General features: G+C 39.1%; 4 protein-coding genes and 1 long non-coding RNA gene across 5 annotated transcripts; 4 read left to right on the top strand and 1 right to left on the bottom strand.

Moving 5' to 3' along the window:
- The first annotated feature begins 443 nt into the window (after positions 1-443).
- Positions 444-5,709, top strand: si:dkey-283b1.6 (uncharacterized). Its single transcript, XM_053325971.1, has 4 exons — positions 444-524; positions 2,425-2,532; positions 2,724-3,003; positions 3,834-5,709. The coding sequence occupies exons 2-4, from the start codon at positions 2,504-2,506 to the stop codon at positions 3,957-3,959; spliced, it is 435 nt and encodes a 144-aa protein (XP_053181946.1). The 5' UTR covers positions 444-524; positions 2,425-2,503; the 3' UTR covers positions 3,960-5,709.
- A 15,596-nt stretch (positions 5,710-21,305) lies between these two features.
- Positions 21,306-27,381, top strand: LOC128365310 (uncharacterized). Its single transcript, XR_008321800.1, has 3 exons — positions 21,306-21,414; positions 26,260-26,307; positions 27,146-27,381. It is a non-coding gene; the product is annotated as an uncharacterized LOC128365310 (long non-coding RNA).
- Positions 27,382-27,562: 181 nt separating this feature from the next.
- LOC128364877 (translation initiation factor IF-2-like) lies at positions 27,563-29,625 on the top strand. Its single transcript, XM_053325499.1, has 7 exons — positions 27,563-27,721; positions 28,240-28,305; positions 28,428-28,520; positions 28,725-28,856; positions 29,088-29,207; positions 29,326-29,426; positions 29,565-29,625. The coding sequence occupies exons 1-6, from the start codon at positions 27,563-27,565 to the stop codon at positions 29,386-29,388; spliced, it is 633 nt and encodes a 210-aa protein (XP_053181474.1). The 3' UTR covers positions 29,389-29,426; positions 29,565-29,625.
- Positions 29,626-33,492: 3,867 nt separating this feature from the next.
- Positions 33,493-55,619, bottom strand: gak (cyclin G associated kinase). The gene is made up of 29 exons (XM_053326046.1): positions 55,264-55,619; positions 50,532-50,593; positions 50,294-50,353; positions 49,061-49,175; positions 48,440-48,582; positions 48,079-48,204; positions 47,200-47,289; positions 46,326-46,461; positions 45,784-45,896; positions 42,961-43,039; positions 41,246-41,363; positions 39,427-39,476; positions 39,134-39,282; positions 38,738-38,860; positions 38,514-38,647; positions 38,192-38,386; positions 37,968-38,085; positions 37,743-37,822; positions 37,367-37,560; positions 37,034-37,195; positions 36,664-36,830; positions 36,222-36,486; positions 35,936-36,130; positions 35,570-35,707; positions 35,286-35,372; positions 34,879-35,157; positions 34,544-34,692; positions 34,276-34,452; positions 33,493-33,631 (listed from the first exon to the last, which is right to left on the bottom strand). The coding sequence occupies exons 1-29, from the start codon at positions 55,403-55,405 to the stop codon at positions 33,530-33,532; spliced, it is 3,948 nt and encodes a 1,315-aa protein (XP_053182021.1). The 5' UTR covers positions 55,406-55,619; the 3' UTR covers positions 33,493-33,529.
- A 7,160-nt stretch (positions 55,620-62,779) lies between these two features.
- On the top strand, positions 62,780-99,948 carry aacs (acetoacetyl-CoA synthetase). The gene is made up of 18 exons (XM_053326047.1): positions 62,780-63,058; positions 65,499-65,602; positions 67,521-67,641; positions 68,530-68,643; positions 72,471-72,568; positions 73,664-73,778; positions 74,311-74,392; positions 74,518-74,671; positions 76,787-76,867; positions 77,965-78,089; positions 87,242-87,306; positions 89,240-89,362; positions 94,573-94,686; positions 95,573-95,698; positions 96,046-96,115; positions 96,342-96,400; positions 96,748-96,950; positions 97,075-99,948. The coding sequence occupies exons 1-18, from the start codon at positions 62,920-62,922 to the stop codon at positions 97,210-97,212; spliced, it is 2,031 nt and encodes a 676-aa protein (XP_053182022.1). The 5' UTR covers positions 62,780-62,919; the 3' UTR covers positions 97,213-99,948.
- The last annotated feature ends 21,948 nt before the right edge of the window (positions 99,949-121,896 follow it).

Genomic DNA, 121,896 nt, shown 5'->3' with positions numbered 1-121,896 from the left:
TGTCTTCTTCTACCACTTTACATTTACTCTATATGCTCATAGAAACATTGGGGATCATGAGGGTTTTAAAGCTTTTGATTTCAGTTAATGGGAAACAGGTTCATGGTCTTGTGTGTCAGCTGAGGGCTCTTGGAGAAAGGTAGCTGTTACTTTAAAACTTCTAATGCTGCCATAAATTCTTCTGATGGACCTTTAGAACAAACTAATAAAACACACTGTCCAGCTGATAAAACACACACATGCATTTATATATGTGAGCATAAATGCATACATATAGCTCTACTATAGGCCAAGCATTTAATTAACAATTCAATATTTTAAGATGTTCAAGGGTTCATATACATATTTGGCTTTGTACCCACTTCTGCACACACACACACACACACACACACACACACACACACACACACACTCACACACATGCCGCCCCCTCAGCAACACACCCACAATAGAAATTGTACTCTGCTCTCGTGAGATTTTCCTTCCCAGTGCTACACCTGAGGAGAACTGTCTCTGGACTGAAGGTAAGGACCTGAGATTGATTTGTCTGCTTCTGCTAATCCTTATATTTATCTTAATGAAACTCATTGACAACTGATAGAGTAAGCTTGTTAAGAAATATATCAAAGTAAACACATCAAGGAGCTCTTTAGACCTGAACCCTATCCCTACTGAGCGCTGTTTGCCTTGCGGCTCACTGATCAGCCAAGTGGTGAATTTTGACCTCACCTACTTCTCTTGTGATTTTGTTTGCTTCCTTTTGTTCATTAATCTAAAACAGTGGTCAGGTTAGACCACATAGTATATAGGCTATAGTTTTTATTTTCTTACATATACAGATGGAACATCATGTGGAGGACCTGGTTCACATTAACAGTCCAGGTGGCAGATTCAGTCAGTTGTGTGATAATTCTCTTGTGGTTTGTTTTCTGAGCTGATATTCTCATATGTTAAATTGTGGTATAACTTTGATGAAAGCCTGTGATGCACTTTATCACAGAGCCATACAGTTTCTTCCACCTGCCATGAGAGGAAATGAAGCCAAAATATACCAGCGGTAACTTTGTATAGTATAGTTTGTGGCTCAGATGTAGTCTCCAGATTTGAAAAGTAACTGAAACACTTAACCCTGTTGAAACCTGTGATATCCAGTAAATTACGTAACTAGTGATTTACTGTCATCATGTTATGATTCAGAGGCGTTCCTACTGTGCTATAACCTACCTGTGGACTAGTAGCATATAATAAAACCCTGTCATATATATACTGTATGGAATATACTGTATGCCACTGTTAACCTCAGTCAGTATAATTTCATTGCTGTTCTGTGAAAACCATGTAACAAAAAATATCAACTATAACTTTCTATGTACGTGTCTCAGCCAAAAATCACTCTACAGTTACAGTTAGCTCAAAACACCGCAGCTTGGCTTTTAACACAGTATAAAAGATGTGACCACATCACCCCTTTCTCAGTATCTTTGCACTGTTTGCCTGTTCATTTTAGGATTGATTTTTAAAATTATTTTGTTTGCTTTAAAAGCCAGGCATAGGCTGACCTTATAGATCTTTTATCCCCCTTCGAGCCAGCACGTAGTCTGAGATCTCTCCTCCTAGCTATTCCAGGGTCTAGGCTGAAAACTAAAGGCGACAGAGCCTTTGCTATCAAGGCCCCTTGACTGTGGAACAACTTGACTGTGGAGATCAGATTTGCAGAGTCAGTTCTCAATTTCATCTCACTTCTCAAGACACATTTTTATAGGAAAGCTTTTTTAATTCCTAATTTTAACTTGTGTATCTGATTGTTTTTATTGACTGCTGGTTATATTGTATACTTTGAAGCACTTTGTAACTTGTATTGAAAATTGCTATACAAATATTATTATTATTATTATTATTATTTTTTTTTCAGGTAATCAGATGGGTACATGAAGCTTAAGAAATAGGGCAAGGCAATTAATCATCATTCCAGTTTATCAGTGTGTGCTCCACTATGACTAAGGTCTGATAAGTTTACAAGCATGGAATAATACTTGCTGTCCAGATCATTGTGTAATAACACCAAGTGACAGTAGACTGTGCTGAAGAATGACCGTAAACCATGTGAGGTTACTGCAGGACAGATAAGTGGGTTGTACTGAACAGCCTATATCTGTATGACTGTTATCACTGAGATCATGGTAACTATGACAAAGCATTTATGAGTTCAAAGTATGTTTTCCTGTTAACTGAAGGGAAAAAGCACAGTAACTTGTACTGTACAACCTCAACATGGGCCCAAAGCAAAAAAGCATGCATCTATGAAGTATATTAACCTAATAAAAAAGTACAAAGAGATTAGATTTTTTTTCTTAGTTTTTAATAGCCTATTAATAAAGTGTTTAATCAATTCAATCTGCAATGTTTTGCCTATTTCACCTCCAGGTCGTCATCGTGATTCAGGTTTCTGACTCCACCTTTATTCATTTTGATCCATTTTGAATTGATCTGCACAGCTTTAAGGATGCCCTTTGGCTATATCCCCATTGTAGAGTAAGACACATTATTTTTTACATCAAAGTTAATAAAATTAAACCATATTCAAATTGTTATGATTAAAATACTTTTGCTCACTTGATGAGCATAAATAATAAAAAAGAAAGACAAATAACAATTTATCTGCCCTGTCCATCAACTCTCTCTGTCTTCCCCTCCTCCTCCTCCTCCTCCTCATCCTCCTCAAGGATCTTCGTGGGCTTCCTGGGCTTCGGCCTTTTCATCATGTTCTGCACCACCTTCTGCAGGGCGTGCACCCGCCTAAGGGAGGAGCAGATTGCGAGGGAGGCATTAAGGCGCAACGAGATGGAAGGATGGCCACCTTCGATTTATTTTATACCCTTCCCTGGTGGCAGGTCACAGCAGGACGGTGAAGACCAAATTGGAATGCCTCGATACAGCCAGGAACTTACACCGCCACGATACAGCACTGAAGTCTGCTCTGGGCCCCCACCTGCGTATAGTGAGGTGATTCTAAAGCAAAGCCATCAGTGATGGACCCCAAAACTTGGATTGCATCAGATGGTGTCACAATTTCTTTTGCACCCAGCACTTCTTATAAAGAGGCAGTGCTGCCATTTTAGCTGCTACTATATTACTTTGATAATTCATGTGGACTAACTCAGGTGAAGGCTGAGACTTTGAAGACCTGATCTGATCATATTTTGCCATTTCCTGTGTTTAAAAAGTTTTCTTGAAGTAGAAAGATGATTGACCTGAGAGTATTTGCATGGCATTCATAAGGAGATAATTGAACTCCCTAATATTTCTGCCATGATAAGAAATATTGAAAGGAAAAATTACAAAGTTGTGTCACTTGTAGTGCATCCTCAAAAAGGGCAATGAAGATGTAACTGAAAATAATTTTCTCTGAACTTAGGGCAGGGGTCACTAGGGGAAGAAGAAATATGTTGAAAACACTACTTTTTATATTGTGTATTATTTATGATTGCCAGATCTTTGGGGTCGTTATTCTGTGTAAGTAGGTTATATTTTCTCATGGGACCACATGTGCGATGTGGAATTCATTGAAGAAAAATGAACAAAAATTAGACTGTAAATTTGCACTTTGTTGGTTCATCTTTCTTTTCTCAAAATGGTGTTCTCCAGAACACATTTAACATATTTTACCAACAAGTTATGTCACTAAAAGTGCTAGAATAGAATGGATTTGGATAGAAATCTGATACTTTTGCTCTCCCAACCAATGTTGGTGACAAAAAGCAAAAGACATATCATCTACCTCATTGTGCATTTTCTTGTGTTTGACTTCGTCTTTGTGTTTCTGTGTGTTTCAGCTTGGATTCAAGCCTGAGGATCTTCCCCCTGTGTATACAGAATATAGTGTCCCTGTATATCCCACCACACCCCCACCTCACACAGAGATGGTACAACCACAAACACAAACACAGTCACAACCATAATGCAGTACCATCGCACTGTACGTGTGATGGGATTATGGACAGTTGTATTATTGCACTGCCTTGTGGACTGGAGTGAGCGGGTAACTGGAGTTAAGAAGGTTTTAAAGGTTATAAAATTTAAATTTTATTTAAAGGTCTGTTTAATGTTTATCTTTGTTTGTTTGTTTGTTTGTTTTTATTGTGGCGATGAACATGTTGATGAACAGAGATAGGATGGAGGCTCAAGGGATAGAACCAGGTTTAAAGTCACAATACCATAAATAAACAGCATATTCTTCAATGTACTAAACCTTTTAAGATCCGTAACAGATTTTACACAGACATGAAGGATTGTCACAAATGAACTGTGAGCATCATTTGAACACATGCTGTTGATATAAGGTTATGTTCTGGTCCCATTTGTTTGCTTGTCTCTATAGTTAGTAGGATGCCTCAAACAAGTTTGATGCAAATTCAGGTGGACATCTCAATCCAATGGCCCCCCCATGTGGCCATTTACAGAGCACTTTTTCCCCCGCTCATAACTTCTGAATAACAAGTTGAACATTGTGCAACTGCTACAAATGAATTTTTCCTGTAGGTGGCGCAACAACAACAATATACATCAATTACATAGCCATAATTCAATAGTCAGGAGTCTGATCCCACTGGTCAAAAATGTGTTTTTCTTGTTTCTTTTTCAGTTGCATTTTTGTACAGAATGATGTATAGTGTAGTTTGACACTAGAAGGCTGTTTTCACATTAATCTGCTGAAAGGGGAAAGTTCATCTGTGCTCATCTTGCCTTCACACCAAGTGCCAAACGAAGGCCAGTATACAACTTTGAAAGACTCAACATATGGAGAGTATGCCATTTTAAGGAATTGTCTCACATGTCAAACAATACATGTTATGTCAGACAAAACCTTATTCAAAGCTGAGGATTTTTATAGAGATCCTCAAATATGTTCAGAGGGGATTGTGCACTTTATCCTTTTAGTATAACCCTAATACAAATAGGATATAACATGATTTACTTTATTGGAGATTCTGGTACCAATGTAGATTGAACGTTTTTATCTTTATTATTAAATTAACTTCAAAGTTTCAAGCTTCATTGTTTAATACTCATCAGGAAGCAGCAGCAACTGCCTTGACAGAAAAGCAGAGACACAAAGAATGTGTGAAAAGCATCTGACTTTACACGTAGCTGTCGTTTCAAATGATTGAATGATGTTTTCAAATTTAAATTAAGCAGAAACAACTTTCAGTAACATTTGGTGATCTAAAGCAAGTTTCACAGCTTCACAGCTGTATCAATCAATCTTTTTCTTTTCTATTTTCTTTCTGTTTTGTCCTTGTTTTCTTTATAGTGACAACCCCACTGGTAAATGTTAGGCTCCCAAGCATCATTTAACACCTGAATGTTTATTTAAACAGTTGATGTCAGAGGTTTGCTGTATATCTACTGTCTTTCTCAAATGACTTGAATGTATACATTTCTGGTTGAGGCATTGCTGTTAAAACCAACCACTCTGAAAATAACTGCTTTTTGTAAGATGTCTGGAGAGTTTTTTAGAGCGATATTTTAATGCAACAACAGCCACACAAATAGCTCACTATTGTTTAAATCTCTGGACAAAATGTGAATGATCTTTATAGTAGCTGGTCTACCAACTGATTTCTGAATAGAAAGAAAAAACATTTTGTGTCACTCCAAAAATTTGTTGTTAAGACTAATAAAATTAGAAAGATTGGCTAAATGTTTAAATATCTGTCTGTATGTCTAATTTTATATCATATTCCTATTACTGAACTTTGAACTTCATGGATACATATATTGGCCCAGTCTGTGGACAACAATACAGTTTGGTGACATCTACCTAAAAACATTTTTTGGACTACCAATGTGAGATCTGTTGATGTTACACAGAAAGATCCATCAGTCCATGTTTAGTGGGTTCCACTCTCGTGCCAAAGCAGAACATTTTAACCAGGCACTTCTTCAAACAACACCTTTTACTGCCAAATGATGTTTTGTCAGCCCTGAATACACAAGCTCCTATTTTGTATAGTGTGCATATTTGTCAGCACAATGTGCACAGGGTTAGGTTTTGTTCCCCTTTTCAGGGACTAGTTACAAGAAATAGACTCCTAAGCATGAATCATTAAATGTCACTGAAATGTTAAGTTTAATGTATAAATTGCAAACTCATAGGTAGGAGTAGGGATTAACTGTTAATTAAGATACTGTAGTTTCAAAATTATGACTCAAATTTGAATGATCTCACTCTGGGAATCCATTTAGAACTTTTATATTTTGCCATTTTCCACTTGTTGACAAAGTGAAGCAGCGGTCCAGTGAAAAATATATAGTAGAATGTCTACAATGACTTTCAATGTATAGACATACTGACAGCTACATATGGTTCAACATGTATCCCAGGCTCTCAGACGTGATCTGTAACCCTATATATGTCAAAAGGTCTTTCACATGTCACTTCTCTATGGTTTAAGGCAGCTGGATGTGGTGTCATCTGCCAGCTTCTGTAAGGGAAAATCCTTTCCTCCTACACAAATTGTGCCATGCTATCACTTACGCAGCACAGGGGGTGTGCACGTGTAAGAGCACTCGTAAGAACATGTATGGCTGTATGGATGTGAGCATTAGCTTAAATTTCAGGGTTTCAGTATCTTATTATACTTGTACAATTTTATGGCATGATTCATGGCTCTAAACTTTACTACTATACTATACTACTATAATATTTTCTGCAAATTAATGAGAGAGCAATTAAATGTTAACAACAATAACAAAAATAACCAAAACAGCCAAGGGAAGACAATGTGACTCTCTTGGCAGCTCCCACTGCGGGAATCAATAACCCATAAATGGAATGGGTTGTGGTTCACTGCTTAACTGGGTCCTCTGTCTTTTTGTTTCTCTCTCTCTCTCTCTCTCTCTCTCTCTCTCTCTCTCTCTCTCTCTCTCTCTCACACACACACACACACACACACACACACACACATTGCTCTTCAACACTAGAGGGCAATGCAAATGTGTGCATGTATCTATATTTTATGATTTTGCTGGTGGTGGTTAAGTGCCTTGCTCAAGGGCAACTTGGCAGTAGATTTTGAGAAAATAAACACACATTTTCCCAAACTTCAAATTCCAAGCTGTCTCACTAATTTGACATGCCATCATTCGTGTTGAAGTTAAAAATATATTATGGGGATAATTAGCTTTCACCTTTCATAAGAATATGAGTCATTTAACAGCTTGGGGATCTGGCACCTGTACACAAGCCAACCAGTCCCTGTTTGGATATCTGGCATGGCAACAAAAAACGATATTGGCTTTGGAAATATGTCCGTAGTTATCAGTGGGAATGTATGATTCAGACAGTTAATGAGGTGAGAGATGAACAGAGTGGCAGAGGTTCAAGGTTCATGTGAATTGGCTCGTCTCCTAATTATCCTACCCCTTTATTTTTTGTTGAATCATTGCCGGCATTTTTTTTTTTCATAAATTGGAGCTCTGTAGAGGATTGTACTTTTGTTTTGCACATTACATAATCCAAAGTGGAGAGTTTTCTTCACCATAATCAGTGTTGTTCCCTGCTTAAAATATAAAAGGAGACATTAGCATTTATTTGGAGCTGTGTTTGTGTCCACTGGTGAATATAAATCCAATATTCACTCACCTTTTTGCTCTGTTTTTGTCTCCACCAATTCCTTAAGGAAGTATCTGGCTCCTTAGCTACTAAATGTTGCACTTGCACTGTGTTTGCCAGCTACTTGCTAACCTTGTCTGTATTGTGGTTCAGAGATCATTTTTTGCTCAAAGTTGATGAAAACAGTGAGTGAACTGAAACAGTCAAGTTTCTGACTGAACAACAATGAGCTGAGGCAAAAGAGGCAAAATAGTCCACAAAGCTGAGAGGAATTGGAGACTCAAGTGACATTTTACTGTTGGTTTATCATGACAAGCAATCCTTTTTCACATTATGTGGTTAATGTACAAACACAAATGAGAGCAGCTTTATGTAATGAAAATCTGTTTCTTCTGTCTTTACGGTCATTTTCATGAAAACATACACCTGAAAGAGAGTTCGATTATGTTCCAGAAATGTTCTTCTTATGGGGAAGATGGCTTGTGTCTTCTAAATGCACATTTATGTGTTCTGAAATGCAATCTTTCAGTTGTTCCTGTACACCAAAAATGTGCTCTGCATCAGCAGTCTTAACAGCAAAATAAATTGATGGCAGGGGACACCTTGAGGTTTCCACATGGCAGCTTTCACACCAGAGAGTATTCATTCCAGTAACCTCTAAAATCAAAAACGCATGCTACACGTTCACAGTTACAACATGTCCTCTGTCTCACATTTGCTTCACTCTCTCCTCTCCTTCTCTGTCTTTGTCTGCCCATACTTTCCTTAGACTCCTCAATTTGTTCTGTCTCTTTTTCTTCCTCCATATCTATCTCTCTTTCAAGCTCATGTTTACACACTTCTCATTCTCTTCTTCCCCTCCCCCATATGGCCACACTGCTTCTCCTCCCTCAGTCCCCCTTTGGGCCCTCGTGCAGACCCTGAAGCAGCAGAAAGCAGTAAATTTTGTCCTTACCTTGTAATGATCTTCCGACGTGTTGAATTTTTGCCTTGCTATAGTATTTCACTCAGTTTACCTGACTTTGAACTCACTTATTAATGCTTGGTAACATAAGACACCACTATAGCTTTGACTGGATGATATCATGGTTTAATTGGTTTTAAATTTTTTCTAACTTTTGGTAAACAACGTTCAGTGAGAAGGCACCTGGGAAGTACAAGCCTTAAAAACTGAAAAATCCACACAAAGATATGTCATGATTAGTGTTATTGTGCATACATCTCGATGTGTGTGTACAGTGTACTGTTACTGTGTTTGTATGTAGGTATTTCCACACATTTATCAATGTATTTTTGATTTTCATACATGCTGACCCTTACATATCTTGTATATCTATCTCTGTGCAGTGGCAAAAAAGGATTTTTCCCTCTCCACACAGGTGAAACAGTGTTTTCTTTAGGTTGTGTTTTGCTCACTGTGTGCCGGGGTGAAAAAAGATAATTCCCAGTTATTGAAAGTATGACTTCCTGAACATTCTGTACTGTTTAGTATATTTAGATTCACTCCTAAAGCCAAAAGTTTTTTCTAAAACTGCTGGTACGCCAAATTGTCCCCTCAAAAATGTCACTATTCTTTATTTGAACCACGGACACTTCTCTGAATTCTGATGCATTTTCATATTAAGTTAACCACTCAAATGAAATGGATTACAATTACATGCACTGTTACATCAAAGGAAAAACCCAGTCATAATTCTTTGCACTTTTCCCTGTCACTGTGCAGGATTTTTTGAATGTTCATAATCTTTGTGATTTGGCCTACAATTTAAAACACTGTTCGGGTTTCAATAATGCTTGGTGTTTCAACTTGCCTTTGTGTTAATGACCCACAGGTGGGCAGTTTAAGAGGTCAGTCTGTTTGCCAAACTACAAAGAAATACTTTCATAGTGTTTAAGAAATACTGCTGGTAGACTAACAAACCAACAGGTCTAGAAACCGAGAAAGACCAGTTAAACTGGGCTCAAGCACAGGATGAAAAGTTAGTTTTACATATAGCTGAATAGATAAAGAATTGTTCGAATCTTCTAATGTTGAGTGCTCGTTGACATCGAATACTGCTGGTCTGGAGGAGACATGTGGGAACCTGGAATAGATTTGCATTAGAGGAAGAAACCCCCTGAGGGCCTTTCAGACAGAGAGAAGCACAGTTAATATGAAAAGGAATGGATGGGATGAGTTTATGTCTGTACATGTGAGCATGTCAGTCAAAGAAAAGTGTGTCAGACCCAGTGTTTGTCCAACAGTGTTTGTGTGTGTAAGTCTGTTCTTTATTGAAAGACGGCTGAGCACAGATGCCTTTATTACCAGGATGACCTATCTCTCTCCTTCCCCTCCTCCCATTCTCTTTATCCTTCTCTCCTGCTGCTCTGTGATATGAATACACACTGGAGAGCCCCTGGCCCTAACGCTGTCAAATGACGTTCTCAGTCTTTCCCTGTGCTGCTATCTTTGTCACAGGGCTGTGACTCTTTCTTAACACTCTCTAAAGTGCTTGTGTGTGTATGGTTTGTCAGTTTGTATCTGTCTTTAATTTGGCAAACTAACAGATGTGACACTGGAATATCTTTCAAACTAGCACATGCTAATACTTAATTAGCATAAAAATGTTGCGTGATAAGAGGCTATTGGCACTATCCAAAGTGAGGATAGCTTTTCATACTAAAATGTTTACCAAAAGCATCCTTTTTTGGCTTTAATTAACAGTAATCAGTAATTCAGTTCAGATGTGCTGTGATATTTGACTTTATACTCTCTCAACCCACAGTTTTACCAGTCTTCTACAGCAAACAAGTCAACTAGAATATATAGTTTTTTGCTTTAATTATCTCATCTGGGCAAACAGAACAAATTAGCCATTCAGGCTAACTCAAGCTATTTTTTGCTAGATTTCTCTCCATTAAAGACTTTATCCTCCACCAAATAACCAGATAAATAAAACCCTAATCCATGCTCCAATGTTAGCATGAATAATAAGGAAGACAACAACTGGAATGGTTCTGACTGGTATATGTGCTGGCCAAGCTGGTTTTACACTTTGGTTTGAGCTGGTCAACTGGTGCGGCTAAACTGGTTGAACTGGACCATGCTGGTAGAGGTATGCTGATCCAGTCATGATAGAAATGGTAGACCTTGCTTCTGCTGGTGGATCAAAAGGAGCCTTTATGAAGTATGGTAGTCAAACCTCAAGAATTTTCATGATGAATTAGGAGACAAAATTGCCTAGTTTACTGCTAAAGCGCTAAAATGTCAGATTCAGACAAAAGATTATTATAAAACTTTTTAAACGTTTATACATTTATTTATTCTTAATTAACATATTGATGAACTGAACAACATACTAGACCAACCCTAACCACCAATTGAAATCCTTTATAAATAAATTATATGGTTTTGTTATGAAAATTTTAAAAACCTATACAAAATGATCTGTAGGTGCATTGACTATGCCGCCCATTGATTGGGTGCAAGACTCCAGTTCCTTTGACTGATGTTTATTAACACCATAACTAAAAGTGCATTCAGACAAAATAAAAAACAATATCAGTTATTACAATCATTAGAAAAATACGCTAATACGGATAAAGAATACATGTAATACAGACCACTTTAGCCTGCTTCTCAACCTCATATCTCTTCAGTTCTTTCCTTCCATCTTTAACATAAAATGGTCTGAAGCAGTCCATGCCACTATAAGTAAATGGAGGGGTAGCTTCCATCCTCTCTGGTGGAAGGTCGGCCATTTTTTGTTCTTGATTACACTGCCTATTAATAATCCTTCTTCGTGTCAGAGCTGATGCCTCTCACCTGTAGTCCTTCCACCCTTTGGCTATTCACCACCTTTGTTTTTGATGTTATCGTGGACACTTTAAGTTTTACTGGCTCTTTCTTGGTGCACAATGTTTCAGCTGCATCCTGCAAGATGAATATTGTGTCGCTCTGACTATCAAGTAGAGCATACACTAGAACTTCATTGTCTGGTTCCATTGTTGTGGAGACATAGATTGGAACAATAAATGAGGTATGAGTGCTGCTCTTCTCTTGAACAACTTGGTTAGAGATAGCTTGCTGTGTTTCTATAGATTCAGACTGTTGGTTCCTTTGTTTTCATTTGACGTTTCTTGTTTGTTTCTTACTTCATGTTCTTGGTCTTGCTTCCTCCTTGCTTCCCCATCTTGATGTAGGCATGTGGGGTGGCATTTTCCACATAAGTCACACACACTCCTGAATGTACAAGCCTTGGAGTTATGGCTGCTCTTAGACAACCAAAGCATAACTTCTCCAGTTGTACAAACTTAATCCTTTCTTCAACTGGTGTATGGCCTTTCTTCTTGCAAAAAATGCATGTAATGCATGTCTTCTCACTTGTACTAGTGGTGAAAGTCTTATCACTAAAGTTTTGATTTTGTTGATACTTTGACTGTTTTCGTTCTGTTTTGCTGTTTTGTTCTGCTTTGATCTTTCTTGGTCAGTTGGCTTCACTGGTTGTATGCAATTTGAGCCTCCATGTTGAGAAATCTCACGAAGTATCTGAAGTCGGGGAACATTTTGTGTTCATCTTGATAAATTGTGGCTTCTCTGTTCCAACGTGAGCTCAACTAATCCAGTAGCTTGACAGTAATCTTTTGGTTTTCCACACAGTCACAGAGTTTGTAGACCTTGAACATATGGCATAGCTGATTCCACACTACTCGATTCCATTGAGACTTTATTACGCTTAATTTTAAGATGTTCTTGACTTTCAAGGTTATCATTTTTTTCTGATGAGCAAGATGACAAAGTGCCAGGTTTTGGAATCTAGACTGATGCAAACACAAAGAGTTGTACCTTTCAGGATATCCTCCTGTTTATACATCAGGTTTGTGTGTAAGTGTGTGGTCTGTTTTTGGTGGGGTTCAGGAATGTCAATGGTCACAAGAAAACAGGGTAATTGATGGCTCCTGCAAGTGGGTCAAAGGTCAGTGGATATCATATTTCTTTCTAAGTCTTAAGTCTTGCTGAATAACTTTACCAAGTGAACTCTAATTTTAGAAATCTTGCTTCATAAGATAAACTCCTGCTTTAGAGATTAAATGGCATCATATAAGGTTTCTTCTCATAGTTGGCCAGGAGAACAAAACATTTGAAATGCTTGCACCATGACTTCAGATTACTGGCATACTGAAATTCTTCAGGGAAGTAGTGATAATTTATAGTACTTGGGTTTGAAGTGGGTACTTTGTGAGTCCTGTTCTCAAAGGTTCTATGTAAATTAAACTTGCTTACTTGCTTGCAAATGTTATCTACTCACCTTCTGGTCATCTATGGTCTAATCTCAAAGTAACATTAGAGAATAGTGTGTAATAGTTCATCATTTCTTTTGAAATGATGTTCACTGCCATTTGAAAATAAAGTTAGTTGAATCTGCATGTTAGCAAACAATGTGTCTGACAGTGCACTTTTTTCACTAAGGGAAACCTAAAACCTGTGTGCATGTGTATGTGTGTGTCTGTGTGTGTGTGTGTGTGTGTGTGTGTGTGTGTGTGTGTTTGTGTCAATGGTACATGGATCGTAACCATGGAGCTGACCTCGGGACGGGTGTTTGTTGACAATCAACATTCCAGTGTGCCTACAGTGTGTGTGTGTGTGTGTGTGTGTGTGTGGTTAACCCAGTTCAACACAGGTAAACATCATGAGCCTATTTAAAGACTGATTCTCCTCAGACTTACTGATAGCCAAACTCTTTTCAGCACCCTCTGTGTTGCCTGAAATCTTCAAGATAAAATCTGAGAGGTCTTAGTATCATTGTGCCTAGATACCATACAGTGGTGCAAACACACACACACACACACACACACACACACACACACACACACACACACACACACACATATCAACCAACTACGTCTCTAACATCTGTTTTGGCTGCAAACAAATTCCATTTGTTACGCAAATCCTTTACCACCTAAATTCAATTAGCTCACTTTTAAGGTGCCATGACTTTGCTTTGCATGCAGAGATATGGTCACAAGTGACTTTGATGTAGTGAACTCTTTCTCTCTTACTGATCATTAGACAGCAGCAATATTCCCCCTAAAGCTATATGACCTGACAAAACCTGCTTTACCTGCAAATGATGTGAAACAAGCACACACATGCTCAGTGTTTACATAGATCGATGAATTAATAAACCAAGTCATTAAGTTCAAACTTAATATGGCACCGATGCTCGTCATTCATGCACATCTTTTAGCTTTAGTTACGTAGCTGAGACTTTTAACCCTTAAAATACACAGTGATCGACTAAAAACAAGATGGCTTCTCTTTTCTTAAAAAGGATGATGTTTTGAAATTAGAGCAATAATGTACTGAAACAACAACTTTGCTCTGTTTCCTCTATTAAAATGCATCCCACTAAAACAAAATGTGATTAAATTATTGATCACTAAACATACAATCATCACTTAAAAGGAAGAGAAAGTAAAAAGCAAGTCCTATCAAAGAAAGATAGGGAAGTAAATAATCTTGTTAAGGTTATCTCCTGAGGCTATTTTGGGTATCACAAAATCTAACAAGCATTTTAAATCACAATACACCAGCTGTTCTTGGTAAACGAACCATGTTGCCCCTCAGACAATCGTTCCTGGGTGGAACCACACCTCAGCAGCTGTTTAGCAAGTATGTGGTGAAGGTTGTTATTTAAATTGCAGAGGGAAGCAAAACTTTAGACTTTAAGCTAAGACTTATCACAGGAAGTGCAAGACAATAAGGCTCAGACAGCAACAGATTGGCTATATTAATGGTAAAATAATGATACTGAGGTTTATGGAAAAGGCACAGAGTCCAAACAGGATTAGAGGAGAATGGGGCATGCAGCAACAGTGATGATCTGACTGTAGACAGTGGTAAGCGAGCGGGTACACTGAATAATTAGGGAGAGAGATAGGAGCAGATGGGGATGATTAGAGAATAAAAACAGGTGAGCAAGAGGACATGGGCTTCAGGACAAGACTAAAAACGGAAAGAGACATTACAATTACAGTATGTGGCATCTGACACTGTGTGAGTGAAACACTCTGACTTTTATTCTGTGACTGAATCCCCCTCAAACACAGAGGGATTATTTTGTGACACACACAAAATCAATGAGTGTTGCTGAAAGTAAGCCAGCCAAGAGCAATGGCAGAGTAGCACACTGAGCCAAAAGGTAACAACAGTATGCAGATACAGTTGTAATCAGTGGGTAAGGCAGTTTTGTATTTCAACACCAGAGTCTGGCACTCATCTGACAATGACAAATGGAATGGTCAAATCAAGGGCTGAAACAGCAGGGGGCAGTTTCTGGGTGCTACTTGATTACCCAACAATTCCACATAAATAAACAACCACATAGATCCATGAACTCCACAATGATCCACAAAATGGTTTTTAAAATGCCATGTTTGTATGTGCTTTCCAAAACTGTTCGAAATCACTTAAAAAATAATTATGTTTTATAGAAGTGACAACAATGGGGTTAAGGTCTGGTTGGGGTGGATTGCCATGAAATTGGTATGAATGATAATGCATAATTTTCTGAGGATAAATTATGATGACGTTAGATGTCCCCTGACTTTTCATATACAGTTGCTAACAGGTCAAAATTTACTTGGCATTTAGATGGCAAAAAGGGAACTTAGCTTCAGGAGACCACTGTTCACTTCCCATTTCCAACTGTGAGTGTCATGTTTTCAACTTTTCAAGTCAGGACACATTTAAAGCAGTGTTTACTGACAACAAAAGTTGCCTAACTGTAAGAAATCACTAATCACATTTCAAGTTGTCATTTTAACCCAAACCATCAGCTATCCCAACCCTGACCAAGTGGTTTTGTGCCCAAACTCCAAACTTAGTTTAGTTATAAAAACTGGAATATTACCCTTCAGTTCATTCTGAAAACACTGAAATGGGTGATTCTGGAGTGCATGGCACAAACAATCCATGTGGTTGTTTATTTTGGAGGACCTGTAGTTTGAGAGGCTGGTCCTGGTTCCTCAACTCCTGCCTAACACCCACTGAAGCTTCAAGTTTCTGCGTGTCCACATTTCCAAGGACCTCTCTTGGGCCTTAACACCTAGACCATGGTCACTAAAGCTCTCTGGCACCTCTTTTTTCTGAAGAGACTGAGAAAAGCCCATCTGTCTCCTCAGATTCTTGTTAACTTTTACAGCTGCACCACTGAGCGCATCCTCGTTAATTCTATCACAGTTTGGTAAGGCAACTATGCTGCCTCAGACTGGAAGGCACTGCAGAGGGTGGTAAAAACTGCCCGACGCATCACTGATACTCCACTCCATGCCATTGAGGCGGTCCATCACAAGCAGTGTCTGCAAGGGACACCTTTCACCACAGCCACAAACTAGCGACTCCTAGAAGGGCCTCCGTCCTTCTAGGAGTCGCTAGAGGAAACTCTGTTTCAGGATCAGCAGATCCAGGAACAGCTTCTTCCTCTCAGCTCTCACCTTGCTGAACTCTACCTCATGATGATAGCTCCCTTATCCCCAACACAAACTACTTACTTCAGTGACTGAACTTTTTCACATTTGCTATTTATAGAATAGCAACTCCTTCGTCCAAAGACTGAATTGATCACCATCAACCCCTACACAGATTGAACCACCTACTATCTACTATTTACCAATATTTACTGTTACTGTTGCTATTTTAAACTACTCTACACTGCTTATTCATATTTGTACTGGTTATACCCAAAATATAGTGTATTCATCTTTATTCATTTTTTATATGACATGTATACCACTGTCTATACTGGTTATAGCTTCTACAGTGTATTTATATGTAGTGTGGGGTTTAGGCAGCTAAAAAACAACTTTGTGGGTGCAAAGAGCTTCAGAAATATCTCTAAGATGTGTTTTTACCCTTTGAAAAAAATAAATGTCTGGCCTGCTAGACCAACTGTACAACAACATACTCAGCACTCCTCCTGCATGTTGTCTATTGACTTAGGCGCAATGTACCATAACTTACACATACGTACTCACTACATTAGTTTAGATTCCACTATATATCATCTTAGTATTTGGAAGAATTTATGTTGCAAAATTTTAAAGCTATTCTGAAATTTTCTGCCCTATGTCTTAGTCCTTGAACAGAAAGGTCACTGGTTCAGTTCCTCCAGCAGCTGTACTTTCTGCTGATGTTTTCTTGAGCTATACAGTGACTACAGTGAAAGATCACCAGTTCAACAGAGATATGCTGGTGACACGTAGAAGCACTGCAAGCATGTAATCCATCTGCACTTAAACAGTGTTAAGGAGTAAATCAAACTGGAAGACTGCCACGTCGTATAATGTCAACTAAGTTTGTTTGACAAATCCCTCCCAAAAAATGAAAGCTGAACTGACACCTTGTCATCACTGTGCAACGTGTGTGAAGTGTGTGAAGTGTAAAAACATGTTAATGGGAGTTGTATGTTTGCTCCATGTGAGTAAGACATTACATGATAAATTTAAACATATATTCATTTTTTCTGTGATAATGTATGAGTACAGCTGACTGTATGTGAGGAGCTGGAAACAATGGGTGCTCACAACTTAAGCAGTGCAGGGGGGCGGTGGGCGTACACACATGTACAAGCTTTCTTTCTCTTTATTCTGTGGAGAGAGACACACACATAATGAAAACTTTTGTCTGGCTTCGTGTTTTAATGCAAAATAGAGTAGCTGACAGAGGCCAACACTGTTTCATAATCAAGAGTGGCTTTTTGTGCCTTATTCCTCTTGTTTGTTTTCTTTCAGAGAAAAAAATGTGATTTTGACAGTTGCATAATTTATGTTCAGTGCATTCAAATTGACTATGATAAATTCTAAAAGAAGAAGAAAAGGTAGTAAAATATTTCAGAGCATGTGCTTTTGATGCCATGTGCTTCACTAAAAAAGTATTTCTATCCAAAGGGGGGTGTGGCACTCTGTAAGCCCAGGGGCCACTCACTCTCTCACTCTTTGCTCTGATGGAGAGGTTACATAACATATCCCACCATCCAGCCAGTAGCCCAACTCTGATACAATCAACTCACTGAACTGTCGTGCACGTGCATGTGTGTTAGGTTGGGGGTGTGTATGTGTTTCTCTCTGTCTTTCTCCACGCCCCCAATATTTCATCCCAGTCCTGCTATAGGTTCGGCGCAAAGGTAACAGAAAAACCGGGGGCTTTATAAAGACCCCCTTAGTTCCCTCGGTCTCGCTGCTTCGTTTCATTTCTTCAGTCCTTCTTGTTTCCATCAGCACACAACATCAAAATGCCCAGCAAGAGGAAGAAGAACAAGCGTCGCATGAGGAGGGTGGTAAGTTGTCCTAGGCGCACTCTTTATTTATTCTCAACACGATCGTATCTAAAATCTCTTGGATAACAGTAGATCATTAACTCAATTTCGTTTGGTGCAGTTTGTGAAAAACCTGTAACTATCCAATTTTTTCCCCTTAAAAGGACATTTTAACAGTTTGTGGTGGTAGTGGTTATCTTTTCCCAGAAAACAAAACGATGTAATTGTGCATTTCATTTATAATAACCGTTGGCAGATTAATAAAAAACACACTGTTCATAATATATGTTGTAAAATTCATGTTCATAAATTAAAATGAAAGCTTTTTAACATGAGCTTATAACAAAATGCCAATATAAACGTAACAAAAATGTCTAGAAAGCAAACTCCCGAGGAGCGCTCCAAGCTCCGTGCGTAAAATAGCGCAAATAGCGCAAAGATAGAAGACTGTGCCATAGATACGTTTATTAGATTATATCGAAATTATACACGCGAATTTGCTACACTTGAGACACGTGGCCCCTTTTATTATGTGCTAGAGAAAAACACAATTATTCTCTGCTTTATTTGACTCCGTGCGCCATGCGCTCCCAGTGCGTCTGCTTCAAATGATAGGAGACTGTCCAGAGGGGCTAAGTAAAGGGCGACCGAGCTTGCTTTTAGATTTTTTAGGATGTTTTTCATCGACGAAGCTTCACAGAGTCAGATTTGATGGAGATTCCACGTTTGTGAAAAGTGGCAGTTATAAACAACAACAACAACATATAAGTACAGGCCCCCATCTCACACACACAATGCACGCACACCGTCTTCACTTATATGACATGCTGCTGTATTTATTAGCACCAAATCAATACAAGGGAGCAACAATGCCATGATAAATGACCCATCTGACTCCTGCCCCCTACCCACTGCTCTTAGGTAACTGAGAAAAATTCTAGTTCTGAACATTCAGTGCCCAAATAGACTTAGTGGGTGTGGCAAGAAGGGGGGAGGGGTATTTAATGAGTGAGAAAGTAGCACTGAGGCTCCAATTACCCCGAGGGCAAAGGTTATTTCATCACTGAACAATATGTTCTATAATTTCATTTTCAAACATAATAAGTCATTGTTTCAAACTGTGCCTTAAATTACTCATTTCTCCTCAAAATGATCACTTGCTTCACTATTGAAAGCTGCAAAGCTCAGTTTGACCCCCCTTCAAGCTCCCTTGAAGCTCAGTCCTTCAGCACCCCCACCCCCTTCTTCTAAGCCTATGGTAGTGTGTTGACTGGAGGAATGTCTTGTATTAGTTTACGAGACTGGATGGAGTCTGCACAGTCTCTCTGATTCTCTCAGAGGCTGCCAGTAACACTCAGATAAAAGTGGGCTCAGAAGTCACTTACAGTTCAGTGTTATCACTAATCAGAGATATTAGAAGGGCAGGAAGGGAAGGAACTGCTGGACACTTGAAGTCTTCAACCTGAGTGCTCCTCTTCAGCACATGCCTTTGTAGGTAACCACCCCCACCTTGGTAAACAGTGATTGGGCCTGCTGAGAATTTCACACTGCCTGAGGAAAAAGAAATTACAATTTGGATTAGTTTAATTTATCTATCATTTTGTGGTAGTGAGGTTTGGATTTCTAGGCAGTGAGCTATTTGTGGGATGAGGTAAGGGAGGGGTTGTTTTGACGGCAGATAGCTGGACAGGCATATGCACACACACACATATACACACACACGAACACATGCACGCGCACCCACATACACATACACACATATACACACACACATATACACACATACACATGCTCTGTTGGCTTACAGCATTGGTCCAGCACTGTGAATGCCTTACTGGCTGTCGGCCTAACAAAAGCATTTTCAGGGAGTGATTGTAACCTGATTATAACCTGATTATGATGTGATTAGGCCCACTGTCTGGCCCCCGGGGCACCCATCAGTGCTGCTGACTCGCACGGTTTCCATTCCCGCTTCACCAAACATGTCAGGACCATTCTGATTCAACTAATTAGCCCCTATTATCTAACTAGCTTTGCTGGGTCCACTCCCAGTTACCCAGCCCCTCCCTCCAGTTGTCGGCGCTTCTAAAACCCCTATTAAAGCCCGAGGGGGTTTTGTCTGAAGCTGAAAAACAAGTTGGACCTGGCTGGGATGGCATCCCTGGTATTCCTGTAGATAGAAATGCATTAGCTTGAACAACAAACTGACAACGTCAGTATCTGAGCAAGTTGAGGTGCTCAGCAAGAATTGGACCGGTAACACTCCTATTTGAATCAGTAATAATTCATCTTCATTCTTTATCAATTTACTTTATCAATCTACACAGTGTGCCTTATATGGTTAATACCACACCATCATGAAATATTAAAGAGAGTCAGGTGGAAAGATGAAGGCTCACACTCCTCTCATCGTTTAAGTTTTATTAAGATTAGATAGTAAAGTGAAAATATGATTAAACTAAATTAATTTAAAGGTGTAGTTTGTAGAATTTAGTGGCATCTTGTGGAACGGACTTAGCAGAAATGGAATATAATATTCATAAGTATGTTCTGATTAGTGTAGAAGAAGAGAGAATAGGGAGAGAATAAGAATTGTGTTTTGTTACCTTAGAATGAGCCCTTTATATTTACATAGGGAGTTATTACTCTCCCATAGAGCCCGCCATGTTGCACTATCCACCATGTTACTACAGTAGCCCAGAACAGACAAACCAAACACTGGCTCTATAGGGCCTTTCATGTTTTGTGTGAGTTTTGCAGCCACTGTGAGTTCTCCTACATGCCAGTGTGTGTGTGTGTGTGGGGTGGGGGGGTGAGGGGGGGTGGTTTAGGGTTAGGGTTAGGGTATTCAGTTTTTTGCAATCTGCAACTTCACCACTAGTTGCCACTATATCCTGCGACTTTAAATGTTCAATTAACCTACACAATGTAATTGACTGGAGCAGAGTGTGTGTTGCTGCAGGATGAATGCATGAAAAGAATCTTAAACTTAAATGGTGGCTCCCAATGTTATGACAAGACATCAATCATTAACCCTGATTTTTTTGTTTCTTCTCCCCCTCGCAGCAAGCCCAGAGGAGAGCCCTCGAAGAGCAGCATGCAGCCAACCCACCAGTCAAAGCCAGCCCTGGGATTGCAGTGAGTGTGCCCCCTGCCACAAAGAAACCAGTTAAAGCTCCGGCACCAGTACAAGTAAAACAAAAGATCCCAGAGGCAGTACCCATCGCTGTCCCCATTGTGGAGACTCCCAAAGTAGTACCAGAACCAGAACCAGTTGTGAAAGAACCTGTTGCAGAGCCCGTCCCAGTTGTGGTAGAAGCACCAGAGCCTGAGGCTGTGGTGCCGGAACAGACTCCTGCAGAAGTTGAGGTTGAAGTCCCAGCGCCGGTCACTGAAGAAGCACCAATCGTCGAAACTCCACCAGTAGAGGCCTCTGAAGTTGATGGTGCCATTGTAAAGGAGGTTGAACCTATCATTTCCGAAACAGAACCAGTAGCTGAGGTAAGACACATTATATTCTCTTTCTATGCTTATTAGAAAACATTATCCCTAATGGGTTATTTGTCTGTAAGACTGGTGAAGTCTCCTTAAAGGTAATTTGGTCTGCAATGGCAGTTTATGAGAGACTTTTTATGACATCTCACCTACTTGTGTTTTAGCACAATGAACTGTGTTGGGTTCAGCAAGTACCTTCATTAAACCTGCATGCAGTTGCCAGGGAGAATCTTTTTTGTCAGTGGAGATGCTTATTGGTCACATGTGTTATGTGGAAATGTCCTGATGAAGAAATGAGCTTCAGTACAGTTTTATATGTATATGGTTGTTGTTGTTTTGTGGTCTTTTTCTGTATATAGTTTGTCAGTCTAATTTGGAGTTTTGTGGAAAGACCAATTTAGGCATTGGTTGGTTGAATAGTATGTGCTGTGGCTGGGTCCTTATGGGAGGAAAGAGGTGGAACTGGTGGGGGGTGGGAGGCCTAGGGAACAACGTGTTCCATTTAGCAAAGAGGTGGAAAGTAGAGAGATTGTTGGCTACATAAGTGAGACTGAGCAGAGCCTTTTCAGTAGTCATTATCATATGCATCTTGTTTGCCTGTGTTAAAAAGCACATATCTTTTAAAAATGTGTTACTTCTTTTTGAGAAGGTTTATTGAATAAGATAAAGGGGGAATGTGGTCTCTGAAATACAGTCCTACAGTATGGTTAGCAGTATGGTGTTGGACTGAATTTTTTTCATTTTATCACTGTGATGCAAGAACACCTTGTCCAAATTCAGTCTGCTTTATGGCACATTGTAATTAACAGTTGGCTATCAAGTCTGTCCTCCATTGTATTTAAAACTATGCATGGTTTTTGGCCTTTGTTTTAGCTTTTGCAGAAGCTCCTGCTATCATTAATCCCCGATATGTATTATAATTGTGCTTTGTATAAAAGATATTAATGTGTCCCAGTCAACTAAATATAAACATAATTTTAACATCTATATCTACACATTTTTAATATGGTCTTTATTGTAAAGTGTCTTTCATGTAGCCATCATGTGCACAATTTGGGAACAGAACGTTCTGTTTCAGCCAGTAGACTGCAGGCTATGTGCAGACGCACACACATGTACAGTACATCCGTGTGCCTAAACTCAGTGTGAACACACACACACACACACACACACACACACACACACACACGCACACACACACACATGCACATGCACACACTAAATTCATGGACTTCCTATAATTGAGCCATGACCACATATGGTGCATGTGTATGTGTTCACATGTGTGTTTGTGTGCACATTAAGTGCACAATGCTGCCCAGGATGAGAGAGAAAAGGGACAGGAGGTGTTAATAGTAATCCTTTGCCCCCCTGTCAAGTTCACATATATGTCATTTTGGTTTTGAGGTTTTGATTGTAATCTCTAAAGCGTAAGTAAGCTCTAACCACAGAGCTATACAGGGCCAATAAAGACATTTCTATAGGAGATGGACTGCCCATCATTGTGTAGCTGTTAAGCTGTGGCAGTATCCACCCCCCTGTCCCTCCGTCCGTCCCTCCATTCCTCCCACCACACCACCCCTCTCTGTTTTCTCTCCTTTCTCGCTCGCTTCTTCTTTGGCCCCTTCACTACTTGCAGATGTGCCAGTTTCAGCTTAGACGCTCACAGACACACTCGAGACAAAACTTTGCGTAATTGAAAGTAGCCAGAACTGGCTGTAACTGCTGTAACACATACAGCAGGAGAATAGATATGTGGTGCAAATGATAAAAGTTTTATTAACATTTCTCAATTTTGAGACAGTGGTACTTTGTGATTGCTGAGCTCTGTTAAACGTTGCTCCTTACATAAACGGCATGCACACTTAAGGCCACAGTTCTGCAAGAAAGTGCTCATTCTGTGACACCACTTGTGAGGCTACACTAGGCGACACTCCGTCAGTTGGTCAGTAGATGATAGAATCAGAGGCGTTGTAAATGGGGCTCGTATTCAGCTGGCTTAGGGGCCAAAGAGAGGTGGCCCTACCGCTTCTGGATGTTACTACGGAGGCTCAGGTGAGTATAAACTCACAACATTCAATCTTAAGACCTGTTGAGCGTATTTCATTTTTCTCTGGCCTGAAGCAATGGTGGGTGGGTGCGGCTCCAGCTGAGGCTGAACATTTTGTACCAGCTTGCTCCCTGTTAACTCCCCCTTTCTGTCCCTCACCCCTCTTTCCCTTGTAAATTCACTCTCCCTTGTCACCCTTCCTTCCCTCCTCCCACTTGCTCCTCTCTCTCTCCTGTCTCTCCTGTCTCTCCTTTCTCCCTCTTTCTTTCTCCCCCCTCTTCTCTTCTCTTCTCTCCTCTATCCCTACCCTATCGTGACCTATAGGGCCATATTAGCCTGTCGAGTCAGCATGTCCACTTGTTCATCCATGTGTGCTCCTTTTATCATTGGGTCTTTGCTGGGAGCACTGGGTGGAGACAGGAATGGGGAAGGTGGGATATTGGGTAGGGTATTCTATGTTGGGACATGGGTAGGGGGCATTTTTCTTTGTGTGTACAGTTGTGTAGTTTAGCCTTTGGAATTTTGTGTGCTGAAGAGGAGCTTACAGGCAGCTGTCACAACCTTTTTAAAGTCTGTGACAAATTTCTAGTGAAGGGATGTCTTCGGGTACATTTGCTTTCAGTTTGATCTTATCACAATGAAAATACTGTCTACATCATGCTTTCAAATGATGGTTAATGATCTTTTCTTTTGCCACTTTCATACAATGACCAGAGTGAGAAAATAGTAAGAGACAAAGATTTATGAAGTGGTATTTCTTACGTTTTTTTGCCATGAAAAATGATCACCTTGTGGTATGGCACGTGAGGACCCCCAACCCTTCCCCCCCTAATGTCCAGCCTTCCTACACACATGTGCACACACACACGCACACACACACGCGCACACACACACACACACACACACACACACACACACGCACACGCACACGCGCACACGCACACACGCGCACACGCACACACACACACACACGCAGCCCTCCCCACATTTCCTGGCATCTTTTATGGGTTTGTTTTCTTGGACACTACGGGGCTTTGTTAGCTGAGACAAGTCAAACCAACACTCTCCTTTACCAATGTGAATCATTTAATCAAGTCTCTGTTACATTTTTTCTACTTTATTTACACACATCTTAGAAAGGTCAGTTCTTACAAGGTGGCAAAATTGTTCCCCTAAACTTTTAATTGGTTGTCAGAAATCCTGAAGAATCCAAAATGTGTGTGAAGTTGGTTTGAACACAGAGTACACAACACTAGGTACATTATGTTCTTGTCTAAGAGTTAAAATTTGTAAAAGGTGGCTGTTCTTAGATCAGCTTTGGCCTGTGCTGAATTGGTCTCTCAGTTGGAATAGTGAGGCTGTGAGGAGCTGTGCACAGATGAGCTTGGTACACAATGTTCTCCAACGGGGAAAGGCTGGAGGGGGTGTGTATGTATAGGGAGCACATGTGTGTGCATCTACATGTGTGCGTGTTACACTGTCAAGCAAAGGAAGGTCTATAGTAAGTCTACCCACCCCCAACCCTCCTTCTTCCTTCCCCCCTCCTTTCTTTTCCCCTATACCATTCCTTTAAGGTTACAGCTGCAGTATATATTTACCTTTCTCAATTGTATGCGCATGTTTGTCCATTTGACTTTTGTTAAAAAGTTGTTTTTCCAGTAGCAGGACAGGGAAAAAGAGGTTGAGATGTTAAAATAACAAAAATGTAAATTCAAACTTTCTCTATTGAGAGCTTTCATGATTTTGACCAATGGATGATTGGTGTGTTCGTGACTAAGTGGCAGCTTCCATGCACCAGAGTTGTCCTACATTGAAGACAGGCTGCTACAAATCAGGTTAAATAATTTATTGTCAGACTACGAAGATTTACAATATTTATGGGCTGCTCCCTGCGATTGCCACTATGGTTCAATGCACTTGGATGCACAATGGGTGGCGCCTGTGGCTACTTAAGCTATAGCCAACTGCTCTAGTAAATTGGTGGCATGGCTGCAAAAAGGAAAATATGGGTCATCTCTGCCATTATTTGGACATTTTGGTGTCTGGAACATACAATTTCTCTCGTCAAGGCCAGCTAGCATCATTCTGAAAAGACATGTTATGAAAGATGTTATGAAAGATGCAGTAGATTTTTTGGAGGGCAGACCTGATGACGCAGGTAGTTTAATAAGGTGAAGAATACATTTTTCTGAATTTGAGTTGGGTTATAGAAAAGGGGGCGAGAAATGGGCGTACCAGCTTTCTATTATGCAATTGGTTGTAACATTCCTGTAGGATGTATAATGCACCTCCCCTCCTCCCAAAGCGAAGCAGCACTCACACACAAAGTATACTCTAAGGACAGTGTGTGCAGTAGCTTTGTGTGTGTGAACCGCTAGAGTGAATTTATGATTTGAAAACATTCTGATTTCCTTTTTCGGAGACAGTAAACCAGCTTAGTCTTTCACAGGGTTTTCTCTACTGAAAGCCTTGAGGCTATCACAGCTACAATACAGTTTGACTGACAAACTGTTGAGTAGAAGATCGTTTGTGCTTGGGGCTCATTTTTAGAACGGGTGTGTACAACACTTCAAAAGTCTTATCTTTGACTGTTGAAGCAGTAAAAGAAAAACAGGGGAATTACAGCAATGTTAGATAAGTTTTAATTGCTAATAAATGCTTTTTAATATATTCCCAAAAGCACTTTTTAACAACAAGGATTTTCTGCCAACTACACTCTGTTCTTATTAAATTATATACATGTGTATGTTTGTGTCTTATTTCGCTGACTCATGCATAAACTCTCTCTTTTTCCCTAATAGATCACACCCCCAGCTGAGACTCTGGTGGTGGCTCCCGCTGAGATTGAGGTAAAACAAACCTGCATTTCATCTATTTCTCAGTGCACAAACTCACATGCTCATATGCTCAATTCCCCCCCTTGTACCCCCTCCACTCCTCACACAAACTTCAACTTTGTTAGGGAGTATCTTTGGAATAAGCCAGAGGCACATTCAACTGGTATTTAACAACTCAAGCGTAACTCAATATGAAAGATTACAAGTGAGATCTGCTTACAGGTAATTTTGGAGACAGCTTTAAAGCACAATTCCTTCTACATCAATTAAAAACTAATAAGGATGCATTCAAACTAAGTGTGCTGTGCTTTTAAGGAAGCGTAAGAGACTGTATTTATTGAGAACAGAAAAATTAAAACTCTGCATAACAGTGGTCCAAATGACGACATAAATGAAATCACAGCAAAACTGTTTCCACTTGTGTCTTATAAAGTTTATAACAGCTGTACAACATACAATCCTTTCAATGGGAAAGTGTTAAATGTTTTTATGACTTAAGCCTCACACCTTATGAATAACAACCACACCTTGGAGTCGACCATTTGCCTCAGGTCTGGTTGTCTTATATAATGCATACATTTGTCTCACCTATGCCAAATGCTTTCAGGGAACAAACAAACAAACAAACAAACAAACACACAAACAAACAGAGGCACATGATCAGATCTAAATTCATGAATTCTTAAATGATTAAAACCAATCAAATCAGTACACATAAAATATAACAATGTTCAGTTAAGACTAAAAAGCAAAGAATAAAAGAAAAGAATAACTAAAAATGCAGTTCATAGTTGTTGTTATATAATAAGAGTTTACCTGTTTTATTAATGTGTTGATTTTGTATGTGCAGACACAAGATGTCAGTGAGCCAGAAACCAAGGTGGAGGCCGAGGCCTTGCCAGAGGAAGTTGCAGTCACTGAGGCTGAGGTGGAGGTGGCCGTCACAGAAGATGTTGCTGTGTCAGAACCCATAATTGAAGCCACTGAAGAAGTGGTGGAAGTACTTACTAGTGACCAAGTTCCTGCCGCAGTAGAGCCTGCTGCAGTAGAGGCAGTTACAGAAGCTGAAGTTTCTGCCCCAGCAGAGCCTGTTGCAGTAGAGGCGGTTACAGAAACCGAAGTTTCTGCCCCAGTAGAGCCTGTTGCAGTAGAGGCGGTTACAGAAACCGAAGTTTCTGCCACAGTAGAGCCTGCCGCAGCAGAGCCTGCTGCAGCAGAGCCTGCCGCAGCAGAGCCTGATGCAGTAGAGGCGGTTACAGAAACAGCAATGCAATTGGTGGAGGAGGTTGTCGCAGATCTGCCTGTGCCAGAACAGGTGGTTGAAGCAGTCGTCTGTCCCCCAGCTAAGGAGGATGAAGCTGAAGTAGAGGTGTTGGCTGAAGAAGTTACACCTGAGGTCGCTGCTGAGCCTGTTGCAATCACAGAGGTGCCACATGAATATTTTTTTCCTCTCCTAAGAACACACATTTATATTAATGCATTTTCAATGTTTATGTATTATGTCTCTACACTTTTGTTGTGTGATCACCTGTTGCACAGCATATTGCTTGGATATTGATAGTTATTGTGGAAGTTCCCCATATACATTTATTCTTTAATAGTATAATAACAATAAATGCTGTCCTTAATCTCAAATATAAGAAATAGGTAGCCATTTTCAAACACAAACATGTTGGCATGTGTTGCTGTTTATATTATTTAATTTAAATGCAAGTGAACTAATGACAAATTGCATTATCTTTTTGTTTCAGGAGGTTCCCACCGAATCTGTGGAAATCCCAGTGGTGAGTATTTTTTCTTAATATATTTAACTTATTAGCTTCCTTTTTGTATTGTAGAAGAACATGTTTTCTTCAGTATCAAAAGTAATACTTCAGAAAAATAAACTTTGCTTTGGCTACCTCAGGCAAATTATTTACGTGACAGTATCTATCGTCTCACCAGGTGCCAGACACCGTCCCCGAGGCTGCAGTAGAAGAGGTGGAAGCCCCTGTAACTGAAGTCAAAGAGGTACAAAATAAAACCGTAAACAATGTTTATCTACATTTTGTAATCCAAGTTATAGTTTCTCAACAAATGTATGGTAATCTGTGGAAATCCTTTATTTACCCCCTGTGTGCCTCTCCCTCCAGGATGTTGCTGATACGCTGGTTGATGACTTTGTTGTCACAGAATCTGTCGCAGCAGTGGAGATTGCCATTGCTGAGTCTGCTGCTGTCGAGCAGGTGAGATACTACAGCTTAACTTACACTAAATGAGAAGTAATTCAAAATATTTCCTATATTGAGTGGTTGTTTGAAATGTCATTTAAAGATCAGGAGGATTGTATTTTCTGTATTTCAAGCCATGTTTATTTCAAGCAGTCTATTTGTATATGTATCATACTCACCCAGTGTTTTCTAACATTCTACTCCCTCTGTTGCATATAGGAAACTGTGGCCATGAGTGAGCCTGTCATCGCTGAAACAGAATCTGTAGATGTGACCCCCGCTGAGCCTGAGCCCCAACCTGAGCCCACTCCCACTCCCGCTCCCGCTCCCCCTGCAGAGGAAATGATCATTGTGAGTTACTTTCTGACTGTCATCATTTTTTACTGACTGGTTCATTATATTGTGCAAATGTGTATAACTATAGCTAGTGTTGGTGCATCTTTGCATATTATAAACAGTAAATGTAATTTAGAACATGTTAGTTTTAAACCACCTTATTAATAGTAGTTACTTTCCTCTCTCTGGCCCCATTGACCAGCTACTCCATGTCTCCTAACCGCCTCTCTCCTTTCTTTTTTTCAGGATGCCACTGCTGAGCAGAAATGTGTGGATGTGCCGTCAGAAGAGCCAAAGTCAGAAATCTGTGACATGCCATGTCAAATGCAGCAGCTCGCTGTGGAGTCTGTGCAGCTCAATTCAGTGGTAAAGGAATTTAATGTGATATCCAAAATACATGAGCCTCCTAAGTGAATCATGTTTTTATTAATTCTGGGGATTTTACTGTATATTCATTTGATCTTATGTCTTACTTGCTTTTCAGGAGATGGCGGTGGAGACAGCGCTGAATGGACACATTGTTCCAGAGGTCTCCATTGAGGGCTAGACTCACATCACACAGCTTGAAAGACCTTTTTTGTCTTTGTAAGTTGAGTTCATTAAAAATATGGATACATAAATCATTGCATACATTTTTATTATCTTTAATTATGTTGTTAACCTTAAAAAAGACTCACCACCATCCGCAAACCAAACCTCTGACATCTCCTTTGTCTCTTTCAGATTCCCCTCTGTCATTTGGAAGACTCAAAGCTTTACTGGAGTCAACCGGCTGACCTTTTTTTATTATTTAGGGCTTACGACAGGATCGCCGGGAAATTGAAGGGACATCCACACTTTGAAGTGCCTTTCCTGCCCTGGTTCCTGTCACAAAACCAAACCAGATGTCAACATGCCAAAACTGCTGCATTCAAAGCATCAGATCAGACTGTACTCATAACTGCGCAGACATGGAAACATATTGTGGCTCCTTTTTAATCTGTATTTCTCCCCAAAAGCATGTACAGTGAATTTGCATCAGCAGTGGAAGCAGAAGTGATTGAGAGATGGAGATTCCTCAAAAAAGATAAATGGCAGTGCCTGGTTATTTCTTACACATTCCCATCTCTCAGAACATCTGCTTCCACACCGCATACACTCAATGCATGTGAATACCGTAGCATTGATGAATGTGGCTATAGTTTCTACCTGGGCCTATGTTCATAAGGATGGGAGGGAATTTTTTTCTGTTTTTTTCTCGTTTCAGAATCACAGATTTTGCTCGTTAGGCTCTTGTTTCTCAAAGAGGCACAGTCTTTACCCGTGCCTCCGTTTCTGTCCTCTTATCTGTTCTCCAGTTCTCCTTGCTGCCTCAACTTAAGTGCTAATGCTTCCATTATTCCGATGCTAAAACACATCCTATGACTATGGTTAAAAGGATTTATGGCCACTGGAGCCTTGAGGACGACAGATTTTGAGGGGACGAGCTTAGAGGTCATTTTCTGTTTGTTTTTTTTTTTCTCCTCCTTTTCTATTCATTTTGTATAGACTGTATGATGTGCTACAGTTTTGTGTTCAAAGTCTGAGCTCTGGAGGGGACATGTGATCTGAATGGCGGGGCGGGGGGAATTGTAGTAGGCTGACTTGATCACCTTTGAAATAAAGCTGTAACTCATCGTGACGCTGGAGTATGTGTTTTACTTTCTATACACTATTACACACACGTAAAACACACAAATACATGACGGAACGGGAGATAAACCTAAAAAAGTATTTTAGTAGCTTTTAAACAAGGGACTTTTTTGTGATTGTGTAACAGCAGATTCACTGTTTTCTTTACTGGTCAGGAAAAAAAATGCTACATGAAGTTTAACTGAGCTAAAAAAACAAAGTGTTGAAAGTATAATAAAAACATGAGATTAAAAAGTAATGCACAATAAGGGCATTGTTTCTGCCACATCTGTCATCAGCTGTTGACACTAGAGACGCAGAGGAAAATGACTCCTTTTATGAGATCAAACAAAAGTCTATCAATATCAAAACACATTATCATAATGAGTGAATATCATATTGCCATCATGAAGCTCTCTTTTTAATTTTATATATTACTTAAAATAAAGACAACAAAACACCAGAATAGTTGCCTCAGATCAAAAGGTTTTTTTTAATTATTTCTTTTTGCATTGAAATCTACATTCATATTAGTATGACGTAATTTTGGTACAGTAAACACTGCCGATATGTGGTTTTGCAATTGTCCCTCTTTATACTATGATCATACTGTCAAAGTGAGTTTCAACTGAATTTCAAGCATCAGTTTTTATTTTTTTTATTTTTTCTGACTTAAATTTACTGGCCCCTCGTGTTGGAATTTCAACAAAATGTCAAAATGCAAAACAGAAGCGGTGTTCTCAGCAACAGCTTTAGTTCTGCCATAGAGAAGAAAAGAAACAAAAAAAGGTAAAAAAAAAGAAAAAGAAAAAAGACAGATGGAACAGACAAATAAACAAATACCGCATAACAACGAGAGGATATATATTTGTAAAAGCACATTCGTATTAATAATAGATGCTTTGGAATGAAAACAGCAACAAAGAGGCTCATGGTGATCAACCAACAACTGTCCCACTTGCACTCAGAACATTCTACTTATATATTATCTGCAATTTTAACTTGTGCCATTAATATGCACGAATACATGTCATTTTAACCCCTGACCATCCCAAAAACATAATAATAAATAAGAAAACGGGTGATTTGATTGGTCCATGAGGTAAAATGTGAAATAAAAATAAAAAGGAGAAAAAAAAAACGCATATTGGAAAGGTTTCTGATAAAGACAAACAAACATCTAGGAAAACACTAAATTAAGAAAAAGTGTGAAATAATAATAATGATAAAGCATGATGTCTAACAAGGTTTCATTATGGAAAGAAACACACACACACACACACACACACACACGCACACGCGCACACACTTACTTGCATACTCACATGCACGCACAAAAAAGACACACCATTCATGCCCAACTGCCCAGGCTACAATCTTAACAAAGCCACTTGATGGATGATAATATTTTCATATTTACAATGAAGTGATGATTAACATGACAAAAAGCTCAATACAAACACAGAATGAACCCCCAAAAAATACAAGAAAAAGCTAAAACCAATAGCAACCAGATTAAATCATCATATTCTCTTTTCGTTCCTTCACTTTTTTTAATCTCCTCCTATGCACTGACGAAAAATGTCCACAGAACAAGGTGCTGGAGGTGGGCAGGGTTAACAGAGACAAAGAGAGGGGCTTATTAGTGATGACAGTGATGTCTGAGGTGCTCAAGGTGGCTGTCAGTCAAAGCAATGAGCAGTGTGACTGCTGGGATGGCATGTAGTCTGCCACCTAGTGAAATGAAGCAGGTTGACTCTTCTCCGTTTCTGCTACAAGGAAAGAGCACTTCAATGAAAGAGCTACCACCCGTTTGGACTACCCTGGTTTGAAATCAAACACACCTCCCCCTGTTGTCTTGGAGGCTTGGTGTGGGAGAGCATGCAGTTAGCTACATATTGTAGCCTGATTGGGTGGAATTGTCAACATTTAGGCTAAAAAGAGCACTTCAAAAACAACAGACGGCCCCTCTTGCGATTATATTGGGCTTTCAAACAAGTGAAGCTCCTTTATCAGAAGTTGGCTGTTTAAGATGCAGGTTTTAACATCTGTCTGAGGGGAGAGAGAGAGAGAGAGAGAGAGAGAGAGAGAGAGAGAGAGAGAGAGAGAGAGAGAGAGAGAGAGAGAGAGAGAGAGAGAGAGAGAGAGAGAGAGAGAGAGAGAGAGAGAGAGAGAGAGAGAGAGAGAGAGAGAGAGAGTGTGTGTGTGTGTGTGTGTGTAGCAATAACTGTAATGGTAGAAGCAGCACTAGTAGTGTTCAGCAGGCAACTGGCCTACAAGTGGGCCTGTTTGTTTTTCAAACCCAACCAGGTGTTTCCTCAAAAAGTTGCTTTGTCCGTTGCTGAGGTTCATATGTTCGATTCACTGTCCAATTTCCCCTATTTTTGAAGCAACAAAGCTTAGAAATTTAGCCTTCACATTGTGTTTTGCAGACTCTCATGTTGGCTGGCATGCTGAAAAATGTAGAGCCATTTCAGCCTCTTTTTTTTTTTACTTTTGGTTTGCAATAGTGGCAGGCACAAATAACAAATATACCAGCCATAGCCAAAACCATCTGCATTTTGTTACTGAGGGTCATTAAATCTTTTCATCTGTATATCACTGTCATGATAATTAGCTTGGTTATTTTTAAAGTCTTTGTATCATCTGATTTTCTTCCCATTTTGTCTTCTTCATGTGATTGTCACCCATTCCTCCCTCCTGATGTTTGCAGCACCTTTCAGGCAGTCGTACAGGTAGGCAGTGAGTTTAAGAACGATCACAATGTTTTTAACTGGCTGTTTATGAGCCAGTGAGGAAATTTTCACTACAGCCAGGCATGAGGCAAAATGTCTTTTCCTTGACTATAGGAACAGAAGAAAGTAAAGAAGGAAGTGAAGGGAATGGTAGAGAGAACACCTCTCAGAGGCTCTGTACCCCCAAAGGCCCAATGTGGGCTCAGTCCTGTCCAATCTGGCCCAGGCTAACCCTTGTCTGATTAGGCCAAATCCAGTCCAGTCTGGTTTGGTCTGGTCTAGCTGGGATCCAGACCAGGGGTTTCAGAAGAGTGCTTTGGATCCCTGGTTTTCGAACTCTGACCAGGCGTCATTTAGTTCCATGAAGATCATCTTAGCGTAATGTTCATAAGGCTGACCTGTTGCCTGCAGAAAGAGAAAGCAAAAATATGTGTATAAATAAAGAAGAAAAATTAGTTGAGACAAGCAAACATCATTCAATACATTAGCATCAATCAATTGCATAATAATAATGCAAAATTATCAGCATTTGCCTGGTCAGTGGTGTAACTTCACCACTCAGTCAGTCAGGGACAGATATTGGCATTTGTAGGGCTGGACATGATGTTGTAGTACAGCCAAAAAGTTTTGACGGTAAGTGCCCACCACTAAGTATATGTATTCATAAGAAGTTGTTAAAATACTTTTAGATTATTTCATAACAACTCTATATTGAGCACATTTCTGTATAACAATATGTTGTTATACACATTATGCACTGAAAGGTAAGACTGTTTTAGTCTGTTAAAGAATTGTTAATAATAAAATGTACTATGAACTTTTGCTAACAACATTGAATCCAATGTTTTTTTTAAACTTTATCATTTATACCAAAATGTTTTGCAAAGAGTCCTACAAATTAAATTATTCTGCAAATTACTAATAATTTCAAGGAAATAAGTATAAAATTAAGAATGCATGTCAGTATCTTAAAAGAGGGTGTTTTTATTGTATTGATGTCTTGGTTTAAAACAAGGGAGTTAGAGTTCAGGCGGCATGTTATACTGTACCTTATCTGGATGGACGACCAGTGCAGCTTTCCTGTAGTACTTCTTCACTTGGTCAGGTGTCACCAAATCAGCCATGCCCACAGGCTTCCAGCGGGTTTCACCCTCCCACAGCACCGTGTGCAGAGTTGACAGCAGCGCTCGTATGTTTCGCTCCTTTCCCTCAATCCAGTCCAAAATCTACAGCACAAGAAATCATCACGTCAAGAATGGGGAGTGTGCATGTTTTGGTGTATTAGGTATCTGTTAACAGATGCATTGGGTTGGTTACCTGTAGTTTAAGTGGATCCATGTCTTTTGTGATCTCCTGTCTCCTCATTTCAGCAATGGTTCTTGGCCCTTTTTTATCATGCTTGGAGGAAAAACCCTGAGTTGACAGCAGGTCCCCAAAATCATCCTCCTTTACCTTCGGCTTAGGCCCTGCATTACAACACAGCACAGAAAACATTTGCCCGTGATTCCCAAGAACACTCTAAAGATAATGTGACACCTTTCACATGGAATTATTACAAATTGTTGTTAACTTTAAGATTTTAGAAGCTTGTGAATAAATAAATATTGCTTTCCTGGATAATAAATCCTTCCCTTCTACTCAGTTTCTCTTACCAAATCCAGGCCCACGAACTCCTCTCTCCTCCCTTCCTCCAATGACACTGGAGAAGTTGAGGTTGTAGTTCGGTTTGCTGGGCTGTGCAGCTGCAGGCTGGGGTGTTGGTGTTACTGTTGCTTTGGGTGCAGACCCGGTTCCAGACATCCAGGGTTTGTTGTGGGCCGAGACAGGTCTTCCAGACTGCCAGGGCTGACCTGGAACCTTAGTAGAGGCAGAAGAGGAGGAGGAGGAAGGAGCCTTTGAAGAAGCCTTGGAGAAATTACTGCTAGAGGAACCTGGAAGAAACATGGAGGAATGATCAATTAGAGTCCAACAAGTGGCATTGGAGGTATTTTATATTTTTTGATGACAGGTTACAGTCAGCACCATTAGAGATGACTGGATATCTCACCAGTCCTCTTACCTGGCAGATTAGAGCCCAGGTTTCCTAAATCGGCAAAAGGATCAAAGGTCTGAGACTTGGCCTTCGACATAGATGATGTACCAGAAGCTACAAATACACAAATAAGTAAAGTGATTTAGAAATCAAACAGATTAATTTTCTTTTATCTCACTGCAAATTTACGAGACTATCCTGGTGACTCTGAGTGCACAAAATACAATATCAGAAAAAAAAAATCTTGACAATTCATACAGTACATTTTAAGCATTTAGTTATAAACCCCAACATAATGTTCCTCCACCTACCCGTGTTGGTGTAGGTGGGTTTGCTGGCGGTGGAGTTCATTCCAGCAGATGTGCCAGCTGCCCAGCTGTCCCAGCCCCCCAGCAGGTCTGGTTGACTGGCAGATGAGGTCATCTTAGGAACATCATTCACTATCTTATCTGTTGAGACACAAACACCCAAACCATCCATGGTTAGGATTGGTATCCAACAGCAACCATCTGCAGCAAATGTTGGGGGAGGGAGGAATGTGCCTCCCACTTTAGTGCCTCCAAATAAGAGGATGGTTTCTCTAGCAAAGATACTGTAAAGCCTTTGTTGCTGAAAGACGCTGTGTGTGATCCATCCATTAGAGAAGTCACAGTAGTTCCCTAAACTGATTTACTTACTGAGGTTGAAGAGGCTGGTGTTGGAGGCAGGGGCGGGGTTACCGTGAGCTGAACTAAACCCACTGGTAGCAGAACTATCAGAACCCAACAGGTCTCCAAATATGTCCGGTCCAGATGCTTGACGTGATGAACCAACACTGGAGCCAACGCCAGAGCTGGACCCCATCCCGAACGGATCAAACAGGTCGCCCATGGCTGCAGCACAGACACAGTGAAGTTGAAAGACACATTCAAGATAATTTGTCATTTTCTTGCAGTCAGCGTGTATAAAGCATCAGAGCCTTACGTTTTGGGTCTGGTGTGGCCTGGCTGGTTGCCCCGCTGAAGAACAAATCTTCCTGCACTGCTCCTGTCTGCCCACCAGGGGGTGCAAACAGGTCATTGAGGAGGTCACTGTTGCTGGAGGAGGCTTTCAGACCTCCCTGGGCTCCTTGATGAGGTGCGGAAGAGGAAGATGATGAGGACACTGGAGGATGTTCAGAGTCAGCGTTCAACCCCAAGAGGTCAGCTGTGTCATTGGCAGGAGAGTCCTGGGCTGCAGGAGTGGAGGTCTGGGAGGAGAGACAGACACAAAGTGATGACTCAAGTATGAACAGATAGATGGACGATTAAAAAAATTAAAGCATTTCAGCTCTGTTTCACAATCCTGTCAAGATGCAAGATAAATACATATACATAAGTCGTACAGTCTTCATGCCTGTACTGATCAGCGTTTAGTTTGTTCCTACCTCGAAATCTGCGTCAAACAGTGGTTCGCTGGGGTCTCGTGACAGAACCTCCCCACTGGGAGCAGAATAAGAGTAAGATTCTCCTTCTGACTGATCACTCAGGTCCTCTTGGTCATTCAGGGATCCTCCCCCTTGACTGTCTGTTGCATCCTGAGGGCTGCCTACATCTTCAAATACAAGAAAAGGCTTATCAGTGGAAGCCTTTGGGCTACTTTGCAATCAGTCGATGAGGGGGCCGTGATGAATTAAGTGGTTGGAGAATGTTTTAAATTAAGGCAGGTAAGAAAATGAGAAGTGCACTCTCCCCATCATAAAGGATTATAACAGAATACTATGGCTGCACTGAGTTTTATTTATAATGAGACAATACCTTCCCAATCCAGTGTCTGGAAGAAGTTGTTGGCGTTGGTATCAGTGCTCTCAGGAGACTCTGGATCTGTTGCGTTGGAGCTTTCTGGGGTCTGTGCTGGCTGGGACATTTCTGAGTCATAAAATGCTGAGGAGCCTGGTTGACGAGGCAGTTCGGGTTTACCTGTATTATCAAGATTTAGAGTTTAGTTCATCTGCACTGAATCAGAAAATAAGTTTTAAAGACATTCTGCTCTGGCTTAGCTAGGTAATACAAACTGCAAATCCATCCAGCCATAGTTGCCAAAAATGACTAAGTATATAAAATGTAAATGTTGTTATGCATGCCACCTACCAAATTTGCTGAGGATCTCCTGCTGTTCTTCACGAGAGGAGAAAAGGATTTTGGGGTTGAGGCCCTTGGTTTGGAAGCCCTCCCATGGAGGAGACTTGGTGCTGGGTCTATCCCTGGGTTCCACCTCGATGTCCAAGTTGACCTGGAACAAGTCTGGGTACTTCTCCTGAATGTCACAGGCATCCAGGTCATACCTGACAGGAGAACAAAGAGATAGGGAGAGAAAGTCAGTGTTTGAAGAGGTTATCAAAGAATAAGAAATCTGTTGTACTTGATGTTATTGCGCAGGAAATATTAAGTTTTCAGCTTTGAATGACAAAGATCTTGTTTATTCAGAAGAAGGAGACGATTAGGCTTTGATGATTAGATTGCGTACTTGGCAAACTTTACAGTGGTCGCATTTCTGGGGACAAAGCCTGTGTGGAACTGGATCTGAAACATCTTCATTGATGCCATCTGAAAAAGAACAACAAAGAAATTAAAATGCACGTTTTGTTGATATTCTTCTGTGTTTTATTTCCTTAAGCTATTCACACAGGCACAGAATGTCCTAACAGTGTTTGTCTCTTGTGTGTGTGTGTGTGTGTGTGTGTGTGTGTACTTTGGCCTGTAGACGTCCTCCCAGTGTAGATCTTGCATGATAGATCACCACCAGTACATCTCCTTGGACTGTCACATTCAGGGGAATCTCCGCTTTCCCATCCTCCATCTTAAAATCCCTGAAAGAGCAAAAGATTGTGAGAGAGAGAATAAACTTAAAAGTAACATTTGTATGTTTTTAATCAAGAGACAGCTGATAGGCATCTTTGTGTGTCTAAATCTTACTTCATCCTGTCGTACTCCTGTGATGTGGTGAGGACCCTCTCGTCTCCAACATAGACTTCGCAGAATGGCCTGCACCCATTACGCTGCTTGTTAAACAGCGGCACGGGTGTCATGACGATGGAGCGAATAACTATGGGTTTGCTGTGGGGGATAATGGGCTCCTCTGCCATCATGTCACACATATACTCTATATACCTGACAAACAAAAGTAAGAAGATGATCATGTAATGTTTACATCATAGTTTTTGTAAAGTGATGAATATTTTTTGCTTAAAATATTAATTAAAAAGACTGAATAGGGAAAATAAATGTTAGTGTGTACCTCTTGTGTGAGGGGGCTATGCCGGGTGGGCATCGTTTCATGGAGAACATGTAGACAGCAGCCTCAGCTGTGGTGAAAAGACGACAGAAACACAGGAAGGAGCACACTGCCACTGCTGATGCTGCCCTGCCGTCCTACAGAAGCAAACAGTAAAGGTAAATAAAAAGGTAACACTTATGTATTTATGTCTCGACCTCAACTTTAACATAGAAGAGGCTACATACCAGACAGTGCACTATACAGATGTTCCTCTGGTCCTGTTTGAGCCATAGATGCATGTTCTTACATACACTGTAGAGACTGCGGAGGTTGGGGGCACGGCGAACTTGCCATTTACACTCTGAAACCTACAACATAAAGACAAACACATGAATACAACAATTGAAAAAAAAACAAGTCAGCTTTAACAATATAAAATATTTTGGCAATAAATGGATGATTCTCTTTAAAAAATAAAGAAAAACAGTATTCACATTAGGATTGTTCAGAGTCAACAAACTATCCATTCACAGCCATAATTTTCTCACAGTGAGATGATGGTTTTTGGTAATGTTTCACTATGATAGACATCGACTTGTCAAAAAAAGGCACACACCCCCGCCCACACACATTCTTCATACCCTGTTGTGAAATCGAGAAGGCCTGTATGATCGTTTGGAGAGGTTGTAGACAGCATAGTGGCCAGCATGACGTGAATCCAAGAACAGTCGGACATCCTCAATGTTGTTCTTTATCGCAGACTCAACCCCCTCTGCTGGGAAAGACATGACTACACACACACACACACACACACACACACACACACACACACTTAACTATTGAAGCAAATGTTTGTCTCCTTGAAACACTAACCATGAAATCACGTAGGTTTCAAAAATATAGAACTGAGCACATAGGAGGGTATTATGCCTACCTGCTATTCTGGAGGTGATATATGAAATATCCAGGTCCCCTTTGGCATAGCTATAAGAGAAATTACAAAAATATTTGTAAAAGCAGTAAATTAAAAAAATGCAGCGGTAGAGCAAAATAAACATTACAACAAAAATATTAAAGACGCATTCACTAAAAAAAAGGTTTTGTAATAAGTTGGTTGAGAGACAGTATGACACTTGTTTATATCCCTCAGAAAATGTTTATGGTAATGCAGTTTAATGAGCTACAATGGGCGAATCCTGAATGCGATATTCCGTCAGGTTATCAAAAAAAAAACAAAACAACAACAACAACAAAAAAACATTCCCACCAAATTTAGTTCTAAGCGAGGAAGCCCACAGATGACGAGTCATTCTTGGCACTCGTGAAATGTGCATGGCGTATGTTTGTTGTCACCCAGGAGAAACATTACCAACAATAACTCCTCTCTGTTATTGTCTTACATGTGACAAATGGGTGGACAACGTGGGCTGCATCGGATTTTTACAGCAAATCACGTTGGAACAATGACAACAGCAAATACAACACATGATTCCTATTGTATATTAAAATTTAGTACACACAAACAAACTGTAGGGCAAGCAAAGACACTGATCTATCTATGCAGGTGACGCTCTATGGTGGTTAGGACACATATAATGTTGGTTAAGACACAGGAGTAGCTGGAATTATGGTTTAGTATGCAGTGGAGCTATGATAAAAAAAACACTTTATCTACCATTCATTCATGGTATTTTTGTATTTGACATTATAAGATTGTTGGAGTTGCACAGAAAGGCCAACTTGTCATCGTTCACTGGTGTCATTTTCCAATAATTTAACCCTTCTTCTAACTCAGATTGAGAATCCATTCATGACATTCATGTAGACATTGAATGAGTGATGTTAGGTTCAGCAAGCTGTGATGATCAACGCAGCACAGCAAAAGGCTTAGTAGGGTTTTATTTTTTCCTCTAAATGACACACAAACTACAGGAACACACAGAGTGGTGCATGAGCGGTGCGCTTCACCGACCCATATTTACCTTGGGTTGCTAGGTGATGGACACATAGTGGGACCATGAGGGATTGGGACAGAGAAAAGAAACAACAAAAAAAATAAACAAAATGACCAAACAAATGGAACAAACCGATGATTAACAAAATGAAACATCTAACCTTAATGGATAAAAATGGCTATTAAAGGAACACTTTGCCAATTCTCAACCCATTTATACATATCAGTCACAGAGGCCACCACCATCTGTGAAATCCACATTTAGTGTCAGTAATTTCTATATCATCACTGAATGCTGCAGCCAGGTGTAGCAGTATATATTAATCACACCATGCATTGATTCATTCTGACAAGTATTAATTAGCTGAATTACGATTTATCTCACACTGGAGAATCACATTTCAGATGCAGCGAAATGTTCCCTTAAAAGGTAAATCTGAGGGCAGTGTAGGCATGAATATGCATGGGCTATATTTAGTTTATCTTAATGCAATTGTAATGAAATATGGTGGCTGACAGGGTTCAAAACGAGATGTATCAATGGATCACAACTATAGTTAACTTAAGTAAGCTTATGTAAAGTTATAGTAGTGCAAAATGTAGCAAGTTAAACTGAATGTTCAGCCAACTTTCCAATGGTTAACAAACACAAACATAAGTGTGAGACCAAAACAAGTCCATGTTACAGCAAGTAGGGCAAAGACAAAATAAAACAAACAGTGCTGGTCTGTAATGAAAAATAAGATGAACAGAAAAGTGCAATGTGGAGAATCATGGTAACCAAGCTGCAGCACCTCACCTGGCTACTGACTGGATGACCTTAGAGGAAGTGTCCTTTATGTTTGTCAGGAAGCGCTCTGTTCCTCCTCTTAAGATATCCAGGATGCCGCTGCCGGACTGATCAGGATCATACATGCCTACAGGTATGGTGAGAAAAAAGGAAAAGGGAGGATAAACAGTGCGGTATATGATACTACTTGTAAAGCCCTTTGAAGCAACTTTGCGATTTGAGTTTTTGTGATAAAATTTACTTGATATTTTGTTTGGTAAGAAAACGAGGAGTTTAAGCAGAAAGGACAACAAACAATGTCCTCACCAGAGAGTGAAACCTCACACAGTAACAGTTGCAAGACTGGTTATATTTCTATTTTTATCTGATGAGTGGATCTTAAGACATTAGACTGGGTCCAAGGAAGTGCTAAGCAAAAATCTTTTCTTATCAGTGTTCTTATTGCTTCGTATTTTACAATATCAAAACTTCAGCATTATTTGTGTAATTAAGACGTCATTAAAAGGGTCAAAGGGGATTTCTACTCAGCATTAGTCATTGCTTAAGTTTGATAGTATGAATGGGCAGCAGACTAGAGACACGCCTCAATGAAAAAGAGCAAACATATTCAACCTTTAAACAGATGGTTGACTGGCTGTTCAGAAATCCTCTTAATGGACAGTACTCAGCCTGTGTGGGTGTTAAGGCTTGTTTGTGTGTACAAATGAGTAGAAGATGATGAGCTTTTTGCTTATTATCTTCTGTAATGAAAAGTAGAATTATATATGAGTGCAATATTCTCATCAAGTAGCTTCAGCTGATGTCATTAGTCTCTTAATTTGCAGCAGGGGCTCGTTCTTGAGCTTGAGTGCAAGGATTATATTTCAGTCTGCTTTTACACTGTGGGGTGGGAATTGGAAAATCACTAGTGGTCATCTGCAAACTGCTAAGTATGTGGTCTGAGGCTGTTCAGTTTGTTTTCTCTATCAGCCACTTTGGAAGATCATTTGATGGTATTTGATATTCTACAGCAGATTATGCTCGTGCAATACAACTCATAAACTCAGTATTTAATATTACAAGTGACATGTGAGTGCTCCTTGCCCACAGAGTTATACTCACTGTTAGCCCATTCAGATCTTTGATTACACATTGAATTCTATAACCAAGCTGGTAATTCTGAGGACAATTGTGACACCTCTCATGACCACCTGATTGGGTTTAAACAAAATTGACCTATTGACTGTTGGTCATGACCCCTCTCTTGGTTACCGTTGTGCGTGTGTGTGTGTATTTTGTGTGAAAGCAGTTGGGTGGTGGTAGAGGACCACCCGCAACAGGATTGCTGTGATATGGGTGGTGTCTGGGTATATGTGTGTGGATGTGTGTGTACAGATATATTTGTAGTTGATTAGAAATTAGGAGTTTAAAAGAAGCAGTTACGGGAAATTAAGTATTTTCCTCTGTCACACCTAAAAAGGCAGTAATTACATGCAGTTTTGTGAGTTTGTTTGTGAAACAATTTTACGGATATGCATGGGATCCGTTTTGTTTTTATAGGTTTAAATATCACTTTTAAAAGCAGGACATACAGACAGAATAACATGACAGTGCTGCTCATCAACACTGTGAACACTTGAAACAAAGAAACTCTATAAGAACCAAACACAAGCCTGCAACCTCCCTAACAGACGTTGTCCCGAATCCATACAGGTCAAAACATCATCATCCTACCAAAGTCTTACCTGCATTGTTGTGAACGTTGTGGATCTGGGTGGGCGGCTGGGCTCCGTTGTTGCCAAAACCTCCGTTCTGCTCCAGCAGCTGCAGACATTCATAGCCATCATACACTGGACGCCAACAGTAGTACGTACTCAACATTGTAACAGGTAGGTCAAGCAAAAGAAAGCCAAGCTGACAAAAAACTTTAAAAATAAAAACAGTATATACTGCGGCAAGGACTAACGGAAAAGAGGTCAACAGACAGAGAAGATGTCATCAGAAAAAAACAAAGATCCTCCTTACAAATGCAAAAAAAAACAAAAAACAAAATGCAAAATTATATCCCTGCAAAGAGTAAAAATAGTACTCGTAGACAACAATGGTCAGAGAACCACAAATTGAGGAGCAGAAAAGCAATCCTGAGTGTTAAGCAGTAGGTTTTTTCTCCGTCAAAGGCATTTAGAAAAGAAAAAAAAAGAGTATAAAAAATATGATTTTCCTGATGAGAGCTGGAGGTTCTGGGTCTGTGTTACAGTACCCAGACGACCTCCATCTCTCTTCCTCTGGGAGGTCTACTGCATCTCTTTCTCAGTATTTCACTTCCATTTCTCTTCCCTTCCTTCGCAAGTTTTCTCCTCACACTCCTCTCTGCTCTGTCTCACAGTCTGCTTCTCCATGTGTCTGGTGCAAGAGGCAGCAGAGAGGAGGAGGAGAAGGAGTAGAAGTAGGGGAACTATAATCTCCTTACGTCCAGCAGGGAAACCCTTTCTTAACCCTAATCAGATCAGTGTACGCCAAATCTGCCTTCATGCTACACGCATTTACCGGCCTTATTAGGATTCAGTTTGGTAAGAAATTGGTTGGGACACGCAATAATACTGTGCCTCAATTTACTAATTTGTTTCAAGCAGTGAGATAATCTTAGTATAACACAGACCAATCAGCACTCTGTAGTACTAATGCACAGGAAATAAGTCTTTTTTCTACAATTCCCCAAAAAGTGAAGAAGTGATCAAATACTCACACTTAAAACTGTAAAAGAAATATAGTTCAGGACACATAAATTGACTAACCCATAAATCAATAAATCAGACAGACATATATTTCACACCACAAAAACATAAAAGGAAAAACCAATCATTATAAACCTGGAGATTTTTGACATTGAAATCAGCTTTACATAAATCACAACTTTGGCGGAGGGTTTAAAGGGTAGGATTTGTGGATTTGTGGTTAGAATCATAAGAAGCTGAAGCTGCTAAGTTGTCATGGCCAGAAACCATGGAGGGTAAATGCTTTTCTATTCAAAACCCTTGAGTCCAAAATCTTTAAATCTGCCTGTGCTGAATAATGGGATGTATTAACCACTGTGGGGGGCAAATGTGGGAAAAAAGTTGCACCCAAAAAAATACTGGTTTACTACTAGTTGATATTTATTTTTGTTTATTTTTCAATTTCTGTTTCACCCCTTTTCCACCTTTGTGTCTCTGTCTCTTTGAACCTATTAGGACCATGCCAGCTGGGAGGAGAGGAGCCTGGGAAAGAGAATACAGACTCCTTTGTGCCTACTGCGGGGTGTGTGTGTGTATTTGGTGGATGTGAGGCTGAGCGAGTGTAACCACACCAGCAATTTGGGAGCATTTATGCACACAGCGGAAGAGGCCATGAGGTCGGCCTGTCAATAGCCTCTTCACAGGCTGGCAAACACTGAGGATGTGCCTCTGTGTCTGAGCCAGTCAACCTGTTTACTCCAAAATACACTTTGTGACAGTATCAAAACAGACACCCAAAGCTGAAGATACTTTAGACAGTTAAGCCACTTTTCTACAACATGGTACCGGCTCAACTCATCTTGACACTAATCGCCTTTTTTGTGTTACGGCTGTGCCTGAAACACAGCATTCTCACAGGAGGAAAAAAACAACACAGACTTGTCCTGTTTTTTATATTTTCTGCAGTATTAGCTGGAGGACGAAAATGGTAAGCGCACCTGTGCCCGCAGTAAATCATAAGCCGAGTGTTTAATGGTTGCTTATAACTGCAGTGAAACAATCCGAAAATGAAGTTTCATTTCACTGACAACAAAGCCATTGCCTTTGCCTATCAAAGAGAAATGTCCTCCACTTCAGGGTTATTATAGTTAACTAAAACTAAGACTAAAACTAGCAGTGAAAAAATAATTTAGTAAAACAAAAGAGTTTTTAAAAAAACGAAAACTGAATAAAAACAATGAACAATGCAAAACTAAAACTAAAGTGAATTGCAGATAAAATCAGCTTAGTTTTAGTTTTCTTTTCATTGTCTCCATGGTGACTGTATTGTGTTCAGTTTGACTTGTTGAGATAACCAGCAGGGAGAACACAAACACAGTGTCAGCATGATTTGATCCTTTACAGCTTCTACTAATCAAGGCTTTCCTCCTAATACCTGAAACACTAAAAACTAAGACTAAAACTAAATAAAAACTAAACTAAAACTACTTCACCACTTGTTAAACTAACTAAAACTAAATTGAAACAAAAAATAATGAACATTTCAAAACTATAATAACCCTGCTCCACTTAGGGTTAGGGTGCTCCACTCCACCCTAACCCTAACCCAATACGCGAGTACTTTCTTTTATGTATGAAGCCGTACATAAGAAAACTATATCTTAGAGTGAAAGCACTCGAAGATACAAGTTGGCAAAACAGCAACAGAGAACAGCTGCACAGTCAGGGTTAACATGCTAAAAATTACTTGATAGTGAAGATGATTTAGAGAAGTTTTACTGTGGTATCACTTCTCAAATCTGGTATCATAGTATTTTTTTTTTCAGCGCTGAAAATAGTCATGCCAACACTCACCTCTGTAATGGGAGACTTAGGGTTGACGTTGCGTGCTGCTGCTATCTCCTGGAGCTGGTTGACCAACTCTGTGATGGACAGACGCTCCTCTGGATTCACCTTTAACATGGAACCTGGACAGCAGGAGGGTGGGGGGTGCATTGGAAGAAGGTAGAACATAGAAATTAATGTTTTAAGTTCATATGTGAAAATGGAAAACAAAGATGTATTCTTTTCACATTAATCCCATGCATAGCAGCCAAGGTAAGCACACACAATGATAGATAAAAAATGTATTACTTTTTCAATGTATGTTTTTATTTGCCACTCTGCCGGAAACAGAGTTTTAAATTATCCACCAGATGGCGCTGTGTAACCTGATTAACCAAGTTCAAAAGTTTTACTGAATCAATTTGCCATGGAATTTCTCTCTACCATTTACATTTTGCTGGCTGATCAATGTGACACGTACATTCGACTTGTGGACAAGAAGAGTAGTGGACAGAGGTATGGAATGAGTATTTGGACTGTCAGGAAAAAAAGCAAAGACAGGCAGTACGTACGTATGAGTTCGTGATACACAGTGTACTTGACATCGTTCTGAGGGATGGAGTATTTCCCATTAACGATTTGCAGCTTTGCACCCTCCTCAAATGGGTGCTGCTTGAAACACAACAGGTAGAGGATGCATCCGAGGGCCTGCGTGGGACAACAGAAAACAATGAAGACTCGTTCAAGAATGTTTTTTTATATACACAACGGAACCATGTTCAAAATACTGTGAAAGAAAATCATGGCAACAGCTATCTGTCAGAGGACAAACTAACAGAGGAAGGGCTAACTAATATCTGTTAATGACGCAACACCACTAGTTATTACAGACACTGAGGTCAGAGGTCCTCTTTGTGTTTTTGTTGTGTGTGTCTTAGATGAAAAATCTGTTATTTTTTTACTTCCAGCAAAAACAGCAATTTTATAAAGCCTGAAAATATCTCCCTACAGGAAAACATTTTGGGTCTCATCTTGCGGCGAACATGCAAAACATCACAAATAAAAAGGACCACGATGTGAATTCGTATTATGATGAACATCAACATATTAAAAAAAAAAAAATCACAATGATGTGCCACTATGTATCAGAATCAGCCAATCTCAGTAATGATCAATGAAACTGTCAATGTAGTCATGTGACCAGTCCTGGCCCTTTGTCTCCTTAAAAGAAAGACCATTACACAGGTAACTGTGAACGCAGTCTGCTGATGGTAAAAAAACAGTTTTCATTTTGATTTGATCATCTTAATTTCTGTCTCATACAGTTATCAGTGTGTCTAATTCAGCTGCTGCAACTGGTTTCAAACATAACTGGTTTAACACTAATGTCTTCACAGTAGCTGACATCATCATCAGGACAGGAAGAAAAAAGTTAAAGGGTCTGACCCAGATGTCTTGTTTCTCATTTATAGGGAAGTTGGAGTACAGGTCGATCATCTCTGGTGTTCGATACGCTGGAGTAGTGTTCCTTGTGATCTGCACACAAACAAAAGAAAAACAAACTAAGTTAACACACAAACTATAATTGTTAGATGGGGAAAGGTGTAAAACAAGAGTCAAGTGCCCAGCTAGACTCAGATGCAAGCTGTCACCCATCCCTTGGAAAAACTGATCAAATTAAGAAAACGTGGCACGAAAACGTATGTCTCATGTAAAGGACACAAGCACGCTTTTAGATATTATTCAGATTTTGACGTAACAGCCCTTCCACTATAGATTTTCCACCATGTAAAGCTCTTTCCATCAAGCATCTGCTCTGCGCTATTAGGCTGATAACAGGTTATTGATGGACTAAGTTAATACATTTAGAAAACCAGGATCTCTGGGGTCCTTCTTACTGTCACATGGGGCAAAGCTCCTGTGTGCAAGTGTGATTATGGTATAAATATGATTAAACTGATTGATCAATGCTTCCTGGACCTCCTGCCATTGATTCAATCAAAAGGTATCTGGTTTATGTCCAACATCATGACATCAGTGCTGCCATTGATCCAGTAGTGCTCTTCATTGTGCTTTTCTCCCCTCTCAATTTAAGTAATTGACTTTCATTGTAATAAAAATCCAAAGAAAATACCAAGAATGAAGAGTAAACATTATATTGTTGTCTGAATCAATATTTTTATGTTAAAAAAAATCAACATTAAAGAAAATATAAAGAAACATTTAAGTTTTAAGAATCAATATAATATAATAGTATAAGCATATAAGTTGAGCCCTGTTAAGAAAACAATAAACTGATGTTTCAGTGTGTGTGTATGTGTGTACCTCATCCTCCACCATGGACCTCTTCTGTGCCGACCAGCTGTAGTCGGGGTAATGTGACACTGTGGTGGAGCTGCCAAAGTCACACAGCTTGATGGTGCCCTGGTTACTAATCAAGAGGTTCTCAATCTGCAACGGATCAAGACAACACATGAAGTAAACAGTGAAGTAGCGTGTGAATCAATACACATTCAATATCAAATAAGTAGTCATAAAAGCAGGTTGGGCTTTAAAATAGAGTTTTTCATTCACATGATACAAAATGTATGATTCCACTCAGTTCATTCAGGCTGGGACTCTGGCACATCATTCTCCAGCCCTTTGATGCATCATTCACTCATCCAACTACCAAGGGTGGACAAACCTTGAGGTCTCTGTGTATGACTGGGGGCTTCTGTTTGTGCATGTGCTGCACGGCACGGCACGCCTGGTAGAAGACTTTCAGCACTGTGTCACATGACAGGGGAGCCCTCTGCTCCACTCGCTTTATGAAGTCCACCAGCTGACCTGAGGCAGATCAGTCAGACACAGTTAAATCCACCATCAGTGAGAAAGGAACATTTAACACTACACTGTCACCTTTTCTGTTCATTAGTAGTTATCAGAGAACTTAAGAGAAAATGAGTCACTGTAAATAAAAGTCTTTAATCAAACAATACAATATCTAATCTCAATGATATTGAAAAGCACTTCTCACAGCAAACAGTAAAGTAAGGTCAGTAATGAGCTGTCTGTTTGCAAAGCTGAAAAAACAGTGTGTTGCAAATGAGCGGTCTGTCTCAAGAGAAAGGAAGCAGAGAAGGAAGTAGAAAGGCTGCAGACGGGAAACAATTTCATGACCAGTGCTTTTTAGTTAAAGTTACTGGAAAGTGGTGCTGACTATTCAGATTCACTGCACTTCAGCTCGATGAATGACTAAGCAGTGATGAAGAGACAGTGGCAGCAGACAAAAAATTACAAAATATAGAGAAAAATGTGCATTTACCTTTGCACAACTCAGTGAGGATCAGGAACTCCGCTTGCCCGGTGTCTGACTCCTCCTTGCTGATGGAGGCAGCAGAGCTGAACTGAACCACATTTGGATGACCTGACAGCTTTTTCTGTGGAGTCCGGAGGTCAAGGAACACACAAACACTACTGTGGCGTCAACCATTTCCTCAGGTCAGTCAGTTCAGAGTGATGAACACAAACCATTCATCAATGTGTAGCGTTAGAGCCTGGCTGGAATGTCATGACCAGCAGCAACTTGGAGTTTAAAAAAATAAAGTCGCTAAACAAACAATGAATCTAAAGTATCCACTGTGACCGACTATCAATCTCCTATACATCCTCTGATAATCACTTTCAGGCATAGCATCAGTGAAGCAGGAGATCTGGCTGGTCAGACAGTGAAAGCAGGGACAGATCATGGTTAAATGAATACTAATCATAATCTAGGAAGAATATACTGGTGATTGTTTGTTTGGTGTCTTTATATTTCTGCCTCATCAGCATGTAAGGAATCAAACTGGATGCAAATAATTAACCTCTAAGCCTGCAAATGATGCAATAGGAACACAGTACTACCACAATGCACTACACAGCATGAAACTACTATTGCCCAACCTTAAAAGAGATGTGCCTTCATTTTTAGCTGAGTGCCAAAAGGTTTGTACAATTACTCAACTAATTTGTTGTAGTTTTTTCTTCTTTTGAAAAAAAAAAAAAAAAAAGAACACTCCCAAGAGGATTGAAATATTGAAATACAGTGGATGCTTCAGTGCTTAGCCTTTTATTTACATGAAGTGTTATTTAACTGATCTTATTCGCCATGGCATGAATAACAAATCCATGACTGAAACCCATCCAGAATTATTTGTATTCAGTCCTGCTTATCACTCAAGAAAACAGACTGTAGTGCTTTTGGAAACAGTCACAAACTACATCTAGCTCTTAAGGAGAGAATCATGTACAATGTAGGAAACAGTGTTTTTGAAATCACTATAACATTGTTAAGCCAAGCAATATAAATACATATTAGTTCATGTATTGCGTATTATTCGGTGTTGCCTGTAAACTGCAAGTAGTCCAGTAATAACAGTAGACTAATGCTGGAGGGGTTTCCCACAATCTTGTGAGGTCATGTGTTAAAGTTTAACTTGCCTGTAACATAAATGTTCTATAATAATCTTAAGAAAAAAAAAAACTTGAATCATGGTCTTGAGATGATGAAGGATACCATGAAGCAGACTTCCTGTATGATCTCCTTGTTCTTCTCTTCTTCGTTGGACAGCAGCCTCTGAAACAAAAACAAACACACACACACATATCATTGGTTTGTTGCTGTTCTATGGTGACATCTCCCTGTTTTTATACAACATACCTAAGCAGAGTGGACTAAAACATTCCCTCAGTAAATACAAATGTAATAGTAAAGTGCAACATGCAAGCAGTAAAATATTGTATTCTTGTCTTACCTTGAGGGCGTAGTCTTTACCGCTGCCCATGTCCTGAGCTTCATACACAAAGGCAAACCCACCTGGGAAGAAAAAAAGAGAGAGAGCCACCAAGACGTCATTCACACTGTTCACTGGTCATTACATAAACATGAATAATAGTCTTAATTTAATCAACAATCTGAGGTTCATTGCAGGAGTTTTGTGATGCAGTGGTGTAATTTTCTTTAATGGTGCATGCAGCAAACCGTCACCTTCTTAGCTCAAAGCTTTAATTCAATTAGTGCCGCAAGACACTACATATACTGTGTTGCATTCTGGTCGACTGTAGCTGCTGTCCATGAAGAAATCTACAATTTTCTATGACTGATTTCTTCTTTTATGGTTGTTGTACCAGAAAAGTAAAGACTGAAAAAGAACTATAAATTTTGAGATGAGTACTGACACAAAATAACATACACTTGATATAGGATGCACAATATAGAGGTGTTGACTTATCTAGTAACAAGTCAATACCTGGGTGGATATTCAATGAAAATGCAAAACACATTAAATGAAATATAAGGCAGTTATAAGCGGCCTTAACAGCTGATATCTAAGTGTTTTATCCTTAAAACAAGCAGGAGTAGAAAATGACAATTCTGATGTTACTAGTTATCTCATATTTTGGATTTTATGAGTTGTATCTCCACCAGAATATGTTGCCCCAACTAAGGTATAACTACTATCACACACACTAGTTTCTAAATTGTTTTTAATAATTTTTATCAAAGTATAGGCCTACCAACAAGCTTAACTTCTACCAATCCAGTTCAGTTTTTCAACTAATTAGAAAAAAAGGACAACCACCTTAACCAATCATGCTTCTAACAGGGTGTTAAAGAGTCTGTATCTCCTGGTGCACATTGCCTGTTTAAGTGGTTAAGGTGGATTTTCACTTTTTAAAGGAAACCACACCAGCATAGGATACCATACTGTTCTCATTCAGTCTTAACTAATGATTATACAGAGCGCCAAAACCGTCACCACTGCCCTGCTCTTAACACCCACTAACATTCAAACCTGGACTCCACCAAGTGTAACCACAGTCTTATCTGTCAGCCACACTGTAGCTTAAGTGCCTTGCTTAAGGACACCACGACACAAGCAATCTCTCTGTCACAGATCTATTGCCTCTAGCCTTTAGGTCACTGTTAAGCCCTTGCTGAATATACTGTACGCCTTTTCCCTGAAGGTGTGGCTGAAACCTGTATTTTTGATAATGTGGTCAGTGTCAGTGTAATATTCAGCCAGCTATCAGGGAGAGTCTGTTTTGCCTGGTATCAGAAAATCATATAGCTGGTCAAACTGGTCTCAGTTATATAATACTGAAATGTGGAATGAAACCAATCACAGCTACAGCATTTAAAGCTCTGTCCCTTGAGTGAATGAGTAAATTATCACTAGTTAGCAGTATGTGAATAGTAGTTTAATTAACCATCAGTCCATGCATTGCCACATAATTAAATGTAAAAAAAGATCCTGTTCTGTAATATGCTGACGTACATCACATTTACTCTTACGATGGCTCAATTCCTGTTTTTGAGACTTCAAAGCCTCTCTGGCAGCTGGACCAACAACAAGAACTTCTGGTTTCTGAACTTTTTCTTGTCAGGTGAGTGTAAAAACTCTCAAGATGGAGTCAGCAAGCCACAGTCCAAACAAGATTGGGGTACGGTTACCATAGTGATGTGTAAATCAACTACCAGCCTCACTTGTCGGTAAAAACCTGAATGAACACACTCCAGATTCTAATCTTTAAAGCTGTATTTACACAGAGAAGACTGCCGCAGAGTGCCCAGTGCCTCTCCTTTTTTCTTTCTAACTTCTGGAGTTACCCTGACTCATATCTTTAACATGAAATACTGGCTTTAATACTCGCAATGCACTAAACGGATACTTTACCCAGGAAGCATAACAGCAAACTGTCAAACCAAAGCATCTTTTATTGTCCATTACTGTGACTTCTACACGTATCACTGGCTTTGATTTGAGAATGCTCGCCCTTCCCTTCAGCGATCACATGTCTTCCTCTGTTTTGTGCTGTGGCATGTGGAGGGACTGAAATCTGAAAGTCTCCATTTCCTTTCCTCCAATTACCGAGTCGTTCCAAAATAAATACTGAAGATGGGATTGAAAATCTTTCTTCATTATACTCAAACTAATTAAACATTTGTGAGGGTACAATCTTTGCACTTGTGTTGCATCACTGCAGGAATATAAAATGAATGAAGCTCAACTTATCCACTCCAGCTCTGCATAAAGACAGAGCTATCTTGTCTATCTATTCACCTCCTCAGAGGGACACATGAAAGCAGAAAGAGAAGAAAGGCCAAATGGGTGACACTATATCTGAAAACCTGAAGATAAAATCTCGGCCTCACTAACCTGAAGAGGATCAAGTCTGTGGATGTGAAACAGACCTTGATAGTACTGTGACTGAACCTCAACTACAGTTTAGGCTTTTCCTTTTACCTGTTTAAGAGGAGAGTTGTTTTATGAACTCAACACTATCTGACTAACCAGATAGATTTTGTTTTTGAAGTGGAGCAAACAATGCATGATGATTGGCTGTCTGCCCAAGTGGCTGGCAATGAAGACTGAAAAAGTACTCATAGCCGTCTGGTTACAGACACCCATTGTACTCCCTTACCAAAGATCTCGGTGAGGGAAGCAACAAAGTGACCTTTTTAAACAGCAGGGTGGAAGTTTGAAAAGGGCGAAGTTTCAGTGTAAAATGATCTGGAGGCCCACCATCTGCTACTCTGTCTCCTTTAATTGCTCATCAACTAATTATTGTCACTAAGGATCTGCTATCATTATTGTTAGAGGAGGGATTAAATGATAATTGAATGCATTGAATTAACTGGCAATAAATTATGGAAAACAATTAACGCAAAATTTGACAACTGATGCAAAACTTTACAAGAATGACTGTTTCCAGGTTCTCAAATGTAAGATGTTTCAAATTATGACTGCTTTTTTCACTATTTTCTGACATTTTCCAGACTAAAAGAAAAAAAAAATCCACATAATAGTTGACACTGAAAACAGTCATTGGTTGCAGTTGTGTTAGTGAACATTTTTTGTCAATCATCTGAAATGTTATTCACATAGTTTTGGGATTGCAGATGGGATTGATTACGTCAAGATGAGTCAGAGAGTTGCATAAACTGGACACGGAAGTGGTGAATTACTGAGAAAAAATATATGAAAATCTGTTTGCCTTGCATTTACGGTAATGAAACAATCTGGAGAAATAGTCAACAATTTCCAAGTAATGTGGACAAAGACCGTATCTTTTCCAAAAGGCACACACAATTACTAGCAGACTAAATGAACAAACCTTGCAGCCTTCTCTCTCTCCTCTCAGTTTCAGTCTGGTTTTACATAAGATTCAGCTTATTTTGCCTTTTGATATTTTTTTTTTTTTGGGTTATACTGTTGTTGTTAATAATCAGACGTGTACAGTAATAAACACAAAAAGGTGGAAGTTCTGAGTGTTGTACTACTGAAGCCGTACCACTGGATGAGATTTGACCTATTTGTCTGGCTGTGCTGAAAACTTTTTATCCAAATAGACTGTAATAAAAATAAAGTTCTACACTAAGCATGCCAGCCAGCTACTGTAACATATAACATTATAGTGCAGTAAAATTGTCTTGCCACTTTGCAAAGAGTTCAAGAATTTCTGTTCAGTGCAACAGAGAAGCAGCCTGATCTCTGTTTTCATGTACTGTAACCGGAATCATCACATATAAATAAATACTGGCTGTGATTTTTGGATTCAAACACATGACTGGAAACCAATGTTGCTGAAACAGAGGTTTAAGAACTTTGGAGAATCGGATAAGGGTGGAAAATATGCTTAATGTGTTTGATTACTGTATATTTGATTAAGTGCATATCATTTGCAATCCTTAAGAGATCTTGCGTTCTTCTGTTTTGTTTGTTTGTTTCATGATTTAACTTCAGTGTGTTTTGTATATAAAACACTACATTTCTTTTTGTTGACTCACTCTTGTTTTATTATCCTCCCATCATAGATAACCCATTAAAAGGAGAGGAGGACTACTGGATCTGAAGCTATTTCTCCTCTTGGTGTCACAAGACAGAGTGGTTTGGCTGTCACTTTAACCAGCATTAAAGCATGACTACACCATTGTTTCCCCAAGTCTGTCTCAAAACAACAACCAGGTGCCCAAATGAACATTAAAAACAGGTTTCTCAAGACAGACTTTAAAAGCTGTATACCTGTCCTTTAAAACAATTTAAACTCTGTCAGTTCATATCTTCCTCTCTCCTCTATTATGAGAAGTCTTTAAATTAAAAAAGACTTTCAGCCAAGGAAGATGACAGGCTTTAAGGTATGTAGCTGTGTGGGGAAGTCAATTGCAGCCTTGAGTATTTTGGTGAGTCTTGCTGTGGTTTAAGTTAACCAGAATAAATGATACTAAAGTTGAATCCACCTTCGTGCAATATAATCTAGAAATTGATTAACCTGCTTGTTAAAGGCAAGGAAATCAAATTATAAAGTGGTGTTTACTCGGTGACTCATAGCTCTGCACTTGCTAAAGCTACTGTCATTGACAACCACTGGAAATAGCTGCCTGCACTTGTCACTAATGTTAGCATGTTAGCAGGGCTAGTTAGCTCTGTGTAGCCGCGTTTTAGTTGTTTAACAACAGTGTCTCCTCCTCGCAGGGTCACTCACCTTCCGCGATCACCCTCTTGATCCTTAGCTTCATGTCACCGAGCTCGACTAGTTGTCCGACGAAGTCATTCTGGTCCCGGCTGGCCGCTCCAGACGAGCCGGGCCCGGCGAGGAAATCCAGCGCCGACTGGAAGAGGGACATCTTCTCCCCCTGTTTCAGCTCCACACAGAGACGGCTCAATCCCAGAGGACTCAGCCAGATAAGACTCTTCGGTGGTTTTAATATCTTTTTTTTCAATTTATAAAAGCTCGTACACAAGTGATGTTATCCTTTCACTGGATGCAAACATCCCTTCTTCTTCTTCCTGCTGCTGCTGCTAGTCTGACGAGAGGCCGCCACCATCACCAGCCGCTGACTTCCGTGACGGGCGGTGACGTCAGGACACGATTCATGTCATGTGACGTTAAAAAAAAAGAAAAAAGACCAGACAAAAAAACAAAACAGTGTTTTATTTTTAAAGAAAGTTTGCATGTTTAAACAAGCAGTGCTGAAAAGTAAATAAGCAAATTTACACAAGTGCTTTGAAGTACAATTTTGAGGTAGTTGTACTTTACTTGAATATTTCCATTTTATGCTATGCTTCCACTTCACTACACCTCAGTGGGACATGGTGTACTTTTCTACCCCTCAACATGTACATGACAGCTTTACTTACTTGTCAGATGAGTTTGACAAAATGGATAATGTGACAAGCTTTTAAAATAGGGACAACACATTAAATTCCAGCTTTTTTGGCTTTTCACATCTTATCTTAGGCAATATAAATCAATGTGTAATCCAGGGTTATTATAGTTAATGAAAACTAAGACTCAAACTGAAACTAGCAGTGAAGAAAATAATTTAATAATCTGAAATAAAGATAAAATGATAACCAAATAAAAACTACAATGAACAATGCAAAATGAACTAAAACAAAACAGAATTACAGATAAACCAGTTTATTTCCATTGTTGTTAATGGTTATAGAATAAACTAATAAAACGGCTTTGCACTAGGCTATATGGTACCTTTAATAAAGGATGACTTGGTAAATATATTTAGTGTCATGCAGTCTTTCATACTTTTCAGCTTCTACAAATCAAGACTCCTAATACTTGAAAAAACAAAACTAAAACTAAATAAAAACGAAACAATAGTATTTATAATAGTATTTGCAATAGTATTTCTCCCTCTAAACTTCTCACATGGTTTCATTTCAATAAATGTTCAAATGACCCAATATTTCACCAAAAATCAAAGTTTAGAGAAAACTCATTGTTTGAGATTGTTTTGTTGTTTCTTCTTTCTTCTCCCATCAGTCATCTCAGGACAAGAACAATCAGGTGTCCATTTGAACATTGAAAGAGGTTTTCATCCCATGATCATTCATTCTGTTCATACAGGCTATCAAAATATCTCCTTCAAATGTGCTTTCACAGTAAGTGATGTGGGCCAAAATACACAGTGTTTCTAAAGAGTCATTTAAAAGTTAATCTGAATCTTATATGAGGCTTCAGCAGTCTGACTTAGTCAAATCAAGTGGATGTCTGCCACATTTACACTCTTTTTAGCATCAAATTCCCTCTTTATGTTTCCTCGGATTGTGTTTCACTCTTGAGCTGTGGTGGATGTATAGTAGCAAAACGAGAGACTTGGGCACTAAAAAGACTGTAATGTTGAAAGATATCCACTTGATTTGAGTTATTTGGACAGCTGAAGTCAAGTCAAGTCAAGTCAAGTTTATTTATAAAGCACATTTAAAAACAACCTCAGTTGAACCAAAGTGCTGCACAGTTATTAAAATACAATGTAATCACACACAATATAATAAAAGATAAAAACAATAAAGGAATAGTAAGAGCTCAATTTAAAAACTAAAATTAGAATAAAAACAAATAAAAAGGTAAAAAAATTTAAAATTAAAAAAAATAATAAATTAAGCTTCATATTAACTTCAGATAAACTTTTAAATACCTCTATCACAGAAAGAGGACAGTGGATTTTTGCCTCCATCACTTACATTGTGAGTGCATCATGAAGGGATCTTCTAATGGTCAGTATGAACAGGGGGAATGATTACAGCAAGACTTGCAATGGAGTATTTTTATATTACTGTATTGGTACTTTTACTTAAGTAAGTGCTCTGAATACTTATTTCACCACTGTTATATTCAACCAATATGTACCTGATATGTACAATTAATACATTAGTTTTTTGTGTTTGCCAAGTGTCTGTTATGTGAGTCCTAAATTCATCAGTCAATAAATGTGATGATTTGATTTCATGGGTTTCTTGAATGCAGTAGGCAGTAAGTTCAATGCTTTATTGAATTGACTGAAAAATCTTGATTGCATCAGAAAGGTCAAAATTTTTGCTGACAGAAAAAGGCATTTATAGTGGGTGACTAAAAGCTGTGTAATAGAGTACATACAGGTCCATATTGTGTAATCAAACCTTATCACAGATGTGCCTCAGTTGTTGTTGTTTTTGTTTTATTAAATTAAAAGACAGTGGAGTTATAATCAAAATTTCTATTAAGAGATTCTCTCATGTAAGGATAAACCTCTCCTTGTACACTAAAGAAAAAGTACTAGTACGCCATCTACTGGAAAAGTCTGATAGGTAATTAGATGCAAGGGGGGTTAGTATTGCCTGTAAACGTCAAGTTGGTTTCAGTGTGAAGTCTTCGCAAAACAAAAAACTTGCTCATTTTATACAGACGAAATATTTAATTGCCTTATCTAAAACAAGCTGACAAAGATCCATTTTGATCACAGCTCTGTGCACTGTGCAAAATTTATATTTTTGTTCCATTCATATATTACTCTTTGCACACACACCTGTTTTTTGCGATTTACGCTCTTAAATGTCACTACATTAGACATTTACTGTAAGTTATGTATGCTATCCCATTTTTGAACACAGAAACATAGAAACATACAAACATACAAATAGGGTTCTACACTGACCACTAGAGGGCATAAGAGACAGTAAACATTGAACTCCAGCATCATCTGAATTTGGCGCTTTGCTTGATGAAACCCACATTTCTGTTTTCTTATGTTTCATAGTGTGCATGATGTGTTATTCTGTTCATTTTTTTCTTTGTGAGTTGCCACAGTGATCTTTGCTGGGCATGTCAGGTATTTGGTTTACAGCTGTGCAGATGCAGTTATCCTGACATGATCATATATTTTGACTTTTGTACCTTGATAAAGCAGTGTGACTTGCCTTTAGGGGGAAATTAATTCCTCATTTTTGTGGACAATGATGTATAAATAATGTGTAAATTAGCCAGATTATGTTACCTCTCATTTAGGTCCCAGTCTTGTGCTGGAATACCTATAAAGACCACCTACGTGAGATATGGTGAACAACAGGTGGGTGGAAAACCCAGTTTTCAGTTGTCAGTTGATCAATGTATATATTGACCTAGTTCAGAACACATCCACACACATCCACCCACCAAGTCACACACACACACACACACACACACACACACACACACACACACACACACACACACACACACACACACACACACACACACACACACACACACACACACACACACACACACTAATCACACATTTTGCATCACAGGATCCAAAGAGCAGTCATTATGAAAGAATACAGTGATGAAATTGAAAATGTTAGAAGTAGTTTCAGCTTGTTTCAGCAAAATTGCAATTTTGGCTGGACCACAGGAGACATGAGCTGATGTGGATGTGGAGCCAGGATAAACAGATAAAAGAGACACTGGTTATAGAGTGAGTCAGGGTCCATTACAGGTCAATTTCAGAATCAGTCTGAATCAGTTCATACAGTGATTAATGTCAGCTATGGCCAAGTGTTTTTAAAGCAGACATACTTGTCATGTCACTTTATGTTATGATGAAGGATAAAGTAAAATTATATTTTAGGAGGTGGAAAACATCGTATTTCCCAAAGTTTAAAGTTTTATATATTGAATTGTTGAAAAGCTAACAACAAAAACAAATGTCAAATAAATCAAAAATGTGACTATAGGGACAAATTACAGTTTGGAAACACATCACATAAAGAGAATGAGTGAACATTAAAAGCCTGTTACAGTGCACAATACATAAAATTGAATATTTATAATTGTGCTGTAATTTTCTACTATGGCAAATGGCTTTAGCACTTTACAACATTTCTTTACAACACACTGATATGTAGGGCGCTGACACAGCCATCAGGATTTGCTGTGCAGTATCTTTACCAAGGACACTTGGTCATGTACCTTGGCAGAGTTGGGGATTGAAGCCACTGCCCTGGAACTACTTCATTTATAGTTTTGGTTTAAGGCTGTCTATCTAGTATGATGACATTACTTTTCAAACATCTCAAACAAGACCTAATGACTCCACAGCCTCTCCCCCATTATAGTGGAGAGATTTTAATGCACACTTGAGCTTGGAACTGAAATCACAAGATCACAAAAGTTTAATGGAACTAGTTTAGGCATATAATATATTTGTAACAATGGGAGTTTGACTTAGACATAACCACTTAATAGTTATATATATATATAGTAATAGTAACTTAATAGTTACAGAATATGGTTTGTGACCTAAATATTTAAAGATGTATCATGCCTCAGTTCGCTGGTCAATCCCATACATTTTCCATACAGTATATCTACAGTGCTGCTTGAGAGTTTGTGAACCCTTTTGAATGAACTCTATTTGTGCCAATATGTGACCTAAAACTAGGTCAGATTTTTATACAAGCCCTAAAAGTAGATAAAGAAACCCCAGTTAAAGAAATTAGACAAAACATTAAAAATATTCATTTATTTATTTGGGAAAATTGTACAAGCTTATATATTTGTGTGAAGAATAAGTATGTGAACCTCTGCTCTCAGGTAACTGGTGTGACCCCCTTTTGCAGCAATAACTTCAACCAGATGTTTCTTTCAAGCTGCCTATTAATGTATTAATATATGAATATTGGTTTGAGAGAGAACTTTCTAGTCACAAATATATTCAGTCCTGCAAACAGTTTCACTTTGATAACAACCTCATCATGGAATTAATCACACATGCTATGTTTTGGCTAATGTCTTTATCAAGGTCTTTCCACAATCCATTTGATAAAGACATTAGTCCAAATATAATGAAAGGTGTGGTTAACAGGGTAATCTAATAACTCTGCAAATCAGAAGACACAGCGTGGTAACTTGATGATGTGATCTTAACGTATATATCAGATGCATGTGCTTGGGTGTCAGAGTACAAGAGTTTAGTTTTGAGATATGGGGCATTCATTTTTGCAATCTGGACTCTGCGTCTCTATGCAACCTTTAAGAACACTGATACCACATTACAAAACATTATCAGACAGGTTACAACATTTCTATTAGCCTGGTCTAGCCTAAATCCTCCCCCCCCCCCCTCCCTCCCACCCCCCTGCTTTATAGTGGCCTTTCTGCTGCTGTCAGACCACACAGCAGAAAAGAAAAGACTATATATAATCACAAAGCATGGGTAATCACTCACTTGTTGCATTTGTGATAATAAGGGGGGCATGGATGATTCATTTCTTGCAGAGTTTATTTGAATAAGGGTAATAGGACATTTTGCCTCCCTCTCTCTAAAGTTTTGGCAAATTGTAAAGCAGTGGAATATGGTACAAAGAAATACTACTGCAAACTAGACTAAACAGGATATAACTAGTGTAGTAAAGTTCCTCAAATCATTGAATGAAAGTTGAGATGACACCATCGCTCAGTGAGGAGGGTCGTTCCTCCTGCTCACTGATTGGGCACACCTCTAAAACGCTCCTATTTTCTTGCTCTGTAATTGGCTAGTGTGCGCACTTTGAAGACCCAAAGAGCAGTTTACAATTGCTCAAATGAGACGCCAGTCCAACAGTGTTGATACGCCCCACATAGACCCATCCGTCGGCTGATGTGGAGCCAGTGGCGTTCAGACCAATCAAAATCCTTCCTCTTCACAGGCAAGATTACCGCTTGCGCGCAGGTCGCGACTACACGAATCTAAAGCGCGTTCATGTGTGGGAGAGGTTCAAGACTTCTACGTGTTGCTTTGAGCCTTTGTGCAGAGATGTTAAATAACTCTAAAAGCACATTTTTTTGTTTTTTGTTTTTTACAAAGTAAAAAATATATATCTATTGGCAGATGAGTAATAATTCTATGTCTTATTTATATATATTTATTACTACTAGCCTACTAGTCAGTATAACAAGTAGGGTTTACATGCTCTTGTGTCTGCAGCGATTGAAAAAAGACATTTAAAAACAGAGATGAAGAGGTTTTGGAATAAATTGCACACTTAAACTATTGCAAACACTTTTGTCATAATATCTGTAATGTATTGAGTTAAGTTATACTTATAAAAGTTACTTTTTTAAAGTTATAAAAAAGTAAGTCTCCAAATATATGTAGACTAGTCTGGATAACTTTATTCTGACAGGGGAAGGCTGTGTGACAAAAACACCAAAGAGAAACGGGTCAGACAGGTCACAGCTGACAACATAAGACAACATGAAAGACATGCCAACGCAACAGTAACACTAACACACAAACTAGCACGTACTCCAAGAAGCTCAGGGGCTCGGCAAGCCACTCAATGAAAAAAGTCTATTCATTCAATACAATAAATCAATTAATAATTAAACAAGAGAGAGGAAAAGGGATGTGAAATGTAAAGTCCAGTTTGATAACAGGAAAGTTCAGCTATTTAGTAGGGCTACAGCTCCTGGGAAGAACGTTTTTTATGGATCTCAGTGTTTTTCCTGTAGGAATCAATACTGCCGACTGAGAGCAGCTCCAGTGACAAACCACGTCTGACATCATATTTATAGTTTATTATTTTTATATGAGGAAACACATTTATAATAATAATAATAATCATGGTCATACATTTAAATTAAATATAGGCCTAAGGCAGTGGAGCCCAACCAATATATCGGTCAGTCGATATTATTGGCCGATCCTGTTTCTTAGTTAAAAATACATGTGAGTGAAGTTTCCGTTTCTGTGCACTGATGTCATTTTATATAATAACATTTATTGTCAAGCTGTAAAATGTCATGCCATCATTACACTTCTTTGGCAAAAGTGTTTGATAAGTACATTTAAGGGACCACTGCAAAGGTTACTGTATGGTTATGAATATATTCTTTATATGTACAATTATCAGCTGACATATAGTTATCGGAAGTTTTTTAATCCTTAAAATTAGTATTGGTATGGGCCCCAAACTCCAGTATCGGTCGGGCTCTACTACACGGCGGTTTTTCTTTTTTACAGTCTACTGAATTTTATGAATACTAGTATATGAATACAATGTCATACAATATTCATACACTTGGAGCTCCTTGGGGCCCGTATAGTAAAGTGTTGTGTCCTCAGGGTGATTTGTTTTCTCTACAACAGTGTTGAACAGATTGCAACAGTGAGCTCTTGAATGTTACTCGCACTGGCTGCGTCATGACGTCACGCCGGGGCGTGGATTGTCAATTTTTGCCTTTGACAGTGGGCTTTGCTAGCTCTCGCACGCTGTAATACCCAAACTAAGCAGCTAGCCGGTCATCCAATTCAACAGCAGCTCTCACCTCAGAGGACAGCTAGTGTCAGCGAGGCGCTCCGGAGTTTAGCAGCCGACAAAAAAAAGGGACGCAGCAAAGATGTCTAAAGACACGGAAGGGAAGAGCGAGAAAATCATGGATTTGGAGAGCAAGGTGTTGTGGTACCCGGACTCCAAGAAGAACACACAGATGGATAAATTCAGGATACAGGTCAACGGGGACTATGGACTTAATCTGGGTGAGTAGAGAGGAGGGAGGAAGACAAGACAGCGAGCCAGACACAGAGAAAGAAAGAGAGACAGAGAGAGATGTGTTAAGTTACAGGTCGGATTTTAGTGTCTTTCCAAAGCTTGTCCGAGCTTGTTAACCTAGATGAACAGTAGCAGAGAATCAGACATTGCCTCCATGCAGCCTGCTGTTTGTGTATGTTGTGTAATTACCTTACAGACAGCTTATTATGTCTAATTTACCACTGTCTAAAGCTGCTTTAGACAGTAGCTAAAGCTGTGGTGTGCCCCCATTAGACATTTGTTACTACAGAGACAGTGAGTCAGCATGAATACACATCTGTAGGTATAGAGACGAAAAATGAATGAGGATGTCTTTTTAATTGCCCCCCCCCCTCCTCCTCCTCGTTTTCACAGTAATGAGCTGTGTTTGCAGCACTGCAGCTCTGCTCTGCATCCATGTCTGTGGTCTGTGTAAGTCTCAGCTCCAATAAGTGAAGAGTGTCTGCATGCAGAGCTGCCAAAGCAATGAAAGAGGGGGCCTGTTTATTGTCTCTAAGATACCGTGTAGGTTTGGACCAACTGGGTTTTAGAGGAATGCTGAAAAACTGGATTATCCGGGTATTGTATGAGAGAGAGAGAGAGAGAGAGAGAGAGAGAGAGGGAGAGAGAGAGAGAGAGTTACGTAATTGGAGGGATGGGACTGGGAGGGATGGGGTGCAGGCAGCTATGACAGATGTGTGTGCGAAATGAGAAATGTATAAAAATGGCAGAAAAAGTATTACACAAACTGTCCTCATTCAACTTAAATCCTGTCTCTGTTCTCTTCTCTGTAAAATCAATGTCCTTTTTTTATTTACACTAATCCAGCTTCTGATTTGTGAAAGAGAGAGAGGATGATTTTGAAATGATTTAAGTCATTATGCTATTTCTTGCAGCTGTTACAGTCACATTTATAAAATAAGTATGAACTTTAATTAAAAAAAATGACAAAACTTGAGCTTGACTTGAAATTGAATATTTCCACTCCTGTGATGTGAGGTCAAGATCATGCCTTGTCCTTTTCTCATGGGAGATGTGATGATCATATACAGTGAAACTAAGGTTAACGCTGATCTAACATGCCAGAATGAAATCCTCCAATGCTGCTTTCAGTACTGTGGACAGCGACATATGTGCCAAAATACACCAAAATACACCAAAATGTCCCTCTTACTATTTAATTCAGCTTTATGTGCAGAAAAACTTCAATATTGAATAGCAATAGCACAACATGCTGTCATTAAAATATAAATAAGCTACAGTATATGCCCCATGTGTCAGACTATGCAACAGTCTCTGCTTTCCTGTGGAGGGGTCATCCAAGGCTTGTTGCTTCTCTTTTACCCAAATCTGCATATCTCCAAGCAGTGAAGAATGCAAACCCCCCTGGCCCATTTACTGCTGTCATCTCTAGTCTAATTATCAAGTCCATTGTTGTTTGTACTATAGTCAGTTCTCATGTTGCAGCCCTTTACCTAGATTTTTTTTTCTCCCTTTCCTGTCCACTAGGACGTAGATACATTTTTTTGTGTCCACCGGAGGATAAAAATAACTCAGCGGAGGGCGTGATATATAAACCCCCTCCCCCGCCCAAATCGCGCCCAGCATTATTACAGCATATTGATTCTTAACAGTACATGTTGGTTAGGTTAGTGGCTAAATTGGCTGAGAGAGAAGGCAGTTCTTCCTCTAAGTCAGTGGGTTAGGGTTTGTGAGTCTGTTTCACCAAATTCTGTTTAGTTTTTTAATCATTTCTCACATCCTGCATCTTTCTCATAACTTACTAACTAACTAACTATAGAAAGTATTGAAATGAAACAATCTGTGAGGGATATATCAGTCTTTGGTTGATCTGCATGCAGCTCAGAGATATATACATATATATGCAAGCTGATGAGTGATTGCAAGTATACAGTGTTTTTTTCAATCAATCAATCAATCAATCAAACTTTATATGTATAGCACTTTTCATACATTGTTATGAGGGGTATTAAAATATACAAAAGATAAGAGGAAAATAAAATAATAAAACAACTATGAGTAAATGTGATGAAGTAAAATCAGACATAGGTTATGAAGGGGAAAATCTGTTGGTGACTGGATGTTAAAGACGAGGTAAATCCAACAAAATATTGGAATCATCCTAAAATGTCATTTAAATACAGACTAATTGAATTCAACTGAGATTCATTTAATTAGAAAAAAAAAGCCTGAAGACGTCGAATGAAGAAATGATGTTTGGAGAATATAATCTCAGGCATACAGAACAATATTAGAGTGTTTTATTAACAAATGTCTTATCTTTTTGTCACTTTAACTAACGGTAGTAACTAGTTCACAGCAGTAAATTAATACGTGAGCTTATAAATCTGTAATAGTAATCACATACTCTTCCTCTATGTCCACTAGGTAACTACAATGACCTGTACCAGTGGTCGGTGGACAGCTATGCAGAGTTCTGGGCGGAGGTGTGGCGCTTCTGTGGAGTAGTCAGCTCCAAAACATACGAAGAGGTGAGTGTGTTGTTTCTTCTGGTGCCTTGTAGCCTATAAAGGAAGAACTGTTTTGCTTTTATCCCACATTTCAACAGCCATATTTATTAAAACATCTAAAACAAAATGAAAAGACTTTTAGAAATGAGTAAGGTGTCCCAAAAATCAAATGTCTCACATTTAGTTTTCAAAGTGTTTGGTAGAATGATTTGTGGTAGTTTCTTTTTTTATGGTGGTAATTTGCATCGTTGCTGCTTGTAAAGTCACACATTAACTTCCTTTATGTGAGAGGTGGTGATACTGTAAAATGACTATGATATGTATTGTGGCCATACAGTTTAATTCTTGGGCCTCATTAATGAATAAAATAGATCATGTTTATGTGTGTAAACAAAACAAAACAAATTGTGGTATTCATTAATGTTTTATTATTTCCTAAAAGTACTTTGTAGAGAAATAATCTACCGTCTGTGAGTTCTGATTTAATATAGAACTTGTTATTAAAATACCACATATAAGATATTCTACCCAAGTAACTAGTTTCCATGATTCCTACTTGATAATGGTATGTGGCGTAACCTCTGCCACTCTTCTTGGGACACTTGACTAACATGCTTTTCCAGCACAGATAGTATTGGACATACATGCATGCAACATCTGTACAAACCCCGTCCTTCATGCCTCACAGCTGTCTGGAACGAGGTGTTCTCAGAGCTGAGATGTGTTTATCGACTATGCTCATACATCACACTTTTTTAAAAGAATGTTTTCTATGCTGTTGTCCTGCCTTGTACAGCCTGACAGTCAACACATTTTTTTTTCCTCATTATTTTTGGGGAATTTTATACCTTTACTTGACGTTACATAGCAGTAGGTAGAAAAATGAGTCAAACTTGAGGTTGATGTTAATGGTCGGTGCCTTAACCCCAGGGCTGTCCCATGCTTTTGGTTTTTAATTTTAAATCTATAGTTTCTATTTACACTTCCACACCTGTGCAGACAATAAATGTGTGATAAATGAGGCCTGTTGTGTCCTTGGTAACTATATTGTTGTATTGACACTTGGTGAACAGCCTGCCTTTTACACATTACCCTCAAAGCAAATGTAGTAATGTGATAGGATTCATTGTAAATGAGCAGTCACAGAGCTCACTGGTTAATTCATCAACTACTTTCCAGTCAACAAAAAAGTACTTCAAAATCAAAAAAGTAATTAAAATCTCCAGTTGATGAAAAATCTGCTATGAAAACTAAAATTGTCCCTATTTCATGTTAGCTACATTAATAAACAAGTAGAAATAAATAAAGCTTAATTGATACTGTAGGCTTATGACACTGTGTAATGTTGTTAATACAGCTGTTTACACATGGATAACAGAGTCTTTTCTATTTTAAATCCTTTATAACAATACATCAGATGCATGACAGGGATTCATTAACCAGACAGTCGAGCATTTTGTAACAGTGCTGCACAATAGGTTTGCCTGTTGTTGTGGTTGCTCTCGGTTTTTATGACATTTTTGATTGATGTTTTTTTACTGCTGTTGTATTTCGAGTATAGTTGCACAATCAGCTGTCACAGTAGCAGCATATACTTGATTAGTGTACAAAGCAATCATTGGATTTCAGTTTGAAGTAGTTTTACCACATGTTCCATCCGTATCCTTCATAACAATTGTGAGAGTCTAATGCAGATATTTTCCCCCCTTAATTAATGAGATCTTGGTGTATTCCCTATTTCCTTTCATGTTATTTTATCATTTTATGTCACTGTCTACTTTATGATATGATTTATGATATTATGACACAGGACTGTTTGTTGACTTAAGTATTTATTCTTAGCCAGCAAGAGTACTTGATTAAGAACAATGGCATGCTTTGTCTCTCTCCTGTGTGTGTGTGTGTGTGTGTGTGTGTGTGTTTTATGGGTGTACACCAGGTAGTGGATGTAACCAAACGGATCTCAGATGTCCCAGAGTGGTTTAAAGGGGCTCGGCTCAACTACGCAGAGAACCTGCTCAAACATCCACACCAGGATAAAGTGGCCCTCTATGCTGCAAGTACGTATAGTATATGATGCAGATTACAAGATATATAATAATTAATTATCCTGACCTTGTTATACACGCTTTACAGAGGGATTATTAAAGAGCACAGTCTGTCTATAGCCATCTATATTTAGACTCTTTAGACACACACACACACAGGGCACATTTTGTGTTTCTCCCTCAGAAAGCAGGCCGGCTGAGTTTCATTTAGTTGACCTTTCTTTTTGTGCATTTTGATTGGGTTTTACTTTTACAGATTATATTTACATGCTGTTCTATTTCATCTTCAAAATGTTCATGTCTAAACTAAGTAAGTAGAAAAAGAAAGTTGGGAAGACATGAAGAGTTAAGGGTGCATTTGAGTACAGGATCAATGCAGCGGTGAGCGTGAGGCTGCATACGTCACTTTATTAGATTACCTCTCAGGGCTGCCACATACTAATGGATAGGCTCTTCTTTATTGCCCCATCTGTGTGTATGTGTATGTGTACACACATGCACCCTCCTTCAGGAGCTGTAATGTAATTTTGTGAAAGCCCATTGGTCACAATGCTGTGTAGCCTCTGTGAATGTCAGTGAACTATTACTTAGAGATAAGAGGACTGCTCCTGTCTCTGGCTATTTCCTGCCATCCCATCTCTCTCTATTTATGTCTCCATCTCAGTCTGTTTTCTTTTTTTCCCTCCTTGCTTTCTGCTTTGATATTTTTTAATTTGAATTTCTGGGGCTTCTTTTGCATTCAACCCCCCCCGCCCCCCCCACCTATAAATACAAACAACATTCACATACTATACTAATCCCATACTAATCAAATATTATCTGTTTCCAGAATAATTTTGAAAATGACATATTTGTTTTGCATTTATGTCTCACTTTCTATTTCTTGTCTACGTCTTCCAGCGGAGGCAAATGATGAGATCGCCAAGGTGACGTACGGGGAGCTGAGGCGTGATGTGGCGCTGTTTGCTGCAGCCATGAGGAAGATGGGAGTCCAGACAGGAGACAGGGTTGTGGGTGAGTCTCAGGTTTATTGCTCTTTGTCTCACTGCAGTAAAGCAATACAGTTTGGACAGTATGTCATAATTCTTTATATAACTTTTTATTGGTGGAGTTATCAAATAAAATGACACAAAAAACCTGAAAAATTAGGTGGTTGATAGATTCATTGCAGCCCTAACCCTTCCCAACTTATATCTTCTTCCCTGTTTCTCATTTGTAGCCTGTTACACACTTTTTTTGACATGGCGATGTATGTGTGAGTGTGTGTGTGCAGCAGTAGGGAAGGCTGGCCTGTCTTGGCACACGTTGCAGCTCTTTCTGAATGCTGCCATTTATTTGTGCAGGGAGGAATGGCTGATGCATGTTTTTCTGCCACCCCCCCTCTATACAGTACTGTACAGATCTGCACATTAACATCTGGTTACTAAACTGCACAGCCTCCCATTGAGGACCGCTGTTGCAGCAACCGGAGTGTTAATGCAAATTTAAGATCAGCAAAGATGTCTCTGAGTGGCTTGTCTCTACATGTCCAGCTGTGGGAATACATATTAAGCTGTTTTAACAGCACAGCTATCAGGAGATTTAGTTTGTTGGTATCAAATAGAAAAATATCAGACTTTTGAACTGAACCTGTTTTTTACACTCCTTTATCAAAGAAAGAAATGTGTTAGTTTTATTAAAAGGTTTTCTGATCTCAGAATACACACCTATATCCAAGATGGCTGACTATGCACACATTTCATTTGTTTATTAAGCTTTAAGGTAGACTCCAAAATGTGTCTTCACAGGTGAGTCAAAAGCCTTAAAATATGCTATTCGTTAGATTTGCTATTTAATTTAGTGTCAGCATGAATCTAGTCTGAATGCTGACAATTCTTCATTCAATCTGATATTTTCTGCTCTTACTTTGAAGCCACAAGACAGCAACAATTTAGGCTGCTGTTCATGAGCTCATTATATCATATTGAACTACCCTTCCCAGGAATGACCAGGGTTTGTATTAGAGTGTGTGTGTGTGTGTGTGTATATGTGTGTTCAGACGAAAGTTGGACTTTGCGGTAGGGAAATCCATTAGCTAAATGACTTAGGCTCTGTGGGAATCTCATTAGAAAGACGAGAGGGACGGACAGAAAGAGAGAGGGAGCTAGTAAAGAACAGAAAGAGAAAGAGAGATGTCAGCTCCTTCATCCTCCCTCTCTCTCTCCATCTCTGCCTTACTTTCCTTACATGTCTAAACACAAATCTGTGTGTGTGAAATGTGTGCTCCCTTGTGTGTGTGTGTGTGTGTGTGTGAGGCAGACGTGTCCTTGTCCTAAGGTTGTGACTTAACTGTCTTGTCAGTGGCTGCAATCCAGGAGATATATAAGCACTTAGCTGATGAAGCCAGCAAGGTTTTATAGCAGGATATGAGCCGACCCAATACACACACATTTGCCTAAGCACACACACGTACACGTATGTATGTATTCTCTCCTTTTGTGCACTTTGATCCTGTGCTCTGCTTTTCAGTCCCATCCTGCTCAACATCACTCCTACCTTGTAAAGAAGCTTGTATTTAGCTTTCACACCCACTGTTTTCATCCACTGGCAAATACTTACTCTTTTTTTTTTATGCCATTAAACCATAGTCTTTTACTGTCAGCTACCCAACAGCAACACTAGAGGAGTTAAGGAAGATTAAAATGAATTAAAATCATTAAAACTCTAACAAATATAAATGGAGGGAATAACATCCTAACTTTCATCACACAGAAGCTGCTGACTTCTGCTGGCTCTCATCAAACATTAGTAGTAGGATTTCACTTCCTTTTCTTGTTTTCTACTCAAAATATCAACTTCTAAAATACACGTGTACATGTTAGAGTTCAAATCCGATCAGAAATATGTAAGTGGACAACCCGAAAATCTTTAGCAACTAAGCTGAGAGAACAGACGACCGCTTCTGGGTATGTCTGATATTGGTTGGATGGGGAAGTAGACAGAATAGCATTGGGAGTAGGCTGACGTCTGAGCTTTTCACTGTCACGGTCACGGAGCATTTTTTCATACGTTTGCCTCATGGTTTTGAAATTTGACTATGTTTATTATGGAAATCACAAAAAGCCTGACTTCAAAGTATTTTGGTACCTTGTTCAAGGGCACGTGCATAGAAGTTGTTGAGGAAAGATTCCCTATCTTGCTTAATTCTTCTCAGCTGATTTCAAACAGGTGGTCTAGTAGTCACAAGCTTACTTCTTTAACCATTATCAAATTACTACTCAACTCACTGAGCTAAAACATGAGCCCTAATCACAAAAATCCAGCAAAGCCAGTTATATCTGTGTGTTGTGGTCGGTTTTGAGCACTTGAACTCAATATCTGTGTCAGACACTGGTACGTTAACAAAACAAAAAGTAGCCGGATGCTAGAGGAGTGGTGCATTTTATTATGAAGCAGTGATGAACTGGTGTCACGTCATGCTCAAGTACCCATTAACATCTTGAAGCAAAGTTTAGTTTCGTGCATGTTGACATGTTTTATAGTTGCATGCATGATAACACACATAGGAACAGCAGTGTGTGGTTGTGACGTGGTGTAGCATAACAAGACAGTGATTCATTACAGTAGCCACAGTGGCAATAGAGCAAGGCGTTGTTCTAGGACTATGATCCATGACACTATCAGTCCTGGTCTAGTGTAAGATAATGCCCATAGCCCCAGTGCAGCGGGATGATGATCAGTCAGCCTGAGATGTCATCTGGCTGAGATCAGTTTCCTGGTTACGGCAGGGGTCAGCGTTGCAACCAACAGAGCCTGGGATGATTCATAGGAAATGGCAGTATGGGTGACGTTTGCCTTTGACTAGTCATACTGCTTGGCTGGAACTACTGACTGTATAACTGCTTAATCATGTTTAATTAGAGACATGCTATCAACAAAACAGCCCTATGTTTATAGGTAGCATGAGAGTTTCTGTGCTGTCTGGCCAGTCCACTCCTTTTTACTCAGCCTACGTCATGGTTTTGTTCATAGACTTGTGGGCAGTGGCTGTTTTTGTCCTTTGTTGGTACTGACTGTAGTTTAATGGCATACAGCTGTCACCTTATATCAGGCCTTATGCAAATATTATTCCATATATATTCCAAGTGAACCCCGCCCAAATAAATAGACATGGACATTTACATGTTAAGTCTTCTTTAAATAGTCAATATTTAATGAATGGATATGCAATGTAACTTTCTTTGCATTTCTAAGAACGTTTGTCATGACTGAACTGAAGGGAAGCACCGAGCATCTCTAGGTGAATAGGTGTCGGATATGGGTAGTAATTTCATTATGCATTTCAACTCGATCCCTCATTAACCATAGAACAGTTATCAATAAATATCTCTCTCTCTTTTCCTCCCTCTCCATCTCTGATTATCCGGCTGTCCAATGAAATTACTTGCCGTGTCCTTGAGCACCACTTCTTGTATTGATCAAGGAATATATCACAGTGAAGACAGCAGTTATGATGTCAGCGGTGCTTGTTAAAAATGAAATATTCCCAGTGCCGTCGTTTATATATATCACTTCTCCTCCCCCCTCACCGCTCCCCTTCTCTTTTTTTACAATCTTTTATTTTTCTCTATATTCTTTCTATCCAGATTATTCTTGCTTACTGTCTTTCTGTATATATACTAAATAAACAATAGATCATTATGTCTTTTGACCTTTTTATATTAACATATGTAGTAAAGTAGTAGTTTTGTGCAAATCTGACATTCAATGTCATTGTCACAGGGTAAAATTGTGTTTTAATAAAAGGCTAGATCATGGATTTCCATTTTAAGTAATTGTTTTCCTCTGCTCTCTTCATCCAGGCTACCTGCCCAATGGTATCCATGCAGTGGAGGCTATGTTAGCAGCTGCCAGCATCGGAGCCATTTGGAGCTCTACGTCTGTCGACTTTGGAGTCAATGTAAGAAGAACCATATGATATTGTGTGTGTGTGTGTGTGTGTCAGTGTGTTTCTTAAGGTAGGCATCTTTTGAACTATACTTTTTGTTCATATCCAGGGGCAGTTGATAGATCTCAATTTAAACACTGCTGTGTTTAAATCTGTTTTTTTGTGGAGTATACACATTTTAATTACTGTAACGGTGTCGTAACATCAATTTTTTATCTCCTAATGTTGGCACCACCTGTGCTTTTCTCCATTTACTGAACAACACTGGACCACAAAAGAATCTATCCATTGGCTTTTATCAATTTGTGTAGGGAATTCACATTTGTGGACACTAGAAAAAACAAGTGTACACAAAGGCATCCATCTAAAGTGTAAAAGAGAGTAAAAGAGGTCCATCAGGGAAAATACCATGTGAGTGCATGAGTGTGAGTGCTAATAACTTCGTCCTACAGCAATTCCTTCCTCAATGGTGCTTTTGTCATGGTCTCTGCTTTTTCTCTGGTGTGCTACTGCCCCATGTGGCAGGTTGCTGGAACTGCACATACAATAAAAACCTGCTATTACCTGTAGACATGTAGTTAATGTACAGTCCACATAATGAGATAAAGGTATTTTGTGCAGACTCTTGATCTTTTAAATCCTCATACTTGAGCTGACAACTCCCTCTGAATCCCATTGTTCTCTGTAATAGCCTCCTTCACATTTTGCTTACACTAATATGCTCCTGTATTTGCAATTGTGTTACTGTGTCTGTTGGAGAAAAATATGTTAAAATGGGAGATGAAAAAGTACAATTAAGAGTGTAAATATTGGAGGAGCAACTCCTATTAATTTCACTCTTTAATTAATTTTCCATCTGTTTATTCTAGTTTTGCCCTTTTGGTTAAAGATTCTTATTCCTCTCCCTAAGGGCTTAGTTAATATTTTTTTAACAAACACGACCATTCTAGCTTTACTTTTTTGCCAGTTACATTAATTTTTCCCCTTCTAATTTCCTGTAGACTTCTTTTTTTCACACTTATGTTCCCCTTTGCTAATTATTAGTTCCTACTTTGCATATTCAGTGTTTCCTTACTCTCTCTCTCTCTCTCTTTCTCCCTCTCTCAGGGCGTCCTTGACAGGTTTTCTCAAATCCAGCCAAAACTGATCTTCTCTGTCGCGGCAGTGGTTTACAACGGCAAAACACACGACCACATGGAAAAGCTGACCAGTGTTGTCAAAGGTTGGCACCCACGTTTGCTGACATTTCTGACATAATTTGTTTTTGATTTTACTCTAAGATTATCATGAACTTATTTCAGGGGAATAAGAAAAACATTTGGCCTTTTCTTTTGAATGGTACAGTAAAACCCTCTGTAATAGCTAGACTATGTACAGAGACAGTCAGCTTTTGCCAATATTTTTTTTTATATATTTAAACTTGCATTATAGGATAAGACCAGTAGAGTAGAAAAGCCTTACTGTGTTCTACAAACATTCAAAATGTGAATAACAGTATGAAGGAAGATTTCTTTAGCTGCGAGCCAGGAATGATCAGAGAGTTACTATACTAAGCATATTTTAGCTCCTTTCTAAAAAATCCTTAGTGGATTCCATGAAGAACAAAAATGTGCTCAAGGAAATACAGTGGCATTCCTCTGGGAACCATGCTGGCTTTTCATTAGGTTACAGTGTGAAAAATACACAAAAGTGAATCAGATGACTTTCTCTCCCTCTCTCTCCCTCTCCCTCCCTCTCCCTCTCTTTCTCTCTAGGTCTGCCTGACTTGAAGAAGGTAGTGGTGATTCCCTATGCTCGCTCCGAACACGAGACGGACCTCTCCAAGATCCCCAATAGGTGTGTGTCTGTGCCTGGTTACAACTACACTGAAATGACCACCGTTAAAATGGCAAAACTTTTTATTTTAATATACATTTTCTCTGCCTCATGTAATGTACTAATGTTTTCTTTAATTTCCATAGTATATTTATAGATGATTTCCTGGCAACTGGGCGTGGTGAGGGTGACCAGTTTCCTCAGCTGGAGTTCGAGCAGCTTCCATTTAATCATCCTCTGTTCATCATGTACTCCTCTGGAACCACAGGAGCTCCCAAATGTATGGTCCACTCTGCTGGGGTAAGAAATACATACTCACCCCAGCCAAGAAATCCTAGGAGAACTGCTCTATGATGTCGTTGTTTGTACTTATTACAGTACTGATTGGATTGACCAAGGGTAAACCTTAGTTCCAAGTTGAAACAAAGTGACACTTTTTGTTGCTGTTTTGGGGGTGTGTGTGTGTGTGTGTGTGGGGTGGGGGGGGGGGGGGGGGGTAGATGGACCGCAGCTGTCTCACACATGCAGACAGCAGTCACATCTGTTTGCAGAGCTCTCCTGGGTGGTTTGCCCATATGTACACTCTTTTTTTTCATTTTTTTCAGTGCACAGTACATACACACATTTATATTGTATGTGAGCAAAGTAAGAAGGAGATGCAGTCAAAAATGCAATGAGTTATGTTTTCCATTGAGAAGGAAGACAAGAGAAAAAGAAAAAAGAAAGATTGAATTCAGTAAAATCAAAAAATCAAGACCCATTTTAAAGCTTCTGTGGAGCTTTCAATTATATCACATGACCCTCATCAGCAGATGTTCACTCAGTTGGTATTGAATTGTGAATTTTCAAATTTCCATTTTTTTTTCTCAGTGCTTTATAGGCTTTTTGCCCCCCTTGGCTCAAATGTAGAAGTTTAGAGTTCATGCTTGACAGAACCACAAGGTCCATTAGTGGCTAAATCTGAACTACTAATGGGTGCATCCCCTCTCTGAATATCTCTGCTTTCAAAGATGATCTAGTTTATGGCACTCACACTTGTGCATCAAGAGCAATGCTGTTTTATGATGTAATTCTCCAGTTGTGGGAGTCCTCTTTCATGCCGTGATCCAGATTCTGTAATACTTTAATTGCACAGGTCTTTTGTGAAGTTGATTAATTCAAATCATAACAACATTTTAATGACTCTTGATCAGCTCATCTCAACAGCAGCAGTTAAAGATATATTGTATCTGTGCCATTTGTGTTTCTATTGCATTTTCCACCACAAGATGGCAGCAGAACCCCATCAGCAGCCCTTAGAAAGTATGAATGACTTTTCCCCCCCTGCCACACACCACATCTGAGTGAGGGAGAGTGTTAGATGAATGTGTGATTTCCAAAGGACCACTGCACTTTGAAGGCTCAAACACTCAGCATTCAAAATGGGTTAACACAGCCTGACAAATGTATTCACACACTTGTCCTCCCTGTCTCCCTCTCTGACACACACACACACACACCTGTTTTTTCTTTCCCACGTAAGTCATTGCTTCCTTTTCTTGCTTTTATTCCTCCGTCCTTCTTTCACATCGGTTTTCTTTCCTCCACTCGAGTTCGTTTTCGCCTTTTAGTTCGGAATTCCGACTCCAGTTCATTCTTTTCTCCTGCTTCTCCTCTCCTCTTGTATCTCTCTCTTATTGTCTCCTTCTCTCTCCCTGTTTATTTCTTTTGCACCCCCCCCCAACCCCATGTCTCCCCGTGCCGCCGATAATTGGACAGTAATGCGTCGGTGAAAACATTTCGTATTACGATGCTGGCAGTCCTCTCTGGCTCTACCAATTAGCCCCAGCGCTGTTGTGCTCTCTGCTGTGTTACGGCTCTGTTAACATGCTGTCAGTGGCAAGATGGCACGCACCAAAGGACGGGTACGGCAGCTGAGTCCTGCCAAAGATGATATGCACACAGGCGCACACACCGAACACCTGTTTATGTGAACCGCAATGTACACATAGGCACCAAACGGAACACACACACAGTTCATACAGTTCATACTCACCACCAGTGATAATAACCTATCCAACTGTGATGGGTTGGTGACTGTGGGAGGATTGGCACTTAACACAAATTGCTCTCTTGTCAAAAGTAGTGCTTGTGTGTACTACTCATGGTCAGAAGCTGTTTTGGTTTTTTTTTTTAGCAACTGAGAAAACCCATTGTTATAATTTAAATGTATAGTATTTGAATTATAGCCTGTAATTTAGAGGTGTCTATCATTCTGAGTGTTGTATTTATGTATTCCTGGATGTTAGTATGACAAAAATGTGGTTCAGCAGAAGGTAATAGTCCAAACAGAGGCAACAAGCAATAGATGTCAATGTCATGAACACAAGTATAAGCAGAAAACAAGTAACTGTCTCTCTCTCTCTCTCTCTGTAGGGCACGCTCATTCAACATTTGAAAGAACACATTCTCCATGGCAATATGACCAGCAGTGATGTCATCATTTACTACACCACGGTAGGTCCAGAACAGTCGTACCATAAAAAACAACACGTGCATTGTACCAAAATTTCTAAGACCTGGGGAACTTTCCATTGCCCGTTTGCCATCTCATCTCAGTTATCAACGGGGGCTGAATGTGAAAATTTTTGTGGGGTGTTTTTTTTTCGCCATGAACTCAGCCACAAACACACACACAGGCACACACACACACACACACACACACACACACACACACACACACACACACACACACACACACACACACACACACACACACAACAGATCTTGTCTAATGAGCAGCAGTGAGTACTGAAGGTCAGAGCTGTGCATAATTTGTAGTTGTTCCTAAAAGGCTCCTTTGATGAGAAACACTGAGGAACACCATTTTATGCTGATTAAAACTGCATCCTCTGTGTGTTGGGGGTATTTATGTGTTTACACACGATGAGAGCACAATTCATATTACAAATTGTTGTGTGGTTTATGTTTGTGACACACCCACGTTGTCACCCCCTTGATTTAGAAATTGATTCTCTCAAGCATACAGGGACGTTTTCACATTATTAAGAACCTTTTATGATATTGTATGTGAATATCTCCCTGTTGGATTTACAATTTTGGGAATTTGGGCTGCAATGAATGATTATTTTCATTTTCAATTTGATCTTTTTGATTTTAAAAAAAAACAAACAATTAATAGTTGTGTCTTTTAATTATGGTTTCATTATATGAAATAAAATTAGAAAAACGCCCACAACCTCCTCAGAGCCCAGAGTGATGTCTTCAGATTATTTGTTTTCTCTGACAAACAGTGCTAAACTTTGAATAATTCATAGCATTATTATCATCATTATTTGTACATACAAGTGATGGTGTCAAAGATAGCGCGTCAAACATAATCAGCCAGTGAACCACAGACTCATAGCCTCCAGTCTGCAGGGGTTTTCCTTTTTAGCTACCAGTTTATCCATGTTGATGAGAAAGGAGTGTTTATACCAGATAAACTGACCACTGTGTATGTGTGTGTCCCTGTGTGTGTTTGTGTATTTGTGTGTGTGTGTGTGTGTGTGTGTGTGTGTGTGTGTGTGTGTGTGTGTGTGTGCCGTCCTCAGACTGGCTGGATGATGTGGAATTGGCTGGTGTCTGCTCTGGCAGTGGGAGCTTCAGTGGTTTTATATGACGGTTCACCACTAATGCCCACACCCAATGTACTGTGGAACCTCACAGACCAGCTGGGGTGAGTTAGCCACTAACACACACACACACACACACACACACACACACACACACACACACACACACACGCACACATGCACAAACACACAAACACAAACATAATAGCCTGACAAAAGCTGGTGACTGAATGTTTGTGCTATTGCAGTTTTATTGCTTTTTGTTATGTTGATTTTTATTTGAAACCAAACATTGAAATAGACCCTTCAAAGCATACTGTCATTATGAAGTGTTATATTCATTAGTTATATTAATATTTAAATGATAATGAGACAGCACATAAAATTGTGAATATGCCAATTTATAGTACATCATTGCTCATGTACTGGTTATCAATTACAAGGATGTGAGTCGTTGTTGTTGCTGGAAACCGCAAATATGGGTCATGTTAGGTATAAGTCATGTTAGGTTATATCTTCAATAGCTAAAAATGGACTAATAACAGAAATCCGTTCATCAACAGTAATCATCAGGTTTCTGTATTCTGCTTCAGACAAATGCCATTTTACCCCGATGTTCAAAAAATATCAGGGATGTTCCTAGAAGACAGAAATACCATTTTCTCTACAGCTCTTCCCAATATCTACCGTAGCCTCAATAGAGTATGGTGCAGGAGTACAGCTTACATAAGAGTGCTCTCAGAACAAGTGTGTTTTTTTTCCTTTTCTTTTCATATAAACTCTTTTTTTGGGGTGGAAATAGAGAATACAGACAAGAAAGAGATAAGGAAAAGAAAAAGAGGGAGATGGAAAGACAGAGGGTCAGAAATATATATGGGGGAGGTGTTCTCTGAAGATTTTATTTTAACTCTGATAATGTGTTTACTTAATTGACAACTTGCATATACATACACACAAGACGGCTCAGTGGCTCACGGAGGGTTAGCACAGCAAAAAGGTCCTGGATCCTGTCCATCCCAGGTCCTTTATGTTTGGAGTTTGCATGTTTTGCATATTCTCTCCCTATTTGCATGTCTCCCGGCCTCCCACCGTCAAAGATATGAATGTTATGAGTTAATACTCTTTTTAGTGCCCCTGACCACTGGCACTGGCAAAAAAGTACTAGAGAGGATCCCTGAGCGCTTCACTGCAGCTGCCCACTGCTGTGAATGTATAGGATGGGTCAAATGAGGATCTGTTTCATTTCAGTATGTGTGAATGCTGAGAAATTACAATTAAAAGGGTCTTCATCTTAATCTTAAAAGCAGACCTATGAATAAATATTTTAGCTTGGTATAACTCATACAATAAACACGTATTATTATTTACATACTCATTAATTAATGCTAATTACAATTGGAGGCGTGAGGGAAGGAGGAGTTGGGGAAGGAAAGTAGACAAAGAGAGAAATACAGAGGAAAGAGGAGGAAAATGAGTAGACCATGGTGATGATTAAGCTCCATTTTGCATGGCGTAGATAGTTATTTGGTGTAGGGTTAGAAAAAAAACACAGTGAAAAATAGGAACAGGCTTTTTCAGACTTTACAAAACTTGTCATGTCAAGCCACCAGGCAGCAGCTATACAAGAGATTATTATTATTATTTTGAGATTTGAGGGGGAAAAAAAGCTATTCTAGAAGTTTCACACAGTTTTTTAAATAAAACAACTCTCGGTGCTCAAATATACAAAAGACACTCCGAACTTCCCAAGTGATTACCACAAATGAGCTGCCTCGCTGTCATTCTGAAAGTGCAGTGATGTTGTCCTACTCAGCTGAACAGGCTGTTTCAAGTCAGCAGGATCAGCTTTCCCTTAAGTCTGTCGTTATTGAGATTGATGGTGATGTTGTAAATTTGGAGGAACCCAAAAACTCAGGTCAGAGTCAGACTACAAGACAACCAGGGCAGCTGAAATCTAAAGTTTGCCATGTTGTTCAGAGGCGGATGATATGGACGTCACAAATTGAGATGAGGAATCGTATGTCTCCTGATTTCATCTTTGAGTTTGAAAATGTTCTTACATGCCCAGAAAAGCTGTGAATGTAGTTATTTCTCTTATGCAGATGAGGTTGGTCCTGGGAATTAGTTACTAAAAATATCCACCACTCCCCTCTGCTTTTTATCTCAGAAAAAATATTTTCACACACTGTAGGTTCACATCCAAAGTAGCATGGAGGATATTTACAGCAAATCCTTTGTCTTGTTAAATGTCTCCCACCATCACTACTATCACCACCATAAACAGCAGATGTTAAACCCAGTATTGATCTTCTATTGTCTTTTGAAGACAGCGAGAGAATAGAGGAAAGGGTCAAGGATACAAACATGTTAGTGTGTGTGCAGGAAGGCAATTAATTGGCTCACATATAATAGGGGAGATGAAAAACATTTTTTTCCTCTTATTGTGTCCTTTGGTTTAAATGTCACAAAAGGAAAGTTGTGTAATCTCTGTTCGACCATACCCCAACATTTTTCCTTTTATTGTCCATTTAAATTCAGCTCACGTGTTATATTCATGATGGCCTCTGAATACAGCAATTCAATCATTTCTATGCCGATATTTGATAACACTTTAACACCTCTGAAATGTTCATAAAAAATTACAGTAAGCTATGTTATAATATACAGTGAGGTGCCCTGATAGATGAAAATCACAACTGAAGTAAAAATGCTCCACCAACTTCAGCACGATTCAAAATGTGAACTGCAGTACTTTCAAAAACTTTTATATAACCTATAGTAGATGTCTAAGGACATTTGTATCCAACATCATACACAATGACCTCCATCTGTGACATGATCATACTTTAGTACCTACATTTAGTTGTAATTTCAGTATTTGTATTCTTATATCATCTTTGTAATTTGTGTCATCTGCAACCAAAACTGCAACTGCTAATTCTTTGAGTCACTGCAAATATTATCCAGTCCAGAGTCCAGATCTGTTTTGAGACAGAATAATAACTTAAATTACCTTATTAAAAATCCTTAAAATGACATCTTCATGTATTTAGTTTTTTATTTGTAAGGAACTATGTAGAGTATAAAACATGTTACCATTTGATGTCCTGTACCACTTTACCATAGTTACTGTTGCATAGAGATAATGTTCAGTCGAAATCAAAAATAATGCTGGTACACCTTGAACTGAGACAATGAGCACAAAGAGACGTTTGTGGTGTGTCAAACATTTAGCAGTTGCATTTTAAGCAGATTACTGTAGAAACAGTTAGCAGTACCAAACTGGCAGCTGAAATGCCCAACTGAGGGAACAAGAAGGAAAACATATTTCTGACCAGAGGGGCACTTTCATAAATTTGATGAAAAGATATAAGAATATTTCTAAAATTCAGTTTTGTGTATCAAAACGTGATCGATCTCATCCTTTGACAAATCTCTGAGCAGGCAGGAAGTTCTAGGTGGAGAAAGTCCATGAGGAATTTTCCCCTACCCGAACCAACTGTGATGTGCCCTTGAGTAACCAAACTACTACTGTAAGCAGACAGCTGGAGATTATGTCACTGTACGTGTACACTCAGTCAATCTGTGGTTAAATTGTGAAAAAAACCCCAACCCAAAACACTCTGGTCAGCAAAAGTAAGAAGTTTAAAGGCAGTGATACCACAGACACATCTTCAGTGCAGCACATGTCATATTACCTTCAGCAAGGGAAGGAGCTGATATGGGGGTGAAAGTGTCAAGAAAAAGTACTTCTCCTGCTGAATCTCAGGACAGGATCTGTTTGTGGATCCTAAAACTAATGAGCTCCTTTCACAATCTTACTAGTTTTTGGATTTGGATTTATCAAATATATTTTGATCTTCACATGATGATTGGTGGTGGTAGAGTTAGAGGTTGGAGGTTGATGCTAGTAATTTCCTACTCTGCTGTTTATCATAAGCATCATACGCTGTAGTTTGTGGTTGATATGTGACTAGATGAACGTCTGTTCTATTCTGTTTCAACGAAATCGACACCATTTTGCCCTTAAGGACTTAAAATGGGGAATCGTAAATTAGAGGAACAAGGTTAGAATACTGTTTCCAAAGTTACCCACATAGTGGAAATAAATGGGGGACTACCAGTATGACAGAAAGATGGATAGAACCTTTTTAAACTGCGAGAGGAGTTTTGAACCAATTAAGTGCTGATGGTGCCTCCTCAGACACATTTTTCACATACCAGTGCTATGAGGAAAAACCCTCCGGGAGAGCCTGACATAATTTTTTTTTTTTTTACATCTCCTGAATTGAGGTTGGGTATTTTAATTGGGGCTAAATCTGTCAGAGCCTTGGAGAATCTTAAACTTACATTGAGGTTTTCACCCGTTGCCTTGAAATTTGTTAGTTAGTTGTGTTTCATTTTAATTACAAATTTCCTGTTGAATTTCATTTTTTTTTTTTTTAAAGATGGCATTTTTAACGATGGCAGTTGACTGGTAGTTTTACACAACAACCTTCATATTGCTTTAAATGGATTGTAACAGATTTGCTGATTTGTAAAAAAAGGAGAAGGGAGGATCTTTTAGAAAGTCTTGGTAGATTTGTGTTTATTTTTTGTTATCCAGTAGTTTTTACATCTTACCTTTATCTTCAAATACTCTGACTACTTCCTATACCTGTGTTATGTAACAGTTTTGTAAAAGATTTTATGGAAACTTACATTTCAGGAGATGTGTTGAAATCTTAAACTGGTGCATTGGTAAAGAAAGAAAAGCAACATTTATACAACAGGTTCTGTGTATGAATAGGACTGAAGCTGTCCTGTTTCCTCTGAGGATGAGCTTATCTTTCCCATCATTTGTCCATTATGTGTTGAGCTGATATTTCAGCAAAGATTCTCCCTGTACTCTTGTACCAACGATAGAAATGTTCTCTTATGCAAATGTAAAGCAAAATTCTCAGTTACCTTTTTTTAGAGGAGAAAAAGAAACAGCAGATTTCCATCCTGCCAGTCCAGTTACAGTTTAACGTCCGTCGTTCTGTTTTCTTATATGACACATGGGAGACAATAGTCATCATCAATACAAAGTTAGATGCTTAACGTAGCACTTACATTTTTTTAAACCATTGCCATTAATTTTGAACTTTTTCAACCTTTACTCTACTTCTTAAATTATGTTTTGCCAGGTTTGAATTTGGTATAATTTAATAATGTTTTATAGCATAAAATAAGAAGGGCTTCACAATTGTAGGTGCCAGAGGGTGTGAAGTGCTGATGAAAAACATCACTTTTAACATTTCTGTCTTTTCACTAACACATGAGAGATAACGATTGCATATTAGGGAGAAGGCTAAGTATCAGACTCCAGTTTGAGCAAGAAGAAGCAACAGTGAAAATAAATGGAAATGAATTCAGTTCATAGCACTGAAAATACTACTGGCGTGAGGTGGATGCTGTCAATCATACTGTACGATTCCTCATATTTACATGGCAAAAACACTAAGGTACCTTAATAAATTTGGCACATATTGATTTTAAAAAATGATGAATTATGAGTCATGTTTAATATTTGCAAATCTGCTACCCTCGAAAACTGTTCCTATTAGCTTTAGTAACCTGAGAAGAGAGCAATGGCTCATTTTTATATTACACTTCTTCCTGAGGTGGAGAACAAGTACGAGAGCCGTTTAGCAAACATGGACTGACAAGTGAGACTTCAATTGCTAAATCACGACACGCATAGAAACACATTAATGTAATAACTGCTTGAAGGTGCTCTTGTGTCTGAATGGTTTCGAGTGCCTCTTATTAACTGAGTAGCTTCCAGTAACATGCCTCCCTTGAAACGGACACACATGTACATTTACGCACGCAGGCATACAATCTCGCATACAGAGACTCACAGCTTCTCCTCCATCCTCCATCCTAAACACCAAATTACCAGCCACACCTGGCCACCTGACTCCAATCAGAATAGAGTGACAGTTTCCATGGCAGCAAGCAATGAACAAATCCAGATGCGGACGGGGGGTCAGAGATGATGGATAGAATGGCGACTCTTATCTCGAGGCTGTAAGTGAATGAGGGGAACAGGTATCAGCCATATTTACCAATTTGTCTTTTTCGTGTCGTTTTGGGTCAGATTTTCATTTTTAAAGTTGGAACAAAAAGACGATGCCCACAACAGAACGGCATAGAGGGGTTTAAAATAGACTTGGGCAAAAATAGGAATTAGAAAATAGAGGTATAGCATTGAAAAGTAGTAGCTTAAATGGTCTAAATGTTTAACTGATGGACTAAATGACTAATTAATAGGGATGATTGATCATGAAACAACAATTTGGTCCTTTAATTAATTTAAATATCCCATCCAGATATGTTTTAAGATAAAAAAAGATAAAATACTCTACTTTAAATGTAATTTGTGTCTGATATGGCTTTTCCAAAAAAAAGATCAGTTATGTTTTTAAAGCTGTACAGTGCAGAATTTTACTAAAATATAGCTTCATATCTGGTGTTGTATGTATCTGCAGAGACCCTTCCCTCTGCCTCTAATGTATTATTTTCTTATTATTTTTCTGTGTTCGGGACACTTATGCGCGTAAACCTTGGAGTTGCAGTGAGTGTGTATAATACTATTGCAGAGGGTGTGAGGTTGGGACTTTTAGCACAGTAACCAGGTTACATCACTATGGTTTTATTTTATTATGTTTATTTGATGGTTATTTGATCAGGAGGTGCAATGTTTTCCATGATCAACATCATAGTTTGCATTTTAGCATGCAATCAACATCATAATTTCAATAGAAAAGTGAAAACTTTGACCTTATAATGGCGATAGTTGAAAGGTCAGGGGACCACCAAAGGATAGAAGGGTTAGGATTCATCCACTGATGATGATGTATATTTAAATGAGTCCATCCAATACTTTTTTGAGATATTTTAGTCTGGACCTAACTGGTGGACCAAACGACTGACATCGCCATTCCTAGAAACACACCATATCTCAGTCTCTAAAAAGAAACATATGAAATCTAAATATGCATCAGATTGAATGTAGAGAAAGTAAAAGACCGTTAAAGCAGCAGTGTTCTGAAAATCTTACTTCTGAGACTGAAGGATTTCAACATGAGACTCTTCAGTGGATGAAGTGGAGACACAAGATGAGGCATGCAGAGGAGGTAGTAACAAGAGGTGTGTGTGTGTGTGTGTGTGTGTGTGTGTGTGTGTGTGTGTGTGTGTGTGTGTGTGTGTGTGTGTGTGTGTGTGTGTGTGTGTGTGTGTGTGTGTGTGTGTGTGTGTGTGTACACATCATTCACTTTAAACCATCTCAGAGATTACCATTTGAGACCTGTGCCCTTTCACCCCGTATAACCCACCACCCCCTTCACTCAGTCTATTCAACAACCTCTATTACCACTAATCGATTTCAACCCATAGGAACAAATCACGTTCACGTCTTTCACCGCAAACCAATTCCTGGTAATTGACCAATCAAGCATCAGACAGTTGTTTTGTGTGCTGGAGACACAAAACAACCCAGAGAATCTTCTTTTTAATGTTTGATTGACAGACATGGTTACCATAGTGATAGGAGGCAAGTGATTGATTTGATGTCAACAAAAATAACTTGGAAGAGACAGGAACACATCCCATTCATAGAGCCAGACTTTAAAAGGCCTTTTGTTTTAAAATTAAATCTGTAGGGGGACACAGAAGTGACGTCTAGTCACTTCTTGGTTTCCACATGTTGTTCAACTGTTGTCAGCTGTCAGGGTGACTTCCATTCACACTAAAGAGAGCAACCTTCCAAAATAATTTGGCTCCAGTGTTAATATGTGCAAACATCCCGTCGATAGATTGCCTTTAAATTAGATCCTTGTGGAAGGTCTCCAAAGAAGACATTTTGTCCTTGCAAGACTGAGCATTATTGACTCTTTTTTTGTTGTTTGCTTAGTTGAATTTCAATTCCCAGTCAGGTTTTAGTTTAATTTTTTTCTTAATTTTCCTTATCTGTCCTGGACGGGTTGACTGAGCACACATGCTCTTTTTTGCCATCACCCTGCTTTACGTTTACACAGTGACACACACTCTTCTCCTGGGAGCCTCATAGTTCTACCACTGCTGAGCAGCTCCAGTGGAGCACATGGGACGAAGGGCAAATGGTGTTCAGTAACTATTGCCCTTTATGTTATGTATTATATTATGCCTTGTTATGCATAGATTCAGGGCAACAAATGGAGCATTGCATTAGTTCAGGCAGAGCGCTTTCATCAGCTGACTGCGATCAGCTGCTTCATTCAAGCGTCGCTGCCAGTGGCTCATTCATTAGGTGCTTCGCATCAGCTGAATAGTAGCATCCAGTTATATTTATACAGGTGTACATGGCCTTTATAACACTCTCATTCCTCTCTTCTCACTATAACTCTGCTAATTCCAGCTGGCAGAATCCTTTTTGCTGCACAGATTCTACGAATGAATGCTCATTTTTGGCTGAATTGAGCTTCTGTACCAACTACCAAGTGACCATTTAGTTAATTTCACTGTGTTTTCATTAGCATTTCACAGTATTCAGATGATTTGTAGACTAAACAATTAGTCCATTAACAAGCATATAATTGGCAGATTAATTGATATTATAAAAAAGAATTGTTAGTTTCAGGCCTGATTTTTAGTTTTCAAGCAGTTGATTAATTTTTGTTTGTGTTCATGCGGAAATACAAGATAAAATTGCAGTAACAAAAATCTGCAACAGCAACACAATTTAAGTGGCAGACTCATTTGAGCTTCGACACAAGTCTGTTCTAATTAAAGCCTTATAAGTCTTTCTCACTACGCTTAAATATTCATCCAAATTTGCTTCAAATATTGGTAAAATGTCACAATGTCAGTCTGACCGTCTGCCCAACACACTGGTCTTACATTATAAAAATGAATGGCCAAATTGTCATGAAATTTGTTAACAATATTCATGCTTCCCAGTGTATGATTCATAGTGTTTGCTAATTTGGTTCTGTTGTTTAAAGTGTCTGCTGTCACAATGCAGAGTACATATTCTCTATGTAGGAGGCTTCTGCAACGGCTGTCACTGTTGGCAACACTGTCTTCTCCCAAAAATAATGAACAACATCTTCTACTTTTGGGAAATTATATTTTGTTTTTCAAATGATGGAAAGGAATGCTTCACTGATCCTTTATGTTGGTACATTAAACAAATTAATTTCCGTGTTTTTCTTCTTGTCTTCCTCTGTCTTTATCTTTTTCTCTTCCCCAGCATCACTATCTTTGGTACCGGGGCCAAGTGGCTGTCAGTGCTGCAGGAGAGGAACCTGAAACCCGGTGAGATGCAGTCACAGACACAGACATGTGTATGCAGACGTGCAGAAACACGCGTGAATGCACACAAATAACAAGCCCACTCACTCACACACACACACACACACACATACACACATGCGAATTAATACACACATACGCTCTCTCAGAATGGAACCTGGAACAATAAGAGCAGATGGACACGATAATGAATATAATAGTCCTACTGTTTGACTCTAAATGTCATTTACGCCATTTACTGCATGATCCAACAGTTTGGCCTGTGCTCCGGTGTTTGACACTGAATCAAATGAATAAAAGTGCTGTTATGATAATTCATATGAGTCATGGATAGGACCAACTAATTGCTTTTAGTGTCACTGCTCTCTAGAGATAGAAAGAGGTCTCTACACATAATCAGTGCTTATTAGCCTTCTTGCTAACTGTCATACAAGCTGTTCTCTCTTTGCTATTTGTGTGGGAAAGAAACTTTAGAAGTGAAATAAAAATTATTTTAGGTTTGCTGTGCTCTTTTGCAGGGGTACATGCTGTATTTAAAATAAAAAGCTTATTTCTCCTCTCCCTTCCTTTCCCTCCTCCCCTCCCATCCCCCTCCCCTCTCCTCTCCCATCTTCTCTTCTTAATGTTAAATTAACACTTATAACCGATACTTATTGCATAAACAGTTTTAGTGTATCTCAGTGCCCAATGTGCTGTTATAATCACCACAAATCTTTATTCATGGCGCCTGCTATGTGTGTGCATCAGTCTCTCTGCAAGCTGTAAATTAGCTAAACACATTCCCATTTCTGCTGCAAGTAAGACACGAAAAACAAAATCTCCAAATAAACCTTTGCTTCTTTCCTGTCTGTCTGTCGTCTGTCTCTCTCTCTCTCTGCCCCACCCTCTTCAGCTAGCCATCCACTTGATCCAGTTGGCATTGTGTCTGTGTGCTTGGATGCTTATTAGAGAAAAAGAGCACGGCAGAGGGAGATGTGTGTGCGTCTATGTGTGTTTGAGTACTTATGTGTGCATGCAAGCATGCCTCCAGTGGGCTGGGGTGGGTAAGGGGAGCTTCTTCACTGGCTGTCCCAGCGGAGAGGCCCTTTTCCCCGGGCTGACATTTGGACTGGACACCTGGAGGCATAACGGGGGGTTGCAAGAGTTCCCACTGTGCGTGTGTGTGTGTGTTCGTGCGTCTGTGTGTTTTTGCGTCTGTGTGTGTTTTTGTCTGTGTGTCTCTTAAGGAAGGTTGGTTGCTAGAAGCTTATTAGTTTGCAGGGTGTTATTGGCTTGTGGTTTGGGTGTGTGTGTGTGTGTGTGTATGATAGAGTGCGTGTACAATGGCTTGGGGATGGTGACTAAAGGTGTGTGTGTGTGTGTTGCAGTACATGTAAGCTTGTGTGCTGTGTCACATCAGGGTGGCAAACTGCATTAACACAACATGTAGGGGTGCATGGAGCCACAGCTGTGCACAGGTGCAGGCTTATGTTGGACTTGTGTGTGTGTGTGTTTGGATTCTGAATTTATGTGAAAATGATTGCTGACTGGAGCTGGCTAATTTGAAATGTTTAGATATGGTAATAATATAATTCCTGAGTTTCAGTGCTGATACCAAAACAATACTTTAGTTGCTCACAACCCTCTCTCGTCTCATCAAACAATATATGCCAGAGTTCTCATATGAATCAGTGTTTACTGTTGTTTTAAGAAAAGCAACCACACAGGAACTTGTGGCCAATTACAATGCCAGTCTTTGATACCTGACGATTTTCATTACTCGATGCAAAGGAACATTTCAGTCAGTACTCAAAAAGAGATTTAGATGTTATCAGATACAATGATATACAGTGTTTCTACTGAGATATATATTGCACTATATATATAAAGCAATTCTTTCCTATCTTTTGTCCTATTCATGTATTCTAAATTTTTCCTGTCTATCTTTCTCCCCCAGGGGAAACGCATAACCTCCAGTCTCTCCACACCATCCTGTCTACTGGTTCTCCTCTCAAACCCCAGAGCTACGACTACGTCTACCGATGCATCAAGAGTAACGTGCTGCTGGGCTCCATCTCAGGTGACTGACAGGCTCTGATACAGGCTCTTAAGTGGCATCTATGGATACAAATAGCAGCGTTTTTTGCCAAATATTGTGTCTACTACATTAGCAGTTACTAGAGATACAACTCAATTAAGTCCTACCCACCCTGGAGGGGAAAACAATTCATTGCTCTCCATTAGAGCTGGGCAATTATGGCAAAAATCAAAACCACGATTAATTGAACTTTTAACCTCGATTACGATTAATGAACGATTATCTCCACCCTTGATGAACAATTATGTATTTTCACAGTTTCTTTTGTTTTTTATTTTGCACTACTGCCCTCACACATGAGTATCTTTAGGGAGTGAAAATAATGATGTTTTAAGGTGTGACGCTGTGGTTAATGTCTAGTTTACTTGATTAAAACTATGAAAAGATCATGGTTTGGGTTAAAATGATCACTGGAGATAGAAGATATGCAACCTTTACTGTCATGGCAACAGTGAACACCACGATTAATTGACATGAGCAAGATTAAGTCAGTTAGAGTTTCTAAATGTCTGTTTCGATTATTTTTCGATTAATTGCCCAGCCCTACTCTCCATTGACTTTGTACTGAGTGAAGGTGTCTCCTTGTCACTTCTGTCAGCTAGCAAACAACAGACAAATGCCTGAAAGCGGTTGTGTGGTGGGAAGCACTACCAACCGGGTACAAAACCCAGAAGTACGTTTTAAAAGTTGCCGAACTGAAAAACTGAGACTTAAAGAAGACAAAAGTGGGTAACGTTAATAGGCTGAGCGCTGTGCTGATCTGAGCCGCGCGGATAGCCTGCAGCTCAAAAACCTCTGTTAAAAATATACCTGAACAGGCAGCTAGCCACAGATAAGCCACAATAACTGAAAGACAAAACAGAACAGATGTTTAATTGAAATGTATGCAGTGTTTGTAATAGGCGTTAAAATCACAGAATAGCTAACCTGCATTCAGCTGAAATGATAACTGTAAAAAAAAAAAAAAGCCTCAATGGGAAATCATCACGTATATAGCACTCACTATATCAGCTGTGAAAAGTGTCATGCCAGCTTGTTATGTGGTGGAGATTGTTGTGTCAGTTAATGTAACAAGTTTTAACATATGCTCTAAGCTACCTCTTCCTCTCTGCTGTAGGGTACATGCTGAAATGCTAATGGTTTTAGCTAGCCGCAAGCATTTTGTTAGCGTTTCGGCTCTTGGTTGCATATCATGGCACTGATTGTTCTCCCCTCTGGTGGGTGTGATTTTTAGAGTATGACGTGTTGTGCTCTCTCTCTCTATAAACACAAACAAGCAAAATAACAAAATATAAAAATAATCTGCGGCACCAAAACAAAGGCACTGACGCATTCAAAGAAAATTCTGAAAAATGAATCGTGTAGGCTGCGGGTGGTGAGGGAACTGTGCATTTCTAAATGTACAGTTCCCTCACCACCCACAGTCCCGCCACACAGGCAGACACAGGCGCTCTCAGCTCTTTGTTATGTTGACAGGGTAATAGAAAGCTACCTGTCTCTCTCAGTGAGTCCTGAAATGTTTAACATTTAGCACAGCCTAGGTGACTGACGCATTACAGACACACACATGCACATATGCAGACACACATACACACCGTGACATATAGGTGGAAGGATTAGACGCAGAAATGTAGACTGAAATGTCATCCACAAGGCAAAAATGTGGAGAAAGCCAGACAGAGAAAGGGGCAGCAAGAGCCGATTTTCTTCTAAAAGTTACAGAAATATGTTTTTTCTGTTACTCGTGTCAACAAATATTGTATCAGCACCATACTGGCAGTTCAACTTGTGCACCTTGGATTAGTTATTGTGGTAATGATAAAGACTGTGAGAATCTCTCCCTCACATTCAATCATTCACTAAACACCCAGTGCTTTACTGTGTAGTGAGCAATTAATTGATATTTTAGACTCTTGTGAATCATCATTTTGCATCATCATCACAGACAAAAGATGGAAGGAGCGAGGTCTGATATTGGCTTTTACCGGTTCGAAGCCCTTAATTGCTGCTTATGGTCAGTGCCATCTTTTCCACACCAAGAGCTTCCAAATATAGAGTGCCAGACGTTGCCTTTCATGCTCTGGAAGCCCTGCTACCTCGGACTGAAGTGAATGCTAGCTCATTTGTAACACAGTGTGGTGCATACTTGGGCTAACATTGATTCTTTAGCTAAATTGTGTTAACAGGGCAAGTATTGTAAACATGTAACATAAAATAAAAAATATATATGCAATATATCCAACATAGTGCCACAATAGTCTGACTCAGTGTGGGTCCCATAGCTGGCCCGAGCAGTAGGCGACTGAACTGTCAATCACAGCTGTCAATCAACTCCCACACAGCAGACATGAAAGTCTACTTTAAGACTTTAGATCTTAATAATGGGGCAATCATTTCCTAAATGACCAACAGTACACTTTTAAGAGGGCCTGAATTTAGCAGTTGACACTGTAAGCATTTGTTTAAAAAAAAAAAAGAAGAAGAAAAGATTGACTGACAGAGGTCAGTGTATTTCTATAGAGAAACTAGAATGGAAGTTAATTGGAGTCAGGGATTTTTTGGAAGCAGCATCTACTTCCACCTTGGTTTCAGCCTCAAGCCATGGTATTTGTCAACTGGTCATCACTGAGTTGTGTAATTTTGCTTACACTACCTTTTTAATTTATACATGTATCAAAGGTGATTCATTCATTCATTTATTTTTAAAATGTGTATATGCATGTATATTTTTGGGAGAAAACTGAGATAGATAGACAGATGTGGCTAAACTATTGGCTGGTTTACAGCCTGTCTGATCCTGTCACAGCTTGTTCCATTGCTCTGTGTGTTACCAGTTCTCAACAATGTATTTTGGTGAATAGGCTGATTGAAATTATGTTTAAAATTACAAAATTAGACCCTGGTTCATTATTTATAATTACAGGACCAGTTTTGTTCATGTGAATATAAGGGAGTGTGGGCTCATGTATGTGTCCGTGTGTGTCTTGCCCCTGTCAGTTTCTTCCTTGTCGCCAAGGGCAACAGCAGGCTGCAACCTTGTTGGCTGCCAACCGACCTAACCTTGACCCCCAAGGTCAACACTCTGTGCGTGTGTGTGTGTTCTTAGGATTTATCACAGCTTCTGTGAGTGACTGGTGGTTACAGTGACATATGTGATAGGCCCCTTTGCTGACTTCACCCTGTGTGACAGTGTGTGTCTTTGTGTGAATGTGTCCACCAACATGTGCTCGAGTTAAAATATGAATATTTTTACATACTGTATAAATATTGTGTATTTCACTTTGGCTGTGTGTGTGTATGTGTGTGTATGTGTGTGTGTATAATCCTGTCAGCAGGGATGTCAGACCCCCATTGCTCCTCATTGGGGCATTTTAACACTTTCACTGCTGGACTCCCTCCGTCCTAATATACCTCCGTCTGACTGCCCATATGTCGCTCCTCTGCTCCCCTTTTGCTCCTTCGCTTGTTGTCTCCTCTCTTTTGATTCTTTTATCCATGAATTTGCCAAGTTTTCTTGTGAGTTTTAGCTTGTGTATTCTTTTCATATTTCATTTTTTGAATACATTAATACATTCCTAGGTTGGCTGTTTGCCTTTTTGTCTCATTTAGTGGCTTTGTCCAACCCCGAACTGTGCCAGAAGAGGTTCAAAGCACTCATGCCTACACATATGAAAACACATGCACACACATACAATATTTTTTTATCAACCAAGAAGTTCAAAACTCTTTTTCTTCACTGTTGAGAATAGTCACTACTGTTAGAAACATCTGGTCAGTGTGACACACTGCCGTCCTGTGTATAAAATACACAAAACACACAATACACACATGATGGAGGGTGTGTGTATGTGTATGGGCGTGTGTGTGTACCCACCCATTAAAGTGAGTATAATAATAAAATATTTGCGTGCCTTCCCACTATAAGTGTGTGTGTTTAATCAGAAGACAAAGTTTCCTCTTCCTCCTGGGAGCCAATTAAAGCTCAATAAAGAACCTGGTAGAAAGTGAGACGGCGAGAGAGAGAGAGAACAAGTATAAAGAACAGAAAGACAGAAGAGAGGAGGAAGGAGCGGTAGAAGGGCAGAGAGCAGCTGAGAGGAGGCAAACAAGATGGATGGATGAAGTCTGTGATACAGAGAGGAAACAGAACATGGAGGTAGAGATGGAACAATGGGAAGCAAGATGAATAGAATATGTCAGAAATAGTATGATTGGAAGGTAGAGAGAGACAAATGGATGGTGGCAGCACAGGGTGTGTGTGTGTGTGTGTGTGTGTGTGTGTGTGTGTGTGTGTGTGTGTGTGTGTATAACAGTTTTAAGAATGTACTGCAATGGAGTAGAACTGCTATATAGGTCAGTGGTGGTGGAGCAGGGCGTTAACATTGCCAGCTGATATCCGACTGATACTGTTACTGAGTTTAATCATGACTCAGCGCAGTGGTCATTGTGATATTTTGCGATGTAACTTTATCCCTGCTTGACACATATCCACTCCTACATTGCACTACAGTACATTGTAGGCACTGTAATTTTAATTAAACTAATTATGTTTAATTTATGTGTACAATTTCATACAGGGTTTTTTTTTGCTAATTGATTATTTGATTGGTTGCTAGCAAATTGTGAAATAATTGTATTATCCATAAATCATTTAAGTATCAATCAAAACTGCAAAATATTTGCTGGTCCCAGCTTCAAAAGTTTAGGGATTTCCTTTACTGCATATCATCTATCTGGCAAAAAAAGAAAAAGACATTTGAAGATTTTACCTTTGGTTCTGGGAAATTATGATGGGGATTTTCTATATTTTTATTGTTTTATAGCCTAAATTAAAACGAACTAAAACAGTTTGACTGACAATAAGACCAATTGTTAGTTGCATCCTCACATCTAAAAAAATGCCATGGCTAATGTGTTAGCAATAGGCAAGTATTGCCTATTTACACATCTAATAAAATGATGATTTTTTTAGTTGTATGTCTGGATACCTGATAAATGAAAGTGTGAGATATTCCCGCTTCTTTTATCTCTGGTTTAGTCTCCACCACGTCCAATGGAAAATATCTTGCTCTTTGGCAGCAGTTAGCCAATAAAGACTAAAAAGTATTATAGAGCCAGTGCACTGGGAGTCGTTTCATATCTGACCATCAACCAACTAAATCTCTTCCTCTCTGTGTTTTCTCTCTGACCAGGCGGCACTGACATAGTGTCATGTTTTATGGGTCAGAACCCAGCAGTTCCAGTGTATCGGGGTGAGATCCAAACAAGAAATCTTGGCATGGCTGTGGAAGCGTGGGACATTAATGGTAAGAGTGTGTATGCTTGCAAGTGCATGTGTGAATTGCCCTGAAATTCAATATAATCAAGGGATTTGTTGAGTAGCTCATATTGACAAAAGGGAGGACTCATCACCTTGATGTGTGAAGAAAGTGGTTAGTATGAGTCCCAAGAGAGACTGGGGAAAAATATTAATGGGGAAAACTAACCAGAAGCACCAAAGCACAATAAAAAGCTGCTGAGATGCCCCAGAGCAAACTGTCTTTCTGTGTCTGTGCTAAAGCAAAAACATTAGTTGTACTTGGTTGTTGCCATGTACCTGTATGTGTTGGCACGAATGTTAAGCTTTCCATTGCAGAAATTTGATAGTAATTACTGAGCCTTCCCTGGGTAAACGCAGGTAAAAACTTTAGGGAAACACTTTTTTATTTCAAGAAACCCAAACAAAAAAAAGACAGATTTTGATCTTGCTGGGAGTCTTCAAAGCCCTGTATGTTCTTCTCATTGGTTTTAGTCCCTCATTCCCCAGCTTCCGATCCCTGCTGCAGGCTGCACTGGCGAGTCTCCACCACCTCAAAGGAGAGTGGATTGAGGGATAATTTAAAGGCAGTTTTGTAGGAAGAGCTTGGGATTATTTTAGTCCATCTCTAAGCCTATAACACCATCCTGAGGGAGGAGGTGAGGGTTATGTGAAACCACACACTAAAGTCTATCAGGTTTACTGAGTGTGGGATACATTACCAGGTGACTTTTTTTTTTCACCCAAGAATGATTTGTGTAGGTCTGTTATTCTGAGTCAGTGTGTTTGTGTTCGTAGGTGTGTGCACACTTGTATGTGTGTGTTGTAGTAAGGTATAGCTGGACTTACTAGCTTTGTTTTCATTCTGGTGAAATGTGTGTGTGTTTGTGCTATAGGTAAGCCTGTATGGGCAGAGAGCGGGGAGCTGGTCTGCTTGAAGCCAATCCCCTGCCAGCCTACACACTTCTGGAATGACGAGAATGGGAGCAAATACCATAAAGCGTACTTTTCTACATTTCCTGGTAAGTGCACAAACATACAGTGTGTGACTATGTGTCGGCATTCTTGCATACAGAGAAACTGTAAAATAGACTTGTATGATGCAATGTAATAAATAAAACCAAATGTAAAACCTGTGATTCGTTTCTTTACCACTATTGCATATAAAAATGTAGAATTTAACCTTCTTTCTTGCATTTTATCAAAATATTGAGTTTATTTTTTATTGCATGTACTATTCTTGGTCAATTTGAGTTGGTTTCTTTGGTGTGTTTTTACTACTACAGTATTTCTACAAAAGTAATCTCCCTGACAAGACAAAAAAAAGTTTCAAATTGAACTAAGTTGTGTTTTCTTTCCCTCTCTCTAGGTGTGTGGGCCCACGGAGACTACTGTAAAATCAACCCAAAGACTGGAGGCATTGTCATGCAGGGCAGAAGGTCAGCCCATTAACCTACTACCTTGCTTCTTTACAGCCCTGTATAAAATGTCTTTATGTCTCAGGAACCTAAGAAAGGGATGCTGTAAATCAAGCTAGATGTTTCAGTTTGTGTAACGTAGTGGATTTTATGTCTCTACTGCCAAGTCATGTATTGCAATGATGTGCAACATAATGTTTTGGTTCCCGATGAGATTTTGAATGTTGAACTTGTGTTGACTTTGCAGTGACGGGACGTTGAACCCCAATGGAGTCCGTTTTGGCAGCTCGGAGATCTACAACATTGGTGAGCATTTAAAATGACATGTAGAGCAAGGTGTGGGTGTAAAAAAAAAAGATGCAAAGAAACAGCATGAGCTTAAATTGAGTCACGATTCCTTTTATGTTATGACATTTTGCCATACCATCATTTATCTTTTATGTCTGTACACTTCAGCAACAACAGAATAGCAAAATCTTTTGCAAAACACTGAATCTTTTCTTTTTGTCTCCTCGGTTTCTCTTCTCTGTGTTACCTTACTCTCTTCACCTCTCACCCCCTCTTCTCTCCTCGACTCATCTACTTTCCTAATTCATGTTTTGTCTCCTCACCCTATTCACTGCCCTTTCCTCTACTTTCCCTTCTTTCTGCAGTGGAAGCGTTCGAGGAAGTGTCAGACAGTCTTTGTGTTCCTCAGTACAACGCTGATGGAGAAGAGCGAGTTATTCTCTTTTTAAAGATGGCACCTGGAAAGCCCTTCAGCCAGGAGTTGGTGGCAAAGATTAAAGGAGCCATTAGAAAAGCTCTGTCTGCCCGTCACGTACCTGCCCTGCTGCTGGAGACCAGAGACATTCCTGTAAGAGAAATATGAATATCAATCAGATATAAAGAAACCTGTCAGATTATCCTTTCGCAGTGGTTACAGCTGTAAAAGTAAGTTTTGTCTCGAATGACAGCCCTTTTTCTTCTTTCACCTGCAGTACACCATCAGCGGGAAGAAGGTGGAGGTGGCTGTGAAACAAGTGGTCGCTGGTCGGGAGGTGCTGCAAAGAGGAGCTTTCTCCAATCCTGATTCACTTGACCTCTACAAGAACATTCCTGAACTGCAAAACTACTAAAGAGGGAGCATCACAGAACTGGACAAAGAACAAAAGAGAACCACTTGACAAGAATTCAAATTAGTTTTTAAATGAACTTTTTATTCAAATATACTGGTACAGGGAGATGTGCATTACAGGTGCTGTTCTCAGAGGTACCTTCAGCTTTGTACAGGGCATAAAAGAGGAAACACGTCTATAGTCAAAATAATACAAAAATGACATGAAAATTATGTATGTATATAATAACAATAAGTCTATGGTATCAAGCAGACCAGACACTTTACACACATGAGCTGCTCTGTTCCATAGGCCAGCTTGCAATCAAGTGATGAAGCAGCCGCTCTTAAAAAGGCTAAAATGTTGTGAAAGTAAATGTGAACTGAATTAATCTTTTGGATGTAACATTATGTTGCACAGCAGCTCTCTTGAATACAACACTGCCAACAGAGAGAAGTGAAATTTAGCATCAAGCGCTTTGCTTTGGCTTCCCAGTCTGATTGGTATCAACCAGTGAAGAACCATATCTCTCTGTGTCACCTGGTTCTGAGTGGGTCCTCGAGTAAAAATCCATGGAAGTGTGCAGATAAACACACACAAAGATTGGGGATGAACACCTCAGCTCATATCACCATATCATGCTATGTGGTGTGTACTGCTTTATTAAATGTATATAAATATATAAACATATATATATATTTTTTGGACTGTGGAATTACGTTAACATGAATATGCGTTTAAAGATATTGACCCAAACCTGTTAACCAAAGTAAGTCACAGATTTTTAGTTGTAACTTATTAGGAGACTGGTCAAAATGAGCCGTGGATGGAGCTAAACTTGTTGAACTTTTGTCCTAACCTGAAAAAGCTAATGATCTCTTACGTATCACATGCTCACATCCTAACCCTCATATGATTTTTTGACCGTTGGTTCAATTTCATTCCGCCCAACACATCAAGGCATGAACTGATGTAATGTCATTTCTCTTGAAGGGAAGGTTTTTTTTAGTCACATTTGCTCATTCCTTATTAATCAAGCAATTGTATAAATAAGTCAGTCAAGATCAAGATTGTGATTTGAAAGTGAGCAAATGTTCATTTCACCACAAAAGCCTGTATTTATTAGTTCTGTATCTATGTTCCATGTTTGTCAAAGTGTTCTCTTCAAATAGCTACAGTATCGCTTTGTACATGGAACAAGTTGAACAGTCTGAAGGCAAATTAATGCAATTAAAGATGAACTGCAGTGTTTTTGCTCAATCGTAGCGCTATTGAGCAAAATGGGAACAATAACACGAACAAAAGACAAATGTTGGGATAAAAAAGATCAGATCAAGTCTGTGAAGAATATCAGTGAAGCATTTGATCTTCTGGAAAAGTTGGAGAAAGATTTTCACACTAATGTAGCCTTTTTTTCTTACTGGACTTCTGTGTTGTATTAGATTCTGATTAATTTCCTTTTGATTCAATCTCTGTCAGTTGTTTCTGTTACGATAATATCAGACATGTTTAAAACTATGAATGTAAATAAATCACTGGGGAAACTCTGGAGTTCATCTTTAATGTAAAAGTCACTGCTTATATTGGAGTGAATTTCCTCCTTTAAAGGTACCCTGTGGAGTTTTAGACCACTATGGATAATGTTTTGATGAGTGGGCCCTGTTTAGTTTCTGACTCATATTTCAATACTTTGGTGAGAAGCACTGAATGTAAACAGAAATTTGTTGTTTAGAAGAAAACTCCACAGGATACCTTTTTAGACGTCTCAAAGATGCACAGGTTTTCAATCATTGTACATTGCACTTTAGTACTGTAAATGCGATATTGTCCATGGTGATGCTGGTGAACTTTGGTATATCTGCCATTCCATTCTGTAGCATGCATGGAGATTACGCAGTTTTTTTGTGCACCAAACTTGTCTTCTATAAGGCTGCAGGTTTGAAAGTAAAGTTCTTGGGTTTATCACATGTCAAAAAAAACAAAAAAATCTGTTAATTCTGTAAGGTACTTCTCAAGTAAATCAACCATTTAATTTATACTTGTTTTGGTGTTACAAGAAAATGTAATGAATCAGATGTTTCGTTGATCATTTTTACAACCGATAATTTCCTCTTTGACACAACATGATGGTCATTCTCTGCTGTAGATCTAGTTCATGCTGAAGTTGACAGAGTCATGATTGGATGTGAAGTTTACTCATTTTTCTGTTTTTCAGAAACCACTTCAGTGTTAGAAACTAATTTAGCTATAGAGATAGACAGTCAGACAGATGATTGGACATTCTTCACTGTCCACAAAGGGAAATTAAGTTTTCTAAGGTCAGTACCATACTAACAAAGAAGAGTATAAATAAATAAATAAAACAAAAATCAGAGTTCAAAACAGGAGGTGTGATTCCAAGAGAAAGGATTTTAAAAGAAAAGCTATTTATTTTACTTAATCTGGAAATGTGTGTCTGTGTGTGCACAAGCATGCCTGCATGGTAATAGATCCAGTTCTGGATCTTGAGTCCCTTGCTCTTTTCACTGTCCTCCTGTTTATAGAGCTGCTGGAGGGTTGAGCATTGCTGCCCACAAAGTTTGGACCCTAAGGTGATCACCCTTTGCAGTTTGGCGTTATTGGTTTCTGAGAGTCCCTCATACAAAGCCAGAAAACAAAAGGTGAGGAGGCTCTCCACATGGCAGACATAAAAGCTGTGGAGGATGTTAGGGGTTGCTGCCAGATCCCTCAGCTGCCGTAGGAGGTAGATTCGCTGCTGGCACTTGTTGAAAATGGTTTGTGTGTTGTCGTTGAAGGTCAGCCCACTGTCTGTGGTAGTCCCAAGGTATTTGTAGCTGCTAACCCTCTCCACAGCCTCTCTGTTGAGTGTCAGCTGTAAAGAGGGTCAGCCTTCCACCAGAAGTCTACTGTATAAGGAGCTCTTTTGTCTTCTTCACATTTATCTGGAGAAAGTACTCCTTCTACCACTGGTGCTCACATTGTCCAAGCCCTACAGATCATTTGCACAAACAGGGCTGGGGAAATCACTGCCCCCTGGGGGAATGACAGGAAAGGTGGCGCTTTTGACCTTGACAAACTGCTCCCTTTTTGAGTAGGAATTTCAGTATCCAGAGGATCATATGGGGATCCACCTAGAGCGGTAGATGTGTGGCTGTATACAGTTGAAAACTGAGGAGAAATCCACAAACAGGATCCTGGCATCTGCACATGGCTTAATTGAAGGTGGTATGTACCGAGCAGTTTTGCCTGTAGGGAGACTGCAGCAGATTTGCTTATTTGTGGGAGCAGGCAGGGTAGCACTACTCCTCCAGACACTTTACCAAGACCGTTGTGAGGGCCACTGGTCAACATTAAGTTCTACAGGTTGGTTGGTCTTGGGGATAGGCCTTATCTCAGAACCCTTCCACAGTGTAGGGATGGTGATCTCCTGGAGAGAGCAGATGAAAAGATGACAGAGAACGCTGGCTAGCTCATCTGAGCGTTCCTTCACCTCCATCTCTTTAATAAGATCAGACTCCGGAGCCTGTACCTAACAAGACTTTGCAAAATCTCAAACATTGTTGTGTGAGCCCTCAGTTCCCAGTGCAGATTTACAATGTGTGCTAATCTAGGAGACCCTTTATCTCTGGCTCACTGAACACAACACACGTCAGTATTTCCCACACATTCATTTATTCGTGCCGGCCCGCCACGAATAGATTTTTCGGCTTTTGACTCGCTCGACCTCGCTCATAAAAGCAATATAATGGGACTCTGTCTGTGAATGTAACTTGTCGTTACAATTCCGGTGCAGTAGGTGGCGGTACTATGCAGTAACTCCGGCAATAAAACCAAAGAAGACGTACTTAATGCACCTGGTCGGCCAGAAGAAGAAGAAGAAGAAGAAGAAGAAAGAATGGATACTTGGCGAGCTGTACAAAAAGTCCTGAGTCATAAGATGATCGTTGTGGATAAAGGGAAGACTTTGAAGGTATGTAGAAATTGTAGCTGTTTTTACTTGAGCTGAGTGGCTAGCCGAGACAATCGCTAATACTATTATAGCTGTGAGCAACCATATAATTCGTGAGTGGTCTTCTGAATCGGGGCAATCTAAGCTTTCTAACAATGTATACAACAATATATATGTTTAAAGGTTGGTGTTTAAAACATTCAGAAGAACCTCCGGTCCGTCCCGTAGGCGGAACAGCGTGTTTTACGTGTCTGCAGTTCCGATCCTTCATGTCGGCTGAAACAGACAAGTCACCCTCAAACATGCTGAAAACCAGATTGAAGTTTGGCTTGCGGTTAGTCTTCCCTAATGTTTATGTGGCTTTGGGGATGTTCCTCACGTTGCCAGTGACAAACTGTGAGGGGGAGCGCTCATTTTCTCATTTGAGGAGAATCAAAAATGAGCTGAGAACAAGCATGAAACAAAAACGCCTGAAGTCCTTATCATTACTGGCAATAGAGTCTGAACTTGTCAGAGACCTGGACTTTAGCAATGTTGTGGAGGAGTTTGCTAGGAGAAAGGTCATTGCATAAGGGAGCTACTCTAATGTGTATTCTTGTCTCCCAAGTGTTGTTAATGTGCATTGTTTTTTTTATGACTCGGAAAACATTTGTTGTTGGGATGTTTGATAGTGTGGAGATTCTAAAAACAGGTTGTTTGCTATTCTTTGAAGTGTTTCTGCATATCTGAGTGTAGACTGTTTGATAATACACACACACACACACACACACATACACTGCATGTGCTGAGAGTCTGGTGTTGAATTTATCAGTCAGTGTGAATCCTGTGCAAGTACAGGACTTTCCAACAACTACTACATCCACACTTGTGCACTAGTAAACTAGTTGTCTGTTGTGTTGGTGCACATACAAGTGTGTGTGTGTGTGTGTGAGAGGGCCTCAAAGAGTCTGGCCCAAGGGCCTTTGAATTCTTATTCCTTAATCCAGCCTTGGCTATCTGTATGTCTATCAATATATCTAATCTGTATATAAATATGTACTGTACATAAAGTGTTGTAGTTCTATTCAAACTCTGCATTCTTCTTGGTCGCCGCCGCACCCCCTGACCACACCACCACCACAAATAGATGCCTGTCCTGTGGGAAACACATGATGTGTAAGGTGTACATAGGAATATAAATCAACATTTACAGTTTTGAACTGCTTTACTCACTGAAGAAAAGACCCATCCGCAACTCAAAGTTGCTAAAAGCGTGTTTTAACCCCTGCTTCCTGTTAAGAAGTCCAGCTTCAGCTTTGGGTGTCATTACCATCAGCAGCTGTCCTGACCACCTCAGCATCGTTTAAAGTGAAGAATAAAGGCATGGTAGACTGGGGAAATAATAGAAGAGTGTGTATGTTGTGAGGAGTGTGCAGAAGCCAATCATTTTGACAGACATCTACCTTATAAATAAACTTGGCAGTTTTTAAAACTTCCTGTAACCTTTAGAAGTGTGAACGTTGAGACCTGCCACTCAGACAAACTTCAAAACTCAACAGTTGAGAAAAATATATAAAGTGAGACTTGGGTGGAGTCCAGTTATTCAGTTTAAAAAGTCTCACTAATCGAATGTTCTAGTATTTTATTTATTCCTACCTTCAGTCATTCAAACATAAGAGAGTGTTTTGTTGGCAGTTTGTAGAGGTGATGGGTAAAGAGAGAAGAAGGAGGGCCGGTAAATAGACAGAACTGAACAGCATGGGGTGAACATAGGAATATTGACAAATTAAGAGCTGTTTGTCAAATTCACACATAGAAACATATCTGATGGATATGAATGGCATGTCCCCCCATAGAGTGTGTTATTGTATGAATCATCCCTGTGGTCTCATAACAGAACATATTACAGACCAAAAATTATTCTGCTAGCAGCTCGATTGTACGCTCTTTACTTACATGGGTTGACAGTAACTTCACTGTCTGTGCAATAAATTTAAAATTGTAAATTGAAACTGCAGAGACTAGACTGAGACTGACTATTTATCTTAAGATATTTTTATTTTGAAATGACCATGGTGCCGACCTAAAGGTTTTTCTTACATAATGAGGAAAATAAATCATGTAAAGTGACTAGATTGAAATGTGGTTGACTCCCGACTAGTCAGAAGTTGCCATTGGTGATTGGAGGCGCAGTGTCAGAAACATGTTAATTTGGACAGACTATATCACACAGAAACCAGAAAAATGTTGTAAATAGTGTCTATTATGTCATGCATGTTTCTAGGGCTTTCAATTATTAATGTATCTTTCAAATATTTTTTCACACATTGCGTAATCATTTATTCTTTAAAATGTTAAGAAATTGTGAAGGTCCATCTCAATTCCCCAGAGCCCAAGTTAACATCTTCACATTGATGATTTTGTCCATCCAACAGCACAAAACCCAAAATATGTTCCATCTAACAAAAGATCCATATCAGTAGTTTTTCCAGTAATTATTTTCCAAAGCTTTGCTATCAAAGAATTGCAGGACATCTTTACATTACAGAAGCTGAAATTGTGTTTTTCTGTTTTCTATTAATTGATCAATTGACTTAACATCTGGGCATTACTATTCTCTTATCCCGTGTATCACCTTAATGTAACAATACATTTCAAATTCACCATCACAAAAACTATTAATTTTGAGATGCTATTACTTCTATAGAGACTATGGGGGTTTTCAAATCCACTTCAGTAGTTTTTTAGGTTGTCTTTTTGTTTTTTTAGCCTGTAGCATTAGGCATGTACTGTAGCATACATGGTTACAACATGTATAAGGACATTTCATTGTTCTTTTTTTTTAATCTTTAAACATTTCATTGGGCTCCTAAAGATAACAACTCCTGGGTTTTTCCAACCCTTTAGTGTAGTTTGTACAGCACATACTCTTCCTCACTTCAACCCACTATCGGCTCCACATTTATCCTCCCATCTCAGAAGTAGGAAATGTTCCCTCTTCCCAGCTATGTGGCATGTGTTATTGTTCCTTCCTGTTGTATCCTATCTTCTATGTCCCCAATTATTCTCAGGTGACGGTGTGTTCACTGAAGCCCACCCCTCCCCCGTCGCCCCCATAGGAGACTTGTTAAATCTAAATTGGTTCCCAAAGAGACTTTCTTCTGAAAGGCTGATCACATCAATAAAGAGCTTTACGTCTTGTGCAGATGTCTTGCTGACAGGAATGTAGCAGAGACATGTTTAATCTTGAAGTGAAAATGAAGCATGTCACCCACTCACTGTCATATTTAAATCTGGAGAATGGAAAGAAGCCTCCATTTTAGTCTGGTCAAAGGAAACAGGATCACTCCGGGGAGTTGAGGAGAGAAAGAGCTTTATTTATTCTTCAAGCTTTTACTGTATCCAGCAGGAATTGCCAGAGCAGGTGGGGGTCAACAGTTACTGACAGGCTGATGGGGAAGGAATCATTCTTAATGTCTTGGCAAGTTGGATTTGAGTTCATTCACAATATACTGAGTGGATGGGGGGTTTTGGTACTAAAGCATGAGCAAATCTCTGCCCACCTAAGATGGAAACAAAATGCATCAAACATTTCACTTTTTTTTAAAAATTTGCCATAATTTCCAGAGATGGCAAAACCACCTTGTTGGTCAGTCCACATTGAAATATCTCAGCAACTATTAAAATGGATTACAAAGGAAATTTGAACATTAATTAATTGATCCCAATTGATAATGAAGTTAACTGATTTTAGTGATCCCCTGACTTTTCATTTGTGGTTATGAGTCTCGATAACTTTTAGATGGATTACTATTACATTCTGCAACATAATGTCCCCCTCAGAATGAATTGTAATAGCTTTGAATTGAATATATGCTCTGATTGTGTATGTTATTATAATAACAATACAAAACAAAAAGTAGAGGGAGTAATTATATTGAGATATCGAGGTCTATAACTGTATGTTAAAGGGCCTTCAGTGTTTTTCAACCTGGTCCCTATTTTCCCATCATTTTATGCCTCACTTGTATCTAAGTCTTGCTGTCTTGTTGCTTTTGCTTTTATCTGTATACTACTAGAGGACTGTAATTGAAATAATCCTTCAGACTTTATTGTATTTGTGTCTTATGCAGGTATTGTTGCAATGCATCCAATGTTGTAGGGATATTGTACTTGAAACCAAAACTTTCAACCTCATCATGGTGCTACAGGGATTGTCAGGAAAGGACCAGAAGTTGTCATTTTCTGGGCACCATCTACCAATTTCATGATAAGCCATAAAATAGTTGCTGAGATAATCTGGACCAGAGTGGGTGACTGACTGAACACTTTAAACTTTCAAAGGTCACCCTATATAAGCCTTGGATGAGATGATTGACCTCAAACTTAGACAATATTCATTTTCCATCCGCAAGCTCCAAGCTAAATGTGAGTAGATGTACATTAACTGTGTTCAGTAACTATGTAAAATGACTAAAAGAGACAACCCGTCATCATGCTACACTAAAGGGGTTAGAGTCCACATATTGTTTAAACCCTCTTCACATGTCACTATTGTCACTGCCACATCCATTAGTTCAGAATGTCAATATCAAGGATAAAGAGTGCAGAAAGTGTCAAATATTGATCAGTGGTACCTGCTGGGTCTGGCTATCATGACGGAAGTGTGCATGGAATATTCCTAAGACAAAAGACACATTGATAACTTGAAGCCCTGTCCATGACGGTGGAGGGGATGGGAAACAGTTGGTGCCAATTGACATACTACATTTTACTACATGTTGAAGTGTTTGACTATGGTGTCAAGCAATATGTTTCTGGGTGTATTACCTACTGTACTACCATGATCAGACCTATTTCATAAACAAAGTAGTATTACACACAACATTATAGAATATAGAGTGCTGTTATACTGTGCTAAAAATCCAGGATAGCATGAATCATCAGAAGAGTTAACCTTTAGGGTAACTGATTTTCTCCAGCGCTGAACAAAGGACAGCAGAGACCGGATGATAATCTTTGAATATGTAAGGAGCACAGCATGATGGTATGACTCATTTACAGTAAGATGACTTTGCTCTCTGCTCTCAAAGTAGAAATGCTAATGTTTTCATGTGCTCAGTTACTTGTCTATAGAATAACTCAAATGCTTCCCACCTCCGTACTGCACTTTGATCCTTAGAAATGACTGCACCCAAGCACCCTGATTATACAACAAGAAGGATCATTTGAAGTGTGACTATTCATAAAGAGCTTAATGTTTAGTTTGGATTATTAGAAAATACACTAATACAAATCTTATGTATTTGTAATTTAAACTAGAAAATTCCAGCACAAAACGCCAACCATATACTAGCAAGGTCCTGCATTTGAAGACAGAAAAAGTGTCTTGAACAATGCTAAGTGGGTATTTTAAGGACAGCTTTTTCACTGTCATCTGACAAGTGCCTGATGGAGAAAAGTAGCTCCTTCAACTGAAGTATAAAACATCAAGGTATAGTATCCCCATAAGGGCACTCAAGCGAACACTGTCGGAGGAAATCCTTTTCCTTTAGTCTCCTCTTAAGATGAGATGAGATGTAATTTTAGTTGCATGTGGAGCCCCATTGTTTATGTTGACTCCAGGATTTGTGTTGCTACAGTACAACCATGATTTCTATAGCATTTGATGCAAATTACAAATACTGTATGCTGTGATTATAACACTATCGTGTATTTCAGCTTGCTCCCCATGTAAGGCAGTCTGTCTGAGAATGTAACAGTTTGTTTCTGCATTGAAAAGCAGAAGACAGAAAGACAATTCTGGCCTGCTTTCCAAAATGAGACAACTCTATGGTAATTTTAGGAAATATTGTACTACATGGATCTGATTTTCAAAACCTTTCACTGCACTTCACCCACCCCACAACTCGCACATATGGCAAATTAGTTCCACAACCCGACCCTATCTGTCACAAGATCCACAGCCTGACCCAAAACCATGTCACAGCGATCAACTGCTTATTAGGCTCATGGGATAGAATCATTTCAAGTGCTGAATTAGTTTGTTTTTTTTGGGGTTTTTTTTGTGACAATATACGATATACAATGATAACCAGTATATAACACAGCGATAGACATAAAGATGAAAAATAAAAGTAGACACCATAGTAAAAATATTAACTGGGTAAAAACAAGGGCAGAAAAAGGAGAAAAAAACAAAAACTAAACTAATCAGAACAGAATAAAACCCCACTCCCTCCCACCACCCCAGGGCCCCCAGAACCAATTGGTACAAGCAGGCTAGATGATTAGATCCGTTCCTTTTTTAATTTTCCCGCCGCTGACATCCGTCTTGGATTCCTTGATTCCAATCACACGAGCAGTGGACAGCTCCAGGTAAATAATATCAAGAAATGTGACAATCTAGTTGTTCACTGAAAACTTATCGGGTTGTTCCCGCTTCATAGCTGCTAATTTCTTAAATAAGAGGCAACAGTACATTTAAATTGATCATATTATGTGAAATTAAGATGATGAAGATAATCCAGGAAATACGCTTTAAAGAATATGTTATGTTATTTTCAAATGCTTTCATGGAGGGGATGATTGACTAAAGAGTGTTCATGTTAAAAGTGTCTGTGACAGTCCTGCATAAGACACTAGTACTCATAGGTCCTCTGGAAGATACACTTTCTAACTGGATCTCTGTGTGCTGGAAAAAAAAAATAAGCACATGGAAACAGAACCAATTTGATGTACCTAAATTATCCTTCTCGATGTCTCTGTCTGCTTTTATCAAACTACCGTAGAGTGAGAGATAACAGGAGCATGGCACGTGGTAAGAAATAGACACAATCAAGAAAAATGGGAGTGTGAGTGAGAGAGGGAAAGAGAGAAAGCAAACCTAATAGTCAGTTGGAGACAGGTGAAGCAAGATGGCACAGTTAAGAAGCAAGAAGGCAAACCAAGAGAGGGGGAGAAGGAAAAGGAAATAGAGAAATGAGAGAGAAGATGAATCATATTTGAAGTCACAAATACACGCCAGACGGGCTGAACGCCACGAACATTTTGATTTTTCTCCAATTTCACCCGTCAATCTTATCAGGGTTTTTTTTTTTTCCCTCTTCTTTTTGGGATTGTTCAGCTGTAGGTGGCTCCTTGCCTTGTCTCCTCTCCAGATCCTGAAGGCATCACTGACTTTCTAAGTGCATCAGTTTAGCTCCCTGAAAAATCCTGGCTCTCATAAGTGACTAGCAGAGTCCACAAGTGAGAGTGTAAAGTGAGAAACTGTTAAAATGTGTTGGAGAAGGTAGTTCTAGACAGAGTTTTTGTTTCTCACATTCTGAGATTAGTTCTATGAGAAATAGTTAAAGAGTGGGATGCATCTTGGCAGTTTAACCAGCCTGAATAACACCTTCACTTACTGTGTGTGTGTGTGTGTGTGTGTGTGTGTGTGTGTGTGTGTGTGTGTGTGTGTGTGTGTGTGTGTGTGTGTGTGTGTGTGTGTGTGTGTGTGTGTGTGTGTGTGTGTGTGTGTGTGTGTGTGTGTGTGTGTGTGTGTGTGTGTAGGCTGTACAGTAATGTATAATAGATGCAGGTCAAATGTATGCCTGGACACTTTTACATCTCTGTGCAGGCCTTCTTTAAAATTACTCTCTGTTTAAACAGTCTTAGTCTAGTTATCTATCTTTTTTTATGGATTATAATATTAATTACAAATAATTAAATTTAGCCAATTTCTTCCTTAATTAGTGTTTTGGAAATAGAACCTTGTTGTAATATTTGAGCAGCCTACCACTCCAGTACATTTATCATATGCTACATAATATGTTTATGTAACAGCAGTTTTGAGAACATTTTATACCTGGAATTTTGGTACAAGAGCATAGCCCTGAAACGTTTCACCCCTACAGGTTTTGTGAAAAATCTGATCAGTGGCTTCTGAGATATCTCATTTGATTGACAGATAGATACAGCTGGATCCATCCAAGGGAGACAGACAGAAACAGACAGATGGATGGATGAATGGATGAATGGCATGGGAGAAGACAAATACCAGAGTGGTAAGGGAGGAAAAAGAAGAAGGAAGTGTCGGTGAAGAAAGTTTGAAAGTATGGCTTCATAAGATGCCAGTTATTTCACAGTGGAAGAAGTTGAACTACAGCAAAGCCACAGTTCCCCGGAGAGAGAGATATATAGTTTTGTTAACAGAAGTAACTCAGAAAAAGTAGTTCACGGTCCTTTTTTAAAAATAAACATCTAAATTTGAATGTTATATAATGTGAAAAAAATAATAATCACATGACTGCAGAAGCACCATTGATTAGGATCTTATCACTTCTCATCTTTCTTCAAACAGTTCAAGTTCATGGAGTTCAGACTGCACACTCTCTAATAGAAGGTGTCAGCAATGTGAATACAAAACAATGACAGAATGCCTCTTCATTTATTTTACATAGACTCTTTGAATGCTAACACGCATCAACCAGCACAACTGATATTTCAGCTTGCTATAATTGGAAAAGCACAGGTAATGATGGCTCCAGTGAGTCATGACTGTCTGACAGTGAGTCAACATACACAATACCAAGACCCTGAAACTGAAGCAGCTAAATGGAATTCAGCCATCAGGGATGTATTATTGTGTGACTGCTGCACCTGCAGTGTTTTGTACTGTGATGCCTTTTGTACTTTTTGGAGCATCAGGTCGGGAGCAATTAAAGTCCAAAGTGAAGGTTTTTACAGCTGTTTTCAGGTCTTATCAATGTGTCACATCGTCAAGCCTAGGCTGAAAAAAAAATCATCCAAAACACATCAGTACCACAATTTTAACTCTTCAAGTGCATACACTTCAAAATGTTGCCACAAGCCTCCTCTCTCTCTCTCTCAGAATGTAAATACATTTCCTGTAGGTTTTATAGTTTTTGTAATCTGAACCTTAATTGATAGGGAGTGTTGTCACGCTCTAACTAACTGCAATACAAACTGCAGGTGGTCCCTTTTTGTTTTTTAACTTACAGATTCTCTATTTCTTCTAGTATACACATAATACATTTTCACCCTTAGCTAATTTTGCTATACCACTAATGATGTACAAATCTCTGTGCTACTAGGTTTTAGGCAAATCAGTTTCTTCTCAACCAAATGGGATTTTTTTTCCTCATACATCAGAGGTTGTTTGCTGGCTCAGTGGTTAAAACACTGTTCTCATGGTCAGCTTCCCTGTAACGTTTCAAGGCTGTGGGTTCAATCCTTGCTCCTGGCATATTTCCTACTTTCAAGGAAATACATATACACATCTGGTTCCAGTCAGTTGATTAAGGCAATGAGTGCATTCCAATTTCCACATCAGCATATTATTTAGTATGCTAGAAAAATATATGTCAAATGCAGTATGTCAAAATCAGAATGTCCCATTATATATCCAGTCACATTTTGCTGTATGAAAGCCAGCATGCTTTTCTGGCTATCCTGACCCAGAATCCTCTGTTTCATAGAAGATACGTCACATTGACTGAGCTGCCGAGAAAGAGCATTGACAGTACATTGACAGTCCAGTGATGGAAGCCGGAAAACCTTTTGATAATTTACATGATGGAGGCTACTGTGTGTGTTTGTTTTTAAACATGCATTTAAGAGTGTGTTTAAGTGAGATGTTTTTCTTTCTGATTTAATATTAAAACAATTCAAACCACGATGAAGACAGATATGCATGTTTCCACAGAGTGCTATAAGTGCTATAATATTAAAATAGACTATATATAAAGCAGCAGCTTGTAGCAGCTGGAGGGCTAATCAGCTGGCAGAAATAACATGCACATTCTAAATTATACTTATGCTTTTCCTTTGACTTATCAAAATGCTCTCTGTGAAAAGAGCTTATATTCTCCAAAAACAAAGTAAATGCAATACAAAATAGTATGTCGTTTCAGCATTTATGAAAAACATTTTACATTGTGTCATTTGGCAGATGGTTATATCCAAAGTGAGGCAACACAATATAGCAACAGAGGACAGTAACTCAAAGAGCTGTGGTACAAATTCTCAAGTGGCTCTCTAGATACAAGTGCAATGACAAAGAGCACTAGACAAAATATATTTTTATTTATCATTTTATCAAAGTAAGAGAAATACATCCATCAACTGTAAATTATAGTGCCAGTATAGTCATATACACATGAAGGTATAACTGGTTTCTAACACTATGACCTGCTCTGTAGTTGGATAGGAGCTGCGGTCATATGTTCACATTGCATTCTAGTTTTTAGTTTCTAGTAGTGCAGTTAGACTTAGGCTACTCCCAGTTGATAAGTTGGACTGGAATGTAAATATGAAAGTATAACATGCATGTAGGTTTCAAGCAATGCAGTAATAGTTTTCTTTCTTCTTTGTGATTGTGTTAAATCGAATGACTTGAGGTAAGTGGATGAAATTGCTAAACAGTTGACTGCAATCAGAAAAATAGAATTTTGTCATCAAATAATTTCTTTAAATAAGGTATAAAAACATTAAATATTGGCTCAATGTAACATCCAATGATAAGAGAGAAAGTGTTGTTATCTCCTTGCAGTGTTTCACCAATTCACTCACATTGATACTTGAACCCAGAGCAAGAAGGAGAATATTCCTGTGCATACATGTTGGAGGTAAACAATACATCAGCCCTGAAGACAGGAGAAAACAACCTTGAGTAAAACACTTTACTTCCTAAAAGTCTTTCTGTGCTGCTCGCTAGTCGGCAGAACAGTATTTATGTGGTAACTGTGAAGAATGGAGAGAATAATGTGGATGTTTTTCCCACGGTTTTAGTCCATTAGCCCACATATACATTGATCTGTGTCCTTGATTGTGCGATTCCATTCACAAGGAGACAGAGCGGAGAAAACAAAATTAACACAAAGAAAAGATTGTAAAACACACAACCCTATTCAAGGTATAGCTTTCCATTTCTGTTTATCAGGGTCAGTGGATTACACAGGGATAAAGTGTGTGTCCATAATGCGTGTGTGCATACACACTTTCACATTCATAGACACACACAGGAGAACACACTCTATCAGGGTAGCTGGATTACACAGGGATAAGCCTCGACTCTTGATATTGACCCACTGACTAAGCAGACTCACACTTTAAATTTGCTCGCGCTGTGTACATGCACAAACACACCCACATAATATGGAACCATGTGTGCAGTTCACACACACACACACACACACACACACACACACACACACACACACACAGGCCAGTTTATTTAAACAGCAGGGACAGTTCTATTCTGATCTAGTCTCATCTATTCTGTCCCTGACTTTACTGTCCCATTCTGATTTGTTTTGGCCGAGTCAAACCTAAACTCACTACACAGGCTTGTTGCAGCAGTTACTTCACTGAGATGCTGCATGTTAGCCAAGGCAGTACTTACTGATAATGGTCACTGATTCATTTTTAAGCATTGATGTTGTGGTATGGGCCAAATTAGCTTAACCCAGCCATGGCAATTGCTAGGAAACACACCATTCCTAATTTTGTCATTCCAGACAGCTGAAGACAAATTGTTGTTTTTCCTTTTTATTTCCTCATATGGGCTGATTTACAGTGCAGCAGTATTTCAATGAGTACAATTGGTAATGTCTGCATGCCACAATTAACTGTCATAACATCAAACCACGTGCATGTGCGTGCATTTTTATCCCTGTGTATGCTTTTGTTTGCATGTGAGTATATGTGGGTTTGCATCACAGGGGTTGCATCCATATTTGGTTACATACTGAGCTGAACAGGATGTGCATATTTGCATGAAATTGAAAGGGATGGAACAGTACCAATGAGAAACATGATTTTACACAGGCTTGCTTCTGCTTGAACCAGCATGCAAAATGCAGATATGGCAACAAATACATTGCCTACTGAGGTGTGGAATTCGTATTAGCATGCATTTTGTGTTTTTTTTTAGGAAACTTTATACGGGGTGAATATACTTTGAACTTATCTGTCCTCTTCCCTCTGGTCTCCCATCATCAGTTGATACATTGTATTATACATAAGAGTTTCACACTGTATCTAATGACTTTCTGTAATGTGAAAAGGTTACATTTAGCATCACAGTTTTAGAGCAGACAGAGGGTTGTCTTTCTCTCACAGTTTTTCAGTTGTTCTTACTAACACACACACATTGCACACATAAAAAACTTTATGCTACTGCAGCTGCCAAACACATTTAGTGCAGCTTTGAGGGTCGTGTAAATTAGGCTGAGAAATCATTATTGTGAGTCTAAATATGGCAGTGATATTAATCTGCTTTATGTAATGTATCATGGTCTCAGTGTGGGAAACTTCTCACCTCAGCACTCCAAACGGGATTGTGGATCAATTGAATGTCCATCAAAGTTATTAAAGAGGGGTAAAGAACCATCGCTTGGGAGTGTTTTCCTGTCTTAATCAGTCTCTCCTGGGAACCTGTATATCTTTATGAACCTTTTACATCTTGGCTGATGCTAATGTGTACTGCTTACAGAACCCTATTAAAGGCTGGGGAAATATTTGTCTAATGACAGCTCTGGTAACAATTCAGAACCTGTTTTTGTGAAATGACACCATTGTCACCACTAAACCTGATGCACTATTTCTATATTTCAGTTCAGCCGACCAACACTGATAAGGACAACTCTGATGACAGGTCTTTGTAATTCTAAGTATCATAAAGTAAACCAAGAAAAATTAAAATTTGCTCAACAGTATTATTGTGCATACTGAATAAGATGACTATTTTGACTGACCATTCTCGGGTCATAAACCACCTTTGAAACCATTAAGTTTTGAGTCCCTTCCAGGTCTGAGATTTGGACTTGAAGAAAGAAGTACATTTTATTCAATTTGGTTACACATTCTCATCCCAGTGCAATTTCCCTAAACTTAATCATGCAGTACTCGTGTAGATACTGCAGAAAGCGTGAATATATTCCTCAAAAAACTGAAAAATCTCTGCACAACTGAATATGCGACAGGTGCATTGGAGGGAAGTGCAGCCTGAAAACAATGAGAAAGACTCCCACACACCGTCTCACTTCCTGCTAGAATATGTATTAGTTCACAACATTTCAGTCTCTCTGATCTTCATCAGAAAGCGAGAATGTGAAAAATGTTGGCGTTTGACTAGGGTTGGCGTTTTCAAAATGTGGCCCAAATACCTGAAACTATACCTGGGTTCATCTTGCCAGTTATTTAGAAGAGGGAGTCTGTGTGGCAGGTTTATATTCAACATGCATGTTAAACACAAGAAAAATGGACTCTTCTTTTATTAGTTTACTTGGCTACCATGGATAAAAAGCAATGGGAACTGGTCACACCTGGGTCTTTTGCATATCATAATGAAGCAGCACTTTCAAACTAGGTGCGTTCCCATCTGAGTGCAATACTAACTCCCATCTGTGTTTTGGTGCTATGTTTTCAGAGCCTTCGTCTATCAGGTGAAGCTTAATGAACAGCTGAGAAGAAAGTATTCAAATCAGCACTGCCCTCCAGAAAGAGAAGTGTTTTTTGATCTGACATATAGGCAGGACCAAATCCTTTGTCAGTGCCTTCCAAAACCATTTCAAATCAACACTGAATAATTAAATCTGTTTCATGATCTTTAGGATTAGGGAAAGATTGTGATTACGAGTACAAATAAGTACTTAGTTATGGCTTGGTTCAGATTTCAATGATTATTCTGTTACAATAATGATCAAGAACAATTGCCATGGTAAAAGAAACTAAGGTGATTTGACTCTCCTCCAAATACAAAGCACTGACATATTCCCTGACAGGATTTATGTATTTCCTAAACGACAGCATGATTTTCTATCATATATGATAGATAGGAATCCTCAGTGTTCTCTGAGGGCTTCATATATGCAATTTTTTTCTATCTCTACCTGCTTCACTCTCTCTCTATCTCTTTTCCTTGATGACCTGCTGTGAATTTATCCTTACCCTTCCCTCTCTAGGATTATACTGAAGGCCATCATCTCCGTTCGGTCATCCGAAAACTGGGCAGAGGAGGAAGAAATAGCTTTAATTGGCCCAGAAATAGACAAGGAGACTAGGCTGGATCTAGAGGGGTAAGGAAGGGAGGAGGAGGGCTTGGAGGAACAGGAATGGAGGGTTTAAGGTTTTTTTTTTTATTATTAATTTTAATTTAACACTGATGTTCCCATGCTTGAGAGAGAGAATGAGTACTGTCTATATCACTTGCCCCATTCGGTGTCATGAATGATGTGTATTATTAATATTTAACATGTACAGTAGATGTTTATTACAAAGATGCTTCGTCAAGGTCCTCTCATACATTAGTGCTGTTGTTACTTTTAGAAAATGTGAAAACGTATCTACTATTTAATTTTAATTTATAAAATAGTATATTTTTTTAATTGTAGTTCAGCATGCATGAAGAATTTAGTCAGGATCAAACTGGGATCCATTCTGGCCTACAGTTATAATCGTTAAAATCCATAATGTACAAGGCTGTTTTTAGCCAGTTGAGCATGGTTTCCACTGTGTTCAAATTGGCACACAGACACCATATGCTGCTTATGCTGAACACAGATACAGAATGTAGTTGAATGACTAAAAGATATTGGCCATAAATAGTACATTATATAGTGTTAGATCTAAGGTATTATAACTTTAACACTTCACTGTCTTTGCTGTATTCTCAATACAAAGGCCTCGTAAAAAGTGCTAGTCTTGAGGCAACCATGTGAACATAAAATTCTGAGCCATCTCTTCTTATTTTTACCTGAGCTCTAACATACACCTGAATCACTGATCCTAGTTTCATTTTTCAAGAAACCTCGGTGGGAATTTTGACTAAACGAAGAGAAACTGGTTGGTTGACTGACCAACTGGCTGTTTAATTGACAGGCTAACTACATCTTTGATTAACTGACTGAAAACACACACCAGCTGATTCACTAGCTGGCTGATAAAGTAATCACTCGTTATCCTGCTGTCAATTTAGCCAATCACATCTCATTAGCTCATTAATCAACTAATTTGTGATCTGTTCCAAACAAGTGCCAAAACTACGCACATCTATAATTAGAGACACAAATTATCTTATTAAGACTGATGAATACTTTGTCTTGTAATCCACGCTTGCATGCATAAACACACACACACACACACACACATATACACATGTTTCTTTGTTGTTTACATCATGTTGACCAAAATGTATTTATCAAAAAAGTTGCCATTTTGACCATTTAAGTATTTATTAAAATCTGCTTCAGATGAAGACATGTGAGAAAAAAGTCACATTTTGACTAATCCTCTCTCCTGAGCTGAAAATTGACAATAAAAAAAGTGACTTTTAAATAAAGATGTGGGATACTAGTCTATATCATTAGACCAAATGATTAAACAGCATTATTTACAGTTCATATTCTGACTAAAAAATCAAATACATGATAGGATATCTTGTGTTCCATGTATGCAAATCACAATATAACAGATGTACTTCACAAACAAACTGCGTGATTGTCATCTGTCGGATTTGTTTATGCCGTGTGCATGGAGACCCATCCAGTTCGTATTCAAGGTTCAAAACATCCAGTTGTTCCCAGTATTGTTCCAATTGTGTGATGAGTTGGCTTGTCACAAAGCACACAACAGAATTCATGATTACAATAAAAAAGAGATACACAATACATAAACGTTCACAATGAAATGAGCCAGAAGCTGAGGTTATGTGTGTTCTGTTTTACCGAACCTTTTGTGTTTCGCTGTGCTGATTTCCTACTTAACTCAGAAGCACAAGTACCCTCTGTATCCCAGAGGTACTTCACTGGGAAGGATTGTATGCACACACACACACACACACACACACACACACACTATCATTCACTGAATATTCATAGCAAGCTGTTGCGCTCCTGTGGTCTGGGTCAAAGTCTGTGTGTTAGTGAGTATGTGTGTATTTGTGTATGTGGTGTTCATGTGTGTGTTTGCATGTGCAAGTGTATGTGTGTAACATAAATGAATAAATAAACAGATAAGCCTTTACTCCCCTAATCTCACACCGCTACTCCTTTATTTGTTTTTCGTTTTCTCTCTGTCTCTTTAAGCTACTCACATACACACAGAAACCCATCTCTCTCTTTCTCTTACACACAAACAGCTACAAAGACACATACTCTCTTCATGTCTCTGTTTCTGTCTCTCTCTCTCAAATATAATATGGGTGATCATGTGTGTACACATCATATGGTACACATGGATATACAGTAGAGAAAAATTTAAACAGAAATGTGATGTGTTTTTGTCTGCCTTTCTATAAGATACATATCAGTGTGTGTGTGTGTATGGATGTGTGTTTGTGTCTGTGAGTGTGCATGCATGTGTGGCAAGAGACAGTCCAGTTGGCTTCAGGTGGCAGCTTGCCTGCCACAGCTGTGGTGGTTTAGCGGCTCTTACCAGAGGATTACCGGCTCAGTCTGTGCCAGGCTAGCGGCCTTGTCAGCGCCGAATGTGTCGCGACGGCAGGCAGATGACAGAAGTCTGTCTTACTTCAGTAAACATTTGCTAAAAAAAACAAAAACAAGTAATACAGACAGATAAGTTCGTGTATGCGATGGCAGAAAAGTTTTACTTCTTTGATCTCTTGTCAGAAAGAAGGAAACAGAAATGGAGTTCTTACTTTAGTTCTACTTTTTCATTAGTGGAAACACTAACAGGCCAAGCACAAGCAACAGGACATCTCATTAACATATATGCACTGATGCCACACTAGTTGGATTGGAGTGAGCAGTTTCTCTGTAAAGAGCTTCTGATAAGTAAGTCTACATTTGGCATTGAAAAATGATTTGCTTCTTCTTGTTCATGCTTGCCATTCAAAGATCCCTTCCTAACATACCTCTAAAGGAACAAAATCGAGTACATTCAAAAGTTTGATTGAATCAAAACCCAAACTGTCCATCCAAAAAGAAATCTATTCCAGTTTACAAAATTACGTCTTGGTTCAGTTTCGGACTATCAACATGAGCATGGATTATAACAGAAACCTCTGGTTTTACCCCCCAAATAAAGTAGTTTTAATTAGGCAAGGGAGGTAAGGCAACTTCATTTATATAACACCTCTCATAGGACAATTCATTGTTTACAGAAAATAAAATAAAATAATGTTACATTTTTAAAAAAAAGTCAATAAAAACACCAATGTATAGAACATGTATAAAACAGAATATACATCAAAACGCACATGGAAAAGCATGATAGAAATTAAACATATGTACGCACATAACACACATATATTTACACTATCTGTCAAAACTATATTTGCAACCTGTCAGACTTTGATGCATTATAAGAGTGTTCATGTTTCTTGTCGCACTGGACGTTGCATCCAAGCAGTTCTTTCTGGGTCAAGTGAAGAAACCTGAATTTAGGCTCTTCTGATGGACAACAGGGGATGAGTCCACTGGATCCAAAAATAAGGTCCCAGGCTCTTTACCTGAGGGGATGGAGGAACAGTAGAATTGTTAATGTACATGGAGAAAATGTTCAGCATTGCTAAGATTGATCTGGTACCTATGAGGAGGACCTCAGTTTTTTTGCTGTTGAGTTTAAGAAAGTTGAGTGAGATCCATGATTTAATTTCCAGTAAGCAGTCGGATAGAGCTATGAGTGGGAGAGTGGAAGTAGGCTTAATGTAAAAATAGAGTTTGGTATCATCAGCGTAACAGTGGAATTGTATGTCAAATTTCTTCAGAATGTGACCAGAAGGCAGAAGATAAATAATGAATAGGAGGGGGCCAAGGACAGAGCCCTGGGGAACACCACTAGAGACTGGAGAGGAGCCGGATCTCAGGTTCTTGATTTGAACAAACTGTGTGTGGCCAGAGAGATATGATCTGAACCAAGCCAGGGGGATGTCAGTGATTCCAGTGGAGGATCGGCGCCAGGTTTCTTGAGTGTTGGTGTTATTGCAGCAGTCTTTAGTGATGAATGAATGATGTCAGTTATTAACGCGGGCAGGTAGGGCAGGTCGGCAGATTTTGACCAGGTGGGTAGGTATGGGGTCTAACTGGCAGGTAGATGACTTGGATTTATGAATGAGACCAGTTATTTCGGAGACAGTTGGCAGTATGAAGCTGGCGAGCGGAGAGCTGAAGGAAGATGTAGGCCAAGAGTGCAGAGAGGATGCAGAGTTATTTGTTGCAGTCAGTGTCTGGTGGATATTTTCAATTTTGGCATTGAAGAAGGTCATGAAGGTATCACACTGTGTAACTGTGAGTAAGTGAGGTGGTAGAGCATCAGGTGGTTTCAGAATATTGTTGAGAGTTGAGAATAGGGCTCTATAGTGTTCCCGTCAGCTGTCGTGATTAAGGTTGAGTAGTATGTGGTCTTGGCTGAGGAAAGAGCGTCCTATTGAAGTATGTGATTATAATACATTTCTTTGTGAACTGCAAGGCTTTACATAAAGGCGCTCCAAACGACGGCCCTTAGATTTGAGCTGGCGTAATGCTGGTATAAACCAAGGAGCAGAGTAGGTAAAAGAAACAGACCTATTTTTCAGAGGTGCAAGAGTATTTAGCAGTCCATGAAGTACATCATTGTAGTGAGATACCAGTTCATGAGTGGTGGATACATTTTCTCTGCTGGGGAAGTCATCATTTCCATTGGAGAGGGCCAACAAGTCAATATTTTTAATGTTTTGGAATGTGATAGAGCGATGCATAATAGTCTTGGATAATCTTAGATTGACATTGCAGGATATTAACTTGTGGTCTGAAATAGGCAGATCTGAGGCACAGCAGTTATGAGGGGTTACACCAGAACAGCAGATTAGGTCAAGAATGTGTCCTTTGGAGTGATATGTCCTCATGTGTCACTGTGGACAGGATGGTAGATGGTCGTGAAAACCTTGGCACAGACATCACTATATATTGAACACACACAGTGGTCAAGCATGGATTAAAAGATTATATTAAAACACAGGCACTCACTTTCCAAGCAGTCATAGGAAAACTCAGTCATATTATTGTGTTAGTAATTAGAGACGTGTCATTAAAAGCGAATGCGGGGTCTACAGTCGACCTTTGTGCTGTGATTGTTGTTTTTTTTCATTGAAAAACTTTTATCAAGAGTTGAGCTGTGTCTACTATGAAGGGTTCATTATCTACTGCGGAGCAATTTTTCACTTTCGGCCACTAGGAGATGTCTAAGTTTTTGTAAACCACCTCCGCCTTATTTTGAAGTATAGAATGACACAGAGTGATTTTTTACTCCTGCCCTCAACCACTTTGACTTGGTAATAAGTTAGCCTGCTTAGACGACATGATGCAGACAAAACCACACAAAAGTCCAACGTGGAAAAACAGCTGACTCATGTGAAAAAGCTGCTGTCTGCTGGGATGGTTACTGAGGGAGACGGACATGACAGTAAACGCCAAACTAGTACATCAACATTTATAACAGCCTCATTGAAAGTATGACTAAAGTCTCAGAGAGGAAACTAACGTTACATCTCTCATTGCTAACATGATTGTAAAGCATTGTTTGTGACAGATAAAAAAAAAACCCATGCTGTTATATTTTTAGGAGTCTATGAGCCTGTAAGATTTTTTTTTTTCTTAATGTGTTTCTGTGAAGAAATGAAGACTGATTAACATTTAAATGAATACAGGTTTGTGCAGTTAAAGCCTGTTGTTATGAATATTGAAAGTTATTTTCAATATTATCTATTTAGCCCCTGTGAATGTTGGCATGCAGCAAATATTCGATTAGTCATCAGGTAAACACACTAACTAGTCGACCCTGAAAAAATGTCTCATGCACATCCCTATTAGCAATATGCTCTATCAAATTTTGTAAGAACTAAACACAAACAAATGAAGAAGAATAAAATAACCTGCAGCACGTAATAGGATCTTTGTAAAACTGTCATGTGCAATTTCTCTTTAAAAACTACTTGTTTCTTTCCCTCCTCATCTTTGATCTTCATCCTTCATGACAATAAATCAATCCAGTCTTTTTGACCTCAGTTTCTCTGTTTTTCTGTCTGTTCTTCCTGACACCTAAATGGCAGCCGTCATTTAGCTGCTATTACACACCTTCCCACTGAGAAAAATAAGATATATGTTACCTGTATGAGAGAGATTTTGAATCCCATTGATTTTCATTAAAACTTTATTTGATGATAATAAGAAACAATCAGTTGAGTCAATAGTACAGACCTATAATCATAACCTTTTTTTACACTTAGTATAAGTGGGAAAAAAAGTTAAATATTTGCAAAAAATTAAAGAACAATGCTACAACTGCTCCAAATTTAATAAACAATTTAACCAACTTTTTCAATTTCCAAAGTGGAAAAAAAAAATCTAAATTGCAGGTGAAAAATAAGCAAACAAAAAACACTAAAACTAATGGAACATCTGTTGCCTGTCACCTTGTTTTCTATGGCTGCCTGACGAGGTGTGACCAGACGCCACGATAACGGCAGACACCAACACCTCGTTAGGCCCTCGTTAAGCTCGTTAAGGCCCCTCTCGTTATGTTTTCCGCTAATGAGGCTGCTTGGAGGTGACTGAGCCGTGGAGTGATGTGGGAATGTGTCGTGTAGCTTGCAAATTCAACAAGCTTTACACATGGCCTTGGAAGGAGAAAGGGAGGAATAAGACAGGAATAGTCTGGGGGTGTGGGCAGGTGGAGAGGTAATAATAATAATAATAATAATAATAATAATGGATTTTATTTAAAGGTGCCTTTCAAATCACTCAAGGTCACCTTACAAGGAACATCTAACACAACAA

Source organism: Scomber japonicus, chromosome 9, assembly GCF_027409825.1.
Source record: "Scomber japonicus isolate fScoJap1 chromosome 9, fScoJap1.pri, whole genome shotgun sequence".
Classification (NCBI taxonomy): Eukaryota; Metazoa; Chordata; class Actinopteri; order Scombriformes; family Scombridae; genus Scomber; species Scomber japonicus.
Note: the sequence above shows the minus strand (reverse complement) of the source record. Positions and strands in the feature narration are given on the sequence as shown.

Excerpts from the sequence above, each read along its gene's own strand:
- si:dkey-283b1.6 (XM_053325971.1), top strand. The coding sequence starts at position 2,504 with ATGCCCTTTGGCTATATCCCCATTGTAGA. Across the intron at positions 2,533-2,723 it reads GGCTATATCCCCATTGTAGA|GATCTTCGTGGGCTTCCTGG; the intron begins GTAAGACACATT and ends ATCCTCCTCAAG. Across the intron at positions 3,004-3,833 it reads CCCCACCTGCGTATAGTGAG|CTTGGATTCAAGCCTGAGGA; the intron begins GTGATTCTAAAG and ends TGTGTGTTTCAG.
- LOC128364877 (XM_053325499.1), top strand. The coding sequence starts at position 27,563 with ATGCAATTGGTGGAGGAGGTTGTCGCAGATCTGCCTGTGCCAGAACAG. Across the intron at positions 28,521-28,724 it reads AGTCTGCTGCTGTCGAGCAG|GAAACTGTGGCCATGAGTGA; the intron begins GTGAGATACTAC and ends TGTTGCATATAG. Across the intron at positions 28,857-29,087 it reads CTGCAGAGGAAATGATCATT|GATGCCACTGCTGAGCAGAA; the intron begins GTGAGTTACTTT and ends TCTTTTTTTCAG.
- gak (XM_053326046.1), bottom strand. The coding sequence starts at position 55,405 with ATGTCCCTCTTCCAGTCGGCGCTGGATTTCCTCGCCGGGCCCGGCTCG. Across the intron at positions 38,086-38,191 it reads CAGGAGTACGACAGGATGAA|GGATTTTAAGATGGAGGATG; the intron begins GTAAGATTTAGA and ends TTGCTCTTTCAG. Across the intron at positions 36,831-37,033 it reads CCAGACACTGGATTGGGAAG|ATGTAGGCAGCCCTCAGGAT; the intron begins GTATTGTCTCAT and ends TTGTATTTGAAG.
- aacs (XM_053326047.1), top strand. The coding sequence starts at position 62,920 with ATGTCTAAAGACACGGAAGGGAAGAGCGAGAAAATCATGGATTTGGAG. Across the intron at positions 76,868-77,964 it reads TCATCATTTACTACACCACG|ACTGGCTGGATGATGTGGAA; the intron begins GTAGGTCCAGAA and ends TGCCGTCCTCAG. Across the intron at positions 78,090-87,241 it reads AACCTCACAGACCAGCTGGG|CATCACTATCTTTGGTACCG; the intron begins GTGAGTTAGCCA and ends TCTCTTCCCCAG.